Source organism: Cupressus sempervirens, chromosome 4, assembly GCF_028749045.1.
Source record: "Cupressus sempervirens isolate cs-2001-9-10 chromosome 4, ASM2874904v1, whole genome shotgun sequence".
NCBI classification, from domain to species: Eukaryota; Viridiplantae; Streptophyta; class Pinopsida; order Cupressales; family Cupressaceae; genus Cupressus; species Cupressus sempervirens.
In genome coordinates this window covers 387453159-387597337 of record NC_143121.1, presented here as the reverse complement: position 1 = coordinate 387597337, position 144179 = coordinate 387453159, and positions in this window count along the sequence as shown.

Sequence of the window (144179 nt, the reverse complement as noted above, 5' to 3'; positions counted from 1 at the left end):
AAAGGAATCCAAGATAGGGAGATGGATGATGGGATGATAAAGCTAATGCAACAGGATTTCAAAGAGTCAGATTGGCGAAAGATGGGTTTTGGAGATCCCTAGGACTAGGATTGTGGATCACAAAAAATGAGGCTTGGTGGATTGATCTGATTGGTGGATCCCTAAAACTAGGATTGTGGATCCCTAAAGCTAAGAGTGAGGAGTGATTCAAAGAGATACTAATGCATAAGCTGGGGTAGGAGCGACAGATGTAGGATATGGATAGGGGATAATGGAGATGAAGGGAATCCATTGAAGCCGTTTGAGCAGGGGGATACTTCAAAGAGAAGTACCACCATGTAGTTGAGCACTAGATTTGCTATAAGACTATTGGTTAATTGCCAAGGTTACCAAGAACATCAAGGCCTTTTCACCAACTGTCCAGAGGACTGATGAACTGACTTGAAACAAACACGCAAGGATTGCCCTAGTATCACACATGAATCCCAGAGGAAGCAGTGTGGAAATGACACTAGGTAACCTATAAGAAATTAAAAGAAAACAAGCAAAAGACATGATCAAGACCTTACGCTCTAATTGCCCCATTCACAGCATACCATGATATGGAAGATCATGGCAACCTTGAGGAGGGCACAAGGAGATTGCTTGAAAAGGATATTTCAAGACCCAAAAGGAAAGATTCCAAATCAAAAGAGAGTCATTTGCCAATGAGATGGGTAGGATGAGGTACTAATGGACCAAGATCAGACATGAGGAAAGCTATATCCTGCAAGGATCTATCGAAGAGAACCTATGCTGATGGATCTGGATGAGTGATGCGTCTGGCAAGCTAAACTAAGAAGGATAACACTTTGGTGACAGGAGATCTAGCTAAACGATGCATTGGAATAGCTAACCAAGGGTTGTGCGATGTGTGAAAGATGCTAATCAAGGAGGAACTGACAAAAAAGCTAGATAGATACAATGGTACTAAGCTAAAGAGGATGTACAAGCTGACAGACCAAGATATTTACAAGCTAAAGCTGACGAAGATATTTACAAGTAGGCAAAAGCTCAGGATGATAGGATAGCGGGATGGTTCGATGTTGTGCAAGATGCAAAATCTAAGGATGGGGTGATAGCAGAAGATATGGATTTGGGGAGGATGCATCCCAATGATGATGAGAGATTTTGTGACCAAAGATAGCTAGGGGAGTAGGATGAGATGGCTAGATAGGATGGTAGATAGCTAGGATTATGATGGATATAAAGAGATGACATTGGGTTTGCATGAGGATAGCCTAGAGCTAGATACCAATGATAAGGGAGGATGGACAAGACAAGATCTCCAAGGAATACAATGCCACCAGTCAGAAGATGACATGCGGAAGGAGGTCTTACAATGGATGTGATAGGATTGAAGCTAGGATGGAAAAAGCTGAAGGGGCTAGGGAGATGGATGATAGCTATGATGGTTGGTTGAAGCTGCAGGAGATAAGTGGATGGTGTGAGATGGAAGTTGGAGGGTGGAGGATAGGTGGATAGATTGGAAGATGGAGCTGGATGACAAGATGTGACCAAAAGCATGAGGATGATAGGCTAAGTTGGGGATGGATGGATTACGCATGACACTTGTTTACCAAGTTTTCATCATGGTACTTGTCCAAGGCGCTTGAATTGCCAAGTTTTCACCAGTGGATGCTTCATTTTTCTTTATTATTATTATTATTATTATTTTCACTTTTTGACTTTGGACTTAGCTAGAATGATTTTGGCTTTCTTCAGCCATTTTTGGGATTTTTCACTGGCTATTAGAATGTTCAATTTTGTTGCTAGCTGTTGGTACACCGGATGTGTGATTTATGCAATAGATTGGATTAGATGGGATTGATGGTAGGATATGGAGGGATGAAAAGGTTGGAAAGGAGCATGAGATGGGGATGCTTGCAAGATCAACATTGGCACATGTTGGGGTAGGCGTGAAAAGAGCATGTGGGGGATAGATGGTAGATGCGAGCTTGATGGTGGATTTGTGGAAGCACGCTTCGGGATATAGGCACCCAAGATGGATTTAGGAGATGGGGGACAGGAGTCACTAGATGGGGGATTAGCAATGGTGGATGCCATTATGCATTGGGTTTCAAATTTTTTCTTTGGGATCCACATGGTTTTGGACTTTCTTTTCATAGGCTTTTGCATTATTTTGCATTCTTTGATTGGATTTTTCCTTTTTGGAGTATGTCTTTTAGAATAGACATATGATTGTCTAGGATGTGGATTTTTAGCTTTATGCATTTTGAAGTTAGCATTCACATTGTTGTGGTAAGCTTTGGGAATATGGTTAGGAGAAGCTTTGTGAGATGGAGAGGATATGGAAGAGCGTGTAGGGGGATGATGATGGATGATGTGCCCTGATATGTGCCTTTGTTGATCTTGTGTAGGAATGGATGGAATAGGATTTTTATGATGGCTAATAGGAGGATGGAGGATGGTAGAATTTGGGACATAGGGACCCAAAATGGATTTAGCGGATGAAGGGGGGATATGGTAGGTTGTTTTGGGTTGCAAAGATGGTGGAGGGGGGATGACATAAGATTTCTTGAAGGAGTGATGGGAGGCTGGCATGGTGGGCCTGGAGATAGGCTTCATTTGGGGATGGCGTGTACCAACACTTTTAGATGGTGAGCCTTTGCATACATATCCAAGACCATGAAATTCTGGATTCTTTTGTGCAATAATAGGCTTTATGATTCCTTGCTCTTGTGGTCCTAAACCTTGACCTTGATAATTCCATCGATTGAGCATTTGAACTAGCTGAGGATACTTTTTGCTTGCGAAAAATGGTGGAAGTGCTTTATAAGATGTACTGCAATGGGGAGATACTATTCTTAATTCTTCTGCTGAGAGGAGGCCACCATGGATGAATGTAAGTGAACCAAGAGGGTAGATTATAGATGGTGGAATAGCTTGGATAGGTGGTAAGATGGAAGCATGGAGCGGAAGAGATGGTAGGATAGGATCTTGATTTAGCTGATGGGATGAAAAGATATCCTACAGCAGAGGAGGTATGGCTTGAGGTTTTGGAGACAGAGGGGATGGTGATTGCACTATGGATGAAAGACATGGTATGATGATATCTTCATTTATGCTTTGGGGGATGTCAACATGCTTTTGGGCCGAATCTTGATAGGATTGGATTGGAGTGGATGGTGCGATAAGAGGTGAAGGGATGGATTCTTCAAAGGTAGCAGATGGATAGATGGGAGATTCAGTAGTGGATATGGGTGAGTAGAAGATGGATGCATAAGGGTCATTATGGGAGATTTGGGAAATTCTTGGAGGTGATGTGGATAGGATTTGGAGGGATTTGACAAGTGGTGGGATCTTGATGCTTGTGGGAAGTGGAAGGATTTTAAGCAATTTGATGGATGGTATGGGGATGATAGCTATGGGAGATGGAGATGATATTATAGATGGGGAAGGTTCATCACTGACTACTTCACATGGTTGGATTAGATGACATGACTCATTGGATGGAGGAGATGGATTGGCTTGTGGTTCCTCTATAACTTTCCTTGGAGACTCGCGTATCAAAAATGGAGATGGATGATTGATAGGAGTAGATGGTGTGATGGGGGTGGAAGATTGTAGGCTTGGTTGATTGGGTGATGGAGAAGAAGCTGGGATATCAGATGGCATGACTAGATAGTTTGGAATAACTCTTGGATTTTGGGGGATGGTTGGTGGAATATTTCTAAGGCTCTCAAGATACCCTTCATAGTCAACAAGATTTTTATCATCATTGGAATAGGAGGTGGTGGGAGCAAGGACAATATGACCAAACACATCATGATAGGATTGGTACTTCATGCTTTGATGATGAGTTTGATGGGGATGGGGTCTTGCATATGGATGAACACAGAAGCTCATGGTCGGATTTGGATTAAGCTCAGATTTTGGATTGGCTAATGAAAGATTTCCTAGGGAGAGTCAAAGCTGCATGACAGACCTAAGGAGGATTGGCTGGAGATTTTTGGCTTTACTATGGATGGAAGACTTCAAGGGCATGCTGTCAAAAAGTGAGAGTTTTGCTTTCCTGGGCACTGGATTGGTGGAGATTGTGTCAACTTAAGGATAGACTAATGATCCTATGGGCATGACACAAGATTGACCACTTGTGGATCCCAACCTTTAGCTCAAGGTGATGAGGGATACAAGTGACAAAGCTGGATTACCGTAGACAATGCTCTATCTGAGGGATAACCTTGGTGAGATTGGTTGATTGGTAGGATTGATTGGATAGAAAATTCTAGTAGAGTGACAACAACTCTTTAAAGGCTTGGGTGTGATTTTGGATTGGGTTTCTAGTTGCCTAGGGGGGATGATTTGGATGGACTTTGGATTTGGGATTGTTCTAAAGCAAAGAACTAAGGGAGCTTGGATGATCTTCTGATGAGGCAGTGACTACGCTAAGTATGCCTTGAACTAGGAGATTTTTTCTTTTTTGGGATTTTGACCGAAGTTGGCAAACATTCATTCAAAAGCTATGAACAAATAATCAGACAAAAGTTTGGAGCAAGCACGTCAAACACACCAACAGCCTAGGAAGCTTTCTACAAGGATGAAATTTGGTTTAGCTAGGGAGTCCTCAATATACACAAGGTACGTGAGGCCCAAATCCATAGATGAAACCAAAAAGATGTCACACAGCCGAGAGGAGTGGTAACCCACTTCTCCTCTTTCACTTCTCAAGGGTATAAAGTTCCTTGAGGCTTAGCCCGAGTGACAAAATCTTGATCCCAAGAGAGGTGTCTTTTGATTCACCTCCCGATTCTTATACTCCGCTGGAATGCTGGAGTTGAGGTCATCCAAGGGGTGATGAAATCCCCAAACAGGCCTCCTAAAGCTAAAAATAAAGTTTTGGATTCTAATCTTATGCACCCCAAGATGGCCTCGAAAGATGACAAGGGGAGAGAAGACTTGAATGACCTTGGGCTAAAAACACGCTTGTTCTTTTACCAACTGACTCTTATGTGTGCTAATCTAGACTTTGCAAGCACTCATGTTTAAGAGACAATGTTCAATTCCAACTTGAAGTACCAAAAAAAGTAAATCGATCGAAGAATGCAAACAAGAAGAAGAGTTAGGGTCAACAAAAGCAAACTCACATGCCCGGAGGCCCTCCACGTCAAGTATCGATTAATTTTTTTTAAGGCATTCAAGATTGAGTGTGAGTTTGTTTTAAGCCCAAAACAAAAGTGTGTGAGATTCAATTTCAAGCACGTGCCTGGAGGCTCTCCACGTCAATTGTTGTTCAATTTTAGTGCCCAAACTTGAAGTGTGATCGATTTAATCTAGAGTTTTGGTCATTTAAGAATTTTGATAAAGTTAAAGCAAACGTTCAAAGACCAAGTGAGTTAGTTAGATTGTGGAACATTTAACACTTTTTTCAAGTAGACCCATCCCCATAAATGGTGCTAAGATTGCAACCAATGGTTGAATTGATGGGTGATTAGAAAAGAGGTGAGTCCAAGGAACTACTCAAATTGATTTTTATAAATTTGTATTTAACTTAACAAAGTTTCTTAATTGTCCAAAAATCAAACTTTGCCTAAATTGCATGCAAAAGAGAGATTTGTTTATTCTTTTTAATGCACCAAAAATTGAAGTGTGAGATATTGCAATGGTTAATTAATTTTTGCATTCAAGATTGAGTTGTTTGTTTTAAGCATGCTATCTAAGGAAAATTGATTTTAATCCATGGCATTCAAGAGTGTGTTTTGAACAACATGTATTCAATAAAAAATGTGTTTAACTATTCAAGTTCATTTTAGCAACATGCATTCAAAGATAAATGATTAAACATTCAAGTTCATTTTAGCAACATGCATTCAAAGACAAATGATTAAACATTCAAGTTCTTTTTTTTTTTTAGCAACATGAAAACCTACAAGAAACATGGTTAGTGGTTTCATATGTGCTCCAACCTACAATGAGACAAAAAAAAAGCAATTTAGTTAGTCACCCAAAATCTTCAAAAATGAAAGTTTAACTATGGGAAAAATATTTTTAATTTTTTTTGCTATTTTTCCTATGTGTAAAACTGCTTAGAATGGTCTAAATTCTACAGAACCACTAAAAGTCAAATTTTGATTTATACTCTCTTTTTTTTTTTTAAATAAAAAGTGTAGGAACTGATATGCTAAAATGGAAATGCAACATAAACAGGCAGAGATGACAGTTGATCAACTAGAGACGCCAAACTATGAAGATGCCGAAACTCCCAGACAACAGTCTGATGAAGAAGGCAGTTGGTGGCGTCGAAGATGACAGTTGACTGCTTGGCAATGGCAGAGATGAGAGTTTGAGCTTTTGAAGGCGGCGCAGACGACAGAATCTAGGTGGAGACGCTGAAACTCGTAGACGCTGATTTGCGCAAATGTTGAAATTCACAGACGACCATTCAGGTTTCAGAGCAGACTACCAAAAAATAGGCAGACATCGAAACTCACAGACGACATTGTGAGCATGCAGAGACAACAGTTGGGCTTGCGTAGATGATGTTCTGCGTAGACGACAGGCAGAGATGCCAGTTTGCGAAGATGACACTGCACAAAATGAACCGACGGGTGCGGGCTTTTTCCAATTTTTTTGTTTTCTTAGTTTTTTTTGGATTTTAAAGGGTGTATCTTTCCCTCTAGTGCATCCTTCAACCTGCAAAAATAAACAAAAATAACTTGCACCCACTCAAACAACAACAAACCATTAGATTGTTAGTTTGTAAAAGCACAATGTAGATTGAAATGGATGAAAAAAATGACCCATAGTGGGGTCCCACCGGGCGTGCCAAAATGTAGAACTAGATCTTGGTGTGCAAAGAACATTAATATTAAAGAAAGCATTCACAAACCAAAACTAAGTTCACATATATGTTTAGACAAAGAAAACAAACAAGAGATGCAAATCTTAGAAGATGAAGCACTTCATTGCTTTCTTGATTTTGTAGATGCATCCTTTGATGTGGATGTATGCACAAGATGCTCAAAGTTGCTTCAATGGCGGAGATGGGTAATAGCAAATTGATAGCTTTATGAGCTCTCAATTTGGCATCATAAGGGTATGGGTGTGGATTTTGGCTCTCAAAAGGGCATGATAACTTTAGCTCAAGGATTGTTATTTTTTTTGAATGGCTTGGGAGGGGATTCAATTTATAGGCTAAGGGCTTGAGGGATGGAGGGTTAAGATGCAAGGAGCGATGAAGGCTTAAGGAGGGCTAAGATGCACTCAAAGGAGAGCACATGGATTGTGCTTGTTTAGCACAAATGGGAAGGTGACACTTGTCATAAGGAGGATGAGTGTGAGAGGGTAGGGTAAGGGGTTGGTTAAAGGCATGATGAGTGGGGTTGAGTATGTAAGAGAGATGTAAGAGGAATGAGTGTGGAAGAGGGAAGAGTGTGGAAGATGGATGTAAGAGTCATGAGTGGGCTTGTAAGAGTCTTTTATGGTTTGTAAGAGCACTCATGACTTGGTGGTTAAGATTTTTGAGAGGAGACTTTGGTTTGGTTTAGGAAAGTCTTAAACTTGCTTAGGGAATGTGACAACATTAGGGGGTGGATTAGGCTTGGGTTTAGGATTAGATTAAGGATGTTAGAAATGTGCAAGTGGATGGCATTAATAAGGGTAGGTGAGTTAGTGGCTAAGCTTGGTTAGTATGGGTGGATGGGTTGGATTAGGCTAAATGGAGGATTAGGGATAAGTTAGGGCCTTTTAGATTTGAGGATTTTATTTATCAAATAGATTTATTTAATAAATGGGGATTTTTGGAATTAGATAGAAGAATAGGATTAATTGATAAATAATAGGTTATTTGATTTATCAATTAGGACTATAAATGATTAATTAAATTAATCAGCTAGGGGATGGCAAAGGATTAATTAAATAGGAATTTAATCAATGATGCCTTTAGAGATAACTAAATAGAATTACCAAAGCGGTGTAATCAAATTTAGGTGTCTACACATTTGACAACACAACCTATTGCCTCCTATCTAAAGGATTTTTTGCTTAATAAATATCCTTAAATTTGAGGTGTAAGCAACTAGACCCTCTGAGAATGAAGGGTTTGATGAATGCAATTATGCTAGATGAATGCAAATTTACTCTAAATGAAGTGCAATCAATTAATCTAAGAAATAAAAGAAACTAAGCTAAATGTATGCATTACTAAGCTAGATGAGAATCTAAAAATGATAGCAATGTGGAAATTTAGAAAATAAGATGAGTGCTCAATTCGACAGCAATTCAATACTATGAAAATTCAACCTCTGTAATGAGGAAATGAATCCATCAATGGTTGAGATCGATTTCAATCAACAGTTAGGATTGAAGATGAAGTTTAGTCATAAAGGAATATTCCCAAATCAAAGGGAGTTAACTGGCTCAGATCAGAGTGTAAGAATCAGTCAACTCAGATAGACTTCAGTGTAAAAGCAAGTGATCTGGGTCACTTCTAATTTGATCAGCAATGAATTGGGAATTTCCTTTTTGAACTAAGGAGAGATTTTGGAGAGATATTTTAATTTAATAAAATGAGATATGCTCTCATAATTACCTTTTTCATTTAATTAAATAATTCTATTTAATTAATTAGAGGCACTTTTCTTATTTAATTAAATAACTTCATTTAATTAATTAGGAATGACTTCCCATTTAATTAAATAATTTCATTTAATTAATTAAAATAGGCATATTTATTAAATTAAATAAATTTAATTCCATAGTACATTAGCCTTAGGATATAATTAAATTAAATTAAAGTATAAGTACTTAATAATTAAATTAAATATTAATCAATAGGTTTAATGTGACTAATATGAGTAAATACTATAGGAATTAAATAATAAGCATGATGAATGCAGATTAGAGTTTTCTGCATCTGACATTTAAGTCAAGTAGCGAGTAGCAGAATAAGAATTTGCCTAGTGACATAGGACTTAAGATTGATCAGAAATAGACCAAAATTGGTATCATGGCAATGAGCCAATTTTGGGTTGTTAAACAACTACATGTCAACCTCTTGTTGTTACCCCTTCAAGTTCTACATCTTTGAATGAGATATATTAAATTAAGATCATGTTGCAAGCTATGATGCAAAATATGGATAAAATAAAGGATCATAACTTTGATATAGATAAAAGATTTTAGGATCAAAATGCAGTGATGCAAAAATTAAACAATGAATTGCTAACTCTCAAAGGACAACAAGATCAAGGGGGTAGGTCTTTTTAGACCAACTATTAGAGTCATCCACTCAATAGGAAGCCAAACTATGGTCAAGGCCCATTTAACCAAAATAGACTTATGGGTAATGTTGCCCCTAAAAATGCAAGTGTGAATTCAATAAGGATAGTAGTTGCTCAAAATAACTTGGCTCAAGAGCAAGAGTATTGTTTTTTTTATAAATTTTCATATGAGAAATATATTTTCCATAGAGTGGAACCTTCTCAAGCATTGACTACACCAGAACAAGCAATAGAACATCAATATGATGTTAATCAGGCCACTATTGGTTTTGAATCCCAACAATAGGGGGACTGCACTTTCATGAATTATCAACTTGAATATTACTGCCATGTAAATCATGGTGGTGATGATGGAATATCTCATAACACTAGAAGAAAAAGGAGAGGTGTAGAGGAGGTTCCATCCTCTTCACCAGTTTAGGATGCAATTTTGAAGACTATCCCATATGTCACAGGTGTAAAGGAACAACATAATGTTGCTACTCCATTGCAAAATTGGAACAACAAGAAGACTAAAGAGCCACATGATGTTCCCATTCATATACTAGCCTTTGTAGTCACCAAGGTTCCAGCCAAGTCAACATACACTCCTCTCAACATTGTAGATCAAATGAAGAGGACCAATATTAATTTTCCTATGTGGGATGTTCTTACAATGTCATGTCAATTAGAATTTTTGCAACAACAATTAAACACTAGTAAATTTGGACCCAAATTTTGACCAATTTTGGTTGAATCTCGACCAACATTCATTGCTATTTTTCTTGTCAAAATTTTGAAAAATAAATTGTAGGTTGGTCAAAATTTTGATGAATGCATTTGTTGAAATTTCAACCAACTTGTAATTTGGTCAAAATTTTAATGAAAAAAATAGTGATGAACCTTGGTCAAAAATTTGGTCCAAATGTACTCATGAAAGACTATCAAAGTGTAGGATAGAGTAGCCAACATGGAAGGATAAATGAGCTTTGTGTAACCTACAAGCAAAGAAGAAACAAGTAAGAAAAGTCAATCTTCTCCCTTTTATCTCTCTTTGATCATGAGAGATAAATTAGTTCATAATTGCATGATAGACTCTAGAATTAGTAGCTTAGTTATGCCAAAATGTGTGGCTGATGGCTTTGGTATTTAGTATGAGCCAATGGCTAGAGAGGTTCTTCAATTGGATGCTACTTTTTAATAATAGTAGGATTGTTTAAAAATATGATGATGACATTACATGCATGTCCTAGTTGTAGTGTCACATAGGACATATCAGTTGTTGAGCTCCCTCCATATTTTTATATTTTCCTATTTAGGGACTTTACTAAACAAATTGGTGGTTATATTGCATCTAACCAGTCCTACGTGTTCTTTAGGACAAGATATGGGACAAAGGATTCCATAATGTTTGAACCATTGGCTCTTAATCACATAGAAACTTATACTCACATCCCCATAAATATTAATTGCACAATCTAAGAAGAATATGAGGAATGCATAACTCATGAACATGCTACACTCTTAACATAGGTTCTTGGTTATCTTTTAGATGAATGGTGTAATACTTTCCAACCTAACCCAATAGAAGGATTTGAAGAGACAAGCCTTGGAACTTATTGAATATTTGAGGAAGGTGCTCATATTCTCAATCTTATGAAAGAAAAAGAGGATATAAATGGGTTATGTGATATGTTGTTTGATGGATCAAGGAACAATGGGTGTTGATGTAATGCTCATTTCCCCTAGTTTGGAGAATTATTTCTTTTCATATAGATTCCAATTCAACTACACTAATAATGTGGCTGAGTATGAAGCCTTGATCCAAGGCCTCCAACTTGTGCAAAGAAGAGACATTAAGCTCTTGAAACTATTTGTGGATAGAAAATTGGTTGTTAATCAAATTAGAAATAAGAATGTCACATAGAGAAACCTTCTCAAGTCATACAAATGCAATGTTTGGGATCTACTTAAAAGCTTCCAAGCATTCTACATTTAGAGCATTCCTAGAAATAAAAATAAACATGTTGATAGACTTGCACCAATTGGTGCTCATTATGATATACTAGAATATGTTACTGATGTAAAGGAACAACAAATCAGAGTTTTTGTAAGGCCTAGTGTCCAAGATAATTGCATGAGTTGGCAAGTTATTTTATTCTGATTTACAAATAGTTAATTTCTTGCAAAATGAAGTAGAACTCTCTTCTAAAAATTAGTCTAAGTTGAAAAGTCAGTATGGAGATCAGATTGTGAATCTTAATTCCAATGAATTTCCTAAAGGTCTAGTCACTTTAGAAAGCATATTCAACTCTGATGATCAAGCAAGAAGCAAGGGTTAAAACTTGACTTCAAGGTGGGATGACTACATGCCTATTACCATTAATGAAGGAAAAACTCTTAACTTGGAAAAGGTATTCACTAAGACTAAACAATAAGTTTTCATTAATTTATGTCAAGAATTCAATGATGTTAATACTTGGACATATGAAGACTTAAAGGGTTTTGATGTGATTCTATTCTAGCATACGATAGATTTAAACCATGATACAAAGCCTATTATACAAAAATAAAGGCCAGTTAGTGGTAAGAGCGTAGATCTATGTCACCATTTATGATACCAAAACCTATTTTGGTCAAATCTCATTTCTATATCAAAACTCAATTTTTTTCAAAAACTAAAAATACCCTTTTATAGATCTTAGATTCAATATCATCATTTTATAAATTTTTGAGTGTTTTGATTAGTTATAATATGTTATAATCTCAAAATATTATAAGTTAATATTTCAACATTTCATAAGATGCTCCCTCAAAAAAGGAAAAAAATAGTAAATCATATCAAAAAAATTTAAAATTTATATTTATCTCTAGAGGAGAGAATCCTCTTCATGAATATGTAATTTTTTTTCAAGAAGGTATAGATTTGATAGGGAAGTTTTGATGGGAGGAAAAAGTTGTTGGATTCTGATAAGGTCAAACTTGAGTAATTATAAAAAATAAAATATACATCAAAAATAATTATTTATTTTTTTGTTCACTAGCTATCCATGTCATCTATAAGGTATTTTCAAATCAGAACAAAAAAAATGATTTGCATATACTTATTTGATGGGAACTACACCCTATATTTTTTACAGTTAAAAAGGGGACTTCAAAATAAAATTAAGTGAATAAATTCTTACTCAATTTTTAAAAAAAATTATAGGCATAAAATTCATCCAATTCTACACATTTCATCAGTTTACATCATCTTCATATTCTAAACACAAATACCATTTTTTTTGTCATTAATGTTGAACTATCACATTCTGATATCTCGTTTCTTTATAAAAGGTGACATAGGTTTGTGCTTTTACCCTTAGGCTAATGATTGAACCATTAATGAGAAAAAAGTTTTCCAAAGGTTAATATTATTTTCCCTATTAAGCACTCTTCATGGGTAGCCAATCTTGTTCCTATTAGGAAGAAGAGTGGAGAAATCAGGTTATGTGTAGATTTTAGGGACCTTAATAAGGCTTCTCTTAAAGATCACCATCCCCTTCCTTCTATGAAAAAAATTCTATCCAAGGTTAATGGTTTAGACAAGTTTTCCTTCTTAGATGGTTTTTCAAGTTATAACCAAGTGTTATTCCAAGAGTCAGACTAATACAAGAAACCCTTCACTACCAAATGGGGTACTTGTGCCTATTCTAAAATGCCATTTGGACTAAACAATGCAAGTGCTACATTTCAAAAGGAAATGTGTATGGCCTTCAAGGGAATACTGGAGAATTTTTTGTTGGTATATCTTGATGATACAACTATCTTTTCAAAACATGCAGTGTCACTTTGGTCATTTGAGGTAGGTGTTCATCAGATGCAGAGACTATGGTGTGTCCCTAAAACTTAAATAGTGTGTTTTTTCCTCTGATCAAGGAAAGCTCCTAGGATAAATTTTGTTAATAGATGGGCTAGCAATAGATCTAGAAAGGGTAGAATAAATTCTCTCTCTCCCACTCCCCAACCACAAGAAAGGATTGCAAAGTTTTCTTGGTAGGATCAACTTCCTAAGAAGGTTCATCCGTAATCTTTCTTCCATGGTGAAACCCTTCATAGCCATGGTCAAGATGAATATGGTGTTCACTTGGACCAAGGAAGGAAAGGCTAGTTTTGAGGATATCAAGAAATCAATTGCCTCAGTCCCCACTCTTGTTAATGCTAACTTTGATAGAGGTTTTTTCATTTACTCTCTTGGAGGAGAGTTGAGTATATAAGTTGTTCTAACATAATTAAATGAAGAGAATTTGAAACAACCCATTGCTTTCTTCAGTGAAGAGTTTAAAGATTATGAGGGAAAATATAGCTATGTAGAGAAGAAAGTTCTTTTGTTGTAAGAGCTTTTAAAAAGTTTAGACATCTCCTATCCCATAATCAGGTCCAGCTCTTGGTCCCACATGAAAGTGTAAAGGAGTTCCTTTTGAACAAGGGTGTCAATGAAGAGAGAGCTAGATGGATCACCAAGGTCATGGAGTATAAAATTGATATTAAAACCACCAAGATTGTGAGAGGCAAAGGATTGTGTGAGAAAATGGCCTCATCTTTTGAGATACTTGAGGAGGCTACCATCTTAATCCAAGGTAAGCAACTAGTAGAGAATGAAAATCAAAAAGATTTGGTTGCAGGACATGACTACCTTCTTGGTGGAAGGAAGATATCCAAAAGGTCTAAATATATCCAAGAGAAGATCATTCAAATTATAGTCTATTCCTCATGTCCTGGTGGATGGAATATTGTTTAGGAAGGATTCTAATGGAGTCCTATTGAGATCATATCAACAAGTTGTAAAAGAGCTCCATGATGGCCCTGCTGGTGGTCATTTTTTGACTAGGATTACAATGATGAAGATAATGAGGGCTGGTTATTATTGGCTGACCTTATTCAATAATTCTCATAGGTGGGTGAGGAAATGTGAGAAATGTGCATTCTTCTCAGGAAAACAAAGCTTGGATGCCCTTCCTCTTCATCCTATTTAGGGATACCAACCTTTTGCTCAATGGGGTTTGGATTTCATTGCTCCAATAAACCCATCCTCTAGTTTAGGTCACAAATGGATCTTGGTAGCCATATATTACTTCACAAGGTAGAGAGAAGTAGTATATATGGCTACCAATATATATTACTATTTCAGTGGTTGAGTTCCTTGATGGAATAGTGACCATATTTGGTGTTCCTTCAACTATCATATCAGATAATGCCAAGTCCTTTATTGGAACTCATATATTCTCTTGGTATATTTAACATGGAATATATTTGAGTGCTTCCTCCAATTATTATCCACAAGGTAATGGCTTGGCTAAATCCTCCAACAAGAACCTCATCAGAATAATGAAGAGGAAAATTGATGATAACCAGAGGTGTTGGCATGCTAAGTTGAGGATTTCCCTTTGGGCTCATAGAATTACACCCAAGAGGGAAATTGGGAACTCACCCTTTATGCTAGTATATGGATGGGAAGCAAGGCTTCCTATTTCCCTTGATTTTCCCAATTGGAGCTAACTATGAATGATGCTATTACATTCAGGCTAGTAGAACTGGTTGAACTAGAAGCAAAAAGAAAAAACTCTATGTATACTCTTGAGGCACATCAAGAATGGGCCAAAAGAAGTTTTGACAAGAAGGCTACAACTAGAGTTCTTAGGGAATGAGACATTTTCCTCAAGTGAGCTACTGATAGAGCTAAACTAGGTAGACACTCCAAGTTTGATGCTATGTGGAGTGGTCCATATGTTATCACTAGCTATAAAGAGGCGAATTCTTTTTAGTTATCCAAGTTTGATGGTGATATGCTGCCAATTTTGGTAATGAAATTTACCTTAAGCCTTGCTTCTAGACAAGGTTAAGGGTTTATTTACATAATAGGATAGTTTTCCTATTTTCAAAGAAGTGCACAAGAATAGGCTATTTCTCTATGAGATAGTAGTTTTGATGTTTTGTGGTTGCAGGAGTTATAGTTTTTCTTGCAGGATTGGGTTCATTTTTTTGTGAATCCATTCCAATGGATTTCTTAAGGCCACTAGTCTATGCTTAGCCGGAAAGTATCCCCTCTAAGTCACTAGAAATGTTAACCATTTTCACCCCGCTCCTAAAATTCTAATGTTGCCACCTTCATAAAGGCCTAGGGTGATAGTCATGTTCCACATTCATTGATTTATTCATAATTTCCATTAAAACATAATAAGGGATATGCAAAACTTTAGTTCTTTCTTTTATATCCCTAAGTCCTTTGAATTCTTTGCATCATATTATAAGTGTTCAAGTTGCAATGATGTGAACCCCTTCATCACCATGTTGCTCTAGTTTAAGCCTTAACTATTAGATGGGTTGACAAAGTAAAAAATAATTAAAGTTCACCATTAGTGTGGCTTCAAAACTACTAATGTTAGCATTCAATTCTAGATCATGAAGGAATGACTAGCTATGAATAGCATAATCACAAGCAACATCATGCTTAAAGGGATTCAAGTTGAGACAACACAAAGGCTAACCTCAACAACTCATTTCAATGTTTTTACATCATCACAAGTGGTTGAGGATTAACCTAAGATCAAGGTGGTGAGATGGAAAAATTCATTACAATCACATTATACTACATGGTTCAGAGAAAACCTTGATTTATGTTGTGAAGTGGTGAAAGAAATGTTGTCACTTCATCACACAATTAGGTGATTGAACCAAGGTTAAGGCTATAAACCTATGCAAGCCCATTGTTCACACCATAATAGGGCTATTTAGTGAGTTAATGATTTAAGTTATGAAGGTGCAATGGTAGTTGGTTATGTTGTTATCATAATGTTGCCATCTAAAGAGCATCAATGGGTTTTCAAGTTTTGATGCTATTAACAAGGAAATGTTGAAATAGTTAAGGGCTAGGCATAACAACACAAGGATTCATCTATAGTTATGAATTTTGGTTGTGAAGCTATGAAGAGAAATGGAATTCATCAAAACAGCATTTGCAATATCATGCAGTTTCAAATAGGCTTGTGTCTAGTGATTGGAAAGTTGTGATGAAGTAAATATGGTTGGCATCAAATCATCACAGGGACAAGAGATGTTAGATCTATGATAGTTGTGAAGATACAAAGTGGTTAGTTTTTTTTAATTCTCACAAGGTTGCAATGGTTAGTAAGCTAAAGTTATAATGAGTTGCAAAGAAGTGATAAGGCATAATATGAGAGGTCACAGTTTCACTGGGTTATGTAGTTAATAGAGGCTTCAAGTTGCAAAACCATGAACAAGTTTAGGTGTAGGTCAACATGATAGTTAGGAGGTTTTGTGAGGTGGTAGAATGTTTAAAATATATGATTCCACATAGAAATTTGAATGGTTGAGTTTAGTTGACTTGGTGGCATGGCTGACCTAGCACATCATGAATACTATCCAAAGAAGTAGTTGGAGAGATTAAGGAGAAATTATTAGTTCACCTAAAACAATTTTATTTTGATGTCCTTGATGCCATTGCATTCCATGCTTCTTTAATGCATATCATGATTGATTATATTTTGATTCAATCTCTTGCAACTGAGTACACTCTTATCCTTTCTCATTCTATCTTTTCTTGTAGGTAATTGCACTTTATTATTAGATTTTCTTATAATTCTCAGTTATTTCTCTCATCTACAATCTAATCCCATAGTTGTTGGAGTTTAAACTCAAGGTTGTATTTGGGCTAAGCTTGCACCTTATAAAGGCGAGTTTTGTTGTTGTTTAGAGGGATCTCTTTTTTTGGTCTTCTGTAGATATTCTCTATAAATTTTCTTGCCCCTTATTCAATAGAAATCATTGTTTTTATATCCATTCCTAGCCACCTAGATTTGTGTAATCTAATTATACCTCATTTTCCTCTATGTATTTTGGCAATTACAACACCATATGATAATGTTCATTTCAATTAACTAATCTACTAAGTGAATTTGTTGTATTCCTTGCATGATTATGTTATTTTCTTTACTTCTCTATGGTGATTAAGATTGAAATTATATAGATAGTGGTAGATCTTGTGATGTCTATTGGATTTTAGTGCAGATATCAAGAAGAAGTAGATCAAAATACTATTTGGTGTATCACTTCTCTAGATTAGGTTAGGTAGTTTGATTTTCATGCATTTCCTTCCCCCTTTTCCTCTCAAGAATTAGTTATATGCACCTTGATAGTAAGTAAGTTAGGGCCTTCTCTAGAGATTCAATCTCTTATTGAAAAGTCCTACAGTTTTGAGATTTTTTCCATGTTACGCAAGGTCACTTGAGGATCATACCTTAAGCAAAGGTGCAAACTTTTGTGTCAACAACTACCCCAGGTAGAAGTGGGGGGGAAGACATTACCTTCCCTAGGAAAGATACTCCTAAAGGTGGGGGGAAGGAAAGGAAGCATATCCACAAACAAAGCCATGACAAGGCTAGACTAGATAGGCTAGAGCAGTCGATGAGGGTTCTAGTAAACAATCACATTCATATCTACTAGAAATTTGACACTCTGGTAGAATTCTTCGCCAAAGTCATGCATTTTCCAAACACCACCCTTTACTTTTTGTAGGTAAATAAGGATGAGAAGGACCTAGGAAAGGAGAGTGAGATAACTCGATCCATTTATGGGTTCCTAGTAGAGGATTGGTTAAAAACACTCTTGGACCAACCTATCAAGGTGCAGGGGGAGGACATGAACAAGGACATGCCTAAGGAGAAGAAGGATGAGGATCATGGAGAGAAGGAGGGTAGCTAGCCCTAGTTTTCTTTCTTTTTGTTATTTTTTTGGTTACTATGACTTGGATACCCTACGAGGTTTTATATTATATATTTATGTCCATATTTGGGACTAATAGCGACACGTTGTTTGAGTGTTGCTAGAATTTTTTTTAGTTTTTTCTTTCTGTAAGTTTTAGGACTGATGGCATTGTTAATTTGTCTCTAGATATTATATTTTTTTTGAATTTTAAATTTGGTATCGATTAGATGATTAGGAGGTAACCTTTGACTGACTTTTTAGCCTTTCATACTTTCGGGTCAACCCCCTATCCTTTTGGCTGCTATCTAATACTTCTAAAACAATATAATCACCATATAAAAATCATAAATTCTATTACTTTTCATATTATTTACATACCAAAGAATTTGAAAGGATTTGAAAAGGGTTATCTTAATTTCATAAAAATGTCAAATTATATTTTATCTTTTTTAAGTACAAAACTTGCTTGACAACATAATGGGAGACATGTAGGTTCTCATAAATTTATTAGTAAAATAAATTATATATTCAATTTTAGTTGACACAAAATAAATCTCTCAATCTCCTATATCAATAACTTGAATATTCATGTATGTCCACTTTCCCATAATTGTTCATTCTCTACCTAAAATCCACCCTCTACTCTAATCCCTCCTAGCAATTGTCTAATTTCCAAACTCCATAAAATGCTCCTGGCTCAAGGAAATAAGTATTCTATTGGTAAATTTAAGGCCAATTGATTTCTGTGAGTCCTTAAAGTCACCAACTCCCACTCTATCTATTGGTAGAATAATGTTGTTTTTTAAGCTAGAGGCTATAATTTTTTTTTAAATCTTTCATTTGTTGCTAATGTGAAAGTTTCCACACCTCTATTTAAGTCAGAATTATTTCCTTAGTCAATGAATTTTTGAATAATTTACTAAGAAAGCATTAAGGGGAATAAAAATCTAAGATTTTTTTGAGATGTATGTTCATTTATTGCCATAGATTACCCAATATTTCTATGACTGTGAAAAGCTAGACACAAAACTATTGGTGATCTTTTCTCATGGTTTTTAGTTAATTTTCTTTCTCAAACTCATAACAAAAGAATCCCGATAATAGGTATTTGCAATGGTGCTATTGGAGGTTATTTGTATTTTAATCTATTTCTTCACTAGTTTCCATATAGGCTATTAAAGTAAATATTAATAATAATAATTAAAAAATATTTTGTTTTCTATAATAATTTTATCTTAGAAAGATAATCATGTATCTAAATTATTGATACATCTTAAAAAGAATTCATCCACATCTTCTTTCCAATCATAATTTTAGATGTGAGGACTCAAATTATTTCATAATATTATACTATATAGGCATCATAAATATGAAACATTATAACATTAGTTCATGTTGTCACAATTTTTTACTACTATCCAAAGTATACAATACAACATCATATGTTTTTGGATTTGATACAAAACACATAAAGAACAAGTTTTGTGTCTAGGATGTAAATGTAGATGAACTTCCATTATGTCTTGACTTGGTAGTATTTCTTTCATCACTAATTAAAGGTGTGATATATATTGGAAATTGATGAGCTTGAGGAATGTGAAGAAATGTAACTCTGATTGTATTTAATCAATCAACTATCTCAATCATATTAGGACACTCTTTAGGTGACTCTCTTGTGCAAAATAACCCAATTTCTATAAATTGAGTAAGGCACTCTATTATCATTGCTCTCTCTAAATCATGTGTTGGGATTCTTTAGAGTACCTGAGAGGGGGGTTGGGGTTTGAATAAATTATCCAAGGTCCATATGTTTCAATTCTTAGTAGACCCATATCCATAAAACTTCAATATCCATGCATCCATTAGATCATACAATACTTAAACTTTTTAGGTTACTATCCTAGGTCAAAACAACTTTGTAGAAATGTAAACATGATAAAACATGAGAACATTCACACAATTTGACACATGGATTATACATCAAAACCCAATTTGGGAAAAACCACTAGTAACATGCTACCAATTCTTACTATTCTAAAGTAATGCCCTATGAAAGGCCAACCCTATTAAAACTTATAATACACACTATTAAATGTGACCCAATTAAAGGATTTAAATTATCCTATTAGGATTGAGCATTGTTAGAGGACTTTAGACCATTCTTTTAGAATGTCACCCAGTTAAAGGATTTACAAATGACTATTAGGTCAACCTTAATCCAAAGGATTTAAATTAGACTGATACAATGACTAGAAAGTAATAGTAAGGCTTGATTTGATAAAAAAAGTCACAACTAACTTGCAAATTATAAATCTCTATTTTAGTCCTCCATTCTACTTGGCATTCATACTCTTAAATTATGATAGCTTGTCCACTCTTCAAGTATTCATATCTTTAGCCTGCTTGCTTTGTATGCCCACTACAGTCTCTTTTGTTTGGCCACTGAATGTTTAGTAATACCCTAAACTCCTTGTCTTCCTTAGGTTCTTGTGTATGACTACCTTTTCTTCTAACCAACTATCTCTATAAATAGAGAATTTAGATCTTTTTCCACTTAACCACAATTGTCCATTTTAGTGTTACATAGGATTAGGTAGGATTTAATGAATCCACCCACTATTCCATTTGGTTCCTCTAGAAACTTCCTCTACAATCATCCTTGTATTTGCCACAAAAAAATTTACCTTGAATTATGTGTCATTAGCTCATCATAGTTATTTTACACATGCTTCACATAATTCAAAAAAACAAAATAGTTAGGTTAGATTCGTCAAATCTTCAATTTAACATTGTTTATATATATATATATATATATATGTATATATATATATATATATATATATTTATATATATATATATATATATACATATATGTATATATATATATATATATATATACATATATGTATATATATATACATATATATATACATATATGTATATATATATATATATATACATATATGTATATATATATATATATACATATATGTATATATATATATATATATATACATATATGTATATATATATATATATATATACATATATGTATATATATATATATATATATATATGTATATATATATATATATATATATATATATATGTATATATATATATATATATATATAAAAGTATGAATGCATATGATAACATCATACAAGGATCACAAAGATCATAATGAAAGACTTCACCAACATCTTGGCAACCAACAGACCTCCTGATGCCACTAATTGAACTAATACAACACAACAAGAATAGAAACCTAAAATGACAATAGTACTAAGAATATTATATCTACCCAACCAAGGAAAATTAAGGCAACTCAATGGGTATAAGAAACACCAAAAATAAATCCCCAAAAATTGATGGAGATACCTCCTATTTTCTACACGAGGATCTGCCTCAGAAAAAATTTTGCGTAAAGAAGTGCAACATGTTATGCAAAGAAATGCCCTTCCATAAAAAAATGTTCACAATGGTGTGAGGAAATTCTTAATTATACAACTAAGACACCCAAACTTGGTGTATGGTTTCACACAAGAAAGTGCCAAGCCACATGAAGAAACCCAATATACCATGCATGATCTTGCATCCTCAAGCAAGATCTTTCATCCTCATGTGAGATCTCAAGACAACACACCCAAAGAAAAACTAGGAAAAAATGAAGAAAACTAAATGAAAAATTTCCTCCACATAAAGAAGTACTAGATCCATATTTCAAGGTAGGAACACTTGATAAACTACTAAAAGACATAAACACAATCTAACCATCTAACAATTAGTGAAGGGGGAGAACATCATAGTGTACTGCAAGAAACACCAAAGTGAATAGAAGTAACATCACAATATATAGAAATAACTTCTTAATAACTAAACAACCAAACTAAGTATGTGGTTCCTCCCAACTTTCAATGGTGTCATACATAACATACAAAGCTACTGCTCAATTCATCGATACTATCATAATAGGGAGGTCACTACTAAACATAAGACAACATAAGCATAAGGAAATCTAACATGCTATAAGTAAAGCATAAGATAATCCTACAAGTAGATAACATAATCTATCATATGATAATCATCATAATAAGGAAATTCCAAAGTAACTAATCATCATCTAAACATGATATACAAGAATTCTAATAAAAGCATAAATCCTAAGAAAGCATTCTCTGGAACCCGAAGTACTAAGTGAAAACACTAGCAACAATCGCACTTGGATAGTAGAACATCTTTATACATTGGTCCCTACCAGTGGTATGGGTAGCTATGCCTCCCAATCATGTGGAACTTGTAAGCCCACTACCATCATGTTGATGGAGATAATGATCCAACCACAAACACATACACAACACAATCTCCTTAGTTAACACTCCCTCTAGACAAAGTGATGACTAAAACCAAGAACATAGACAATGCATAAACTATAGGCCCTAGTCAGACACTCAATAGGCTACTAAGTTGGGTTTTCCATCATGGAGAGTTGCTTGGCATTGACAAGACCAAGCTAGTATTGGAAGCTTAGACTTCCCAATGGAAGGAGCACATCCTGAACCTTTTTATTATCTTAGGTTTTACTACCACTCACACATTTTATTTAGTTATCACTTAATTAAAACTTCCTTCATCAAAATTCTAGGCACAATGATCACTAGGCTGTGAGGTAGAAGCCCCCTCTATATGCTACCCTACCCTGCCCTTGCTCATCCAATGATGAGTACCTGAAGGCATGCAAATTCCCAACCCAACCCAAATGATCTTATTTTTGAAAGTACCACAAAATATCAGGACTCAAAAGTCACTCCATAAATGCATGCACATGTACTTGTGTGTGGTACACCACCATCATGAAGATCATCAAACAAGGACTAGATGAGAACACAATGTAGGAAATCACTCAATTGAAAATAGAGTTAGGAGGACAAATTCTACACAATTCCCAAAGACAATAAAACCATACATCATGAAATCACTCAACCGGTCTCAATCGAGGAGTATGGATTCTACACAAATTTCAATGATGCAACAAGACCAAACATCATGAACTCACTTAACTAGCCTCATTCCAAGAGTATGGATTCTATATTAATTCTAGTGTCCACAAGACCAAAAGAAACATCCAAAAGAAACCATAACAATAGGTATAAAATCACTCAACTGAAAACAAAATTAGGAGTATGCATATGACACACATCCCAATGAAAACATAAAATTGCAACAAAGGTCTGATTGACATCCAAATGAATGATCTAGGTGTACAACCAAATTCATGCCAAGAAAACCCAAGAAAAATGGGTGGCACACAAAATTGGGGTAAAAATCCAAAAAATAGGAAAACTCCAAAATGAAAACCCATTTGGCCTTTGGCTACAAAAACCCTAAAAATCCAAAATAATTAAGTTTGGACACTAAATGCAAAATGGCCAGCATAATGGCACAAACATCCCAAACCCTCATCCTAAAAACAAGGAAAATGTTCATACCTGACCAACTGAGCATAACCAACAAATAAAAATAGAGGGGAACACTAGTTCTCAGCCTCCTAACAAACAACTACCAAAAATAGAGGTTGAAACAGGGAAGAAACAATAAAATAGGAGAGCCCTACCTCACAGCCAAAAGGGAAAAATGGAAATCTTAACCATAAAATAAAATCCCTACAGAAGTATCTTGAAATCATGGCAATCCAAGGTCTCCTTAGGCTGGATCCAATGAGACCAATCTTGCGATGATCTCATGCTCATAGCTCCCACAACGAATAAGATTGTAAATCCTCATGAAGAGGATTTTGGTTTTTACTATCAACTTTTCTAATTTGAAAGTGAGAAGTGAGGAATTAAATTCTTTTTTGGATACTTATTCACTTTTCAAGTGAATAATCTATTAGGGAACCTAACCAACCAACATAGTTAAACCCCAAATCAACCCAAATGAAAATAGGCTATTCCTAGTAATAGGAATTCATCTATGGAAAAGCTACCAAAAATCAAAATAAATCAATTAAAAACCCTAAAAACCCTGAAAACCCAAAAACATAGAAATTTCCTTAACAACTCTTGCAACAATGCAAAACTCACAGACACACTCACTAGTCTAATAATATAATGCAAATGAATTTAGATTTAATAATCACTAGAAGGTTTAACTAAACAACCAAAATAAGGATATGTTGACCATATAGGAATGAAAATAGTAAAATATGAATGGCTAAATCACTAACTCCATGTACCACTGCCAAGGATATAAATCCTACACACTGAATAACATGATCAAGTGCAATTGCATATAATAAAATAGCCAAAGTAATAAATGCATTAAATCACCTAATTTAACCATTTATTTAATTATATTGAAATAATCTATTTACATCACTCATGTTCGCATAAAGAATAACAATGTATGAATGAAGTAAATAACCATAGCATTAAATCCATCACATAACATAATCAGAGATATGTCCAAATATCAGATAACTAGATATCATCATAAAACACACTGTTATCTCAAAATGGCATCATCCAAATATGATCAATTGAAAATCATAGAAGTCTAAAATTTATAATACTAAAATCAAGCATAACATCTAACCCTCAGGTCCTCTTAAATGTAAAACATAACATGAGTAACAAATATCTCTTGGATCAAATATAACAACATAAATATCTACAATACATTACCAATGAATCCAACATGGAAAACCCATTTCTAATTATTTAATCATTTAATAATGGTAGTTTAAACAAAATAAAAAGGAACTTAAAACACATAAGTGAGCACAATCATAAACATTACTAATCCATGCTATAGGAACATAGTCTAGTGTAGCATGGTAATAGTACACAATGTAATCTCTACACACATCACAGGGCACTCATTAAATAACACAATGATAGCACATCAATCCTAGTAACCACAAGAAAAAACCTTAGTGAACCATAAATCACATCATAATCTCATAAGTTATCCATAAGCATAATCAAGCAACTAATACAGAACATAAATCCTAATCACCTCAAGGGTGTAGACCACTCATGGTCTCAATCATGATCACTTCACAACAAATGATCAACAAGGTTTCATCCATCAAGATGAATTATATAAATCAAATGGGAGAGGCACTAAATCATCCCCTAGAAAGGCTAGCTTACTCTTGGAAGCCTACCTTCCAAGAATAGAAACCAAAACACACCAAGAGCAAAATCAAAACTGAGCAATAAGGATGACTCACTAACTCCTCCAGAAGTCCAACCAAATTGCTCTAGCATTCTCAAACCATCATGTCAACCCCTAAATAGGTCAACTATAATAGAATAGGTGTCACATAGACACAAGGTCCTCCAAAAAGGAACCTCCTATGCACTAGGAAAACTCATCTAGCCATAAAGTCAATAATACAAGGTAAGGAAAAATCCACTCTACCTCATCAATAGGTGCCCAACTACAACATGCACCAATTAGGTGACCACCAAAAAAGGTGAAAACACTAAGCAGTTCCAACCAAATTTGGAATCATTGGGAATAACCATTCCAAGATTCCCAAGAATACCAACATGTTACACATGAGAATCCTTGAATCCATGTAAACTCATCCTTTGAACAAAGTGGATGATGGTTTACTAACAAAATTACACACTCCAAAAAGGATACTCACCACTACTAACCACCAAGTGTAGGAGCACAATGCCTCTCCAAAGTAAAAAAGCTCAACTACCATTGGGAACTAGGGTTACACAACCCAACCAAACAAGATATCACCTTTCCACAAGGTTGCAAAGAATTTGAATAATGGGAAAAATCATGTAAAAATTCATAGCAACTCACAAGATGGTAACATGTGTCTAGCAATACCATGTCCCTCCAACAACATGCAAGGAATACCACACCCAACCTACTACTAAACTCAATCTCTAGCCTCAAGTAAATGATCAATGACAGAACTTGACTAAGATAATTGCCTTGGAGAGATAAGCTTAGGGAGAAAAAACTATAGAGTATTAGGAGTTAGAGGGAGTCTTTCTCAATCTCTGCACCAAGTCAGCCCAAGATGTGTTAGGGAAGCCTCATGATTCCACTAACCATCAAAATACTTAACATGAGCCAAGCAAGTGGCATAACCATGCTAGCCTACTCTCTCCAAAGTGAATAGAATGCAGAGATGTACCAAAGTCAATGTCCAAAAGGTAGATTTTAGACTCATCAGAAGCTTGAGTTACTTTCAAATGACAGGGCAACATCCACCACAAACAAGAATGCTCACAAATGACACTTCACCTCACAAGGGTGGGTTAGAGCTATAGGAAACACACAAACCTAAGCATGAATCAAAAAAAGTACCTCATAGATTATGAAGACTAAATAGCTCTTCCATTAAGAATGACATGAAGAGTTAAACTTCTCCAATGGCCATAAACATGATAAGTCATGATTGAATTGGCCTCTACTTGATAAAGTGTACTCAGAACATTGATTTTTGCCTTCAAAAGTGCAAAAGAGTTTCATGTTGTTCCCTAGGAAAATTTTTGCATTAGCACAATCTTGTGCAAAGTTTCTCAACAAACCATGTTAGAAAGTGCAATGAACCAAGCAAGAAAGTGCATGACCACCAATTTCTCACTCAAAATTTCTAAATAGCACAAAAATTTTCTTCACCCTGAAGGCCATAACTTCCACGTCCAGACTCTGATTGACTCCATTTGAAAAGCATAAAAAATATATAGACAAGGCCTACAACTTGATGGAGCTTAGAGTTTCCTAAGACCTAAGATTTTTAGTCACTAGGAAAGACAATACAACATAGAAAAAAACAATAGTTTCAGTTACTAAGACAAGTGATAGATGAAACATCCAAAACCACTCAAGAGCACACATGGCCAAAGCAACATATGACATGTAATGGGAAGGTAGTTCATACACTAAAACCATAATTACTTATCTTTCATAATTTCATTAGTTAAACATAACACAAACACTAATGTACAATGAAATTGAAAGGTTTTCAAAGTAAGGGTTCAAGAGTTACAATAAAATAAGTACATATCTTTTCAATCTCTCTTCAAAAAATTATTACATTCAGTCATCATTTAAACCATCCAAATATGCCAACACTTTACATCTACTACAAGCACACTAGTATGTTCTCTATGATCTTATCCCTTGTATGTACTACTAGAGGTTTGAGATGAACATGATAGAGTCACAACAACACTGGGCAATAGTAAAACATGTTTAGAATAGTCATCATGAAACCAAAAAAATGTCCAAATGGGGTATTCTCAATTCCAATAGTAATTCACAAAAGAGCCCATTTTAACAATAATCCAAGTGTGATGCTAACAACACTAGGTGATTGCTACAATGACAAGTGGGAAGGGGAGCGGTCAGGAAGTGCATGTTAGAATTTCAAACTTGGTGCCAGGTGGGAAATCTCAGGGAGGTGGATCTTGGAAACTAGGATTGTAGGATGGGATCTAGGCTGATTGCAGAGAGGTGGAGTCTAGGGATTGGGATCCATGTGCTACCGGTGGAACCTAGGAAAAGCCAAAAACATAGCCCAAGGTGGATAGACCAGGGAATCTTCCAATGAAATGGGCCTCACTTTTTGGTGTCAAGCCTTCTAGTAAGTCCCCTTTCCCTTAGATTAAGGTTGTGTCATGTTTGGAAAAGGGATCATGCATGATTGCTATTCCAAATGAAATTGTTGACCACAACATTGCTACGATGGCCTCCACACTTATGGGGAAGTTTATGGGTTAGAGACCAAACATCGATGTAGTCTAGTCCTTCACAAAGAAAAAATGGAGTTTGAAAGGACAGGTCAGTGTTACTACTATGGCAAAGGGATTTCTATCTTTTGAATTCACCTGTAAAGAGGGTATGGCTGAAATTATATGTAAAGGACCCTAGAGCATTGGAAGGGCTACCCTGGTGCTACAAAAATGGTCTTCAAAATTGGATTTAAATGATTCTTTCTTTTGGCAAGCTCCAATTTGGGTAAGACTCCCTGAGCTGCCCTTGGAATTCTTGAATGAGGATGTCTTTATGGGTGTGGCTAGTTATTTTGAAGAGCTTCTCTCCATAGACCCTAATACTACTTCTAAGAGTAGGCTAACCTATGCTAGGATATGTATAGGTGTTAGGGAAGGGGTGGATATGCCTAAAGTGGTGTGCTTTCAGTCAAAACATGGCACTCATATTCAGTAGATGGATTATGAGAGTGTCCCTTTTGGATGTTTTCACTATCTTAAGATAGGCCATAAGGCTTTTCAATGCCCAAAAGAAAAGTCAGTTCAGAAGATGAATCCTTTTTCTGCTTCTCTCTTCAGGGTCAAGAAAGTATGGAAAAAAAAGACCACCATCTAGGGCCAGAAGGGTCCTTTATCGACGAAAGAGAAGGATGCAGAAGCTTCAAAGAAGGAAAATCTTACACAACCTTCTAAATCCACTTTGCCTCTGGGCAAGGATGGAATTACTGTTCCTCAGGATGTGTTATTAAAGATAGCCCTGAGTCCCTCTCTAGTCTTTAGGGAGAGGCAAATGATTAATGTCCTACCCCAACTGACTGAGGGTTCTCTGGTTGAGGAAAGGTCAGATCCATATATGATGTTAGGAGATGTAGAAGGAAAAGTTGCCCCATAACAGGCAATTTTGGAGGCTGAGATGTTAAATCCTCCTCTTTCTATGGGTGGGTTTGACCTGGCCACCATTGAGGAGGAGAAGGATAGAGTTAATAGTGATACTATCATCTATCAAGACCTAGAGGAGAATCTTATTTCCACTATAGATGGAGGGACTAGTATAGGAAAGATGGATATTTTGGTGAAGGATCTGGTTCAGTGGGAGGATCTTTGAAGCACCCCAAAGTTTGCTCTCAAGGCTTCTAGGTCATTGAAGTTTGGCATGGAGAGTGAAGTCCTTCTATCCCCAAAGCCCAAGAAGAAAAATGTTTAAATCTACCCTTTAGAATTTGCCTATATATGCTTTGAGCCTTTTTGTGATCCTTGTGAAATTTTTTGAGAGGATGGAAAAAATTCAAAGAGACTTCTTATGGATAGGGGTTGAGAGGAATAAAAGGTTTCCCCTAGTTGCTTGGGAAAAATTTTTCCTCCCAAAGAAAAATGGAGGTCTTGGCATCAAGAAGCTAACTCACCTCAACAAGGCTCTTTTGGCTAAGCAAATATGGCCCATCTTCAGCAACACAGGGGAGTGGAGAGACATTTTGGTACACAAGTACATAAAGAGGCCCTCTAAATGATTTACCCTCTTTAGTGAGAATATCCCAGGAGGATTCGCTATTTGGAATGGTTTTTAAAAGCCAGGGACCTGACAAACTCCAAAGTCTCTTGAAAATTGGAAAATGGGGAAGATATCAAGTCCTGGTTTGATAGTTGGCTTATTTAGGGACCTCTTATGAACAACCCCATCTATGAGGTCTAGGTGAATGACTACATCAACCATTTTAGGCAAAAATTTAGTAACTATTGGAAAGACCAAGGGATGGATAGACCTTTCTATCATCTCTAAAGATCTTAATCCAATCATGATAATGCTTAACTCTATGGCCCTAAAAATCAACATGGATGAATTGGTCTGGGGAGATAATGCTAATGGGCTATATACTACTGCCTCTAGGTATTCGGCCCTTTGGAGATTAAAAGAGATTCCTCCTTGGTCTAGGGCTTGGCTCCCTGGCCTCATTCCAAAAATTAATATGTTCTATTGGCTGGCTCTATAGGACAAAATCCTCACCTAGGATAACCTTATTAAAAGAGGTCATATTAAGCCCATCAGATGTGTGTTATGTAAAGATTAGGAGGAGACTGACAATCATTTGTTCATTCATTGCTCCTTCTCTAGAGAGGTTTGAGTTTTCCTCACCCAGGACTTAGGCTTTAGCTAGTTTGTGCCTTCTAACCTTCTTGATCTATTCTGTCAATGAAAATGCATGTTCAATAGATCTATTCTTCAAGAATTAAGTTCCTGGATCCTACCTCATTTCTGTTGGAGCATATGGAAGGAGAGGAACAATAGAATCTTCAAAGATAAAGAGGAGCTGACTATAGTGATAGGGAAGAGGATATTTGCTAATATTAAGGAAAAAATTTTAGTGATGAAAGGGGGAGATATAGAATTAGGTGGTAGAAAAAAGGAGAAGGCTAAACATAGAAAGATGAAAAGATAGGAAGCCAAATGGCTTCTCTCCCCAGAAGGATGACATAAAGCCAACTTTGACAAAGCTTCCAAGGGAAATCTTGGCTCCTTGGGAAGTGGAGGCATAATAAGGAATGAACATGGCAATGGTATAGTGACTTTTTCCCTCCCATTGGGATTTCAAACCAATCACTTTGTGAAAGCGAATGTTATGTGTAATGCTGTCAAACTGGCTTTTGAAATAGGAGTTACCACCCTTTGGCTTGAAGGGGATTCAAACAACATTATAAAATGTATAAAAGGAAACTCTTAGCCATCATGGTCGATTGCAAATCTTATTGATGAGACATGTGAGACACTTGCTAAATTCAATAGAATCCATGTCACTCATATATTTCAGGAAGCTAACCTGGTAGCTAATAGGTTTGCTAATATAGGGGTCAGTGCAAACCAAAAAATGACATGGCATCTCGGAAATAGCTTGCTAGCAGATGTCAAAAGCATGATCAAACTGGACAAGACCCAAGGAAGTACAGAGAAGATCAATGTGTCATTATGATTATGAATGGATTAAGGGGAAAGGGTACTTCCCAAAAAGGTCTTTTTTTGCATTTGCAATAGGAGCAATAGAAAAGTTAATTCTTTTTGCATTCTTCTCACACATAGAGGTTCTTGATAGTTATAGTGCTAGGTGCATATGAGAATTGAGGGTGTGTAGAGTGTAGATATGGTAGGCAAAAGGTGTAGAAAGGAGCCGGTGGGTGAAATTGAGAAATGGAGAAGCAGAGAAAAAGTTTGGGAGAAGCTAGAGAAGGGTGGGATAACCAGATACATTTCAAAACTGCATGGATTTGATTACGAGGAGACCAATAGTATGGTTGATTCATGGAAGGATGGTAGAGTAAAGGTGAATAGGGTGTCTTTCATAATTACTGAGGAGGTGATTTCAACCATCTCTAAAATCTTGATTGAGTGTTTTAAATTCTTCAGGGACAAGAAGCTCTCGGTTAACACTGTGTGGTATTTTTTGAAAGGTGCGAAGGAACTAAAAGCCCTGAAGAAGATTGACAAGTACTATGTTCCTAACACCATGAAAAAACTTTGGAGGTATGTTCTGAGAGCTGTAATTGAGTACATAACTCTTAACCCTAGGTTTGATCGAGCTCGAACCCACAACTTTGTTCTTTTGAATCATTTTTGACACAGCCATAAAATTTCTTTTCCTTTTACTTATTAATTTCCATGAGAAAGGCAGGGGATAGCTTCAAAAAGAAGCCCACATATAACCTCACTCTGCATGAGGGGCTCTTGCTACTTATTTATGAACACTTTAAGGCTCAGAAAATAAGCAATGCCCCCTCTCAGGCTGAAAATGTGACCTTTGGAAGTTCCAGCTTCTCTTTTGACTTGGATGATATCCAAAGCTTAAGCTCTGAGGATGAGGGAATTTCATCCGCTAGTAAAAAAATCACCCATCAGATCAAGAATTTAGCTTCTTCCATAATCCCTAGTAGAAAAAGCCGTAGGGATCATGGGTAGAAGCAACCTATGAAGGATGAGAAGGATGACAACAATGATAAGGAGAATGAGGAGATGAATGAGGAGGAGAAGGAGATGTAGGAGGATAATAAGGAAGACCGGGGATGAAAGAAACACAAGAGGGAGGGTCTAGAGGATGAGAGAATGCAACAAGAATTTGATATGTATCCATTTCCTCTTTCTCCTAACCATCTTTGTGCCCTACCTGAGGAGCAAAAAATAGATTTTGAGATTAAGGGAGGGGAGGTGCAGGTCAAAGACAGGAGGAAAGCTTGGAAAAACTTTAATGTTAAGACCTAAAAAATGGGCATTTTTAGAGAGGCCATGAACCTGTAGGTCCTCATGGAAGACCAAGAAGGGCCATGGCTTAAAGAACTCATAGACCCAAAGATTGTGGCTATTTTGGACAAAGCCAGAGAAACTAGGATGAACCTCTTGAAAAATGCCTACAATAACATGATTGATAACTATAGATCAATCAAGTGGCATTTCCATGAGCTGGAGGAGGTCAAAGAGCAGGTGGGTCATATGGAGGAATATAGGAAGGGTACAATTTTTGATAATATAAATAGCCACAATGAGAGACTCAGTTTGGTAGAGAGAAGGATAAAAAACCTCAAGAACTACAACCACAATCTCTCAAACCAAATTTTTTTGCTGCTTAGCTCCATTAACAACAACATCATATCTTTAATTGGCTAGATCAAAGATAGAGTTATGAAGGATGATGAGGAAGGAAAAGATAAGGAAAAATATAGAGTGTTGGTTGAGTCCCCAAAGGACAACATCAAAAATGGTTAGGACTAGGAGGATCAAAGGGCACAACAACAGGAGGCTATGGAGGACTAGATGGCCTATGAGGCTGCTCAGGTTATGCAAGAGCTGGAGAGAAAGAATGAGGACTAATCCTCTACCCCTTCTTTTGTTTCTTTCTATGCCTTTTTTTGGATTTTTGTCAGGGCTTTTTCCTTTGTCAGTTCTTGTTTTTTCTGTTCCTGATCTTTGCTATGTTCTTTGTGTTTTGGCTATAACTTGTGCTTATTTTCAGCCTTTGAACTGAACTCTTTTGGCTGGGCTTTTCATGCTTATTTTCAGCTTTGTTATTGTATTAACTCTTGTGTTTCAGGGTCCCTATAAAACTTGTTTATCTAATCAAAAATAATAATTCAAGTGTGACAATAGCCACAAAAGAGAGCGATAGAGAAAATTTGATGACTACTCCAAGAGACGAAAATAATAAAAACCAATGCTAACCCAACAACATGAGGAAAATACCTCCAGCCAAATAAAATAAGGCATCAATCAAATTACATCACACGTGATAACTAAGAAAAGTAACACAAGAGGGATAAATCACCACACAATGCTAAGGAATACATCATCCTAGTAGCATTAGAGAACACACTCATACATACCAAGCAATATACCATCAATAGCCTCATGCATATACATACTACAATAATCTTCTTAATTATTTTTCCATGCAATGTAACATTTAGATATCTATAAAATTAATATAATTTCCATAAGATAAAGAAGAAATCAAATTGGGGACTTAATTCATTAACCCAAAGGACAAAATGCAAAACTTGCTTCTTGCAATGATTCATAATAAACACTCATTTCTCAAAGAAAGAAACTATTTCATTACTATATTGACAAAACACAAAATTGCAAATAAGATTCATTTATTTAATTAAAATTAGGAGAAAATAGGGAAACAATGCACCTAACTCCATAAGGAGAAAGCCAACACAAGGAGATGAATTAGTGGTTCCATCCAAAAAGGGTCACACATGCAAACCAACTAACCTAGGTACATCAATTCCATCCACAAAACCAAGAAGACTCATTTCCTTCTCCTCACACTGCTCTAGTCACATCTACTGGAAAAGCAAGTCCATCACAAGTAGATACCAAAGCAATAAATTTCATGAGCTCTCACCAAGACACTCGTACTCACACATCACAACATCAACCATATGGGAAACATATACATAGAGATCACAATGTTTGAGCATGGCTCTAATACAAGATGTAATGCCCCACTTAGAGATCCTTGGAATAAGGATTCAATTCAAGACAATATATTATTTTACAAGTATGAATGCACATGATAATGTCATACAGGGATCACAAATATCAGAAAGGAAGACTTTACCAACATCCTAGCAACCCATGGACCTCTTGATGCCACTACCTAAACTAACACAATACAACAAGAATAGAAACCCAAAATGACAATAGTACCAAGAATCTTAGATTTGCCCAACCAAGGAAAATAAAGGTCACTTAATGGGTATAAGAAACACCAAAAATCAATCCACAAAAAACTAATAGTGATACCTCTTGTTTTCCATGCGAGGACCTACCATGGATAGATTTTTGCACGAAGAAGTGCGACATGTCTCTTGAAGAAATACTATTTCACATGAAGATGTGCACAATAATGTGAGGAAGTGCTTGGCCATACAACCAAGACATCCAAACCTGGTGTAGGATTTCATGTGAGAAAGTTCCAAACCATGCCAATAAACCCAAAACACCTTTTAAGATCTTGCATCGTCTCATGAGACCTTGCATCCTAGTGTCAACAGGGCCAAAAAAATGTCCAAAAGAAACCATAACAACATGTATAAAATCACTCAATCGAACACAAAGTCGAGAGTACAGATATGAAATGCATCCCAATGCAAATATAAAATTGCAACAAAGGTTTGACTGACATCCAAATGGATGATCAAGGTCCACAACCAAACTCATGCCAAGAAAACTTGAGAAAAGTGGGTGATACGTAAAATGAGGTAAAACTCCCCAAAATTAGAAAAATCCAAAATTAAAACCCATTTGGCCTTTGGGTATAGCATCCCTGAAAAACCAAAAATAATTAAGTTTAGAGATCATTTTCATAAATGGCTAGCATAATGACACAAAACCCCAAACCCTCATCTTGAAAATATGTAAAATGTTCATACATGACCAATCATGTAGAACCAATAAATAGAAATAGAGGAGAACACTACTTCTCAGCCTCCTAACAAATGGATACCAAAAATAGAAGCTAAAATGGAGCAAAAAAAATAGAATGAGAGAGCCCTACCTCACAACCAAAAGGGAAAAATGGAAATCTTAACCATAAAATAAAAACCCTATAGAAGTAGCCTGAAATTGCAACAATCTAGGTCTCCATGAGCTAGATCCAATGAGATCAATCTTAAGATGATCCCACATTCGTAGCTTCCACAATGAATAAAATAGTAAATCCTCATGAAGAGGATTTTGGGTTTTACTCTCAAACTTTCTAATTCAAAAGTGAGAAGTGAGGAATTAAATTCCTTTTTGGATATTTATTCACTTTTCAAGGGAATAATTGATTAGGGAAAATAACCAGCCAACCTAGTTAAACCCTGAATCGACCCAAATGAAAATAGGATATTCCTAGTAATAGGAATTAATCTATGGAAAAGCTACCATAAATTGAAATAAATCAATTAAAAAGCCCAAAAACATAAAAACACAAAAAATTCCTTAACAATTTTTGTGACAATGTAAAACTCTAAATGCATAGACATGCTCATTGGTCTAATCACATGATGAAAATGACTTTGGATTTAATAATCACCAAAAGGTTTAATTAAATAATTAAAATAAGGATATGTCAACCATACAGGGATGACATTGGTAAAATATGAATGGTTGAATCACTAACTCCATGTGCCACTGCCAGGGATATAAATCTTGCACAATAAACAACATGATCAAGTACAATTTCTTATAATAACATAGTTGAAGCAATAAATGCATTAAATCATTGTAATTTAACCATTTATTTAATTATACTGAAATAATCTGTTTACATCACTAACATTTGTATAAAGCATAACAATGCATGAATGAAGTAAATAACAATAGCATTAAATCTATCACATAACATAATCAAAGATATGTCCAAATACCAGATAATTAGATATCATCATAAAAAAAATTGTCATCTCAAAATGGTATCATCATAAAAATATGATCAACTAAACAACATAGTAGTCTAACATCTAGAATACTGAAATGAAGTATAACATCCAACCCTCAAGTCCTATCAAATGTGAAAACTAACATGAGTAAAAAATATCTCTCACATCAAAATATAACAAGTTAAATATCCACAACACATAAGCAATGAATCCAACATGGAAAACCCATTTCTAGTTATTTAAGCATTTAATAATGGTAGTTTAAACAACATCAAAAAGACACTTAAAACACATAATTTAGCACAGCCATAAACATGACTAATCATTGGTACAAGAACCTAGTGTAGTGTAGCATAGTAATAGTACATAGTGCAATCTCTGTACATCTCAGGGCACTCATGCAATAACAATATTGTACCACATCGATCTTGGTAACCATTGGGACAAACCTCAGTGAACCATAAATCACATCATAATCTCATAAATCAGCCATATGCATAATCAAAGTAACTGATACAGAACATAAATCCTAATCACCTCAAGGGTGTAGACTGCTCATGGTCTCAATCATGATCACTTCACAATGAAAGATCAACAAGTTTGCATCCATCAAGATGACTTAAAAAAATCAAATGGGAGAGGCACTACATTGAAACTTTTTCTTACTTGATCTTGTTCCAGTCTCAACTTGAGTAATCTTTCATTTTAGTATTTAAGTAGATAAACAATACACTATAGTATCAATGTCTTACTTGGTCTTAGTTCTTCTTTAACATACCAAATAACTCAACCTTTCTCTAGGTGATATTGTTATCTCCTCTTTTCAAATCCTCTTCATAAATAAACTAAATGATAGATTTCAAACCAAAAAGCAATTGTCTCACCAATAGGTAGTAGGTTTGACATCATTGACAAAATAACAATTGTTGCATTACATGTTATTCACTTCAAACAATCTTATATAGACAATATCCCTCTTTGACATTTATAGAAAACTAATACCAACAACAATAGAAAAAGGAAAATAATATCTTTGAAATTTCTCCCTCTATTATTATATGACCTTACTCTATATAGGGTAATGTGAGCTTTGTCAATCTCCCTTATCATATGATTGTTCTTTTTCTCTATCTCCCTCTTTCTAATATTTAGGTGTCTATCTCAAATTATCTCCCTCATTACTTATCTCCCTTAGTAATTATATCTCCCTATTTGACAACAATGTCAAAGACTTGTTATCTCTATATGAAGATATAATCAATTCCATGTTTTCCCTCTATCAACTTGCATGTGACTATAAGTCTTATAATTCAGTTGTTTCATTACTTTACATAGCTCATAAAGTAATATCGACTACATCAAGTCTTAAGATGCACATTCATCTCAATTGATGCAGGGCACTACTAATGCTTCTTAAGTAGCTTTGTCCATAGGGGTATCACCCCTAGTTTACCTCTAAGATATTCATGTGCATCTTTAGGTAAGGATTTTTTGAATATATCTTCTATCTATTAATTTTTATTCATATATTCCATCCTCACTTATTTATCTTGAACCAACTCTCTCAAGTTATGATACTTGATTGCAATGAGCTTAGTCTTTGTGTGCATCTAAGGGTTCTTTGATATGTTTATGACACTTGCATTATCACAAGAAAGTACAACAAGTTTAGTGATTTCCTCCTTCATACATTTGAGTAGTTGTTTGATCCATATGAAATTTGTACAATTTATTTTAAAAACTACATATTCAGCTTCAACAATAGATTGAGATACACAATTTTGTTTCTTTCTAGTCTAGGTGACCAACCTTTTTCTTAAGAAAAATGCTCCACCTCTTGTACTCTTTCTATTATCAATGTTTCTAGTCCAATCAACATTTGTATAGGCTCTTAACTCAAAATTTTCATTTTTCTTGTAGTATAGGCCATAGTCTTCTATTCCTTTTAGATATCTCATAATTCTCTTAACAACCATCAAATGATTCTCCTTAGGATTTGTAGAAAATCTTTCAATAATCCCAATAGCTAATGTAATGTCAGGTCTACCCTGTACTACATATGACAACTTCCAAATCATAGACCTATATAATGATTGATTCACATCTATAGAATCATCATTCTTTGACAATTTGTGTCCTATCACTATAGGTGTGCTAACTAGTTTTGAATCCTCTAAACCAAAAAATTTCAATATTTCCATCACATATTTAGACTGAGTGATGTATATACCATATTTTATTTGATATACTTGCAAACCAACAAATAATTTGATCTCTCCAAACATAGACATGTATAATTATTTCTTTAATTTGTTTGCAAATGCCTTGCATAATGCATCTTGAACTCCAAATATGATATCATCAACAAAAAATTCAACATGTAAAATAACTTTACCTCCTTTTGCCTTCAAGTATAGATTGATGTTATCATCAGTCTTCTCAAAAATAATCTTCCCAAGATAATTTTGAAGGCTTTCATACCACACTCTTGAGGCTTTCTTTAAACCATATAAATTTTTGTGTAGTCCACAGACCATGTTCTTGTTGTTTGGATCAAAAAATCCTTCAAGTTGTTCTATGTATATTTCTTCTTCTAATATACCATTTAGAAATGTTGACTTAACATCCATTTGATAATCTTTTGAAACCTTTGTATTTAGATTAAGCAAGTAGAGTTCTTGCTCCATCCAATCTTGCAAGCGGGGAAAATGCTTCTCCATAGTCTATTCCTTCTTCTTGAGTTACCCCTTGCAAACTAATCTTTCCTTATTTCTTGTGAATTCACCATTTTCATCTAATGTATTTATCTACACCCACTTGGTTCTAATCACATTCTTTTTCTCTTGTCTAGGTACTAGAGTCTATGTCTTGTTCTTCTCAATTTGATCAATCTCTTCTTTTATGGCTTTACTCCAATCTTCATTCTATAAGGTATCTTTCACTTTCTTAGGCTCATCCATGCTCAAAAAAAATGTATCACTTCTTATCCTAGTCCTTGTCATTGGTCTAACTTGTTTATCTACATTAATTTGTTCATTAGAGTAATGGCTTTTGACATACTTTAACAATCTTAGTTCTACTCTTCTTTCTCCAATAGGTCTGCCAACTTCAAAATCACCATGTACTTCTCTATTAGGTAGAATGACATTCCTTTCACATACACTTATCTTAGAATAAAAATGTTTCTCAACTCCTATCTGCAACTCATCTCTTGATAGTAACTTGGTTCTTGAATCCAAATCAACATTCATTGTATGTAACTCAGTATTCACTGAAACTTGTTGTTGATTTGCAACTTGGTTTACAACATCTTCATTAGTAAGGATACCTTCATAAATTATATAAAGGAACTATACTCTTTAGGTTTCTTCATAGGTTCAACTTTAGCTTCATGTACCTCTTTATATTCATCAAACTTAACCTTTGCACTTTTGACAACTTTGTTAGCGTGAGTATTTAAACACTTATAAGCTTTACTTCTTGTGGGATAGCCAAGGAATATACCTTCTTCACTTTTATCATCTAATTTAAAATTCCTAAAATCCTCAAGAATGTAGTACTTGCTTCCAAATACCTTGAAATATTTTACATTGGTTGACTATCCATACCATAGTTCAAAGGGCATTGAATGTGTACCTTTCTTGACTTGTAGATGGTTCAAGGTATAGATACATGTTCTTATATCTTCTCTCTACTATTTCAAAGCAACATTCTTCTCCATCATGAGTGTTCTAGAATAGTCCATTACATATATTTTCTTGCTTTTAGTAGTCCCATTCTGTGGAGGGTTTCTAGGTGTAGAATTCTATCTCTTGATTCCTCTATCATTACATAACATCTCAAACTCACTTGATATAAACTCTCCACCTTTGTCAGATCTTAGAAATTTCAAGCTTTTGTGTTTCTCCTTTTTGAATCTAGCTAAGTACCACTTAAACATTTAGAAAGCATTAGATTTATGTTTCTGAAACATAACTATCATCATCCTAAAATAATCATCAACAAATAGGATAATGCACTTGTCACCTTTGTAGCTTTATAGATCAATTGGTCCACACAAATCACTATAGACTAACTATAGAATTTATTTAGAGGTGTGAATCTTACTTTTAAAACTAGATTTTGTCATCTTTTCTAATTGACATTGTTCACAAATCATATTTTCAAGATTCTTTAGTTTAGAAAAATGTATGACTCGTTTTATGTTACTGATACTGACCGAGTTATCAAAGTTAACATGACAAAACCTCTTGTGCCACAACCACACATCATCAAATTCTACAACAAGACAAGTAGCAACATTCATATCAAGATAAAATAGATTACCTTTAGTCTAATCACCTTTTCTAATTAGTTTCCCATCAGTGTCATGGATCTTTTCTACCATGCTCTTAAACTCACTTTTGCAACTTGAACTATTCAGTTGTGACATACTAAACAAGTTATACTTAAGTCCTTCTACATAATAAACATTGTCACACATGATCTTTTTTGTAAGTTTGATTGATCATTTACCCTTTATGAGACATGATGCATCATTACCAAACCTTACACTATTTCCATCATAATAATCAAGGATAATGAACTTAATTTTATCTCTAGTCATGTGACGTGAACACCCACTATCAATGATCCATCTATAACCATTGTTCACATAAGATACTAGTACAGTTGTCTCATCCTCATTAAAATCATATTTCACTGCAACATACACCACTTCATCATCATGGTTGTTATATCCATCTTTTGTTTCCTCCTCAACAAGTTAGCAAGACTTCTTTCATTTATCTTTGTAATCTTTGTTTTCCTCATCTCCTTTGCTTATGTATTTGTCTCCACTTATATTGTTCTTCTTCTTTAGACATTTGGCAGCAATATGACCAACCTCATTGCAATTAAAGCACATGATAGGTAGCTTACCTTTGAATTTCCCTTTGCTTCTATGAAATCTCTTTTCCAATAATAGTTCAAGTGGTTCTACATCCTCTTCATCTATATCACTATCACTAGAAACATATTTTACATTTTTTGTTTTTCTCTTTAGGTTCCTTTGATGACAGTTTAGCTTTGAAAGTAGATTGAACATTCCCAAATTTGAAATTATTATTATTAGAGAGTTCAAAGGTAGTGAGCCTACCTACCAAACCTTCAAGGGATAGATTAGTACTAGATATACATCTTAGTTCTGTAATGAGAGAAACTCTAATAACATAGATGAGAAGAAGTGTTCTTAGTACTTTTCACATTAAAGTATCACCATCAATGGTACCATTAGCTCCTCTATTAACATTAACAACATCTTTTATTCTAGAGCAATGTTGAACAATTTTCTCACCTTCTTGCATTCTCATGTCATCGAACTTACCTCTAAGACTTTCAAATTTGGCTCTTAGCACATTTTTATCTCCTCCATTAATTGTGTAAAGAATCCCACATATTCTTTGGACTATCACAATCCTTGATGTCATCAAACTTAGACTAACTTAGGGAAGAGGTAATCTCCAACATTGTCTTATTGTTTTATTTATTCTTTTTCAGATCATTGATAGTTAGGATCAACATGCTTAGTGGTGATGGTAGATTGTGCATGGCCTCCAATACCTCCTAGGTGTAGCTTCATCAATCTTTGCCATGCAAAAAAGTATTCCTTGTTGAGTTTGGGTACCTTGTAGGATTTGAGCAAAAGTGCACAACAGATCCATGAAGCCCAAGAAAACCTGCATTTAGAAAACCTATCACAGAGAAGAAAAAGACAAGAAGAGGCAAGGGTTTGATCTGAAAAACTTAGATGAAGAAAATATTATTCAACGGATCTTCATAATGAAAAATACAAAGAGATCAATCCTTATAAAGGAGATCAAGACCCGAAAAGGGTAACCTAAAGCCTAGAAAAGCTAGGTTGCACAATAATTAATAAAATATTAATTATATGCACCTACAAGATAGCTTAAGAAAATGAGAGTAATAGGCAACTTAATTAATTAAATAAAAGAGATTTAATTAGTAAGTGCAAACAAATAATTACTCTAACACCCCCCCTTAAGCAAAGCTGAGGAGGTAAGCTAACCTAGCACAACTATGAAAGCAAGAAAATTGGGTCCCGGCAACAAGGTCTGATCAGGTACCCAATCACAAAAAAATCTCTATAAAGAGGAGAAATAGAGAAAACCACATGGGAAAAACCCTACTCTAAAAAGAGATAGAAAAGAATGTTCTAGAAGAAGGAACAAAGAGAGATCAGAAGAGAATCACTCAAGCATGAAGAACCAAAAAAATCTGTCAAAATACTGATCTATAGAACCTCCATGGAAATAGAAGGCATGAACCAAGCATGTCTATATGGTAGATGATCCATCTCACCAAAATGCATAGGTAGCCAGCCACTACAATCACCTAGTATGTAGGATCAGGTACTAAATACATAGCTCACACCAATGAACCATCAACCAAAGAAGCATAGAAAAACAATATAACCCCCCCTTAATGCAGGTGAGGTGATAGGCAGCTGAAAAGGTGGGCCAAAAAATCTCCTACAACACAGGAACCAGACACATCAAGAGTGAGGTACAGACACCAATAAAGGCATGTGTCATCGACACTACATGAGGAAAAAGAGAAAGATGGCCTATAAGTGGCAAACAACTATCCCCCCCATGGCACTTTATAAAATAGTTCGAGTACAATGAATCACAATGATGAAAAGGATCCCGAAATGCAAGAGTGGCACTTTATCTTAGTGTGTTACATAAAGATGCTTACAATGAATATCAACAATGATAAAAAAAAACATAAGGCTGAAACAACAGAAGGTAGAGCCCAAAACGAAGTAACTGAAGCAACAAAACTGATCTCAGGACCTAAAACAAACTGGATATCCACCAAAATGCTAAAACAAAAAATATTGAATAATATTTTTCTAGAATAGAATCTGGAACAACAACTATCATTACTAGAAAGAGCACAAAAAGAGCTTTTCAACAATATAAAGAAGTCCACAAATGGAGATCAGATGCTCAAGATATGCCACTCGCAGTGCAAAATAGAACATCTAGCTTTGACTACCAAAATAGGCAACCAAAGTACATCAAAACCCAAAAAAACCTATACCATCATCTTTTTCTTAGAACCAGCTTTTTGGCGTGTTTTTTGGATCAAAAAAATATGTCTGTATACTCAAGTTATGGAAGTAAAACCAATAGGGCCTCTGAAAATGCATGAAAAAATTATTATTTTTAAATAAAAAAATAATAAAAAAACAAAAAACTCACACCACCCCCACATTGCTGGCGGAGTGGTGACCAGGTGGTGGTCAGGTGAGGGAGGGCGGAGCATGGCGAGGTCATGACAGATATTACTAGCACAGCTGTTGCGGGCCGCTGGCAGACTGCCATCGGTAACTGCTAGCAGTGGCCGTCAGCGGTGATCGCAGCGGTGACTACTAGCAGTTCCTCTGTGGGTTACTAGTCGATGTGGTAAAAACCATGCAAAATTATTAGTTTTTCTATTTCTTTTAAAATTCTACCTCGAAGTGCATGTAGAGGTCGTATGGCCCTACTGGGCAATTTTTTTTTGCCTCCCAGATCAACATTGTCCAAATCGGACAAATTTTATATGAAAACGAGGGTTTTGACACCTTTTGAATCCATCTGTGAGGTCTGTTTGGCCTCAAACTGCTCTAAAAATTAGTGAGCCCCCTATTTTTTTAGAAAAAGCCCAAAAAACACCATATCTAATCTGCCAAACCCTTGTTCTCCCTTTTTCTTGAAACACTGAACAAGCTACAATAGATCTATCTCTGATACCATGTAGGATTTGAGAAAAAGTACACAACAAATCCACGAACCCCAAGAAAACTTGCATGCAAAAAGCTTGTCATAGAGAAGAAAAAGACAAGAAGAGGCAAGGGTTTGATCTGAAAAATTCAGACGAAGAAAATATTATTCAATGGATCTTCATAATGAAAAATACAAAGAGATCAATCCTTATAAAGGAGATCGAAACCCGAAAAGGGTAATCTAAAGCCTAAAAAAGCTAGGTTGCACAATAATTAATAAAATATTAATTATATGCACCTACAAGATAGCTTAAGCAAACTAGAGTAATAGGCAACTTAATTAATTAAATCAAAGAGATTTAATTAATAAGTGGAAACAAATAATTACTCTAACATACCTCTCTTTTAGATATCTCTGATCTTTTTCTTTCAATACTTTCAAACTAATCCTCTTAAGAACTATGGCTATAATACCAATTGTTATAATTCTTTAAAATAACTAAGAGGGGGATTAAATTAATTATCCAAGGTCTAGATGTAAAAATAAAACTTTTTAATGCTTAGTAGACCCATATCCATAAAACTTCAATATGCATGCATCCATTAGATCATACAATACTTAAACTTTGTAGGTTATTGTCCCAGGTCAAAAGAACTTTGTAGAAATGTAAACATGAAACAACATAAGAACATTCACACAATTTGACAAAATGATTTTGTGTGGAAACCCAATTTGGAAAAAACCATGAGTAACATGCTACCAATTCTCACACTTTTGAAGTGATGTTCTCTGAACAAGGATAACTTTAAGAAACCCCCTTTAGAAAGAAGCATATCTTTTTTGTGAATCAAACATTAGTTTAGGGGGAAAAAATTTTCTAATGGTGAATTTTAATTTTTAAGTAGGAAATTTTTATAATTTTATTGGCAATTATTTTTCAATCCTATGAAAATTCTATAAAATCTTGGCTAATCTTTCATTAATAATGAAAATCATAGAACAATGTACACATACCTAGAAACAATGATTTTATTATTATGATTATTACTATTATTATATGGAACCTAATTAATTATCAAAATTTAAGGTTGAGTTTAGCTCACTTTTATCATTACAATTTCCCTCCAAATTATTGAATGGTGGTTTGGTTTGGGGGAAGCACCCCTATTATTTTTAATCATTGGATGATACTAAATCAATGGCCTAAATCCTATTTCAAGCCAAATTTTTAAAATGATACCAAGTTTTAAAGAAAGTTCCCAAACTAAAGACGTGTCCCCAAACCAAATCTATTTTGCAAAAAAGTAAGAAAGGATTAAAAGTTTCATAAAAAGTCTTCATAATAGAACCACATGTCAAATATAAATACTTAATCTATATCATAACTTAAATTTTTACAAAATATTGGAAAATATGACAATCAATTAAGACAAGCCTTTAAAATTGTAGGCAAAAATATTTAATTTACTATGTAGAAAAATTATATTCCATTGGCGAAGTCATCACTAAAATTTAAATACTTCTGTAATATTATTGGGAATTAGCCTAAGCATGGGACCTAATATTGGTAAAGTGTAGGCAACATGGACACCCCAAAAATGTAAAAAAAAAGTCCAAATCTGGGGTCCTTGATGACTGATATTAGCCAATTGGCGAATATTAGCCATTAAAGTTATCATTGCCTGTGAAAGGCCAACCCTATTAAAGGTTACAATACACATTGTTAAATGTGACCCAGTTAAAGGATTTCAATCACCTTATTAGGAGTAACCCTTGTTAGAGGACTTTAGATCATTTCATTAGAATGTCACCCAGTTAAAGGATTTATAAGTGATTGTTAGGTCAACCTTAATCCAAAGGATTTACCCTAGACTGATACAATGATTAGAAAGTAATAGTAAGGCTTGATTTGATAACAAATCACAAGTCACTTGTAGATTATAGATCTCTATTTTAGTCCTCCATTCTTCTTGGCATCCATACTCCTCATCTCTGATAGCTTGTTCTCCCTTCAAGCATTCATACTCTTCATCCTTCTTGCTTTGTATTCTGACTACAGTCTCTTCCATTCATCCATTCAATGAAGCAATAACCTAGACTCCTTTTCTTCCTTAGGTTCTCACATATGACAACCTTTTTCTTCTAACCAACTATCTTTATAAATAGATAATTTAGATCTTTTTTCTCTTAACCACAACTTTTCATTTTAGGGTTAGGTGGGATTAGATAGGATTCAATGAATCTACCCACTATTCCATTTGGTTCCTCTAAAAATCCTCTATAATATTCCTTGTATTCACCACAAAATGGTTTACATTGAATTGTGTGCCACCATCTCATCATATTTATTTTTCACACACTTCACATAATTCAAGAGAAAAATTAGTCAGCTTAGATTCATCAAATTTTTGATTTAACACTATTTTTTATCACTCACCATCTATATTGTTCTGTCACTCAGCCAACACTAGTTCACTTGGCAAACACTAAAGTTTAAAAATGGTTGACACCAACTAAACTTTACTCACCATATACTAACAATCATTTAGCTTGTACTATTTTTCATCTTTTCATGGAACCTCTTGTTTTTCACTTAGCTTGCACTAACTGCTCACCAAGGCTTGGCAGACACTTTTCTTACTTGATCTTCTTCTAGTCTCAACTTGAGTAATCTTTAATTTCAAAATTTATGTAGATAAATAATACACTATAGTATCAATGTCTTACTCATTCTTACTACTTCTTTTACATACCAAATAACTCAACCTTTCTCTAGGTGCTATTGTAATATCCTCTTTTCAAATCCTCTTCATCAATCAACTAAATGATAGCTTTCAGACAAAAAAGAAATTGTCTCACTACTAGGTAGCATGGTCGACATCATTGAAAAAATTATGATTTTTCCATTACAGGTTCTTCACTTGAAAAAAATCTTATATCAACATTATGAGCATCTATAAGAAGAAAACTATCCACTATGTTGGAAATTTGGTTTGGAAAATGCAAATCTATCCATTTTTGTAGAGTAATTCCTTCAATAAACATATATCCATTGGCTTTCTTCTTGTCAACAATTCTAAAATTAAAATTCCATAACTATACATATCTCCTTTTGTAGTAAGGTTTATGCCTAGTCCATACTCCATAATAACAACCAAAGAAGAATAAATTACTCCCTTGGCATTTGGAGAATTTATTGATTTATAAGCTAAACATAGAAAATTAGAGAGAGAGAGAGAGAGAGAGAGAGAGAGAGAGAGAGAGAGAGAGAGAGAGAGAGAGAGAGAGAGAGAGAGAGAGAGATGTACTTGGTGTAATGTAGCCATTAAATCCTTTAAGTGCATTTGTAGAAGTTAAAGAATCTATGGAATTGTTGAAATGCCAAAATCTTCTATGTATGAAGTCAGGTCATCTCCTAGTAGAAAATTACTAGGCTTGAGGTCACAGTGAATCACTTGAACAAAAAAATAATGGTGAAGGCATATCATTCCTTGTGCTACCTCTATTTCTATCCTTATTTGATCACTCAAATTTAATCTACATGTGCCCCCTTGAGGAGGGTATAGCCATTTCTCTAGACTTCCATTTGAAATGAATGGAAGAATAATGGCTTTGAGATCAAGGGTGGAGCTTATTGAAATGATTTGAATTGCATTATGATGAAGAACTCTCTTTAATGCATTACATTCTTTATTGAAATTTTTTTGTGAGCATGTTCATCTTGTAACTTGAGAATTTTGATAGCTATATATGTACAATTAATTAGAATCCCTTTATAAACCGACCCAAAATTACCAATTCATAAAAAATTTTGACAACTAAATCCACTAGTTGCATCTAGAAGTTCTTGATATAAATTTTTTGTAGGTAATACTTTGAGAGAAAGAGTGCTAGAATGTTTGCATAATCTATAAGAAAACACTACCAAAAGAAGAGCCATTATTAGAATTGTAGTCCAAACTACAAGAAGAATTATTACCTTTTGGGAGACTAATGGCTATTTGTGACTAGATTGGGAGCATGATAGAAACCTCAACTATCAACTAAAAAGGCCAACATTTCTCATAACTTCTAAGGCATCAAGCATTGCAAAAGCTCCTTCCTTTGGTACCTCTCTAGTTAACTTGTTTGAAGAGATATTGAGATGTTTGAGCATCTTCATCTTTATGAAACTCACTGGGACCATACCTAATAAATTGTTGCAAGAAATATCCATATATTGTAGATTTTATAGATTAGCAAGTGATGGTGTAATTGGTCCTTCAAATGCACTTTTAGAAATATTTAGATATTCCAACTCCTTTTAGCTTTCTAGTGCACTATGTGTTGATCAAATAAGTAAGATTGACAAATGAGTGTCAACACACTTAACCATCTTCACTATACATGTCAAGTATACAATGGAAGCCAAGCCAGAACTCTAACATGTGTCGAGTTACAGATAGTGTTGAGTAGATCAGAAGACAGTATGTACTGAGCAAAATAGGAAGTTAATAGGTGCCGAGTAACACAAGATTTCTATAGGGCCTGAGTAACAAAAGAATTCTATAGGTGTCGAGTAACACATGAATTCTATAGGAGCTGAGTAACCAGGAAACATAGTGGATGTTGAGCAATCTAGAATAGATCGTGCCGAGTGTTAGTATTACTTCATGTGTCGAGCAATGCAGGATCAGCATGAAAGTTTGTGCAATCACAAACGAAGATGTAAAATGGTAATGCATGACTCATGACAAGATAAAAGGATAAGATCAAATCCTCCCAACCACCTATGCAATCTTCATGTAGCCAATCAGAAAATTGGAGACTGCATGCAGCCAATAGGTGAATTTCAAGGGTTTGAGTGAGAACACTTGAATCAAGGATGCATAACGAACCACTAATCTTTATAAGGGATTCTTGATGCCATTGAACAAAGAGGAGTCATTAGAAGAAGGAAAAGCAAAGCCTATTATTAAGGACATTACAGAACATTGGTGTCAAAGATTTTTTGGAAAGGATGAAATTTACACATCTAGTTGATCAAAATAGAATAAGGAACATAATCAGTAGATTAGATCTAGTAGAGATTAGTGATATAAGAGAAGATCAAGTACCTTAGATCAGCATCATAGATTGCATTAGATTAGGTGTATTATTCTAATACTCTCTCACAATTGTATTAGGAATTTGGAAATCCTATTGAGTTAGGTGGGTTTAACAGCTCTATGTAAATCCTTTAATAGGGTGGCATTCTAAGTTAAATGTTCTTAAGTCCTCTAACAAGGCATTCCTAACAAGGTGTAGAAATCCTTTAACAGGGCAAGCCTTTAATAGGGAAAACCATCAGAAGTGGTTGAAATTAATTGCTATAGTAATTTTGTGGGTATCATCCCCACCCCAGTTTTACCTTCTTATTCCTGAAGGTTTTCTAGGTCACCAAAATCTCAAGTGTTATGTGGTGATGCATGTTTGCTTCTCATGATTGTTTAATGTTTATATGCATGCATGTTAATTTTAGTTATATGTTATTAAGGATTTGAAACAAGTGAAAAGGTCAGTACTTTTGATTCACCCCCACCTCTCAGAAGCACTCTTCCCATTAAGACATTCCAACACTATGAGTGCCTCCAAAAAAATTATTTTGAGAAACATATGTAGCTAAAACCATAATCATTTTTTTCATTTTCAAAATAGAACCTTGCAATAAATTTGAAGAAATGTTGAAATATAATTGGAGATTCTCAAGGCCTACAATTTCAGCTGGTGTATTTCCTATTAGTTGGTTGTGGGCCAAATATACCATTTCCAAAGTCTTTCATCTTCCTAAACAAATATGTATTTTCCTAAATAGTTGATTGTGATGAAGAATAAGTTCTCTTTATTGTGGAATCTCACCAAGGCTATCTAGTATTCTCCTTGAAAGCATGTTTTCACTAAGTGACAACAATTGAAGTCTTTTTATTGGCCAAAATTTTCTAGAATTCTTCCCTATAAATTATTCATGTTTAGCAATAACCTTTCCAGATTGTGAAGTTTACCTAGTGTAGATGGAATGGTTGTAAGAAATAGGGATTACTAAGAGGGGTCAGGGGTGAATCAATAAACTAAAAACTTTAGCCACCAACTAGATATTATTTCTTACTTTAAACCATGCATATTTTGTTAACTAGGGAAACCCTAGTCAAGAAAAAACCCCAGTGGGGATGATACCCACTAGATAATATACTAAAATATAAGTTCCTTATTAGAGGATAGACCCTATTAGGAGTCAATGAAAAAATTCAGTATAAGGAGTCCCTATTAGGAGTTGTGGTACAATAAATGCAAGATGAGCCCACTACCCAAACATGGACTTCTAATTACAAGAATAGCTCACTGCCCTAACAAGTAATCATACTTCTATAATAGGTACTGTATGGTATATTATCTTCTTCCTTGACTAATCTATGATCTTTAGCTTGATCTCAAATCACCAAATAGCTCATATAAATCTTCATATATATTGCTTTCACAAAAGTTTGCATATAGTCACAATTACAAGATAGGACTTGCAATCACAATCCCAATTTGCTTTCTCCACTTACACTTCTTATCCCAAGTTTTCCTTGGCATAAATACCATGCCTCTACAAAAAAAATTTCTAGGTTAGCTAAGACTAAAATCCATATTTCCAAATTAGGGTAAACATCTAGGATGTCAGTCCTAATTGGACAAGTAATTATTTTGGAAAAAATAAATTCTTTCTTTTAATTCTGCTGACTCATTTCACTTCAAACATGATTATCTTTATCTCATATAGTCTATACTAATATTAGAGGTTATATACATCATCACCAACATGTATATTATCTCCATCTAACATTGCTAGTCCTAATATAATGTCAGCAACAAGTTATAAACAAAACAATACACTGTTGTAAACCAAATTCTATACTTTGACAATTCTCTAATTACCAAACACTATGTATCTTTATTTTTGATGTTTCCTATGAATATGTACATCATGTGTTGCCATAAATTACAAAAATTACATATCAATATTAGTTAATTGTCAACAATAACACCCTTTGGTATTGATGAAAATAAAATAAGGAAAATTGGCTAAGTGACAAAACTTAACTCAACAAAAATAAATAACACCTTACATAACATCTATTACAATTTGTCCAAATTTACATATACTCCCCCTTACAATATACGTTACAATATTATGCAACTAATCTATTGATATCATAATGGCTTTGACAATTGAGTGTCAATGCACTTAAGATATTTTCTAACTTCATACCGAGCTAGTAGTATATGTCGAGTATAATATGTGTAGGTGTCAAGTTGTAATAAGTGTCAAGCAAGATAGAAATATAGTAAGTGTGAAATCACTAAGATGTCAAGAAAACAAATAGTGTCGAGCAAGTATAACTGTTGAGTGAATAATAGGTACTGAGAAAAGTTCAGGTGCCGAGCCAAATAAAATAGCATCAATATTTAGCAAGCGTTGAACAACATAGAGTTGACATAGAAGTTTTTGAAGGTACGAATAAAGTTGTAAATCATTTGCATGCCAACTCATGTATAGATCTCGAAGCTTAGAAATAAGATTGAATCTATTTGATTCCCTATGTAATCAACATGCAACTGTAGGACCTAGAAAATGGGCTAATGCCTAACATACTATGAGCAAATCAAAAACTCAATAATCATAGATTAACACCCTCTAGTCTACCATGAAAACCAAATGAATCAAAACAAGAAAGAAAATATAAAACTCCCTCTTTCATTTGTAGCTCCCATGTCCTTCTTTCTTCTTTGAGTGATGTAGCTCCAAATTTCCTATAGCACACACAATATTGAAGAAAAATCCTATAGTGATGATAATGCTATGAGAATACTTGAATTTTTTATTTTAGTGTGAGAGTAAGATTGAAAAAATGAGAAAACTAGGGACCGGAAATGGGAGAAAGAATGCTCATTTTATAATCTTCATGGAGGATGAGAGCATTGGAATTGTCACCCTTAGATATGCAACTTGGCATGACATTCCTTTGAGAATCCATGACACATATGATACAAGATGCCAAGTGTAGGATTCTATGATGCTTGGAAGTCAAACAATGCTAAATATGGTTGAGAATCTATGATACATCATATGACACCTCAAGCCCACTTAAAGTCAAGAATCAATGATAAAGGAAGCCAATATGGATGTGCATAAGAGAATAAGAATATTGAATTATGACATATCTTAACCAAGTGTCAAAGGAGAATCCACAAGGTGTCACACCCATGTGTCATGATGATGTCAAAATTTTGTGGAATATTTAAATTAAACATCCATTATTCCACACAAATAGGAATTAGTAAAAATGGAAATAATGATGAAAAATATGGCTTAGGAAATTGAGAATTTCCATGGTCTATGAATGATAAATCAATTAATTAATAAAATTAATTAATTGATTGAGGATGACAATTAGGAAGAATAATTAGTAAGAATGATAGGATTAAATTAAGGGTTATTTTATCCTATGGAGAAAATTACTAGGCAATTGGCCAATTGATTAAATAAGTGTGATAGTATCCCTTGATGAAAATGTGATGATGATATATATTGAATAGGATGATGATAAGTAGACCAAAGCCATGGTCAAATTGATTGATTGATCAAAATTGATAACATGCCAAGGACAAATGACATGAATTAAAGATACATAACATTTAGTTGACATCATAAATGCTACAGGATCAATATTGATTGATAGGGTTGATCATAATAATATCGATGAATGTAGTCAATATTATTAAAAATCATTGATAATTCCATGATCTAACATTGAAAGACTCAATGATGTCAAAGATCAGATGACATGAAGGATAGTTTGACCTAGCACTGAGAGACATGATAGTACTAAGGTCAGATTGGTAGGACTTGATAGATTGATAGGTTTCCAAGGCACTGAAAGCAACAAAAATGCCAAGGATTGAACAAATAATGATAGATTTTGGATGTTTGATATGTTTCATGATGATTTGGACTGATTTTGGTTGATTCTAGGTTGATTTAGGGTGATTTTGAGTTGATATGAAATGGTTTTGAGTTGATATAAAATGATTTCAAAATGATATGAAATTGATGTAAAAGAGTATACAGATGATGATGGTGGCCAAAAGATGAAAATTAGTGGATTGAGTAAATGGGATTAATTATTATGAGGAAGTGATGAAACCATATATATGGACCATTTTTTAGTGTCTACATTTTGCCCCTCTTTGATATAATGTGATTTATAGTGTTGTGTCAAAGAATGCTAAAAAAAAAACCATAAAAGCATGCCCCAAAAATGTGGTATATATTTATGCCCCCTTGAGAAATTGACCAACATAGGCATATGATAGGTCAATTTCATCAACAATGAAAAAACCATAGGAACTAATGGATCAAAAATCGAAGCTAGAACATGAAAGTTATGGGCTCCGGAGGGAAAAAAGGCATTACGACCAACACAAAAAGGGCTTCTTGCATATCCACCTAGGTAGAAACATACTATAAAAGGGCTTGGAGAGGGTTTTGAAAGTCATTTTCACCTTCACTTTTGGAAGAAAAGTGCTTTGGAGCAAGGAGAATAGATCGGCTACCTTAGGAGCAACACCGAGGTGAATGAGTGCAAACCTTCTGATGATGGGAAAATGTTGGACCTTTGGTGAGTACATCGAGGTGATCTTTCTACTTTTTATGCTTTTTCATGCTTTTCCATGCTTTTTCCTACTTTTTAGGCACATAGGTGTCTATCGGGGTCAAACATGGGTCTTAGGCTAGGCTAGGGCATCCAAATGTGCCAACTACACTCAAAACACATCCAAGTGCACCCATGGTGCACTTGGGATGCCCAAGTGCATCCTAGGCACACTTGGTATGACCAAGTGAGCCCTAGGTGTAGTCAGTAGCCCCAACTAGGCTTCGAGAGTTTGAATGGGGTCCAGATGGTCTCGAATTGACTTGAAACTTGGGGTGGACTAGCATAACCCTAGGGGGATGTTAGAAATATGTTAAAATGTAGTCAAAGGTTTTGTAAGTGGTCAAAATTTGGTCAAACTTAGGGGTAGATGTCTATCAAACTTAGGTAAATGCTAACAAAGTATAGTGCAAAGGGCTCGAAAGGGTGCAAATAGACTTAGAATCACCTAAAACTTGGAGGACATGTTCAAAACTCTAGGAAGAGTGGAAAAAATTGTTTAAATAAGGTTAGGATGATTAGGAAAAATTCAAACCTAGTCAAACTTAGCTTAGATGGAGGAAAAAGCCTGATAGATGGATAGGGATAGGGTCAAAATGATGCAAATGAGCTCAAAATGACCTTAAACTTGGAAAACATGTTCAAAACTTGTTGTGGTCTCCACAACACATGTCCCATTCCTCACTAGGAATGGGGACCCCCTACTTTTTTTTGACCCCTAGACTCACAGTTCGAGAGTTGGGAGAAGAAAAGTTTTGTTAGACATTAGAATTTAAAGAGTCAAAAGGTCAAAAAAAACCAAAAATTTAAAAATCGAAAAACACAAAAAAATAAGAAAAGTCAAGGAAAAAAAATAATCATTGCACGCACCATCAAAAGTAGTGCATGCCTGAGCACTGCACAAGGCACCATAAAGGGCCACATGTACGCCACTAATGGTAGCACATGCCCAAGCACCATGCATGACACCAAAAAGGGCTACGCACACCACCAAGGGCAACGCACACTCGAGCGCCATGTGTGGTGCCACTAAGGGTCGTGCATGGCACCACAAAGGGCCATGCGCACGACCAAGGGCAGCACGCGCCCAAAGTGCATGAGCACCAAAAAGGGCCGCACATGTGTCACAACACCATAAAGGCCCCATAGGTGCCCAAAGGCCCCGTGTGCACTCCTAAGGGTCATGCATGCCAAAGTGCCATAATGCATCGGAAAGGGCTGCATGAGCCATAATGCATTGGACACTCACCCGTGCACTCTAAATTGTGCTACGGGCACCAAGCTCACTCCGCACACGTGCCACGCCTCCCATTCACCTCTAGTTTTGTTTGAGTAGCTAGTTTTTGAGGTTTTTGTTCTAGTGTCATTAAAATTTTCCTTAAATTAAGTATTTTTCCATCTGTATAGACTAATGTTTGCTTCTTTTTGTAGGTAAAAAAGGGATCCTTAACTTTTTGGGGTCATAACTTTTGACTCGGAGCTCAAAATTCAGAACTACTTACACCATTGGAAAGAAGAATTGAAGATCTAATTTTAGTCCCTAAAATAGCGAGCCTTCGACTACCCAATTTTATGGACTAATGAAAGTTTCAACTTGAAATTTTGAGTAGAAGACCTCTGAAAAAGCCATTTAAAAATGCCTAGAAAAATTTGCGAAAAAATATGAAAAAGTTTCAAACATTTGATCATCTGGATCACTTGGATTCTTGCTAGGAAGGACAGGGTAGTTATAGAGAAGACTGAGGTTGAAGATATAAAGGTTGGACACATGAAGTAGAACAAGTTCCTCATCTTATACAGCTATTAATGACAACATTCAACACAGGTGCCTTTAGATTTTAGATCGAAGAAGCAGGAGTTCAAGTTTATGAAAGTGATTGGCTATAAAGAGGGTATAAATTCTCAAAAATGGGCAAAGAAAATATACAAAAAGTGATCTAAAACCCCATTTGAGAAAAACCCAGAAACCATTTTTAAAATTGAGAACTTTGATTTTTTGGCAAATTGAGCTTTCGAGATTCGCTGGTCCACAGCTTTGCAAGTACATAGGTATGCAGCTCCGTAGCTCTGCAACTCCATAGGCCCATAGTTCTGCATTTTCTTGCAAGTTTGTAGCTCCACATTTTAATGTAGCTCTACAATTTAGAGGTGCGCCGATAGTTAACTGCCAGTTCCAAAAATAGCACTTTCCATGCATCAGGAGCGCATTTTGATGGAAAGTTAACTCCGATACACATCAAGTGAAGGGCTAGCTTCCTTTTTTGATGCCTCCATGCACTTCCACTTTAATTGATGGTCTCCTCCATGCACTTCCACTTCGACTGATGGTCTCCTCCTACTTTCTCTCTCACTTCTTCTTTTTTTTTGACATGTAGAGGGCTCATGCATCCAATAAATGAATAAAATATGGATGAAGTCCCTCTAAGCACTAGATTAATGGATAGTTTGTAGATATTTAGTTTTTTTATTGTTAAAAAGCATTTTATTGTAGGTAAGATATCTCTCACTCTCAACACAAATTAAGGAGACAATTTCTTATAAATACCACATTGTAAAATGTAAAAAGGGCTATTGCTATTATGCAATAAAGTTATACTTTTGGTGCTAGCATTCAGAGTGTAGTTATTCTTGCCTGAATATGTCATTGTTTTGTGGATTTTATTCATGAGATTGTGATTGAGGCAAAGGTTTATTGTGTTTTTTCTGGTTGTGCAATCTTTTAGTTCTAGTGTTTGCTACAGATAAATAAATTTTGTTGACGTAACGAGCTTGAGAATAGATCACCTGATTGTGTCTACATAGCTTTTTGTCTCGCATGAGCACACTTTCCATGGCCTTGTGATTTGATGAAGAGTGAAACATCATTCAATTTTTTAAAGATTCTCACCGACGATTGCATCAATGAATTCTAGGAAGCGTTGCTCCTATTTTCATTGGTTTTTTGTCGATTTCTTTGAAGCTTTAACTCGCAGCATGTTGTGTTTTGTAGCTTATGTTCATTTATGAATTTCAATTTCAAGTCATTTTATTTCACGTTATTTTTCTTTCAATTTCATTATTTTCTTTACTAACCCCCCTATTAGAATAGGACCTCATAGTAGCTACATTGTTAGAGTTGCATTCATTAAAAAACATAAAAAATACAAAAAAAAATATTGTTCTTTTGGTGAGATATTTTGAGATAGCAAATAGATTTTACTTCAATTCCAAGATAAAAGGGTTTTTAGAACCAGTAAAGGCCGCCTCATGGACACTCACATTTATCTTCTACTGAGCGGATTTTGGTACATCGCAAGAAAAATACTAAACCTTGGAGTGGGTTCTTAAAAAGATTTTCTTTCCAAGAGAGGAATTACACTATGGATTCCTATCGTTGGCCTCATGTCAAACGAGCGCCCAAAAAAACCCTAGAAAGAGTTCAAAACATAAGTCAATGTAGTAAAAAATGCTTATAAAAGAGTCAAAATTAGTAAAACTAGAGTCAAGCTAAGTCCAACTTGGGTCAAAAGTAGGGAAAACTAGATGTGAAACCATGGGAGGTTGACATAGGCTATATGATTATGCAGGTGGAGCTGTCCCTATTATGGAAAAGGGGACATAAACCATAGAGTTTTGCATTACATCACTAGATGACAACTAGTGAGCGAGGGATCTTGGCTAGTTTTAGTTTATATCATGTTACATTCATGCCAGACGTGAGGGGGAATAGGGCTCTACTAACAAATTTGATAGAGAGATGACACTTAGAGACTGGTTCATTCCATCTCTTGATAGGGGAGGCAACTATGACTTTAGAGGATGTATGGTGCATCGTTAGGATCCCTATTCATGGAGAGTTAGTGGTGTATGGACCAACTATAGGATGAGAAATATTGCACTGCTTATTCAAATGTGGAGTTGTGGAGTTAGGGATTTGAGATTATGAGATTGGGTGGGACCTATTGGTGGCATGTCATGAGTAGCTAACAACTATGATCTATTGGGTGATTGGTGGATTATTGATTCCTGACAGGTGGGGACATGGATTCCTTGTTGGATGGGGCCAAGTTCTAGATTAGATGATTATGGAGGGTAATATGTTTGATTGGGCCCCATGCATGCTGGCAATTTTGGATTACTATCTGGATTAGGTGGCATACAGAGGTGGGCTATCATTTAGCACTGACAGTACATTGTTATAGATCTGGGCCTATGAGTACATTACAGTATTTAGGCCTCTTGTAGAGCAAGAATTGGTGGAGGACATGCCCTATGCATATAGTTGTAGGGGTGTACTAGCACGAGTACCACTAGGGTACATGAGGTACTTCTAGCATCAGATAAATACCATGACAAAGTTTATTTGGAGACCTTATAGAGATTTCCTTAGATGGGATGATGATGATATTCACCTACCATAATGTAGGTAGGAGTGCTATCTCATAGGGTACATAGTGATTGGGCATTTGGTGATAGAGATGTACTTTCCAGAGTAAGTACATAAATAGTTTTGTGAGATACCAGATGTACTAACTAGTCTACCATTATTTTCATAGTCTAGAGTAGAGGTGTGAGAGTGGGGAGAACCCATTAGGACATAGGTGGAATATGCACAACTAGAAAAGTTATAGCCAAGGAGATGGGGGGTACCAGAAAATGTAGTGGATGTGTGCACCACGATAGCATATGACAGATGGTTTGCATAGCATTATCCTAGGCCTTGATAGATCTAGCAGTAGTAATACTACAAGTGAGGTCTTAGGTAGAGTAAGATGAGGAGGAGGATGGGGGAGAGAATGAGGAGGGAGGTGAGGAGGAGGAGTATGGGGGAGAAGATGAGGAGGGAAGAGAGGAAGAAGAGGGAGATGAGAATGCTAAAGGTGATGCAAGGGGTGATGATGAGGATTCTAAGGGGGAGGATGAGGGATATGATGAGGAGGATGGTGAGGGAGAGGATGAATGAGATGAAGAGGAAGGTGGAGACAGTGGGGGGGGGGGGGGGGGGGGGGGGGGATAGTGTTGGAGGTTGTGACAAGGGAAAGGATGAGGTTGACTATTGGGAGACTAGGAATGCAGCTATGATGGATGTGGAGGGAGATCTAGTGGACTATGTTGATAGGTCACTAGTACTAGTATAGAGATGGTCTAGTTCATTAGATCTAATAGAGGTGATTAGAGTTCTATAATGCCAATTGGATATGGTTGTGGTAGAGAGGGATGTCATTCCAATAGAGAGAGAGATTAAGCTATGGCTGAGAGAGACATGGTAGTATAGGAGTCTCAAGAGTTCATTAGCAGACTCTGAGATGCAAACTTTTGGGAGATGGTGATGATGATGAGGAGGGCACACATGGAAGCATAGTATTGGCGAGATGAGTATGAGAGAGTGGTGCTTCAAAGGTAGAGAGTAGAGAGTTTTCATGCATTGAGATCTCACTCCCACACGACTTAGAGCACACAGAGTAGTCTAGGCATGAATGGGCCTATGAGGCCACCACAAAGAGTAGAGGGATCATCCTTGAGGCCAGATAGAGGTTGAATGACTAGGGACAACATGGGATGATAGTGGCAGACTCATGTATGGGGGGGTTCTCTATTTTTCTTTTTGGTTTCTATTATGCTCTTTCATGGTTCATTCCTATGGGTAGTTAGTATTGATGTAAACCGTGTTCATGTACTCTGATACTTTTGTGAGACATTTATGAGATGGACCCATGTTATGATGACTATATGAGATGGATTATGCATATACTTTAGATGTTTTATATGGATGTATTTATGCTTTTTATGTGGACTTTGATATGATGACATCATATGTTGATTTATGACATGTTATGCATAGGAAATGCCATGTTTTAATTTTTGCTACATGTTTTTCTCATGAATGAATGTCTAATGCAATGTAAAGTTTTGGAATATATGTAAATGGAATGTAAAATGATATGGGATGAATGCAAATGAAATGTAAAATGAATGCAAATGACATGTAAAATGAATGCAAATGAATTGTGAAGATAATATACATGCCATGTTTATGTAAAGATTTATTGCTTTGGATCATTTTGTACTTTTGACATTTGCAAGAATGTAGAAGAACGATGCTTTTGATGTATCAGAGTATGAGACCAAGGTAGCAGATGAAGAAGACAAAGAAGACAGAGGAGATGAGATGAGGAATTTTTAGTATGACAAAAATAATTTTTCTTTTGTAAAGTGCACTATATGTCAAATGGAGCTTTATTTTGATATGGAAAATGTAATGCAACACATCATGGCATAAAGGGCTAGAGCGTAAAATGCAAAACTTTTGTGTAAACAAGCATGATGTAGATAGGAAATGATCTTATCCTACCTAAAGAAGATATACATGCCCCAAACTCTCAAAGGTACATCTGAATAGACAAAAAATAAAAGATGACCATGAACCATCCCAGGAACTCTCATAGATCAATTTATATCATTGAGTGGCATAGGAACATGATCAAAGAAAACAAAGAAAAAATAAATCACTCACTAAATAGTGTGAGCCAATAGCTATTCTTGTCCATTATTACTTTCTTTTTAGTTTTTGAGGTCTTTAGATAGTATTTGATAGGTTGATCATGTGATGGTTTTGATTGTTGATTCAGTTGATAGGTTTTTGTAGTGACAAGTTGGATTGATTGTTAATTCACATTGCTCAAATAAGTGTGATTGTTGTTGAAGTGCAATGCTTTGAGTTTAAGTCTAAAAAAGTGCAAATGTTTACAAAAAAGGGGTGCTAATTCACAATGACTATTTACAAGGTTTTTTACACATTTTCGGTGGGTTTTGTGATTTTTAGGATTTTTGGGGATATTTGATGTTTTTGGGGTGACTGGTTTCTTTAGGACATTTTACAATTTTAAGGGTTTATTTTAGGACATTTTATGATTTTTATGGATTTTTTCAAGACATTTTATTATTTTTATGTGATTATTTTAGGACATTTTATGATTTTGAGTGTTTTTTTTTTAGTATCATATTTGAATGTTTAGGATTTTTTCAAGATCATATAAACATATACAAGTGCTAGCTCTAATCTGTTATACAATAGGTCCAATGGATAATTTTTTTTGAGGGATATGCCCACAGTTCAAGTTCAAACTCATGCACCATGTAGATAATATGCCCGTGAACAAGATGCAAACTATGTACAAAGGTCCATGATAGAGTATGGACAGATTGATGAAGATAAGATAATAATGGATATTTACCAATTCATGAGCCATGGTCAAGGAGTAAGGATGTCTTGTAATACGAAGGATATGATCACAAAATGAAAAAAGGGGAAAAAACTAGATGGAATCCTGATAGATGGAGGAGCAAAAACTAATTACACATGGTGCCTATTTGCTAGGTTTGCACCATGGTACATGCCCAAAGCACCTATTTGCTAGGTTATCACTTTTGGCCAAAATTTTTCTCTTGACTCAAATTTCCATGCCGAGATGCCTATTTGCTAGTTTTTCATCAAGGCATCCATTTTTCATGACTTTTTTCACCTTTTTTTTGTGACTTTTTGCTATTTTTTCAGGACTTTTTGCCATTTTTTTGATATTTTTTCAGCTCTTTTAGACGAAATCAATTGTAGTACTTGTGACTATGCATGCTATTGATATACATGGGTAGTGGTTCACCCTCTAGAGTCACAAGCTAATATACTCTAGATCCAAATCATGTAGTAACTACATAAGGTCCTTCCTAGTTTGGTTCAAATTTGCCTTGTTTTTCTCTATGATGTTGGGTCTTGTAGCTCATCTTTAGGACCAGATCACCAATCTCAAAATGATGACCTTGTACTTTCTTGTTGTAACTCCATTTGAGTCAATTTTGGTAAGCTTGCAAATGTGTCAAGCCAGTTTGTCTCCGTTCATCAAGCATTTCTAGCTCATGGAGTCTAGATATTTCATAGTTTTTATCATCAACAACATCTTGTAGGGATACTCTTAACGATTGAATTTCAACTTCAATGGGAAGTATGGCCTTGGTGACATAGACAAGAGAGTATGGGATTGCACCAATAGGAGCATGCACACTTGTTTGGAAGGCCCAAAGAGTTGGATTTAGTTGTAGATGCCAGTCTCGACCAAAATCATTGATAATCTTAACAATGGTATTATTAGATGCTTTCGCTTGGCCATTGCCTTGTGGATAGTAAATACTATAATATCCATGGTAGATGTTGTACTTCTCATAGAGCTTTTCTACATATTTATTTTGAAATGAACTACCATGGTCAGTAATAATAGCCAAGGGGACTCCATACCGAAAGATGATGTAGTTTAGAATAAACATTGAAATCTACTTTCTAGTAGTGAAAGTCAAAGGGACAGCTTCAACCCACTTGGTAAAATATTCTATTGCTATGATAATGGACTTATGACCATTAGAGGATGGAGGAGAAATAGCTCCAATAAGATCAAATTCTCATTGTGGAAAGGGCCATGGAGATATGATAGGCTACAATTCTTATGCTAGTGCATGGATCAGATTGCTATATATCTAGCATCTATAACATGTTTTGGAAAAATCATGGTTATCTTGTTCCATGGTTGGCCAATAATATCTAGCTCTAAGAATTTTCTTGGCTAGACTTAGACCATTGAAATGATTTCCACATATACCTTCGTGAACCTCATGTAAGGTAGTTTCAACTTCTTGTGAGTCAAGGAATCTAAGAAGGGTTTGGTCAAAGGATCTCTTATAAAGGGTGTCATTGATGATGATGTATATAGTGGCTTGACTAATAAAGACTCAATGGTAATTTTTGGATAAGTTGGGTTGTAGGATTTTGGTGTGTAGGTAATCATAAATGTCTTGATACCAAGGAGAATTGGGACCAACAAGCTCACACATAAACTCAGATTGAGGGAGCTCAAAAGCAAGAATCAAAAGTTTCTCTACAAGGAATTCAAAATATTCCACATTTTGAGGCATGTCAATCATAGAAGTGATGGTAGCCATAGTATTATCTTGCTTGTTGTGTAGTCTTGGTAACTGATGAAAAGAGATAGTGACAAAATTAGACTTGAGGAAGTCTACCATCTGCTTGTAAGGCATTAACTTATCATCTTTGGTTTCATAGTCATCGTTGACTTGGTGCCTCATATTCTACTATGTTGTTTGTACAATGGAATGCTATCCTATATGACTTGGGAACTATGTGTCCTTGGGGAGTGATAAACATAATGCCAACTTTTGAACCATTTTGTGTATGTGATCCATCAAAGTAAAGTTCCCATTCATTAGCTACATCCATGTGAAATATGGCTTCATTTGGAAAGTCTATCAACATGGGATGATCATCTAACATAGGTGCTTCTGCTAACTGATCTGCTATCACCTGTGCTTTGATTTCCTTTTTGTCCATACATTCGATGTCAAATTCACTAAGGATCATGACCCATTTGGCCAAGCATCCTATAAGAGCAGCCCTACTTAGGAGATATTTTAGTGGGTCAATCTTAGAGATGAGCATTATTTTTTGATGGAGCATGTAATGTCTCAACTTTTGGGTTGTAAAGACAATAGCAAGGCAAGCTCATTCAATGAGTGAATAATTTAGTTCATAGCCCACAAGTGTTTTGCTAATGTAATATATGGGTCACTCTCATCCTTGTTCATCATTTTGTGCTAAGATAGCTCCTGATGTTGTATCTATAGAAGATATGTATATAATTAATGGTTTTCCTGGAATAGGAGCCATTAAAACTAGTGGATATAGAAGATAATCCTTGAGCTATTGGAAAGATTCTTGACACTGCTTGTTCCATTGAAAGGATACTCTCTTACATAAGAGGTGCTGAAAGGAGTGACACTTATTTGCCAGTTGTAAAATGAATCTATGGATACTTGTGCAGGAGGCATGCCAAGTATTACTTTTACTCTCTTGGGATTCACTTCAATGTCTCGTTGAGAAAAAAATGTACCCTAGGAGCTTTTTAGAAACAACCATGAATACACACTTTTTTGGATTTAGATGAAGCTTATAGCTTTCCATTCTATTGAATATCTGATCTAGGATGCCCAAATGATCTTTTCTTTTGTAGGATTTGCAAAGTAAGTCATCAACTTAGGATGTGCATGAAATCATGGAAGATTGTAGCCAATGCTCTTTTTGATATGTTGCCCCAGCATTTTTAAGACCAAATGGCATAACATTCCAGCAATATGTTCCCCAAGAGCATGTAAAAGTTGTTTTGTGTTGATCTTTAGGGGCTATTCTTATCTAGTTGTAGCCAAAAAAGCCATCCATCAGGGATAACATCTCATACCTAGTTGTCATGTCTACAATGATATCTATATTTGGTAAAGGAAAATCATCCTTAGGACATGCCTTGTTAAGATCATGAAAATTAGTGCATATCCAGATGCCCCCAGAGTGTTTTCTCACTAGTAGTAGATTAGATATCCACTTTGCATAATCAATGGGTCTTATGAAGCTGGAATCCAATAATTTCTTCAATTCAACTTTGACAAGGAGGGCAACTTGAGGATGCATTTTTCTCAGTTCTTTCTTTACTAGTTTCATTCTTGGTTTTAGTGTCAAGTGATGAAGGACTAGTTTAGGATCTAATCCTAGTATGTCTACATAAGACTAGGAAAAGTTGATCTACCTCTCTAGAAAGAATTTGACAAATTCATCCTTATCTTCTAGTGATAATGAGGCTACAAAAATGTATGATCTTGGCATTGTTAGTAGTTCCTAGATTAATATCTTTTGTCATTTCCACAAGTAATGCTAATCTTTCCTTCAATGGGGGTGTGTCCAATCTTCCATCCTTGGGTGCCTTAGAGAGGTTTTCACCCTCAAATACATCCTTTATTTTTACTTTTTCATGGTCTAATGGCACCTTGCAATTTTTACCAAGAGACCTACTTGTGTCTTTTTTTGTTATTTCCTTAATTTTGCAACTGGAAGATGGAGTTGACTCCCCAAAATATGCCATGATGTTTAGATCAATGGAAAATGTAGACTTGTGATCACCTTGTGGAAAATCTTCACAAAGCTCAAAGAATTCTATGATGGCATCGTCATTTTCAAACTAGTAAAATGTTGGTGGTCCTTGTTGGTCCCAATCAATAAGTTTAGGAAAAACTAGGGAAATGCCATCATTGGTGTTGAATAAGATTTGGTCAAAGGAATATATATGGATATTCGCTTTAGTGATATCATAGGGATCATGTTTAGAAGTAGGAGGTCTTGGATCCCGAAATGTTTCAATCCAAGGTGAAGAATTGGTTTCTATGATAGGTAAATTTACATGTTTATCTTCCATAGGTAGGCTATTGGGGTCAAGAAACATATGATCAAGATAGAGGGAGTTATCGGGATCATTAATGTTGGATACAGATTAGGTGGGTTTGGGTTGGGCATTCTTAGATTCCTATTATCGTTTGAAGCATTCACATCCTTAGATGAGGATGACTCAATATTAGGAAGACCCAAAACAAATGGTTTGAATCCAAGTCCCAAGCTATGAGGTTGTCCTGATGTAGTGATGGGTTGAACAATGCCTTGCTTTTGAGGTCCCAGGCCACTACATCCATCATATTCCTTTTTCTAGATAATGGTGAATCCAGGTCCATACTTGTTGGGGGATATAGGAGTAAGTTCTTATTCTTATTTACCTTTTTCTATCCATGTAGAGGTGTTCTCATAGACATGTTCTTCATGCAAACTGCCTCCACTAGGGAAAGCCACAGAAGGTTTCTTTTGAAAAGTGAACTTAGGCTTGTTTTGTATAAGCCGAGGTTGACCATATGACTTCAGAGATAAAGGAAGTTTCCCAATGTAAAAGGCATGTGACATGGAGTACTCACCACAACCTTGGTCTTGTATTTTGAGCTTCCCTTTGAAAGCTGGTGTGAGGGTGGAAAGATCAACATACTTGAAGGACTTGAGTGGATTTTCTACATGGTTTTTTGGGACCTAGTATGTAATGGTTCCTCTAAGATTGACATAGAATTGGAAGGGATCTAGATCACCTAGAATGGTGACCTTTACATTACTATAGGAGAATTTTAAACACTAGTGGTATGTAGAAGACACTACTTTCATAGCATGGATCCATGGGCATCCTAGTATCATATTGCAGTTCATTTCTATATCTAGGACTTGGAATAAAGTTTTCTTAGTATTTGGACCAACTCTGATGGGTAAGATGATGACCGTTGTAAAGAAGTGTTCACCATCATCATAGGCTTTGATTGTGATCCTTTGAGAGGGATCCACATCATTTTTAGAATAACCCAAACCTTTGAACACCTTAAGTGTACAGATATTCTATCCTACTCCATCTATCAATACACATCTAACTTTAACATTGTGCACAAAGACTTCAAGGTGAATGGGTTCATTGTGGTTTGGTCTATCTTTAGGAATATCCCAAGGGGAGAAGGTGATATGTTGTGATGCAGAGAGGTTCCCAACCATGGCTTGGAACTAGGGAAGATTGATGTTATTTGGGACTACTAACTATTTAAGGGCTTGATTCAAGATCTTTTGATGTTGGGGAGATGTATGTAGTAGGTCCAAGATGGATATTTGTGCAAGTGTCTTGCTGAGTTGTTCAACAAGGCTATAATTAGATGAAGTAGGAGCAATAGGTCTACTAGGGGGTGTAGGTCTAGTAGATGTAGAGAGGGCTCCAGGTAGAGTGATCTTGGTATAACATGTAGTGATAGTGCAATGAGGGTCTTTGGTCTTTAAGGTAAATGTGGATATGTGGGAATATGACTCATTGAAACAATTGATAGTGTAGTCATATCTAGTGCACGTGTAATTCAAATTACCTTGTCAATTTGAGTTTGATATGGAGGGTTTCTCTTTGTCATGATTACCCAAATGGTATTTGAAAATAGTGTGATCAAAATTGGATGCTATTAGTGATGGATCAACTATGATTACACCATCATCAATGAGGTCTTGTATTGTGTGCTTTAGTTCGAAACATGATGAGGTCTTATGTCCTTTGGTGTGGTGGTAATCACATAATTTTTTGTCATCACACCAATCTGATTTAGTTAACAGTTTCTCTTTGATCATGGATAATTATAGGAAGTTATTATTGAGTAACTATTGTAGTGCATTCTCAAGAGGTATCCCCAATGGTTTAAATTTCCTATCCTTGGTTCTAGGGTGTCTTTGAGGTTTTTCCTACTTGGAAGTCTTAGTTTTCTATTGTGTGGCTAATGTTTGATTGGGAGTTTGTAAATTCATAGGGTTTGCACCTTTTAAAGTTAGTTGGGGTTGTACTATGCTAATCATGTGGTCATCCACAATGCCATCATTGGTCACATTCTTGTTTTTGGAGAAATTTTTTCCTTGTCATTAAATGAGTTGGTGTTTGTATTTTCCTTATTTATCTTGAGGATTCCCTTACGGATAAGAGCATCTTCAATACTAGCCCATTTTTTCATCAGTTTAGAAATGGTGCTTGCACTCTTGATTTTGAGTTCATACATTAAGTCTAGGACTAAATTTCCAATGCATAGGTTAACTTGTTGTTTAGGGATGTCTAGTGAGCATTGACTGACTAAGCTTCTCCAGCATAGTAAGAATGTGATGAATGGTTATCCCATATTTTCTTTAGTTGAGCACAAATCAAAAAGTGTAACCTCATTCATAATGTTAAATAAATTTTTTTATATGAACTTTTCTGCTAGCTCTGACCAAGATTTGATAGTTTTAGGAAGTTTTGAGTACCATTCAAGTGTGGGCCGACCTAGAGAATAGGGGAATAATCTCATGAGGTAAGTGGGCTCATCATTGAGTTTGGTACAAGAGGCACAACATTCTCAGATGTGATCAATAGGGTTTCCTTTTCCTTGATATTTTTCAAACCTTGGGGACTCAGAGTGCTTTGGGAATGGTGGCATGTACAGACTTTTATCAAATGGATTAGGATTAGGTCCCTTTCTGTATATAGAGCCTGTTTCTTTTGGACTTCCAATGTCTTGACTTGTTTGGGAATTTTTCTGAATTTTTGCAATAGCTCTTCATTAGGGTTTTCCATGATAGCTTTTCCTTCAAGTCTTTTGTGCCTATGAGTAGAATATTTTCTATGGTAGGACCTATGCCTACTCGGTTCTGACATTTCTGTGACTGATGAGTCTGGTGATTGTCACTAGGTAGTTGAGGTATGTTAGCACCTCAAAGAAAAAATGGTCCTTGTTGTGACACATGTTAGGGGTACTTGTTGTGGTATTTGATGTGGTACTTATTGTGTTGTCAACTACAATTGATGTACCATGTGTTTTTGTGGTAGTTGTTGAGATACCTCTATTGGTTGCATATGAGACCATGTATGTGACTATTGTTGTAGAGGTATTTGCTAAGGTTGTTACGGCACATGTTGTTGTTGGAATAAATGTTGCTAGTATGAAACTTGTTGCTCAATTAGCCTTTGATATTCCAACTATTGTTTGAGTTGCTCTTGTTGTTTAGCAAACAAGGCTTGTTGTTGTTGGAATTGTTGTTGATACATTGTGTGTAAGTCAAGTGGGTTTACATTGGATTGTGTGTTAGGGATGTTAGATCCTTGCACCGCTTGAGGTTTTTGTTGTTGTGGTTGATGTTGCTATTGATATGTTGCATGTGTGTTGGAAACATTAATTCCTTGGACTATTGTAGGTTGATGTTTTCATGGTAGTTGGTTATGCCCTTCGAAATTGATCACCATGTTGGTATTGCTGTTTTGGCACCTTTGTGTGTTAGAGGTTTCTCCTTGGGACATCATGTTGATTTGACCATGAGGTGCATTCCTTTTTGGAATATGTGTAATGTCAATAAGACTTTTACTTTGTCTATCAATAGGGATTGTTACACTTGATGTTTCACATGGTGTACTCCTGGAAGGCTACATAACATTTGATGTCATAAAACTTAATAGAGTTAGGAGCAAAGGTGTGCTTTGTTGATTTTCCTCTAAAGGAGGTATGCTTGGCACCCCTAGATCACAAGTCCCTTTAGGCACATCTTTTTTTTGGATCATGTGATTGAGATCAAGTCTTAACATCCTCTTGGGACACTTAGGAGGAGTCTTGTTTCCCTTCATTGGTTGTGGTTCATCAAACAAGGGATTAATGTTGATGTTTTCAAATGTAATTTGGAGGATTTCAATGGTTTATTCTTGATGGGACCTTATAGGCCCCATTATTGTGCTTGAAAACTCCGAAGGTTGTTTTCCCTTATCTAAGTCCAAATTGATCATGGATTGTATGTTTACAATGGTTGTGTTGGTTTGATGTTTGGACTTAGGTTCCTCCATGTTTGGGTTGAATTTGAAAATTTCTTGGGCTACCAAAAGTTTGAAGTTCTTGTGGAAATTTTTGTCTTGACATGCCCTAGCAATTTCTTCATCAATGATGCAATAGTTAGTGTCAAATTCATCACTTAGGTGTACAATACCTTGTTGTGTGTTGGACATGTTATAGTTGAAGGTACTTGCCTTGGGTTTGTTGAATTCAAAGGAGTGTGTTTGTTCATCCTTGGGTGTGGTTGGTACACTTCCACCTTTGAGTTGTATCACCATGAATATAGGTTCAAAGTTAGGACTCCATTGAACCATCCCATGTGTAGGGGAATTTTTTGAAGGAAACCTCATGCTAGGTGCATTGTTTAGGGTTTGTTGCATCATCTCTTGGTTATGGTGATCTTGTGGATACATGTTTAAGGGGTCTACAAGTAAAGGTTTTTATGTCTCGATTTGGTCTTTGTCAAAGGTTTTTGGTGCTTTCTTGCTCTTCTTCTATCTTGGATGAGGTTTTGGTTGTGTTGGTGCCTCAAAAAATAAAGGTTGATAAAGTTCTTTGTGTCTTTGAGCTGATTGTGTCCTAGTGATTGCTAGCATGATATTAAGGATGCAGATGAAGAGGAGGAAAACCTAAATAGACTCATTGACTCCCAAGTGTGCACCTAAAGTGTGCAGTTGGTAAAACAGGGGTTTAGTTTGTAAAAAAAGTCAAAACTTGATAATTAAGATGTGAGTATGCAAGATATGAGTGTTTTTGGATTTTTAAGTGTTTAAGGATGTTATGCAACCTCAAGAAAATGCCAAATGAAATGGGGTTTTGAAACGCAAGATGCAAATGTCCTAGGGAAACTATGCATATGCAAATGTAAAGTGATGTTTTGGAGGTTTGACTAGAGGAGATGAAAATGACCTTATAGTATGAAAAATGAAGGTTATGGTTAGATTTTAAACTTGGTAATGATGCTAGGGGTTGTTGTATACAAGGTGGACTATGTAAGAGATAGTTTTCTAGGGTTGATAATGATGTTTAGGATATGAAAAATGTGGGTAAGTGATCAAGGTAACAAGTTGATTGATAGGCAATTTGATAGGGTTTGGTAATGAGAATGATGCTAGGATTTTTAACAATGCAAGATAAAGGGGCTATTCCACCAGGGTAAGTCAAAATGATGTTTAGGGATATGAAAATGTAATGGTAAGGGTGTATGCAAAGTTTTTAAACTTAGCTAAAATCTTTAGAAAGTATTTTGTCTAGGAGTTTAACCTTGTGATAATGGACTTTGGATCTTGACCAAAAAGTGATAAAAGACAAAAAGATCAAAACAATAAAGATGACAAGGTCAAATCTATCAAGACATGGATAGAGTTTGACTCAAGAAAATGATAAGAAAAGATAAAAAGACTAGCCAAGATCCATCATCTATCAACACTAGGAGATGCTCTAAGACTCATACTTTGTTCAAATTTTTGACTAAATTCAAAGGTTTTGGGGTTCAAAATGATGTTTAGGTGACTCAAAATGGTGGTGATGCTGAGAGGATATGAAATATGGAAAATTTCTAAAATGAAAAATGAGATTTTGGGTGCAAGATGTGGTTTTGGGTCAAATGCAGAATGAGGAGGTACAAAGGCTTCTAAATGTAGTTTTGGGGTCCTAAAATGCAGTTTGGAGGCCCAAAATGGTTATACATGTGCCCAACTATGCCCTAACAGCACCAAGTGAAATTGAAAAATTCCAAATACACCTATGGTGTAGTTGGGGATAGTTTGGGTGCAGTTGGTAGTTTCATGGTGCAGTTGGTAAGTTGGGTTGAATAGTTGTTGATTCTAAGCAAGGTGGTTGTCAAGTTGCTATGCCAAGAAGCTAGGATGCTAGGGTTGATGTTATTATGGGTTAGGAGATGTAGAATGAAGGTTAAAATGTAAGGAATTATGTACTAAGTGAAGACAATGAAGGTTAGGAGGTGCAAAATGAAAATTAGAGCATGCTGAGATAGGGGGCCTATGTGTGTACCTAAGGATACTGTTGAAGCCTCAAAATGTTGTCTAGAAGCCAGAATTGGGTTCCTAGATTATCGAGTGTGCCTAGAAAATACCAACTACACCTATGGTGGTGTTGGGGCTAGTTTGAGCATAATTGGTAGTTTCAGGGTGCAATTGGTAAACCTGGCTAAAACTAAGGCAATTTTGAGTGTTGGAGTTTCTAGATTCATGCCACAATGAGGTAAACAATAGAGGACAATATTAAGACTAGAATCAAGGCTTCGAATTATGTGTATGACACCTAGAATGATAGTTAAATTTTTCTAGGTGAGGGTTGGGTATGCAAGGATGCAAGATACAATGTAAAATGCAAGTTTTGGGGTTGAATTGAAAAGACTAAAGGATGCAAACTAAACTCTAATGAATGTAATGTTAAGGATGAGGGATGCGAGGAGTAGAAGATACAAGATGAAGCCTATATTATGTAAATCTAAGGCCTAAACTAGGGTGAATGTAACTATGTCTATGCAAGGATTAAAGCTATGTTGTGCCAAGAACATCTAGGATCACAAATGGCCATGTTTTCCAAGTGTTGAATGTATTGGACAAAGTTTACAAAGTCTTGACAATAGTTGCAATTTTTTGATAGTGTTTGATGTTTCCAAGTTGTAAATTTGAATGTTGAATTTATCTTGATTAATGTTATACACACACACAAGACACGTTAAGACAAGAATAGCTATTGTTAAAAGTGAACAAGCACACTACAAAAAAGGCTTTATGACTATATCCACTGAATTCCTACTTGAACCAAAGTTTAGCTATGCTTATCTAGAGCAAACAACCTAGGATCTTGGCACCGCAAGCTCCCCCTTATAGCACACTCACTTCTTAGGGCTACCAAGATCTACTTTCCAAAGGGCATGACTTCCTAAGGGACTATTGCCTCTACTAAGGATCGAGAGAATGTAGGATGTCTTCACGAGCATGGGTGACCCCTTGAGCTAGTAGATAGAAAGGATTTTGGCCACTAAAACATAGTTTTTAGTAAGGGCATTCCATTTAGCAAGTGAATGATAAACTTCCTTAGAAGTTTTCCTATCCCTGAGAACCAAGGTTTGACACACCACAAGGGTACTAGAGGAGAGTTATCACTTAGCAATACCACTAACATGGCTTTCATCGTAATCAAGTTTTATATAGTGACTGGATTATTGACCTAGATTTTGGCCTGTTACTACTCTGAAGTTGTCCCTTGGCATACCCAATATTGAGTATCTTTGTCCAAAGTATGCTTTTGATAGAAGTTACATGAATTTCTCTTACACCCAAGATCTATGAATGGTGAGGCGAGAGGATATGTGCATGAAACTCATAGGGATTTAAACATAGAAAAGAAAATTTTCATTTTAAGCACCAAATGAAGTGTTATATAATCTAGGAAATCCACACACATGGTTTTGACAAATAAATAGGGTCTTCAACAACATCTTGCAAATAATCATTAGTAGTTTCCAATGATTAGGCTTCTTCCAATGATTGCCACATGCTACAAATAAGCTATTATTAATACAAAAACCTCTAATCTAGGTCCTAGAAGTAAACAAAAACCATAACTGCAAATTCTAATTGAAATAGGTGTTTTCTATGAGCCAAGTGCACTCTAACAGAGTAGACTACACCCCAGAAGGCTAGAATGGCTCAGAATGCCCCCAAGTGTGCTCAGATAGTGCTAACTACACCCATGGTTCACTTAGGGATTAGAAGGGTTTAGTTGGTATTTTTTAGGTGTAGTTGGTCAATTAGGAACAACAAACAAGTGTTATGGTGTCCCCTAGGCACTTAAAATTGCTCCTAGGGGTCCCAAGTGCACCCTGACAGAGCAGAGTGCACCCTAGGGTAGAATGCTAAAAAAATGCATAGAATGAAAGAATCTATCCATATTATTGGACCCCCTAATTAATCTAGGTGTGATAAGGAAGTGAAAATAGTTGTTATACCCTCCCAAGTGAGCTCCTTCCTTGCACCTACAAGCACAAAACAAGAAAACCCAAGTTAGCTAAGCATGTTCACATCGGGTTCACCAATTGTAGGACCTAGAAAATGGGATAATTTATAACAAACTGTGAGAAAATCACAAACTCAATAATCATATATTAACACCCTCTAGTCTACCATAGAAGCCAAATGAATCAAAACAAGAAAGAAAATCCAAAATTCCCTCTTTCATTTGTAGCTCCCATGTCCTTCTTTCTTCTCCATGTGATGTAGCTCCAAATTACCTATAGTGCACACAATATTGAAGAAAAAGCCTATAGTGATGATAATTCTATGAGAATCATTGATGTTGTGATTTTAGCATGAGAGCAAGAGTGAGAAAATGAGAAAACTAGGGACTGAGAATGAGAGAAAGAATGCTCATTTTATAACCAACATTGAGGATGAGAGCATTGGAATTTTCACCCTTAGATATGCAACATGGCATGAGATTCCTTTGAGAATCCATGAAAAATATGACATAAGATGCCAAGTGTAGGATTCTATGATGCTTGGAAGTCAAAAACAGGTAAATATGGTTGAGAATCTATGACACATCATATGACACCTCAAGCCCACCTAAAGCCAAGAATCTATGACAAAGGAAGCCAAATATGGATGTGCATAAGAGAATAAGAATATTATAATATGAGGTGTCACACCCATGTGTCATGATGATGTCAAAATTTTGTGTAATATTTTAATTAAAAAATCATTATTCCACACAAATAGGAATTAGTAAAAATGGAATTAATGATGGAAAATATGACTTAGGAAATTGAGAATTTTCATGGTTTGTGAATGATAAATAAATTAATTAATAAAATTAATTAGTTTATTGAGGATGACAATTAGGAAGAATAACTAGTAAGAATGATAGGATTAAATTATGGGTTATTTAATCCTATGGAGAAAATTAGTAGGTGACTGGCCAATTGATTAAATAAGCGTGATAGTATCCCTTGATGAAAAGTTGATGATGATATAGATTGAATAGGATGATGATAAGTAAACCAAAGACATGGTCAAATTGATTGATTGATCAAAATTGATAACATTCCAAGGACACGTGATATGAATTGAAGATATGTAACATTTAGCTGACATCATAAATGTTGTAGGATCGAGATTGATTGATAGTGCTGATCATAATAATATCAATTGATGCAATCAATATTATTAAAAATGGTTGATAATGCCATGATCCAACATTGAAAGACTCAAAGATGTCAAATATCAGATGACATGAATGATAGTTTGACCTAGCACTAAGAGCCATGACAATACTAAGGTTGGATTGATAAGACTTGATAGATTGATAGGTTTCCAAGGCACTGAAAGCAACAAAAATGCCTAGGATCAGACAAATGATGATAGATTTTGGATGTTTGATATGTTTTGTGATCATTAGGACTGATTTTGGGTGATTCTAGGTTGATTTGGGGTGATTTTATGTTGATATGAAATGGTTTTGAGTTGATATGAAATGATTTTGAAATGATATGAAACTGTTGCAAAAGAGTATACAGATGATGACAAACATTGTTGAGATATGATCAAGTTGGCATAAATATTAGAATTAGTGGATTGAGAAAATGGTATGAATAATTATGAGGAAGTGATGAAACCGTAGATGTGAACCTTTTTTGAGCATCTATAGCAACCAATCAAAAAAATGGAATGCTAAGGAGGAAAAAAGGATGAATCTTAGTCATAGATTCATTCCTAACTGTAAGTCACCAAACCTTTTTAAAGAAGTCAAAGCCCCATAATTTGATAGATTTAATGAGCAAAAAATAGAAGGAGAGAAAGGGTGAATTGACTTGAAGGTACTCGAGGTGACTTAGCAGAGTAGGAGTATTGCAAAATCAGATAGCAAAATAGAGGATTAGTGTTGTAGTAGTTATGTATCAGATAATTAAGGATCAGACTGGACAAAAAAGGGATCTTAATTCAACAATATTAGATTGTAAGTAAGCAGATCAAAACATTCTATTGTACTCTTTAACAATTGTATCAACAGAATGAAATCCTATGGACTTCAGTTGGTTTAACAACCATTGAAGAAATCCTTTAATAGGGTGATATTCCAATTGAATGTTTTGTAAATCCTTTAAATAGGTACACTTCTAGTAGCATGTAAAATCCTTTAATAGGGTAGGATCTAACCATCCTTTGTAAGCCTTTAGTAAGGTAGGCCTTTCACAAGGAAGACCATAGTTCATGGTCAAACTTTGGAACCTTTAAAAGTTACATTATTGTTGTCATAGTAAATTGTGGGTGTCATCCCCAACCCAGTTTTACCTTCTCATTTTGGAGGGTTTTTGGGTGATCAAATCTGGTCTCAAGTGTTTACATGCATTCTTTTACTTTTCATGTTATTTCAATATGTTTCAAGCATGTATTGGTTTATATTAAAAGTTTTAATGGTTAAAGTCTAGTACTTCTGATTCACCCCCCGCTCAGAAGTATACTTCCTACCTGTAAATTTTAGAAATTGGTATTGGAGCCAAGTTCTTATCAAGAGGAGCCTTGTAGCTTAGAGGAAAAATTAGAACATGGAGGTCTATAGGTTTGGGAATATTATAGAGAACTAGGAGTTTTAAATACATCTCATTCTACATTCTCTAGAAGAAGCTAGGGATGAACTGAGAAAATCCATAAAAAGAAGAAAAGAAATAGCCATAGCTGAGAATGATACACAATACAAGGACATTGACACCACTAAAGTATTTAAAAATAGAGAATCAAACGATTTTGATGTAGGAATAGCAGGTCTAATGGAGAAGAATAAAGCTCAAGTGGAAGAGATCAGAATTCTCAAGATTGAGCAAGAATCACAAGCCATGATGCTATGTGAAGTGTCCAAATAGAAGAAGAGAGCCATAGAAGATAAGGTCATGATAGAAGATGACAAGAGAAACCTAGCTAACAAACTAGAAGAGAAGTCAACTGAGCTTGCTAAAATTTCCAACATGCAGTTGGATACCTTAAGTCAAATGATGAATTCTCGTCATGAGCTAAATGTCAAAGACATTGAGATCACCACACTAAAGTTGTAGAATGAACAACTGTAAAATGATCTAAGAGGAGAGAAAGAGATAGCTGAGAACTTCAACAAAAAAAATGAAGCTATCAAGTACTTTGAGCAACAACTGAGATCCCTAAGGTCCAGCAATGACACATCAAGACTAGGCTAAACCAGCATTGAAGAAGGAGAATCATCCAATACTATTGAAGAAAAGAGTGTCAAAGGTAAGAATTCAAAACCCACTTATAATTTTTGTGGTAAGAAAAGACATAATACTAATGTGTGTAGGAGCAAGAATGAAAAGTAGCATGACAAACCTAAAAGCATAGGTCATTATCACAAATGCAAAAAGTAAGGTCATCAAGCACATGAATGCAAGACAAGAACCATGCATGCACCAAGATTTGAAGATCACTACTAGAACTATCAAAAGTATGGACATAGAGCCTTTGAGTGAAGATCTAAGCCCATCTGATAACCAAACAAATCACCATAGACAAGAAGTCATGGACATCAATACAATTGGGATTACAATAATAGGGAGAGTTGTCACTACTATCAAGAGTGTGGAAAAATTGTTAAGAACTACATAAGAACACATTTTACGGGTAACTATAGTAGATGGTTGAGTCAAACTACATGATTTAGTTGTTCAAAGTTTGGCTATATTGGCAAGCATTGTCCAACAAGGTCAAAGGAACCCAATTCTGAGTTCAAGAAAGGAAAAGGGATAGTGGATGTTGAACACATCAAAGGAGAAATGAATAAGACATGGAAGAGAAAAGATGGATGCAAAACATCAAATGGAGGGATCACTTCACCTAAAAGGTCAAGTGGTCACGCTTCATCCAACTAATAAGAAGAAGGTATGTGGGACTGATATTTAAATGCTTTATCATACATCAGTTCCAAAATAAGTTAGTGTTAACATGAATGAAGATGCAAGGTTAAACACTCAAGTTTTTATTTTACTACCAAGTGTGAAAAGTTTCCTTCAGATACCAAGTAAATTATTAGTATGTGTCAAGTTGTTAGCGAAGGCAAGTGAGTAGTTGCTACTGAGTGAAAGTAATGTTCATTTCTGTTGTGTGAAGAAAATTCCTATTGGATCTAAGTAAGGATAATTCTAATAGCTACCAAGTTATAAGAAATTTGCATGGATGCTAAGTAAAGAATAAATTGCATACAAGCCAATTTTATAGCTATATATGTACTAATCATTAAATGCAATGTATTGAAAGCTATAAGGTTGATTTTTTCCCATTTTTCATCATTACAAACATAGAGCAAGAGTGAGTAGAGAAAAGAAGTGATTTCCAAGAAAGGATGAAGCATTTGTTGATCTAAGGTATTCTACAAGCCCCTAGCTATGTTTTTTTAAGTTTGCTAAAACCCTAGACTACAAGAATGGCCTCTAGCTCTATGAATCCTAAGGATGAGAAACCTTTTGAAGTTCAACTAGTGAGTAATGACGTAAAGCAAACAAACTTTAGAGCTATACTAGAGGTTGCATATAAAATGATCCTATAGGTGCATTATCTATTATTCCACCCAAAGTAATGATGGTTTAAGATGTAAGAGAATGCTACAATAGCAAGGTTGGAAGAATAGGAGACATGGAGATTTGATAGGCATATGAAAAATTGTGCAAAAATAGAGTGTTGAAAGAGGAATTCAACATTGTAGAAAGAAAGGGACTAATGCGTGCTCTAGATTTTCCTACTATCTTCAAAACTAAATGGATAAGAATCATTTTGAGTAGGATTCACGATGGATCCTTATGGCTAGAAGGAGGGCCTATTAAATTATCAAAAATAATTGTGCATAGGGTTACAAGATTTCCAACCCTAGATTGGCCTAAAACCCTTAGAAGTGACTCCAAAGAAGTTATTGAAAAGAACATTGGAGCCAAATGGAACAAGAGAGTAATGATCATTGATACAATCAAAGATCCTCTTCTTAAATTTTCTATAAGGGTTATATCTCACAAGTTGTATCAGTCAAGCCAACTAAATAGTGTACCATGTATTTTTGTTCATATTGGGTACAAGATTATAAAGAAAGATCATACTTATGATCTAGCAAAGCTAAAATTGTAACAAATTATGGAGAACTTAGGAGCAATAAGGAGACCCAAGAGTGTTCAATGTAAGTTTGATTCCATTTTACTATTTATATTTTTCTATGTTCAAAATGAATTCTCTTATTTTGGTAGGATTAGATGGAAGAAAAATAGGTCTTTAGCTATGCAAATAAATGAGTTAATAGAGAAAATGGGTGTCAATTTTGAGTCAGTTATGAATGGCTACTTTGAGGACTTCAAGAAGTCAATAAAACAAAGGTTAAGAATACCTATTTTCCTAGTAGAACAGTACTACAATGACATTTTCTTTATATTTGACATTGATTATACATACATTCAAGTTGTTGTACAAAGAGTTAGTGGGCTAAGGCCATTAGGTTATGAAATAAATATTGATGAAGCATCAACAACAATCATTGCACTACTCATAGAAGAAGTTGACAAAGCGGCAAATTTTTTTGGTACATATGATGTTGTGAAATCAAAGGTAGAAATGGAGTTGAATACAACATCAAATCTAAAGAAGAAAGATAAGTTGGTGAGAAAACTCAAGGCCAAATTCAAAGAGGGAACTATTGAAGATGAGAAAGATGATGAAGAAGAAGAAGAAAAAGAACAAGGCTAGGAACCACTTGCCTTAACACAAGGTATGGGTGAGGATTCTAAAGAAGAAGATGTAGAGGAGGAAAAAGCCAAGAAAGCACTAGCCAAAACTTGAGCATAAGAAAAGGAAGGCTAAGACTCAGTCTATTACTTAGCCTAAGGTTAAGAAAGTTCTGAAACCAAGCCTTGTAAAGCCTACTGTTCCAATCACAAGAGCCACTACAAGGGCCACAACTCAAAAGGCTAAGGAGAAAATAAAGAAATAGAACAAGGCTACTGGGAAACGAGGTTCAGTGAAGAAGAAATCAAGAAGAAAATATGTGGCAGGACCTGAATTTGATAATGAAAGGACCAAATTAGAAGACACAAGCCAATTCAAAGTGGTAAGTCATGTATCCAAATCTAATTTAGAAAAAAGATTTGATAATGTTAAGAAAAATGCAAACTTAACTACTTTGAAAAATATTGATTTTGGTAATTTAAGTAGAGAAGAAAAAAAAAAGGTTGAAGAGTTATTATATGCCATGATGGCAAAATTCAAAAATACTCCTCTTGAACTTGACAATACAATGGCCAAAGACCTATATTTAGTTATTGAGAATAAATGGCATTATTGCCTTAATTTGAAGAAGGAAATAAGGGAATCTACCTTAGTGCAATTAATGCTAGAGCTAACAAGTGGACACATTACCAAGGCTAATAAGGAGCATGGGAGAAAATTTGCACCCAAATATAGGGCACTCAGTATTCTTCAAAACAACATTGAAAATGTTGTTAATAAACCCACCAAAATGTGGAAGCTAATTTATGGGTTGACTATTGTCAAGGAAGGAGAAGAGGATAGCTTTAAGGGAAGAAACAATGAAGAAGATGAGGTTGATAATGAAGGTTAAACTAAAAAGGAAAAGGTAGATAATACAAAGAAGGAGGCACAAAAGCAAGATTAAAAGGAAACAACTGAGGAGCAACAAACTAAACAGAGTGTGCAAGACACACAATTTCCACCATTGAGTCCTTCAGATGACACTTACACACCTACAAAGAGCATAATAGTAAAGGATGTTCCTGATAATTTTGGTCATAACATCAACCCATTCACTGTAGAGGATCTAAAGAAGATCCTTGACCAATCAACATTAAAAGCACAATTGTGTAATAATCCAGTATTGGTCAGTATAGATGAGTTGAATACACAACTATTGCTATATATTACATAACTAGGGACAAGGTGAATACACAAGAACCATATTCTTCCATCACTATAGCTAAAAATGGACAACCTCGAGATAAAATATCAATTAATACATTTGCAAAGGTTGATTCCATAGTTAAAGTTGTGATGGTTGTGTTGGAAATGAGAATGGAGTAACTGAGAGGGGGAGGGGGTGAATCAGTTACCACAAAAAAATTTCACAGTCCCTTAGATGTCTAAACTCTTGATTTTAATCACAGATTACTAAAACTTGATAATGCAGAAAATACTAATAATTATTAAGAACTGATAACCAAAATAATTCAGCAATCATGAACACTAGAGACACCAGATTTAACGTGGAAACCCAATATGGGAAAAACCACCAATGTAACTAGTTACTATTTTTCACTCTTCTGAAGTGAGCCCTGTTAGGAGCCAACCCTATTAAAGGTTACAAAACACACTGTTAGGTGTGACCCTGTTAGAGGATTTAATCACCCTATTAGGAGTGGCCTGCTAGAGGTCTTTAGAACAATTCAATTGAACTATCACCTTGTTAGAGGATTTACAATAGGGCTGTTAAACCCACTCTATTAAGAGATTTTGAGTTCACTGTTACAATGGTTAGAAAGAAACAATGAAGTGACCTGATATAATGTGCAACTTATCTTTGCTGATTGCAGATCTCTATTATGCTTGACTAGATCCTTACTGATCACATACAACTTTGCAGCTCCTTCAACGCATCTAATCCTTCATCACACTTTTTCAACATTTGCTCATATGTTCAATATTCCCACTCTTATGCATCCAAACTCTCACATCTTACGAATTCACAACTTGATCTTTCATATATACCTTACAAATTATCTTAGTCGGCTCTAATCACTAACCAATAATCAAACAAATACAATAGTCGGCTAAAAATAATTACAAACCAACAAATCCCTTTACTGGCTGACACTGCTTGGTTAATACTGTTCAAAAAATAATTCTTGTGTTAACCGATTGAGCTCGGTTAATAGAGAAAACTCAGTGACATCCCTTCAATTGCCGGGAGAACTCGGTAAGTATAGATGACCGAGTGAGCTCGATAAAAACTGTCTTTGCCAAATTCCCTTTGGACACTAAGTGAACTCGGTAAACACTGACTTTCCTTTGTTTACCTTCCTAGCTTGGTAAACACTAACTTTTCTTTGGTTACCTTCCCAGCTTGGTAAACACTAACTTTTCTTTGCTTACCTTCCTAGCTCAGTAAACACTCTGTCACAGTTTCCTTCGATCATTGAGTGAGCTTGGTAAGTACTGAACTTCCTTCGTTAACCAAGTTAGCTCTGTAGAAGCTATCTTTACAGCGTAATATACAGCAATGCTCAGTAGACTCTGTAAACTACTATGCTTACCTTCTGAGCTTGGTAGACTCTGTCTGATGACTGATATGACATTTGTGTAACATCAAAGACAACACTCAATTAACCAATTGTATCCAACAATCTCCCTCTTTGGCATTGATGGCAACACAACATGTCATAGCAGAATGAAATTTGAAAACAAGTCCTTCTCTTAGTGTAGCACTATATGTCAACATAATACTTCTCCCTCTTAGATAGAAACTTCTCCCTCTTTTAGTAATCTCCCTCTATGAAGGAATTGTATAACAGAAAGATATGATAGTTTTATTCTCCCTTTACAAATGCTTACAAATTTCAGAATAGGTATTACAGTTTTACTCTCCCTCTTTGAGAACACATGCCAAAGACAATACAACATAGTAAAAGCTCTTTTCGTATGCCAAAAGTACTTCTCAACTGGATTATAGTGTACCTTATGTATAGATTCATATGCAATGACTTCAATACTCTACTGCATCAACTTGACAGATTTTCAACTTGTCATAGGTTGATGCATCACTTAAAACTTTATTTTAGTGAACTTCAGATAGGGGAGTGATCCCTAACTTACCTCTAAGATACAAGAATGTATCCTTAGGTAATGGCTTTGTGAATATGTCAGCAATTTGTTCCTTTGTATGCACATATTCCAGTCTGATCTCCTTGCCCTGCACCAATTCTCTGACAAAATGATATTTTATTGCTATGTGTTTGGTCTTGGAATGCATCACTGGATTCTTGGATATGTTGATTGCACTAGTATTGTCACAGAACATAACAACTGGTTCTTTGATTTCCATCTTCATTCCTTGTAGTAACTATTTAAACCAAACAATGTTGGAACAGTTTACTGCTGCAGCAACATACTCTGCCTCTGCTGTCGATTGGGATGTACAATTCTACTTTTTGCTTGTCCAAGAAATCAATCTCTTTCCAAGAAATAATGCTCCTCCACTTGTGCTTTTTCTGTCATCAAGATTCCCTGCCCAATCAGCATCAGTAAAAAATTTCAAATCTAAATTAACTCCAAGTTTGTACCATAGTCCATAATCTTCAATTCCTTTCAAATATCTCATTATTCTTTTGATTGCCATTAGGTGAGTGTCTCTTGGTTTTGCTGAAAATCTTGCAACAATACCAACTGCAAGAGCAATATCTGGTTTGGTATGAACTACATGCTGTAACTTTCCAATCATAGATCTATACAATGTTTGGTCTACTTCTTTGGATTCATCATCTTTGGTAAGTTTCAATCCAGTACACATAGGAGTTCCAACAGGTTTGCAGTCCTCCATACCAAACTTTTTCAATATCTCCTTGATGTATTTTGATTGAGTAATAAAGATGCCATTCTTATTTTGTTGAATTTGAAGACCAACAAAGAATTTTATTTCACCAAACATAGGCATTTCAAATTCCTTGTTCATTTGTTCTAAAAATTCTTTGCAAAGATCATCATTCTCTGTGAAAATAGTATCATCTACAAATATTTCTGCCAAGACAATCTTATTATCTGATCCTTCCTTTATATACAAGCTACTATTATCATTAGTTCTTTGAAAACCAATCTGAATAAGATAGTTATGTAATCTTTCATACCATGCTCTAGGGGCTTGTTTCAGACCATATAGTGCCTTGTGTAATTTGTAGACCATGTTCCTTTTCTCTGGATCAACAAAACCTTTAGGTTGTTCAATGTAAACCTCTTCATCCAGTATTCCATTGAGGAATGTTGACTTGAAATCCATTTGCTAAAATTTGAATCCTTTGTGAGCAGCATATGCAAGTAAGGTTCAGACTCCTTCCAATCTTGCAACAGGAGCAAAAGTTTCCCCATAATCTATGCCTTCTTCTTGAGAGTATCCTTTGCATACCAATCTAGCTTAGTTTTTGGATACCTTACCATCTTCAGTCAACTTGTTTCTAAATACCCACTTGGTTCCAATTATATTCTTATCTTTAGGCCTGGGTACAAGAGTCCATGTCTTGTTCTTTTCTATCTATTCTATTTCCTCATTCATTGCCTCAATCCAACTATCATTTGCCAATGCATCTTTAATACTTCTAGGTTCAAAATCAGCAAGTAAACAAAGTAGTTTTCAACTTCTTGTCAGGGTTCCTTCATATTTGTCTCCAATGATCTGATCTGGTGTATGATGTCTTCTGACATATTTAGCTAATACAGGTTCTTTACCTCTTGAATGAGTTTCATTGATATCTACTTGTGCTTCAATTTCATATTCAAGATGTTCTAGCTTGGTTGCTTCAGACTCAGTAGACACTTGCTCAACAGTGTTTGAATGTTGCTGTGGCTCGGTTTGAACTATTTGCAACTCGGTTACTAAAGATTCAGGAGTTGAGGATTCTTGAGTGAATGGTATGCTTGGTATAGTATCAGGTTCAATGTAAACAAATCTCTTGTAGTCTTCAGGTATCTTTTTGCTTTCTTCTTCTGATTTGTCTGCAAACTCATCAACTTTCACATGTGCACTTTCTATGACTTTGTGAGTGGATAGATTTAAACATCTATATGCTTTGCTTTTGCAAGAATAACCCAAAAATATTCCTTTATCACCTTTTACATCAAATTTTCCTTTTCTAGATTCTTTCAAAATATAACATTTGCTTCCAAATATTTTCAGATAACTTACATTGGGTTTGTAGCCATACCATAATTCATAGGGAGTCTTGAATGAATCTTTTTTCAACTGTACTCGATTTAAGGTATGAACTGCAGTGCTAATGGCTTCCTTCCAGTATTTGATAGCAATATTTTTTTCTATCATTAGGGTTCTTACACAATCCATAATGGATCTGTTTCTTCTTTCAGCTATTCCATTTTGTTTTGGAGTTCTTGGTGCTGAAACTTGTCTTTTAATACCTCTTTCAATGCAAAAGTTATTGAATTCATGTGAAATGAATTCACCACCTCTGTCTAACCTTAAACATTTCAGCTTTTTCCTTGTTTCTTTTTCAACTCTTGCCAAATACCATTTGAATTTTTCAAATGGTTCTGATTTATTCCTTAGATACATGACAGTCATCATTCTTGAATAGTTATCAAAAAAAAGAATGAAAAACTTTTCTCTAGTATAGCTTTCTATTCCAATGGGTCCACATAAATCAGTATGCACAATTTCTAATATATCTTTAGACTGATATTTTTTACCTTTAAAACTAGTTTTTCCCATTTTACCAATCTGACAATTCTCGCATAGACCAACCTCAGGTTTCTTGATGTTAGGAATGCCTCTTACTTTCTTGAATTTGCTTATTTTTACCAAATTATCAAAATTGATGTGACACAACCTTTTATGCCATAACCAACTCTCTTCAATTTAAGCAATGAAACATGAGCATTCACCAAGTTCTAGATAGAACAAGTTACCTTTAGTTTGAGTGCCAGATTCTATCAGTTTTCCTTGCTCATTCAACAGTCTCGCCTTTCCATGCATGAATTCTACCTTGAATCCAGTATTTAGTAACTGTGCCACACTTAGCAAATTATGTTTGAGACCTTCAACCCAGTAGGCATTATTACATATGAGTTCTTTGGATAGAAAAATTCTTCCTCTTCCTTTTATGAAATGAGGTTCATCATTACCAAACCTCACACTGCCACCATCATAGTCTTCAAATTGATCAAACTTAGTTTTATCACCAGTCATATGATGTGAGCAACTGCTATCTATAATCCATGTATAAGTCTGACTTACATGAGAGATAAGAGCCATTTTATCTTTGTCATCACTATCGGAGTTATCTTTAACAGCAATATAAAAAATTTCATCCTCATTATTATCAGAATCTTTAAAATTTTCAGCCATGAAACATGATTTCTTACCTTTATTCTTGGATGATTTCAAGTCTTTCTTGCCATTCCATTTGTGATCTTTCTTTTCATCATTGTTTTGCTTGTTTGGGCACCTCGCTGCAATATGACCAATTTCATCACAAGAAAATCAGATTAGAGGAACTTTACCTTTGTACACAAGAATAACACTATCTCAAGTAGAGCTAGAAAATAAAATTGAAAAAGTGAAGAAGGTACTTGAGGATATATTCTCATTGTACACAAAATTGTGTGATCCTTCAATCTTGACACAAGAACCTAGCCAGTGAATAATGAGTTTTTAAAGAAATTTGAAGATATTTAACATGCAACTGCCACAAATTCTAGCTCAAAGTGAGAATACCTTTCTTTCAATGCATTACATTCAAAAGGAACTAGTTGTACTGATAGCACAAAAGGCTAATACAAGAGCCAAATTAGTTCAAATTCAAGCTTCCCTGACACCCCACATAGAAATTATCCAAAAAGAACTAGCCTATGCCAAAAATGTCTTGAAGAAAGATCCTAATCTTTCAACTCTAGGTGGCTTAGTTCACCTTGTAGCAGAGACAACTATTCAAATCAAATCCCTAGAAGTTGCCATATAAAATTGGGATGCTACTTTGAAAATTGTGATGGATGTAAACAAGACCTTCTTGGCTAAATACTCAGTTAGAGTATAGACCCTTTGATATAAGTCTCAAAAAGGGGGAGATAAAATGAAAGAAGGGAAGAGAGCCCTAAATGGAGGAGATAAATAGAGATAATAGCCAGGGGGAGACAAACATGCAAGGGGGAGACATGTAAAAAGGGGAAGTAAAAGCAAACAAAGAAAAGAGTACAAAGGGAGAGATAGAAGCAAACAACACAAAGAGAAAAAATAAGGCATATCAGATAAAGAGTATCAGAATGATTGATGACAAAAGTATTAGTATGAGGCAAATCCACTTAGAAAATTTTGGATACAGAAAAAGGCGCATCAACTTAGGGGGAGATGCAATGTTTTTGAGGTATATAATCCTTTATAAAAAAATTCAACAATTTTAAAGTTTTCTATATATGCTGAACTATAATTATATTATACTTAAGGGAGATTATATTCATCATGTATAATTAAGTGTTTTTGACACTCATGTCAAAGGGGGAGATTGTTTTTGATAAGAAAAATAGGTTTTATAGGGACCCTAAAACCCAATAGTTAATACAGATATCGAAGTTTATAATAACCATATGAAGCCCAACCATACATAGACAAGTCAAAAGGCTAATAATAAGCATGAAAGAAAAACCAAAGCTAAGGCCAACAAAAAGGCCAGTTCAACTTACATCCAAAAAGCTAGAACAAGAAAAAGCCAACTTGACAAAAAACAATAGTAACCTAATAGTAAAAGACAGGAAATAAGAAGCCATGATTACTCTTATATCTTTTGCTTAAGCTCCTACATCATCTAAGCTACTTCATAGACTTTGTGAGTCTCCTTAGTAATTTTCTCCTAACTCTTCTGGCTTTCTTGGTCTAGGCTACTGAAAGTAATTTCTGTCACCACATCCTCTTCCACCCTAGCTCTTTCTATATCCCTATCCTCACCCTCATCCAATAGGCCTTTGGATTTTATCATTCCAGTAAGGGTCAAAATCCTATCATTGATAGAATTGAGGATGGAGATCATATAAATTTTATTAACCCTTGGTTATAAGAACTACAAGCAAGAATACCCACTATTTCACCAAGGGTCAATGGAAAAACATTTTCAATTAATATCCATAGTATAGAATGGCCTTGTGGGGACTTGAACCTTGGTTGTAGGCCCTATAGGAAAGAAGCAACACCATGTCACCAAAGGGACAAACCCTCAAAGGGGGAGATTGTTGATCTCAAAATGGTTTTGAAAATTGAGTGTCAACACACTTAAGATATTTGCTAAGTTCATTCCAACCTATTATTATATGCCAAGTATAATATGTGTAGGTGCCAAGTTGTAATAAGTGTCAAGCAAGACAAAAATATAGTAAGTTTCAAATCATTCAGATGCCAAGAAAATAGATAGTGCTGAGAAAGTATAAGTGCTAAGTGAACAATAGGTGCCGAGCAAAGTTCAAGTGCAAGCCAGACAAAATTTTAGTAAGTGTCGAGCATTAGTATTTAGCAAGTGTCAGGCAACATAGAGTTGACATAGAAGTTTATGAAGGCACAACCAAAGTTGTAAACCATTTTCATGCCAACTCATGGATAGATCTTGAAGCTTAGAGATAAGATCAAATCTATTTTATTTCCTATGTAATCAACATGCAGCCAATTAGAAAATGAAATGCTAAAGAGGCAAAAAGGATGAATCTCAACCATAGATTCATACCTAACCCTAAGTCATGAAACCTTTTTAAGGAAGCCAAAGTGCCATAATTTGATAGAGTTAATGAGAAAGAAATAGAAGGAGACAAGGGGTGAATTGAGTTGAAGGTACTCAAGGTGACTTAGTAGAGTAGAAGTATTGCAAAATTAGATAGCAGAATAGAGGATTAGCATTGCAGTGGTTACATATTAGATCAGAAAGGATCGTAATGGATAGAACAAGGATATAAATTGAGCAATATTAAATTGTAAGTAAGTAGATCAAAAAATTCTACTATACTCTCTAACAATTGTATTAGCAAAATGAAATCCTATGGACTTAGGTTGGTTTAACAATCATTGAAGAAACCGTTTAATAGGGTGACATTTCAAGTGAATTTTTTGTAAATCCTTTAAATAGGTAGACTTATAGTAGGGTGTAAAATTCTTTAATAGGGTAGGATCTAACCATCATTTGTAAGCCTTTAACAAGGTGGGCCTTTCACAGGGTAGACCATGGTTCATGGTCAAACTTTGTAACCTTGACAAGTTACATTATTGTTTCCGTAGTAAGTTGTGGGTGTCATCCCCACCCAAGTTTTACCTTCTCATTTTGGAGGGTTTCTGGGTGATCAAATCTAGTTTCAAGTGTTTACATACATGCTTTTACATTTCATGTTATTTCAATATGTTTCAGGCATGTATTAATTGATATTAAAAAATTTAATGGTTAAAGTCTAGTACTTCTTATTCACCCCCCCTCCAAGAAGTATACTTCCTACTTGAAATTTTCAACTTACTCCCCATTTGATAATTTGATTTTCTACAATTACTCCTCCCCCTTTGACATTAATGAAAAATGTTAAAATGTTAGAAATCTGTCCCAAAAACTATCCAAAAGTATTTTCCTTCCTTATGCTGATATGATCTTCATGCAATTATCAAATCTTGCCTTCAGATTATCCATGCCCTCAGTCCATCTTTCCTTAGTGGATTCAGTAGAGCTAAATATTACACATAAAGCATATGATAATCTCAACTACATTAAGATCTGAATACTAAAAGTTAGAATATGTGTCATTTGCCTTGATACAGTTGTCCAACTATTTCTCAACAAAAGATAATTTCAGAGCAATAGATTCTCTAAAATATAATATACTCTTCAAAATTTTTTCCTTCCAAAGTTCTAGTTTTCTAATATCACTATGAATACTAGCCACTTGTCCTTCAAAATCATCTACTTCGAAAGATAGATGTTGGATCTAGCTAGATATAGCCTCTAGCTCACTCATGTTTACTTCTATCTGACTATCAATATCGTTAGTTAGTTTGTATGATAAGGTACACTTAATATACAAATTTTTCCCATCCTATTGGCATTTTCAAAGTTCCTTTGTACAAGTATCAAGAAATTAACCAAATCATTCTTGATGTTATGATAGATGGTGCTAAACAAGTTAGTATCATGGGAAATCTATGGCTTTTCCTCTACAAAATTCAATGAATTGGTAAACTCTTCATCAAATGATTTCAGCATTGCTTGTGCCCTCTTTTTAGGATCTAATTCATTGTGCTATACAACCAAGGTACTGTGCAATCTGTCAATAACTTCCATTAAAGTTCTTTCTAAGCTCTTCACTTACCTGTTCTTCTCAATAAGCTTTATTAGGGATGAGTTCAAATCTTTTTGATCCTCATCATTAGTAGCTAAACAAGAAAGAGAGAGTGGAGTGGATGAACTAGATGGTTTAGTATCATCCTCTCTTTATTTCTTCATTGTTTCTTTTTCTCTTCTCTCTTCTTCTTCTTTCTTTTTTCTTTCCTCTTTTGGCTTTTCTCTCTTCTCTTCCAATCTCTTTTTCTCATCTTCCTCTATTTTCTTTCTCATCTCTTCTTCTACAATTTTCTTCATTTCCTCCTATTCCTTTCTTTTCTTTCCTTCCTCAAGCAATTTCTACTTGGCCTCCTCTATTCTCTTCTTCTAGTAGCCTCTTCTCCTCTTTAATCTATCTCAATTTGTCCTTAATATCCTCGGTATCTAGTTCATTAGGTTCAAAACCACCAAATGGATTGGTATCATCAATGTTAATGGTAACATTGGTTTTATCAATTTTCATAGTGTCACCACTCACTCACACTTCTAAGGTTCTAGTTGCTAGAGGAGATGTTTCCTTTGACTATGTCAACATTTGACTGATTGTTATCACAGTCTCACTTCTTAGTTTATCCTTTTCACTAACCATAAATAGAAATGGTCTCAATTTATTTCTTACATAAGGTTTGAGGTTATTCAACAATCCTTTAATTTCTTCTTTGTCGTCAGTGTTGCAAATGATTCTAAGAATAGACTTCCAAAGTTCTAGATCTTCTTCTCTTGTAGGAGCCTTATTCTAAATGAGTCTTTCATAGACTTTCTAGTTAATTATGCTCTCAAGATCCTTGAAATTTATATTGTTTTCTATAATATATCTCATATTAGATATATTAATCTAATCCTTCTAAAAACTATTGTACAAATCATAAAATGTGTTCATCTGAACAAAGTTACCTTCATTAGTAATAGCTATGTGTATCTTCTCTATCTTCATCTTCTAGGGTCACTGAGATTTTCATGTTGCTTGCTTTGATGGAATCACTTTATTTTCTTGTTTGATCTCTTGTTCTTCTTCTTCTTCATCACTTGACTTAACAATTGTCAACAATAGTTTTTGTCTTTTTCCTAGTCTAGTGGCCTATTGTTTTGCTCTTTTTGTCCTAGTAGTCACTGCTTCAACCAATCTTTCAAATTTTCTTTTAGGTTCACTAGGTTGAATATTTGACACTACTGTATATGGAATGCTCTATTCTGAAGATTATTCTACAACAAATACTAAAAAATGTTGAATATTTAGTATTCCTTCCTTCATTTTTTGTTTTATAGCCTCAAAATTACTTTCTATCATTTTGGCCACTAATAGTGCTTTCTTCATTATAGATTATATTTTCTTGTGTGATGCCTTCTCTAAGGTTGCTTGATGAGGTATGTGATATCATAAGTACCAAATCTATATTCTTCTTTGTCTCTACTTGAATTCAATAATAAATCAGTATATCCAACTTTTATATTGTCATTTAATTCATAACTCAAGGGATCAAGATATGTTTCCTAAGGTTCCACTGCTTGAATATAGGTGTAATTTGTATCAACTAGAATACAAATGTCTTCCTTAAATCTATCAACAAGTGCAGGTGCAATTCTAAATCTATGTTTCATTTTATTTTGAAATGTTCTCATTATTAGCTTGGTATTATCTAATATCTTATCTACAAGATACCTTCTGCATACTTCTATAATCTTCTCCATTGTACATCTATCACTACTCATTATGTTTGTGAAATATAAGTAAGGAAATATTTTAAGTACATGACAAAATATGTGATTGATCAATGAATAGAATCTAAACATACCATTCTTTGTCCTCTTGATCTTTTCTAGGTTTTCTAAGAGCTGCATTCTTACAATTTCACTAAGATTGACTTGTTCCTTCTCTACACATATCTTATATGTTGCATAGATGAATCCCACTGAAAGTTCATCAATTTTTGAGCTTGCACAAATAGAATAGGCAATAATTCTACTCAAAAATCTTACATCATCTTGTTGATGGGGTCAATCACCATAGCCTTTCCATTATATGCTACTTTAGTATAACTCTGAACCTTCTTTTTGACTATTTTTTCACCTATAGGTACACTACCTTGTTTACTAAGACTAGTTACCTCATGAATACATTTGGCAAAAATATCAATTATATTATCTTGTATCCATAATTAACCATCATGTATCCTACTCCATATGATTTGTGTCCATTCATCTATGTCTAACCCATGGTAGAAGTGATATTTAAATAGGTTTAGTTCCTTTAGATGTTCAAATCTGGGCTTCATAGTCATGTCATGATTAAAAATCAATTCCATATCTTTATTTATGAATTCACTACCAATAGACTAGAACCTAATATCCAGATAACTTGCTACATCTTTAAGATATACTATGTTGTTTGGAGTGATAGATAGTTAAGTTAGGGTTTCATTTAGTAGGTTTTATGGAAATAATCTTTAACTTAGGTCCATCTTCATTCTCAACATTGTGTACTACTAACATATCCATGATTCTATCAATTATGAACTTTTACCGAACAAATTTGCGAAAAAATGATAAAATACCTCTTTCCAAAAATATGGTTTTCTTTGAAATCACTCTAACAAGTGGCTTCTAAATGTTCATTTTCTTTAGATGTGTTCACAATGAAGTTAAAATCAATTCTATACTCTAGATATTCCATCAACTTGAACTTTTATTTAATGCATATTTTGCAAACATGAAAAAGCTATCAATTACATTCTGTAATCAAATATCTACTCAAGATCATCTATCTAATCTTCAAATGTCACCCAAGTTTTGCCATAGCTAGTTTCTATCATGGTAAAACTCTATTAAACTTTTCATCATGAAATTCTTTGCAAAAACATACTTTTCATCTTTTGCTATAGAATTGAACTTTTATTATAATACCAATAACTCTAAATTCCTTCATAACTTATTTAGAGGAGCTCCTAATTATAAGCAAGCTTAGATACCATCTAAACATAACTAGATACACCTTTTCCCAACTTTTCTACCTCTGATTCAATCTTTGAATGAAGTTCACAAATTCTGATGCTATGAACAACCTTTATTCAACTTAGTTGAGTCAAACTCAAAAACTAACTTCGATCTTCCTATCTCATCATCATCTAGCTTTTCTTTTGAGATATCTACTATGTTCACAAATGCCTCATTAAGTTCTTCTCAAAGTTCACTAACAATATTTTTGTGTTTCTCATTGTCTTTGTTAGTTCTAGAATTCCTTTCATGGTTGCTTCTATCATTTCTAACATTCTTTCAATCATTCCTTCTGTTCTTGAAGTTTCTTTCATTGTTCCTTCTATATCTAAAGTTTATATCCATTCTATAGTACTTCACCGTGTGTCTGAATTTGTCACATAATTGACATACTGGTTCTCTAATTTTTTTATTCTTCTGACCATTAGGTGCATGAAAATTCTAAGCAATGAGTCCTAAGTTGTTACACTTATAACACACAATCTTTCTTTTGTTTTCATAATATTTTCCTTCTCTTGATGTCCTTTCATTATATCTTCTTCTATATATAGGGTTAGTATTTCTAGACATTCTACTATTTCTTCTATCATTATCATATTTAGGTTTCCTACAATCAAATTGCATTATGACCCATACCATGACAATTACGACAATAAAAGTCCTTAACATGATTAAATGACTTATTAGTATAGTCTCTTTTCATATAACCCATTTCATTACATAAAAATCACTTACCTCTAAATTCATACCTAGTTTCCTTAGGATATTCCACTTGCTTTGGTTCATCAAAAATTTAAACTTCCTTGTCTTTTCTAACTTCTTTAGGTTTATTAGAAGATTGACTAGATTCAATCTTATCATTAGATTTGTCTTTTTCTTTTGGATCTGATACAATCTCAGGTTTTTTTGCAGACATGTTAATTAGATAACAAGATCAATCTTATCATAAACAAGTCTATGTATTGACATTGAATCATCAAGCTTTTCTCTGATAGAATAAAGCTTCTCAAGTTTTTGCTTGCACTGAGTTAATTCACCTTTCACAATACTATTATACTTATGGAGTTCTTGATGATCTTCTATCAATGTTTCAAACTCGGATGTTTTCTTTGCTAGACTTTGTCTCAGTTCTGCATTTTTAGTCTTCAAATTAGATTCAACTTTGCTAGGATCATTTCTCAAAGTCAAATTCAGATTTGTAATCTTCAATTCATGCTTCAAGATCTTGTACTTTTTCTTCAATTTTGAACAATCATCATCACTAGTTCCAAATTCAGTAGGTCCAAGCTTGGATTTGAGATGTTCAATCTTTTCCTTCAATTGACCAATGTATACTTTGAAGTCTTCATATATGTCCTTCAACTTATCTCTTTCTTTAGTAAGGAGGATCAATTTGTTCAAGATATTCCTCAAGGTTCTTCATCAAATATTGCATATTCATAGGATCTTACTCAAGTTTTTAAGCCTCTTGAAAGTAACTGTACTCTAATACCAATTTTTAGAAATAGGGATTATTGGTGGGGGGGGGGGGGGGGATGAATTAGTAATCTGCAAACTTTAGTCACCAACTAGATATTATTTCTTACTTTAAACCATGCATAACAAAGCAATAAAGTAATGTTGAATAGTAATAGTAAGAATGCATAAAGATAACTCATAACACCATATTTTGTTAACTAGGGAAACCCTGGCCAAGGAAAAACCTCAGTGGGGATGATACCCACTAGATAATCTACTAAAATGTAAGCTTCTTATTAGAGGATTGACCTTATTAGGAGTCAATGAGAAAATTTAGTATAAGGTGTCCTTGTTAGGACACATTAAATCCATTTTAGGAGATTCCAACCCTATTAGGAGTTGTGGTACAATAAGTGCAAGATGAGCCCACTACCCAAACATGCACTTCCAATTACAAGAAGAGTTCACTACCCAAACAAGTAATCAAACTTCTAGAATAGGTATTGTATCTTCTTCCTTGACTAATCTCTAATATTTAGCTCAATCTTGGTTCACCAAATAGCTCATATAAAACTTCACATGTATCATTTTCACAAAAGTTTTCATATAATCAAAATTACAAGATAGCACTAGAAATCACAATCACAATTCTCTTGCTTCACTTGCACTTCTTATCACAAGATGTCCTTTGCATAAATACCATGCCTCTACACAAATTTTTGTTGGGTTGGCTAAGACCTCAATCCACTTTTCCAACTTAGAGAAAACATCTAGGATGTCAGCCCTAATTGGATGAGTAATTATTTTATAAACAAAATAATTCTTTCCTTCAATTGTGCGCTATCCTTTTTCACTTCGAACATGATTATCTCTATTCTATACAATCTGTACTAACTTCCAAGGTTATATACATCATCATCAAGATGTATACTATCTCCATCTAACTTTGCTAGTCATAATATGATGTCAGCAACAAGTTATAAACAAAACAATACATTGTTGTAAACCAAATTCTATACTTAGACAATTTTTTGATTACCAATTGTCAACAATGGTCCTATTCAATCTATTTGTATGGAGGTATAATGTTGCCAAATTTATGAGGTTACTAATTTCATCTGGTATTTTTCCCCCAATTTCATTTGAGTACAGTGTTAAGAAAGAGAATAAATTTTAAAGGCAACTAATAGAAGTGGGGATGACACCAGTGAGATAATTAGAGCCCAAACTAAGATGTTCCAAGCTAGAAAAATTAGTTAAGACTCTTAGAAGATGCAAACCACTTCTTCCACTCACAAAATGATTTTTCCAAAAATTTATCAATCTTAGCTATTGCATTTTCCCAATTTTTTGGGGCACCATACCACTTAGCTAATTGGTAGCCAAATCGAGCAGTTGCACCTAAGTTCAATTGCCCAATGAACTGGGTATTTCTCCAGTGAGTTGGTTTCCCCATAAATACAATTCTCAAAACTCTAAAAGCCTTTCAAAATTCCATCAAATATGGTCAATTAAGTGGTTCTCATATATTCCTAACATCTAGAGACAAGTACAATTTGAAAGTGCTACAAGGATCAATCCTATTAAGTTGTTAGTGTAAAGATCAAACTAGTTTAGTTGAATTAGCTTACTAAACAATACTGCCTTGAAATTTATTTTTAGCCAACTCTATGGTACTTAAAAAGGACAAGTTTCCTAGGAAAGATGGGATAATTTCTATCAATTGGTTTGTTCCTACTGACATGGTTTCTAATTTTGAAATGAGACCAAGTTTGGAGGGAATGTTCCCACTAAAATTGTTATATGATAACTAGAGGGTGCATAAAAAATGATAGCCTCCAAGAGATGATGGAAAGTGACATTCAAAATCATTATGAGACAATAAAAGCACTCTCAAGTGAGAAAGCCTTCCAAGATGAGATGGAATATGACCCTCCGGGCTTTTATTTTTGAGACTCAGTATTCTAAGGAATGAAAGATCACCTGAAAGTGAGAGATGGGGCCAAGTAATTCCATGCCTCTGAGATTTAGGGAAACCACACACTATTATTGAAAATAGAAACAAATGGTAGTCCAACTAGAAAAGGTTTGATTTGGAGACCAATGAGATAAGGAACTAAATGGAACCAAAAGGAGAGTAGATTTGAAAGCAAAGAGGGATTATTGATCAAAATAATTAAAAGTTTTTGTGCCCATGTGAACACAAAACACAAAGATACATGAAAAGAGTAGCAGATGAAGTAGCATCATCATTATCTTCATTCTTGGATTTCTATTCTTTTCTTAGGATCCCAAATAACGTATGTCCATTTTAAAATTTGTGAATGTACTTGATTAGGCATGTATGGGTAAGAAGTTGTGAGATCCATGATGAGTACTCATCAAAGTGTATGATGAACAACATGTGTGTATCAAAGTGTAGAGGGATGAAAGAAATATAAGATCTACCTCTAAATCCAAATTCCTAAAGGAGTAATCCAAATTGAACAACCAAGAAGGTTAATTGCATAAAGGAATCTTGAAAGTAGGGTAAATTTTGAAAATTTTGTTTTTTGATGTCTATATGCAGTTTCAGTAAATTCTACAACTATAATTGGAATGGAAAGGTAGAAACAGGGAAAATTGAAAAACATTTTGTCCTTTCGAAGAAATTTGACCTTGATCCAAAGCCGGGGTAAGATATTACCCCTTTATTTTTGACCTTGACCTTCGTTGCTTTGAAAAAAATTTTGTTCAAGGATCATAGAATTTCACCGAAAAAGGTACTCAAATCTACACTAATATTTGTTGTCCCACACCTGGTCTTATAAGAAACAAGGTTTTATTTGTTGGATGGGGGTTTTTCCTTGGTCAAACCCTAGTTTGGAATTAACCTTGAAATTGAAATTGCAATATAAATAAACAAAGTAAATGAAACTATTCACCTTGCTTATGTTGTAATCCTTATAGAGGATTTGAATCCTTGGATCCACAAGTATGGATGTTCCAAATGAAAGTAGAGTTGAATATAGGGTGAATCAAATCAATTGCATTAGATCTTCAACACTAATCTTGAATGGATCTTTGAATAGGAAGAAGTTTTAATGAATGTGGGAGTTAGAATCTTCAACAAGAGGACTTCAAAGAGATTGAATCCTTTAATAGCTATCAATGGATCTCCTTGATGAATTGAATGCTTGAATAATGAATGTGGATGATCAATCATAGAAATTTATCTCTAAATTGTCTACTCATGAAAAGTAGATAATAGATAGATAGACCACAAAATGAGAGAAGGATTCCTTATATACTAGTCTAGGGAACAAACCTATAGAGAGATTGACCTAGGAGAATTAAGTTTGAATTAAGCCTTAACCCCTAGAAATGGTCCTAGATTAAATGCAATTAAGAGTTTACCTTTTTGAAACTTGAAACAACCAACCTCGAAGTGAAAAAAAAAACTTTCTGAAGCCTGATATCCTAAAACCTTTGGAATGTGAAATTTGGACCTAGTGTCAAGGTTGAGGTTGACTCTGAACTAGGTCATGGTCAAGGTTATCCTTGAACCAAAAGGTTTTTCTTAACCCAAAAAATCAAAGATCTTTGACCTTTCGGAAAGGCTGCCAAAGAAGAGCTAGAAATAGGGAAGAGAAGCATAATAGTGGGGTAAAGCCAGATCTAGTCAAATACCCACTCAAGGTACTTGACATGAACCCAAACCACCTACTCAGAGGGTGAAACTAGTCCTAAATAGAAGTTCTTCTATTTTTTAATAATACATTTAGCCCCCACTTTAGCAAGAGTATGGGCTCAATGCAAACTCTTGGTAAAGGAGACCAAAATGAAAATATAATTTTATTGAAATCAAAGGGATAAAGAAAGTCTTAAGTCCTCAAGGAATCAAGTATTTATCAACTCCAATAGCACAATGTGTGTGTGTGTGTGTGTGTGTGTGTGTGAGAGAGAGAGAGAGAGAGAGAGAGATTATCTCATCCAATGACAACTTATGTCCCATTGTGATAAATCTTCATGCTCGACATGGTTGACAACATAATTAAGATCATACATTTTTAAATCATAAACATTATGCATTGAAGATGGTTGAATGATGACATTAGTATCATGCATAGGTAAAGGATTCATTTAGATTTGAAGATTTTGATTAGGAGGAGAGATAGACTTGTTTCCACTACAATTGAAATTATCCATAGATAAGGCATTTGAATCAATCAGTTCTTGAACCTTATATTTTAACGAATAACACTTCTCAATATCATGGCCATTTTGATGATAATATTGACAAAAAGATTTAGGATCAAATTATTTAGACATAATCATAGTAGGTAAAAGAGGTTGAATAGGAGGTAAGGTAATTATATTAGAAGTTAACAACCTATTCATAATAGAATGTAAAGATTTAGAGAGAGGAGAAAACATAAAATTCAAGCAAAATGTAGTGGATGCAGAAGTAGCATTGTGAGATGCAACATCAACTTGATCAACAACTATATTCACTTGTTTTTTTATCTTAACATAGTTGTTAGGCTTTTCAAATTTGTTTGGATTAGGAGTAGCCTCACTCTTATCAACTGGAATAGGAACCATTAGAGTGTTTCTCTCAAATTGACTCACTTGTAATTGATAATGATGAAGCACTTCACTAAGTTGTTGAAAAGAGGTAAATTCAGTAAGAAGAATATTATCTCTAATATCCTTTTACAAATTTGAAATCAATGTACATTGAATATCAATATCAAGAACAAGATAAGAAATTTGAGCATGTAAATGCATAAATCTACCAATTAATTTAGTTAATTTTTACTTACTATTTTATTTACAATGCATTAAATTGGTTAAAGACACTTGCAGACCAATGTTGTTTTGAAATTGTTGAATAAAGGCAATGACAAGTTTTGGAAAACAGTCAATAGAATAAGGAGGCATGCAAAAAAACCATTGCAAGGCCTTATCATACAAATTTCTAGTAAACAACTTAGCTAAAATCCTATGGTCATGAGAATAGTCACTACAAAGGATTTGAAATGTTTTAACATGAGTAATAGGGTCTTCTTTTCCATTCTAATTCTCAAGATGAGGCATATCAACTTGCTGAGGAATAGGAGTATGAATGATATTTAAGGATATAGGACTTCCCATGTTACATGTAGGAATGCTAAGCTATTTTTTAGTTAACAAAGCAAGTTGTTGTTGTAAAGATGACATAGTTTGAGCCAAAATGATAATTTTTGAATTATTAGAGGAAATATTAGGCACACCAATGTTAGAAACACTAGGTAAAGTGTAAGAAACAAAAAGAATGGAAGACACAATCAGAGGAACACTTGGAACCATAGTTGGAAGAGGATTGGAATAAGTAAAAGGAACATTATGGTAAGAAGGTTGTGATGAAGGGAGGGATATAGGAGGAACACTCATAGAAAGAGAGGGAAACATTGAAGTCACCAAAGGAGGGGTATAAGTAGGAAGAATAGGTAAAGGAATTGAGGAAGGTTCAACACTAGAAACTAGAAGAATAATTCCTAAATCTTGAATTTCTTGAACTAAAGGTTTAATATTTGAATGGATGATGTGGATGATACCACATAGGTGATTAACACCTTGATCATTATCATGAAGGACTTTCTTAAGAGCCTCTATAGCTTGAATAGAATCTTGATTATGGCTTTCTTGAATAAGCCAATTACCTATTTTATCAAGTTTAGTGGAATTTTTTTGGACTTGTTTAGGAGGAACTCTTAAAGCATCATCCTCAACATGAGATGAGTGAGAAGAGTTTTTCTCCATAACAGGGTTTCAATCAGGGCTAATAAAATTGTCATCTATCCTAAGGAAAGGAGAGGAAGACTCAAGATCAAAGGCACCTATAAGTCTACAACTTCTTCTAACCAGAATATTATAAATAACATTAAAGGTAGTAAAGCTCATATACCAATGCAATGTGAATGAACTAAATGAAGAAAACACAAAGCATGAAGAAATAAATATTTTTATATTTTTACTTTATAAGAGATGCAAATACATAAAAGAAATATAATACATGCAAGATATAACACCATAAAAAAAAAAGTTGTCTATAACAGGTTCACCAAAATGTAAGATGAAGGAGAACACACAAGATAATATGAAGGGAAATCTAACACCAAAAACACAATAGCACATCTAGTTCCACAAAAGAGAGAGGGTAAGCTTGCCAGGTTAACCAAAATGTAATATCCATGATGACTACTCACCAAAGTGTATGATAAAAAAAAGTGTGTAACAAAACTCTAGAGGGACGAAAGATATATAAGATCTACCTCTAAATACAAATTCCCAAAGGAGTGATCTAAATTGATCAACAAAAAAGGTTAATTGCATAAAAGAATCAATCTATGGATAATATGAATAGAGAAGAAAAATTTATATGTTGTTATAGAAAGTATGTATTGAAATCTTGATTGAATTGAAAATAAATACTAACCTTAAAGTAGGGTAAGTCTAGAAAATGTTTCTTTTCAATGTTTGTATATAGTTTCCAGAAATTCTACAACCAAATCTAGACTCAAAATGTAGAAATAGAAAAAACCTAGAAACCTTTTGTATTTCTAAATAAAGTCAACCTTGAGTCAAAGCTAGGGTAAGATCCTACCCCTTTATTTCCAACATTTACCTACATTGGTTTGATAGAAATTTTGTTCATGAATCATGAAAGTTCATGAAAAGGGTACTCAAATCTACATTGGTACTAGTTGTCCCACACGTACTCCTACAAGATAAAGGGTTTTCTTTGTTGGATGGGGGGTTTACCTTGGTAAAAAATTGGGTTGGAATTAACCTTGATGTTTAAATTGCAATATAGATAGATAAAGTAAATGGAACTATTCACCTTGCTTATGTTGTAATCCTTGTAGATGATTTGAATCCTTGGATCCACAAGTATGGATGTTCCAAATGAATGTAGAGTTGAATGTAAGATGTCTCAAATCAATTGCATTAGATCTTTAACACAAATCTTGAATAGATCTTGGAATAGGAAGAAACTTGAATCAGTGTGGATGTTAGAATCTTCAACAAGAGGGCTCCAAAGAGACGAAATCCTTCAATAGCTATCAATGGATCTCCTTGATGAATTGAATGCTTGAATGCTCGAATGCAAATGCTCGATCATAGAAAGTTATCTTTGAATCCTCTCCTCATGAAAATTATATAATAGATAGATAAATATATATATATATATATATATAGATAGATAGGTAGATAGATAGATCACAAAATGAGAGAAGTAGGCTTCCTTATATACTAATCTAGGTTACAAACTTCTAGATAGGCTGACATAGGAGAATTAAATTCCAATTAAGTTTTAACCCCTAGAAATTGTCCTAGATTAAATGAAATTAAGGTTTTATTATTCTAAAACCTGAAATAGATGATTTGGAAGAAGGAAAACAAACTTCTTGAAGCCCGATATCCTGAACCCTCTAGAATGTGAAATTTGGACCTAGGGTCAAGGTCGAGGTCCTCCTTGACCTAGAAGGTCATCCTTGACCAAGAAAGTAAAAGATCTTAGACCTTTAGGAAAGGTTGCTAGAAAAGAACTTGAAATAGGGGAGAGGGAAGCAAAATAGACGAAAAAGACAGAACTAGCCAAATACCCACTCAAGGTGCTTGACATTACCTAGACCACCTTCTTGGAGGACTAAACCAGTCCTAAATGGAAGTGCTTCCATTTTTTGATGATACAAAGTTGAATATTTTAATTTATTTTATTACTTTACAATTTGACATTTTATCAATCTATTAACAATGAATGTCTAAGAGGTGTCGGATGAGCTCTACAGATGAAACTGCAATTAGATGTTGTGAATAAATTTCTTTCACTTAAGACAAAACTAAGGTTGGAGATGGTCTGCACATCATTAAATTAAATTGAAAGGATAAAAGTCTATTTAAATTTATGAATTTATTTGAAATTAGTTTTACACTACAAGAGAGAGTCTAGTAGCATTAAATGTACTACTTGATTTTATTACATAAAATTGGATAACTAGTGGAAATGGAATATCAATGCTTTTCATAATGACTAAAACGAAGTGTTCTACTTTTCTGTGGAGGGTGACCTATGAGGCAACCCAGTGAGGCATGAAGCTTGCAAGCTACCGACCAGTGAAGGATACCACATAGGAAATTTAAGGACCTGATATAGGCCCACTCATGCCTAAAACCTATTCAGTATAGAGCCAAGGGCTAAGGGGAATACATGCCATGAAAATCATTTGGGGCATGATTCTACCATCATCCCATACAATGTTAGATCCTTGCACTTAGCAAGACTTGATCCCTGGTGGGCTCTTTGTGAACCATTCAACTTCATTAGTAGACCAAGGGTAGATTAAAAAAGAGGCTTGTGGTGGGAATGAGATAGTACTCTATTTTACTAAATAAATATCGAATAATCTTGATAATTAATGGGAGAGTCAAGGTGACAAAAAAAATTCTATAATCAAATTTATCAACTGATTTGATATTTGGTATTTGGTAGAAGAGAAAGTCCAATAGTTAAGTTTAAAATGTATGATTTTATTTGTCATCACAAGCTGGAAAACTACTGGAAGTGGAATCTTGAAGGTTATGTTAATAAGAAAAATGAAGTATTTCATCCATACTATATGATGTTGAAATTGTCATGCCCCACCAAATAATCCTTAGAGAGCATGGTGTAAATTACATGCACAATATTTTTTTGAACAATAATGCATCATTGAGCACAATAAAAAGGATGCATAGCCACATAGCATCGATTTATTTCTAATTTAGAATTTGAATAGAGAGTTGTGTAATTAAAGTTCTAGTGACATATATAATTTGAACATTGACAATCTCAAAAGAGAATACTCAAACAAAGATCGTATGTTATAAAAGATAAAATATAATTATTATAGGAGGAGGAATTATTTTTATGTAATTTGTAAACATAGATAAATTATTTAATTTTGTAATAGTTTCTTTGTGGAATGAAGTATTTTATAAGAACATTGAAATAGAAAAAAATTTAACAAGGGCATATGATATTTGCTGAGTATATCATTATTTATTTATTTATTTATTTTTGGAAAAAGGAGGGGTAAAAATTTATTTAATCAAATCCAAGTTACAAAGCAAAGGTCCAATGCCCAGATCAACACTACATACACCTGCTTTTCAGTAACAACTGCTCAATGATCTCACAATAATTAGAAGGTAACTCATACCTACCACTAATATCCCATCTACCCACATTCTCTAAAGCCCACTTTGCCAAACAATTTGCCACTCTATTCCATTCATGAGGGATATGACGAAAGGAGATAGAATCCAAGGAACTACAATGACCAAGAATTTGTTTGGACAAAGAGGCAAGTTGCCAACTAACATCCTCCAACCTCTAGTTATTTAGCATATCCTCTATCAAGTTATTAGAATGTTGACCCATGCAACTATAGAAGAGAAATACAACACCACCATCATTACCTCTACCTATAGGCCCAATACAAGTATGACTAGGGTTCCCCTCAGACGAACCATTTGTATTGATCTTCAAGATCCTTGTCAAGGGAGGAGACCACCTCCCATCTCGACAAGCCTCTTGCTTAACATGGCTAGGTCTTTTACTAAGAGTGCCTCCCTAATTGTTATCCCCCAAGTTTAGATTCCTCACAATAACTTGATTACAAAGATCTATAGTAACAGACCTATCACACTTTGCATAAATAGACTCCTAGAGCCTATTAAGAATCATTTTTGACACTTGAAAACTTCCTAGTTTGGAGTCACAAAAAATTTTGTAGTTCCTTTCCAGCCAAAGATTCTAGAGAATGAAAATTGGACCAACTGTCAAGGCAACCTGCAAGAAAGAAGTCTTCACTGGAGGTCTACCCAAGCTTTCCTAGAAATCAATAAGAGAGGAAGCATGAATACAGCCATGACACCAAGCTTCCCACCATCTATGTCATATTTTTCTTGAAAAAGGGCAAAGAATAAACAAGTGGGAAGCACACTCCTCATCATGTAAACAAAGGAAGCAAACTAAAGGTCCCTAAAAATCTTGTTTGCAAAGATTCTCCCAAGTGAGGCATTTCTTCTGAGCCAATAACCATAAGAAAAACCTACATTTGGGCCACAAAAAGTTACTCCAAGCCTTCTTCCACCAGGGTACATCAACTAGGCCATGTAAGTTCCTGTCAAGTATACCATAACCTTGAGCCACACTAAATTTTCCTTTTTTACTAGGATGCCAAGTGAAGCTTTCCCTCCCACTAAGGGAGCTACAAAGCCTGATCTCGAAAACTTTAGAAAGAAGGGTCCGATCCTCATCAGAGTTGCCAACTGGCCACTCCTAAGAATCCTTCCAACAAGACACCTCAACATGACCTAGGCATTTGATGGTCTTAAAATGCTCCACCTTAAGCCATCTAGCATTAGTAAAAGTATGGGAATGGGGGAGAAGCTGGGGAAAGTGAGAAAGAATGGGAGGGTGGCCATCCCAAGAGTCCTAGCAGAATAGAGCATCTGAGCCTCTGTTACAAATCTAGAAGAGACATGCCTTAACAAGTTGGGATCCCTTCTTAAGAATATCCCAAATACAAGAGCCTTTACCCACCAAAGGAAGCCTTGGCACATCAAAGAAATTCACACCAAAAAAGTACTTGTGGGCAAGAATCCTCGTCCAACCTTTATTTTGATTGCTGCACCATCACTAGTACAACTTGGCAACCAAAGCTATAACAAAAAGAGCCATTGATCTAAGCCCAAGGCCACTAGTATGTTTTGGCCTACACACAGACTCCCACTTGACTAGGCTCCACTTTGAGGAAAGAAGGCTTCTAGACCAAAGGAATTGCTAAGATAAAGCATCAAAGTTCCTCACAAAATTAGAGGGGGGACCTGAACACAACACTTGTAAATGGGCAGAGACTGCACCATATTTTTTGGTAGAACCACTCTTCTAGTAGGAGATAACCTTCTATAAGTCCAGTGATTAACCTTACTCCTAAATTTGTCCAAAATCCCCTGCCAGTAGTCCCTCCGTTGAGCACCCAACGATAAAGGGACCCTGAGGTAAATCAAAGGAAGTGAACCAATTTGAAAGCTAAGGATTCTAGCAATCCTATTTTGGATAAACTGAGGAGTATTAAGGAAATAAATATAAGACTTATCGGCATTAATTCTCTAACCTAAGGCTTTCAAATAGGTATCAAAAGCTTTCCTAATATTAACTGCCTCCCTAATTCTAACCATGCCCATCAATTTGGTATCATCTACAAAATGAAGATGAGAATAGGAAGGGTGGTCATTTTTATAGCTCCACCCTTAGATAAGACCCTGCCACACTTGAGATTTAAAAAATCTGGCAAGACCCTCCACCATGACAATAAACAAGTAGGGAGATAGAGGGTCTCCTTGCCAAAGTCCCCAAGGGGCACCAAACAAATCTGAAGGTTCTCCATTAAGGACATGCAGCTAAGAACCCACTCCACCCACTCCTTAGCAAATCTAAAAGTCAAAAGAATTTTTTGTAATAACTCCCAACTCACCCAATCATAAGCTTTGGCCATGTCTAGTTTATTGAACATAGCTTTCTCCTTAGAAGTAGCAATAGAGTGGACCGCCTCCAAACTGAGTATATCATATTGTTTTAAAAATAATTATTAGATATATATGTTTTATGATTTGAGGATATATAATATTTGGTGGTGTTACTTTTGTTTAGTAATTGTTTAGTGATAATTGAAAAACTCTCTTAAAAATTGTTATATTGATATTTGAAATTGGAAACATATTTTTTTTGATTTATTAGATAAAAATATTTTAACTAAAATTGAAACTAAATGATGTTTACTTCAAATTCTAGTTTTAATAGGAAATAATTTAGAAATTTGAATTAACCCAATAATCCATGATTTTAATTTTTGAATTATTTAATTCCAATTTACAAGAAAAGTGTACATATATGGTCAATATATTTATATAGAGAGTGTCTATCAATGCAAATTATTTTTTAAGCCTTAGTTATTTGAGAGGATTAAACTAGTATTTTTTATTTCTACATTTTCCCCTTTTTCTCTTTAAAATAGTTTGTGTTCATCAAAACCTCCAATATTGTCATTAGTCATTTGAATAAATCTTTGAACTACTTGGTGGAGGAAATTAAAAGTGAGTGTTAATAAGTGTACGACTCTTAATACTTATGAATCTTTCTAATATTCAATTCAACAAATGGCCAAAGTTAAACATGTTAAAAGATATATTATAACTATGTTTTCCAGTATGCCTACTCACTCTTATTTTTCTTTTAAGTATTGCATAATAGAAAACATGGCACTGACGATGGCAACACCCCAAGTGTTAAAGATATATTATAACTAAGTTTTAGGGAAGACCCCAAACATGAATATCATGGTCATTTGTGAATGGAAACATTCCCTATTTTATTTATTGGAGAGTTGTTCATGTTTAGCAAATCTCCAAACTAGACTTTGTCGCACTATCTATTAAAAAATTTAAAATAATATTTAAAACTATGAAATAAATTGTAAGTAATATAAAAAATAAAGATAAAAAGGAATATCAATTGATAATTATATTTTTAATAAAATGAATATTAATTTTTGAAAAACCAAAGAAAAATAATTGTATTTGTTAACTTCACTTAGCCCATAGTGGAAGAGATAATCAATAAAGTTAAATGTTTTAAATTTATCAAATTCTATTGCATAGTGGGAGATATTTCTAAAATCAGATATTATTTAAATATTTCATCCAAATGCTCCAATAATGATAAGTTGGATAGTAATGAAAGTGTATATTATAAAATTACTAGAATCAAATTGAACAGCCCCACGAGAACTTATTGCATAGGTTGACTGACCAAAGAGATGTTCTGTTTGAATCAAACAATCCCAAATTCCCTTTTTTAGACAACTTCAAATCACTGAGCTTGTTTATTCCAAGTCTCCTCCCAATTCAAAGGTGTCATTCTATAATATTATTTTCTTATTTACAATAAGTGAGTCACCCAAGGGCTTTGGAGTCCCCCCTATGAGTACTAGTAGATATCAAAAAAATAAAACTTATTGGCTTCCCTTACAACACTTGCTAACCGTAATCACAGTTAGTCTAAAATCCTAGAGTAGCTACTAGAAATTGAGAAAATAATGAAAATTACCATATAAAAAAGAATGAAAAACACATACACATATTATTAAACAAAATAAGAAGAAGAAAAGTGGGGGGAAAAGCATAATTTAAGGGAGACTAACTTCTTACCTTAATATTTGCTGTAAAAATGGAGGTAACAAAATACTCAAAGCTTCACATGCCTGCTCTACAACTTCACTTAGGAGAGAAGTTAAGAAGAGAGAATGCCCTATATAGCATATGAATGTTCAAGATTTTGGAGTTCACAATCTAATGGCTGACACACATTTAATGTGGACACATTTTTCTAAAAACCATATTAATTTTTTAACACTGGTCACTGCTCAACATAGCAAATATCTTAGGTTTTAGTAGAGATCTCATTTAGTACTCGTCACTTCTCAACATAGCAAATATCTTGGGTTTCAGTACGTATCTATAGATATTTTCTGACTGAGGTTTTACAATATTAATACATGTCATTGTCTATACATTTGCACAATACAATTCAATAGAAAAACTTTATTGTTTGATCAACTAAAAGTTTCAAAAAATACTTGAACGCCAACTATTCACTATATACATAAATAGGATTGTAAATAAATTTTTTTTTATATAAATGAATTAAAATATTTATATTATGAAACATTGCATTTGAATAGGAATATATAATAATTCAAACATTTCATTGGTTGAATAAAACATGGATGTTATGGTATCCTACATGTCAGTAGGAACTAATAACATGAGCACACTAATATGATATTTAATGCAATCCTTAAGTATGAACATGCATTAAATATCATATTACTCTACCAATATAAAAATCACTAAAGTCATCAATGTGGTAGTCTATTACTAAATTGTTTGAAATGAAATGCACTGCTATCTATTGTTCTACATAAGACATGAGCTTATCTATTTTGGATGGCTGACAATGAATGCACAATAAAGCTAAAATTGACCTACACATCATTGTGTCTATTGTTAGCTAAAGCATATGTAATTAAGGTGTGTCTTATTTGAAAGGGTAGTAGAAAAACTTGGCAATCAATTAATTCAAATGAAAGGATTGTATTCCCTTACAAGAACAACTTTTTAATTAACTTATTTGTTTATTATTAATATTTATTTTATCCAATTTATAAAATTAATTTAATTTTTAATTAAATACATCTAGATTATTTTGGTTTTTTATAGGATTTTTCTTCTTTTTTTAATATGAAACTATTTTTTTTATATAATTTATTGCTATTATACTTTTATTCTGTATTCAAGTATTTATTGCTCTTATTTTCAATTGTAACATTATTTATAGTGATTTTCATTGTAACTATTGTATTTTATATAATCTCAAATGTATGTTTTACAATAAAATATAATATTTTGATAAAAAAAATTACATTATTATTATACTCAATAATTATTGAAAATATCTAAAATTGTATTGATTTTATCCAATGAAATTTTTTTTTCAAAACAAAAAATTTACAAAATTATATAATTAATTCATTGAAATCATTTAAAATCATTATTACTATGTAAAAATATAGTACATCAAAATTAGAGAATCTCTCCATGCTTCATCTCATAGGCCTTCATATCCATCCATCATATCCATCTTTATAAGGTATGTTATGATTATTAAAGAGGTCTAAATAGGTTTAAGTAGTCATCTTTATTAATTTAGGAGTAATAAGTGTATGAATTTTTTAAGAATTCAATAAAAAAATAGTAGAATTAGCAACTGCACCTTGGTGTGTAATAGGTACCCGAAAGATATATTCATGATCAATCACAAGAAACATATAAATAAAATAATAAAATAATGAAAAGAGTATTTTGGGATCCTAAATTATATCTTAATAGTTAGTAAGGAGATTTTTCGAGCCACTTTCTCCTATATAAAATTGATGACATAGGAGGGAAATCACTAGATAATGCCATTGACTTCTATTGAATTTGTCAAATTCATTGTTAGAACTCCTAAAACAAAACTAGTTTTTTTATCAATCCTTACCAAAATCATCAATACAAGTACAAAACTAGATAGAAATAAAGGAAATATACCTACAAGTAAGAAGAAGAATATGGTGGCCCTAAGTCAACAATTTTCTATTTTCTTGATATTTGAATGGTGACTATGCCCCCACTAATGAAATTGTAAAGCGCCCTTAGGAATTGGGAAGCACATTCCCATAGAGAGATTGTTTTTAGTGTGTAGAGTAAAGTGGGTTTGATAATAAGGACATGGACAAGAGATGTGCTCATGTATCCCAAAAACATCATAGAGAGATGTCTCATTTTCTTGTTATCCATTGTATATTTAGTGTTTAAAAATATTGTAATTTTTTCTAATTATAAGAAAAAATATTCTATAAATTTAAATATGATTTTGTATATAAAATGTAACATTCTTTTTTTTAGATTAAAATTAGGGATTACCTATATTTATTTATTTTAATTAATATTTCAAAACTATTTTATTAAATATATCTTATATTAATTTGTCTTTTATTTTTCAAGAATTTTTAATATCTATTTGTCAGCATTTTATAAGATTTAGATTATGGTAAAAGCAGGTTTTGAAGGGGACCCAAAACCCTTTAACAACAAGAGAAAATATATAGCAATAATAACCACCAGGAAAAAAAATCCTAAAACCTATTGAAAAACAACATCAAAATCAAGTTTTACAGGGATCTGAAACCACAAACATAGTCCAATAAAAGTAACTAGGTTTTACAAGGACCTAAAACCTCAAATATAGTTTAGACCAAAAACTAATAAATAGGACCAAAAACAAGAACCATTTACTACGACCAGCAAATAGGACCAGAACAAGAACAAAACCAAAGAACAAGACCGAAAGCTGCTATTGCAGCTCCATAACCATCTTGATAGCCTCCTTACTAATTGTAGCAGTATTTTGGATGGAGTCAATAGATGTAGCAACAACAACTTTCAGGGCTATCTTCCTTGAGCTCTGCCTTTTTCTCTTGCTTGCACCCTTGAAAGATATAATTTCTTCATTAGCTATTTTGCCAAGGCTTGCAGTGGCAACATAGATACTAGATGTAACATGTTCCATCTTTGTTCCACTTTCCTTGATAAGCATTCTAAAGTCTTTAAGTTTATTTGGCATATCTCCCATTTGCACCTCCAATTGGCTGATTTTGACATGACTAGTATCTTGGTTGTGTTGCAGAGTTTCCACTTTCTTATTTATCCCCATCAATTCATTATAAATCCATGAATCAACTTGTAGAATGGAGTCAGATTTGAGCTTGGTAGAATGTAGGAAGGAAAGCTTGATTTCCCTTTGCAGAGAGTTACTGGTGTCTTCTTCAATCTCATGTGGAGGGGAACCAACCTTATTGATATGTTCTTCCCTTTCTATATGTTCCTCCTCCCTAGTCTCAATAGGGTTCTCATTGTGAACAAGGTCCTCCTTATCTTGTCCCTCAATCTCCCTAGTAGGTGAAGTAGGATTAACCATATGATCCTCCTTTCTCATATCAACAAGATTCTCAACTAATTTTTCTTTGTCTTTATCACCTCCACCAGAAATAGTCTGATTGCCCTCATTATCAAAGTTACTTTGTTCTAAGTTTCCTTCACTTTTGTCTTCCTCATTCTCTTTCTCATTTTTTCCTTTGGTCTCCAGATTCCCTTCCAAATTGGAACTTAAATACCAACATTTGTACATTCCTTTTCCTCAAGGATATCATTCTCAGGCCTTTTAGTATTCTTAGACTTAGAATCCTCTTCCAGAATTTATTTTTTAGAATCAGAGGGTTTAAGTTTAAGAACCTTCTCTTTTCCTTTAACATTGTCCTCCTTCTTACTCTTTTTAGAGTGAGAACCATTATGCTTGTCAATAGAAGGAGTGAAGGCTATGGATTTATTTTTATAGTAACCCTCTATGAGAAGTATCAAACCTTTGTACAAAATAGGACGAGAATCCTTCTTCCTATGAGCATGGAAACTTTAAAGCAAAGAAAATCGTAGATAGAAAGGGAAACAAAGTCTATCCTTATGCCTAAAATGGTTGAGAAAAAAAATCAACATTTTATAAGTTATACTCTATTGTTTAATACATATTTTATCAAGAAATGTATGAAGAAAATAAACACTTTAGAATAATCAATTGTTATGATGTATTTTACTATGGAGGAGGATGTGGGAGAAGACCCATGATGCCAAAAAATAGATTATAGTATTGTACTTGAAGATGTTTTACATGCAAAACAAAATTCTACAACATAAATATTGGAATTAAGTACCATACTCATTATGAGACTCTTTGTGTCTCGTATTATATTTAGTGAATATGGACTCATAAGTAGTGTACACATGTATTGGTTAGCTTGTCAAAACATTAGATAGAAATAGAAGCTAGTGATTAGAAGTATTCAACAACATAGTCCTTAGGGTTCATATGAATATGAATAATTTAGGTAAAACATTATCTTCATATGTAACATCTAGACATATATAAAAAAAAGACAACCTTTGCCACAATATAACTCTAATGCAACTACAATAAATTGAATGAATAATAGGTGTGTAACAATTTCACATTTAAAAATTTTGAAATAGGGAAAAATAAATGTAATAGAGTTAGAGATTTGATTCTATTGTTGAATTGACCAAACTATTTGACTTCTGTATTTGTTAATCTTAGATTGGTTTTGATAAGTGAGTATCTATACACTTAAGTCATTTACGTAGTTCATGCCGAACAAGTAATATATGTTGAGCACAACATGTAAATTAGAGCATGTCGAGTAAATCGTGAGTGTCGAGTCACTCATATGCTGAGTCACTCAAGTGTCGAGTGGTTCAGGAGCTAAGAAAGAAGTGCATGGTAAGTCATTTAGATGCTGAGTGAAAGCATTGAAGTCATAGTTAGTGCCTAGTACTAGGGACTTTAGATGTTGAGTAACACAGTTTTGTCATAGTTGTTTGTATTGGCACAAACTAATATGTAAACTATTTTTGGGCTGACTTAAGGATTGAGTTATGATTTTTTTTTATAAGGAAGAATCTTAAGTGGGAATCCTTATTTATTACATGCATCCAATTAGGTAAAGGGAAGGCTTAAATGGCAATATGGATGAATCACAACTGTTGATTCATACCTAACCCTAAGTCACCTAGGTCTTCTTAAGGAGGAAAAAACCTAACAAATTTAATAAATGATCAAAGAGAGGAGAGTTTGCATGCACAAAGATGACATTCATGGTGACCAAGGTATTATGATCTAAATTGAATTGTAGAATTAATTAAAGAAGAATAGAGGAAGGACAATAGAGAGACATCTGATCAAGAAGGATCAAGTACACATCACTATAGAGGTGATTTTCCATCAAGCATCATAGTGCTAATTGCGAAATCATTGAGACATTCTAACATGTGAATCCATTAAAACTCTTAACATAGTTATCCTAACAGGTTGTATTAAAATCCTCGAACAAGGTGCTTATTTGATTGTGAGTTAAAGTCCTTTAACTAGGCACACTTGTAATAGGGTGTTGAAATATTTTAATAAGGTAAGACCTAACACTCTTTGTGAGCTTTTAATAGGGGAGACCTTTCAATGGGTAGATCATGTTTTGTGATCAAACATTGTAACCTTCATTAGATACACTTTATTATTGTAGTAGTGAAGATCTTTGGGTGTCATCACCACCCCACTTTTACCTTCTCATTGGAGGGTTTCAGAGCATTCATATCTTGTGTCATATATGTGTGAATGCTTACTTTTTTACATTCTTTAGATGTATATTCTTTACAAGGTATTTTACTTTACTTATTGAATATGTGAGATGGATGTGTAGTGAGTATTTTTATGGCTTAAAATTTAAAGCACTAATTCACTCCCCCCTCCCCTTACCCTGAATATTTATCTTTCCTATTGTAATTCCAACAAGTGGTATTAGAGCCTAGTTCTCTGAAAGTGAAGCCTAACATCTTTGAGGAAAGATTTTGGAAATAGAAGTCTACAAGTTGGGAATAGTTATTGAGAACAAGGAGATTGAAATGTAACTCATTCTACATTAGTTGAATGAAGCAAGAGAAGATCTAAAGAAACAAATGAGAAGAATGAAGAAAATTGCAATTGAAAAGAATGACACATGATACTAAGAGATGGACACTACTAAGCTATTTGCAAATGATAACTCCAATGAATTTGATGTAGTAGTTGCAGATCTAATGGAAAAGAATAAAAACCTAGCTAAAGAGATTAGAAATCTTAAGAGAGAGCAAGAATCTCAAGCCATATTACTATATGAGGTGACCAAATAGAAAAAGAAAGTAATGGAAGAAAAAGTCATGATTGAAGATGACAAAAGAGTTTTGACCAATAGATTGGAAGATAGATCATTAGAGGTAAGTAGGATGGCTAACATGAAATTAGAAACTTTTGGTCAAATGATGATTGTAAATCATGAACTAAATGCCAAAGATATTGAAATCACAACACTAGAGTTTCATAATGAATAGTTGAGAAAATATCTAAAAAGGGAAAATGAGTTTGCTAAAAGCTTCAATAAACCTAGTGATCCATCAGATACCTTGAACAATTGTGAGATCCCCTAGATCTAACAGTGATACATTTGGACTAGGATACACTAGTGCTAAATAAGGAGAGTCATCCAAAAGTGCTGAAGAAAGAAATAACAAAGGTAAGAACTCAAAACCTTCTTATCATAGTTGTGGTAAGAAAGGACATACTACTAACGTGTGCAAGAGCAAGACTATAAATCAAAATGTTAAGTAGAAGAGCATGGGTCACTACCATAAGTGTAGTAAACAAGGTCATGAAGAACATGAATGTAGAATCAAGACCATGCACACTCAAATATTTGAAGGATATTGTTATAATTGTCAAAAGTATGGACATAGAGCTTTTACATGTAGATCCAAACCCAAGTGGTCATTAAATAAGAAGACAAAGGTAAAGTACAATGAAAACTCTTTTAATTGGGATTATAATACAAGGTATAGTTGTCACTATTGTCAAGAGTATGAACATGTTCCCAAGAACTATATTAGAACACATTCCAAAAGTGATTACAAAAAGCAGTCAAGTCAAACCACATGTTTTAGCTATTTGAAGACTGGTCAAATCAACTGATATTGTCCAACAGGTCAAAGGCACAAAGTTGTGAGTTCAACAAAAGAAGAGGAAAGGTAGATATTGAAAATATTAGAGATGAGATGGACAAGACATGGAAGAGAAAGGAGGATCATAGCAAATCAAGTGCAAATGTGATCACATCACTGAATGGCTTAGGTGATCAAGAGGTATGTGGGACTGATATTTAAAAGATATACCATACATCAATTCAAAGGATTTGGTTTTGAGAATATTACATATGCATGAATAAATATGAAAGTGTTATTAGAAATCAAGGAAAAATCTTTAAGTTTTATTAGTTTTTCATGTTACTTCCAAGCATGAAAAGGTTTCTTATGATTTCTGAGTAAAATGTTAGTGGATGTTGAGCTAATGAAGTTGGTTAGTTGATGTCAATCTCATAATGGTTTTTGGGTGAATGGAAAGACACATTGATGTTGAGTAAGCCAGAAATCATTGCCATTGAGCTTATAGTTGTGTAACACTTAGCATTATTTCTAGTGTCTTAAGGGCTATTTGATCATTTTTTGCTCATTTCATAGCATTTGAATTTGAGAGAAAACATGAAGAGCTAAATTCAATCTAGATAATTTCATCTATAGAATTTTTAGGAGATTTTAATGGTTTTTCGACACCATTTCATTAGGATTTATAAGGTATTTACCATGTGTTGAACTACACAGTTTCAAATTTCATAAACCCTAGATATATGTAATGGTGTCTAGTTCTTCTAAAGTGAAGGTGTAGAGGGAAAAGAGGTTTTGAATGTTTAATTAATTAGCAATGAGATCAAACAACCTATTTTCAAGGCTATTCTAGATATAGCATATAAGAATGATCCCTCCACTACATTTTCTATGATAACACCACGAGTCTTGATGATTCAAGATGTCAAGAATTGTTACACTTGCAAGATTAGAACCATAGGTGACATGGAAATCAGAGAAGAATATGGAAAACTATGTCAAAATGGATCATTGAAGGAAGAATACAATATTGTTGAGAAGAAAGGGTTAACTCGTGCCTTAGACTTCCTCAATGTCTTCAAAACTGAGTGGATAAAGATTGTCTTAATAAAAATTCATGATAGCTTAGTATGGTTAAAGAATGGGCTAGTTAAAATCATAAAGAAATTTTTTCATAGGGTAATAGGGTATCCAAGCCTAGATCATCCAAAAACTATGAAAAGTGAGTCAAAGGAAGTCATTGAAAAGAACACAAGGGCTATATGGAACAAAAGGGGAATGACCATTAACACAATCAAAAATCCCCTGATAGCTTTTGTAGTGAGGGAAATAGTACACAAGTTTTATCAATCAAGTATATTAAAAACTATGTCTTGCATTGCAGTGGATATGGGCAACAAACTTCTAAAGAAATATCATACTTATGATCTTGTCAAGTTGTAGTTGCAATGATTGATTGAAAATATAGGAGCTATAAGGAAAACTAAGAGTGCTAAATGTAAATTTGGATCTATTCTGGTATGCATTTTCTTCTATGTCCAGAATACATTTCCTACATTTGGTAAGGTTGCATGGAAGATGATTAGATCAATTGTAGTACAGATATGAGAATTCATTGAACAATTAGGTGATAACTTTGACTTAGTGATGACTAGTTATTTTGAAGACTTTAAGAAATCTATGAAGAAGAGACTAAGATACCAATCTCACTATTAGAGAAACATTATTATGATGTTTTCTTCCTAGTTGATACTGATCACATATATGTACAAGCAACAATTCCTAGGAAGAGATGGCTAAGGCCATTAGGTTATGAGATCAATGTTGATTAGGCCTCTGCAGCAATCACAACATTACTTGCAAAAGAAGTGGACAAAGAAGCCAAAGTATTTGGTAATTATGAATTGGCCAAATCAAAGATCACTATGGAGTTGAAGACTACTTTTGTGATCAGGAAGAAGAACAAATTAGTGAAGAGAAAGAAAGAAAATTTAGGTGAAGTAGCCAAAGAAGAAGAAGAAGAGGAAGACGATGAAGAAGAAGAGGACACACAAGTTCAAGCACATTGGCACTGACACAAGGTCAAGGAGAGGGACAAAAAGAGTAGGAAATAGAAATTGAAGAAGGTTTCAAGGAAGAAGAAGTTGAGGAAGCACCTATTCCTACTAAAAAGAAGAAACGAAAGGCAAAGACACAAGAAATGACAAAACCAAAGAAGGTTGCAAAATCAAGCCAGCCTAAAACAATAGCACCTACCACAAGGGCTACTACAAGAGTCACTAAACATAAGGATAAAGAGGTAGCCAAGGCTAAAGAGCAAAAAGGTGGAGCACACAAAAGACCAAGAAGAAAGTTTATTGGCCAAGTTGAATCTAATGAGGAGAAGACTAAATCTAATGATAATAGCCAATTCCAAGTGGTGAGTCACACTCCCTCCTTGGACCTAGATAATTTACATGAGAATATTAAAAATAATGTTTATTTCTTAGGTTTCTCTCACATTGAATTTGATAATCTTGAAAAGATTGAGAAGAACCAAGTAGAGTAGGTAGTATATTCCATGATGGCTACATTCAAGAAATCTCTTCTAGAAATTGCCAACTCCATACCTAAGAGTTTATATGAAAGAGTTGAGAAAAAATGACATTATTGTTTGAACACAAAAAGACAAATTAGGGAGACATCCCTTGCTCAAGTTATGCTAGAACTTAGTAAGGCTACAATGTCTAAAGCCATAAAGAAATATGCTAGGAAATTTGTACCTAAGTATAGGGAATTTAGTATATTATGGAACAACATAGAGGATGTTGTAAAGAAGTCCCAATAGATGTGAAAAATAACATATGGTTTGACAACATCAAAAGAAGATGACCAGACACCTACTAAGGTAGGAGAAGATGAAGAAGACAATAATGAACAAGGCATAGCTGAGGGAGGCACTGATATGGATGTTGATAATCAGGAAATAGCTAAGGAAGAGCAAAAACTATAACAAAGTGTACAAGATACACAAATGCTTAGTGCTAACCCTCCATAGGTGATAAGTGTAGACACTAAAACTGTCAAAGCAATATACACAAATGCCTAGTGCCAACCCTCCATAGGTGATAAGTGTAAGCACTAAAACTATCAAAGTAGAGGATATTTTTGATCCTACCAATCATAACATAAATCCCCTAATAGAGGAAGATTTGAAATGGATACTTATCCAATCTACACTACAAACCAAATTATGTGACAACCCTATACTAGTAAGTGTGGATGAAATGCAAAAGTCAGAGTCTATGACTATAGGGGAGGAAGTGAAAACACAACTACCTACAATCACTCCTCAAGTCACAAGTGTACAACCTTTACAACCCTTAGTTGTATATCAAAGGAAGAAGACAATAGGTTGCACTATTAGTACACTCATAGAATGCACTCTTTTCTCAAAAAATGTACAAGGATCTTTAAAAAAATAAGGTTGAGATAGTTGGAGAAGAAAAGGTTGAAACACCAGTAAATGATGGGACACAAAGCCAAATAGGTCAAGTAGACACACCTACACCTCTAGTACAAGATCAAGGTTAGAAAAATTTGACACCCAACTTAAAGGAGCTAGTAGCAATCCAAGCACTAGCAACATTACCAAAATCTAGAACTCCTTCTAGTCAAACTCTTTAGAGGCCAAGCACAGATGCTACACCATTGCAGTTCTCAGTGCCAAGTCCTAGCTCATCTAAGGAAGAAGAGGTAATTACTTATGGAGATGTTAGCCTAGATGAAGAAATTGTATTACCCAAGTTTTATTATGTAGTAATAACAATTGAGCAAATGGGTATGCTACAAGAGGCCCTAGCAAGGAAGAAACATCAAGAACTACTTAGAAGGGAGAATAGGAAGAAGCAATATGTGATTAAGATCAAAAGAAATTTCTTAGATGCATTCACTAAACCTACTCCAGATGAAACAAATCCAATCATTGAACAATTAAACAGTATAGTAGAAAAAGTAAATGGCACAGACCTAGATACTAATATCAAGCTATTAGAATGCTCTAAGAAGAAGTTTCAAAATAAAGTGAATGAGAAGATATCTAGTGATATTGCACTAACATAGGTTGCCTTGGTAAATAAGATAGATAGTGTGAAGAAGGTACTAGAGAAAATTTTCTCACTATACACCAAATTGTGTAATCCCACACTCTTCACACAGGAGATAAGGAATCACATCCTAAGTTTGGAAAGTCAAATGTAGTCATCTGGTGCAAAATTTCCTATGTCTCTAGCTTAAAATGACAAACACTTTAGGACCCTTTTACAATACCAAAGTTAGTTAGCATCATTACAACTAGATAAAGCCAACATAAGGGATAAAGTGATTAGCATTTAGTCAAAATTGACTCCTCACATGGAGATTTTACACAAGGAGATAGGCATTGCAAAAACACTTATGAACAAAAGACCCCAATCTTTCTACATTAGATTGCTTAGTAAACCTTTCTCCTAAGTTGGCTATCTAAATTAAGTCTTTGAAGGTAGGTTGTGATAATTGGGATGTAGCTCTTAAAATGATACTTTAGGTCCATATATCATTTTTGGACAAATACATTGTTAGTGTATGACCCATTGACATCAGTGTCAAAAAGGGGGAGTAAGAGTGAAGGAGGAACAAGAATAGGGGAATAAGAGCAAGTGGGAGAACAAGCAAGAAGAAACCAGAGAAAGAGTATATGTTGATGTAAATCTAATTAGTAGAAGAAAGATTTTGATACAAAGTATAGTAGAGAATAGATCAATCAATGAAGGGGGAGTTATGAAATTTTGAGGTATAAGTTATGTCACAAGATTTTGATATTTTGAAATTTTGTATAGAAGTTGAATAATCATTTATGTTATGCTCTTAAGAATAAGAGTATTAATGTATGACCAAGTGTATTTGACACTCATGTCAAAGGGGGAGATTGGTAATCTCATATTGGTTTTGACAAGTGAGTGCCTATACACTTAAGTCATTTACTTAGTTCATGCTAAACAAGTAACATATGTCAAACACAACATGTAAATTAGAGCATGTCAGGTAAATAGTGAGTTTTGAGTCATTCATATGCCAAGTCACTCAAGTGTTGAGTAGACAATATGTGCTAAGTGATTCAGGAGCCAAGCAAGCAGTGCATGTCGAGTCATTTAGATGTTGAGTGACAGTTTAAAGTCATAGTTAGTGCTGGGCACTAGGGATTTCAGATACTGAGTAGTATAGTTTTGTCATAGTTGTTTGTATTAGCAAAAACTATGATGTAAATCATTTTTGGGAAAACTTATGTATTACATTATGATATTTTGCTGATAAGGATGAATCTTAAGTGGGAATCTCTATGTATTACATGCATCCAATGAGGTAAAGGGAAGGTATATGTGGCAATATGGATGAATCACAATCATTGATTCATACCTAACCCTAACTTGTCTAGGTCTTCTTAAGGAGGAAAAACCCTAAAAATTTTAATAAATGACCATAGACAGAGAAGAAGAGTTTGCATGCACAAATAGGACATTCATGGTGACCAAGATATTATGATCTATATTGAATTATAGAATCAATTAAAGGAGAATAGAAGAAGGCAATAGTGAATAATAGAGAGACATCTGATCAAGAAGGATCAAGTATACATTAGTATAGAGGTGATTTGTCATCAAGCATCATAATGCTAATAATAGGATCATTATTGAGACATTCTAATAGGTGAATCAGTTAAAGATCTTAATAGAATAGTCCTAATAGGCTATATTGAAATCATTTAACAAGGTCCTTACATAATTTTGAGTTGAAGTCATTTAACTAGGCACACTTCTAATAGGGTGTTGAAATTCTTTATCAAGGTAAGATCTAATAGTTTTTGTAAGCTTTTAACAGGGTAGACCCTTCATAGGGTAGATAATGTTTGATGATCAAACAATGTAACCTTCATTGGATACACTTGATTACTTTAGTATTGAATATTTGTGGGTGTCATCCCCACCCCAATTTTACATTCTCATTCAAGGGGTAATCATATCTTGTGTCATATATGTGTGAATGCTTACTTGTTTACATACTTTAGACATATATGCTTTACATGGTATTACTTATTGAATATGTGAGGTGGATGTGTGGTGAATATTTTTATGGGTTGAAGTTTAAAGCACTAATTCACCTCCCCCCCCCCCCCCCCACCCTCAGATCTTTATCTTTCCTATTGTAATTCCAATAGTATTAAGGGTTTAGAAGAATGTATAATAGAGTTATTGGAAACACTACTAGAATGAAGGATGTCTAAAATGAATAAGAGGTAACAAAATTATAGTGGAAGGTAAAATTACTCTATTAATACAAAGTTACACTAAGATTATGATAAGAAGGAATGATGCACAAGGAATAGTAGTATTGAGCTTATCTAGATATGAGTAACTATAGAGGCATGCTTTAAACTAGGAACAAGTTATCTTGGACATCATAATTGATTAACATTAGAAGTTTTGCACATATTACGTACATCCACAATTTAATAATAGTTTAACTTCTTTTTATCCAAACATATACCTTATGTATTTCAAGTCTTTTAAATATTCTTCACTAATTTGTATGTGGGCATGTATCTATAATTATTCATGATACCAACATTACTAATAATGGAAGGCTATATTTTTGATAAATAACTAGTAGCATAGTTCAACTACCTCTCACAAAATTTCTCCAGCCTTTATGCCTTGATGGTTTTTCATAACCTACTCTAAATTGAGAAAGTTTAGGAAAGAGTGAAAAGCCTCAACAAATCCATTTAAATATATATACTATAGTAATAACATTCCATCATATTGAGGCATTTTTCTAAACAATTACATGTTTTGCTAATGTCCCCACCTTTGGCACATCCTTCGACACTAACCTATTATTAAATAATTTGGAGACATCTTTTTAAATAAATATTGGTGTGCCTTCTCTATAATTACAGTTTCTACTAGTAGTTTCTGAATATGTGAAGTAGGGAAATTGTACCTACAAGATATAAGGAAAATCCTCTTTCAATTTTACTATGTAATCATTGAATGTTCATACTCTTTTTTAGAGCTCCCATTTTTCAAGAAGATTGTGGGAACTTTTATAAATTTTAAGAGGGATTTCACATATATACATGCCAATAAAATCTAGTTGAAGTACTTTAAATTTAATTGGCCAAAGAATTTTGGTCATATCCTAAAATTTAAGAATTTTGTGAAGCCACACTTCTTTTAAGATTTAAATAAAGAAGTTTAGTTAGCTTTGTCTTTCCTTCCACATTTTCTAGGAATCTCTGCTAGAGTAATTCCAATTGATATTTGACAATAAACCTCTTTATATTATAATTCTATTTTCTCCTCTCTCTAACTCACTCTATTATATTTCCATTCTATCCATTATCTCACACTTCATGTCTACATCATATCCACCATCTCTCTCTCTCTCTCTCTCTCTCTCTCTCTCTCTCTCTCTCTCTCTCTCTCTCTCTATCTCGATATGTCTCTCCTTACATATCACTCTCCCTCTCTCTATCTCTCTATCTCTCTCTCTCTTGCTCTCTCTCTATCTCTCTCTCTCTCTCATACACACATACACACACTTATCTAATCTTTGTCTTTTTACAAAGGTTAATGTGTCTCTAGTAACCTCTCTCTCTCTCTCTCTCTCTCTCTCTCTCTCTCTCTCTCTCTCTCTCTCTCTCTCTCTATCTATCTATCTATCTATCTCTATCTCTCTCTCTCTCTCTATAACACCCACACACCCACACACACAAACACTTATTTATCCACTATGTCTCTTCCAGATATCTATTGCATTTATGCTCTCTCTCTCTCTCTCTCTCTCTCTCTCTCTCTCTCTCTCTCTCAAACTTATACTTGGTACACTTTGACCAAACAATATATTTTCTTACTAACCACTATTTCTAGCTTGGTAGTACACTCTTATTACTTATCTTTTCACCTTAGAACTTCAATTCTTTCTTTCCAATCAATGTAAATAACCTTCTCATCTTTATAAAATTTTATTAAATACTATAAAATAATCAAAACAATATGACCTTGGCACATACTAATTCATCAATTTATCATTTAAGCTTAAACACTTAAAGGGAAATATTCTTGGGTGGTACAAGTTTTTTAATGATTGAAGATGCACCTGTATCAAAGTTAATCACATTGGTCGTAGTACATGGTAAATTATTCATATTTTCTTATTTCACCTATTCATAATTTTCACAAAGCACAACATACCATTGGCATCCATATTTCCAATTAGATATTCCCATGAACATATGTGAACATGTACAATACACATTTCAGCATTATATTTTCTCATGAGATGGTAAAATCTACCATGACTTAAATTTTTACAAAATGAGACAAAATGATCAATTATGCCAACTCTTTAATCATTAAATCAACATACATGTTGTTCAAATTAAGGAAAAAATGATAAAGTTGAATTTCACATATTCATTAGTCATACAGATATTGAAATATAATTGCTATAAGAGGGAAAAGCTTGTTTACACAATGAAGGATGTGAAAAATACATAAAGCTTCACCCTTTTCAAGTATAATAAATCATCTAAATATGTTTACCATTACATTCAAATTTTATTTTAAATATCACCAAGTTAAAGGGAAATAATTTCTTAGAACAACAAGAAAATGGAGAGATTGTACACAATGCATCAAAAATAGTTGCACTGTACTAAATATATTAATTTAATTATTTATGAAATCTCTCCTAAGTGGAATTGCCCCTATATTACCCTTAATTATGCCTCCAAATTAAAAATTATACACTTGTACATTCTTCTCTAACATATTTTGATACTTGCACTTCAAATAAAAAGTAAAGACAAGAGAAATTTATTTTCATTGATGATGGCCCTTATCAAAAAAACCTTCGTATAATTCATTTGGATAACACATGAAATATAAACTCTTAAACATGGTCAATCATATATCTTTTTCACATGATATTGCATAAGAATTTTTTTTAACAACAAAGAAGAATCCAATACCAAATGTAATGCCCCACGAAGGAACTTTTGGTGCAAGGACAAAATTTACAATAAAAATAAAATATATTTTAAATAGTATTTATGGATTTAAAGATATAAAAGTAACAATACAAAATTTGATAATTGATATGTCTAAAATACATCACATTGACATCACCTTCATACTTGGCTTGCTTACCAGAATAACCCCAAACTAACAAAATAAGCCCAAATACATATATCCGATTTAAGACAAAGATTCATTTAAAAAGTTTCTTGAGGGGTGATGAATGATGTGAAGACAAAAGATGAGTTTCACAACATAATTTTGTTTGGAGGACAAGTTTGACTAGTGGTCAAAGTGGAATCTTGGTGGTAATGTTAATGACTAAACAATGGTTGTTTTGGCTACATAATAATTGACATATCATTCAAAGAAGGGTAAAAAGAGAAGTGAGTTGTGGAGCAATTTTTGTTCAAACTTTCTTCATTTAAGAATGGTACAAATTCCTCCACAAGTTGTGGATAAAGTGAGTGCTGAAAATGTTACGTGCATGGGGAAAATGTTACATGTTAAGATTGAGGGGTGTGGGGTTTGACTGCTTTACAATGAATGTGAAGGCTTCTATCTATTCTTGAATTTTTTAATAAGAAAATGAGAGAATTATCTCAAAGTCAAGCTAGCTCCCAACTTATGCTACACATGCTTATGTCTATTCTTACAACTTTATGAAGTGGAAAGTCTTGGTCTGTTTAGTTATTAGAATAGGAATAGAAATTTTGGAATACATTTTTTATTCTTTGTTTGGTTCATCAAATGGAATATTGAATAGGAATATCTATTCCCATTTTACCTCTAAAGCGAGCGTATACCCATTCCAAAAATTGGTTGTTACAATATCCATTCCTATTCCCAATATTGCATCTCTATTTTCCATTCCTATGCCTGCAACCAAACATGCCCTTAATTATCATCTTGACCCAAAGTCAATTAATGCTTCTCTCTTTTCTTGTAATTCATAACATTTTTTGTATAGGTCACATGCATTTGTTTTGTTATGCATTTTTTGTGTCACCCTATATTTGTTTTGTTGGCTTCTTTCTCAAGCATAGGCTAGAGGCTTGGAAACAGGGAAGTTGAGTCATGGTTTTAAAATATAATACTAGTAAATTTGGCACCAAATTCTAATGGCAGTAGTTACAATTATGGCATCACAACACATCGCCATAACAATTTTGATGATCTGCCATCAAAATTGTGATGATAATAGATTATGATGCCATGATTGTGACTTACTATTAGAGTTTGGTACCATATGTACTAGTATAGATCAATGACATCCATATTTTCAATTTTACTTCCCATGTGAACATGTAATATATACATTTCAATCTCATATTTTCTCATGAGATGATAAAATATTTCAACAAGATGACTTAAAATGGTTTAAAATAAGACATAATGATACATTATACCAAATATTTTATCATTAAATCATCACACATTTTTTTCTAATTAAGGGGAAAATAATAAATTTGTAGTTCACACACTCATTAGTCACCTAAGACATTCATATCTAATCATAATAAGGAAATCCATTTTTTTCACTATGAAGGATGTAGAGAGTGCATAAACCATTCTCCCTTTGGTACCTCTCCACTTAACTTGTTTGAAGAGATATTGAGATGCTTGAGCATTTGAATCTTTTTGAAAGTCATTGGAATCATACCTAAAAATTATTGCAAGAAAGATCCATGTATTATAGATATTGCAAATCTACTAGTATTGCAAGGATTGGCTATTCAGATGCATTCCTAGAAATATTTAGATATTCCAACCCCTTGCAACTTGTTATTGCACTAGGAATGCCTCTAGAAAAATTGCTCTGAGAAACATCAATAGCTAAAACCATAATCATTTTACTCATTTCCAAATTAGAAACTTCCATTAAATTTTTAGAAATGTTGAAATAGAACTAGAGATTCTCAAGGCCTACACTTTTAGCTTGTATATTTCCTATTAATTTGTTATGTGCCATGTCCACCATTTCTAAAGTCTTGCATCTCCCTAAACTATAAGGTATTTTCCTCGATAGTTGATTATAATCAAGATAGATTTATCTTAATTGTGGAAGCTTACCATGGTTATCTGGTATCACCCTGGAAGCAAGTTCTCACTGAGTGACAACTCCAAGCATTTTTTATTGCCCAATTTTTTTTGGAATTCTTCTATGCAAATTTTTCATTTCTACATTTAATCTTTCCATACTCAGAATTTTACTTAGTGTAGATGGAATGGTCCTATTTAGTCTATTTCTACATAGTTATAATTTTTTCAAGTTTGTGAGGTTACCAATCTCATCTAGTGTGTTTCCTCTAATTTCATTTATGTGAAATGACAAGAAAGAGAGAAAATTTGAAAAATGGCTCATAGGAGTGGGGATGCACCAGTGACATTATTATCTCCCAAATCAAACCTTTTTAAGCTAGATAAATTAGTTAAAATTGTTAGAATGGACAAACTACTACTTGCACACATAATATGATCTTGCCTTAAATTAAGCCCTATTAGTAGTTGCATTTTCCCAAATAGTGGGGGCATTGATTTTGTCTCAAATCTAAAACTTGCAACTATGTCTAATTAACCAATGAGTTGAGTATTTCTCTAGTGAGTTCATTTCCCCACATAAGTACTTGTTGCAACTCTGACAACCTTTTGAACTGTAGTGGAATTGGGTCATTTAAGGTGTTCAAATATAGACCCAATTTTTGGAGAGGATTGCAATTTGAAAGGGTGATGCAGATTGTTGGAAATATAGATGGAGTAATTGAGAGGGGGGGTGAATCAATTACCACAAAAATAAATCCACATATCCCTTAGATGTCTTATAAAACTAGTTACTACTGTCACTTGGTAAGCATACAGAAAAATGCTATAACTCGGTAGATGTAGTGTATGTTAACTTTAGCAGATCTTAAACATTCATAGTGATTACCATGTAACCATAAAGAAATAACATGAACACATGAGACACCAAATTTAACATGGAAACCCAATATGAGAAAAACCATCAAGTAACTAGGTACTGATTTTCACTCTTCTAAAGTGAGTTGTATTAAGATCCAACCCTATTAAAGGTTACAAAACACATGGTTAGGTGTGACCTTGTTAGAGGATTTAATCACCCTGTTAGGAGTGGCTTTGCAAAAGGTCTTTAGAACAATTCAATAGAACTATCACCTTATTAGAGGATTTATAAATGTTTGTTAAACCAACTCTATTAAAAGATTTAGGAATCACAACTACAATAGTGAGAAAGTAGAAATGACTTAACTTGAATGAGATGCAACTAAATTGTTGATTTAGATATCTTTTATACTTCACTAGATCCTTTTTAATCAAATAAATCTTTCCTACTCCTCAAGGATATCTGACCATCCTTCAAAGTTCGTTCACACTTTCCTCTTCAATCAATACACTTGCATGCTCACTCATTACACTTTAGAATTCACAACTTGACCTTTTATTTATACCTTACAAATTGTCAAGTTGTCTCATTTACAAGTTACAATTACCAATAATCATTACCTTAGTCAGCTACAATCATTACATGAAATAAATAAACTTTGTTTTCCAAAACAATGAAATCCTTCATTGGCTGACCCTACTCGGTAAACACTGTACTAAAAATGATTTCCAGTGTTAACCAACTAAAGCATGATTAACACTGTGAACTCTACAAAATCCTTTGGAGATCAAGTGAACTCAGTAAATATTGACTTTCCTTTGCTAACCTTGTGAGCTTAGTTACCACTAGCTTCTACTGCAAAATTCTTCAATGCCTGAGTTAGCTTGGTAGACACAATTTCCACAGAGTAATTTCTAGGAACACACGCTAGAATCTAGAATTTTCTTTGCTAACCAACTGATCTTGGTAGACTGTATCTACCAAATGACATGACATTTGTGTAACATCAAAGACAACACACAATTGGACAATTGTATCCAACAATCTTCCTCTTTGGCATTGATGGCAACACAACATGTCATAGCAGAATGAAATTTGAAAATAAGTCTTTTCCTAATAGAACATTTCTCCCTCTTAAATTTTATGCCACAAACTTCTCTAATGCAATAATCTCCCTCTATAAAGGAATTACATAGCTTCTTTTCAAATTTTAGAAAGATATGATAGTAAACTCTCCCTCTTTGAAAACACATGCCAAAGACAAGACATGCCAAATGAGTAAAAATGTACATTGAGTATTAATTCATATGCAATGTTTCCATACCTATGTTGCATCAACTCATAGATCTTCAACTTGGTTTCTATTGATGCATCATTAAAACTTTATTTTAGTGAGCTTCAGATAGGGAAATGACCCCTAGCTTACCTCTTAGATACAAGAATGCATCCTTAGGTAATGGATTGGTGAATATGTCAGCAATTTATTCTTTTGTATAGACATATTCCAATCTGATTTCCTTCTCCTACACCAATTCTTTGACAAAGTGATACTTTATTGCAATGTGCTTGGTTTTTTAATGCATTACTGGATTCTTTGATATGTTGATTACACTTGTATTATCATAAAACATAACAACTAGTTCTTTGATTTCAACCTTCATGCCTTCCAAAAACTATTTGAACCAAACAATATTGGAACAATTCACTACTACTACAACATATTTTTCTTCAGCTGTAGATTGGGATGTGCAATTTTTCTTTTTCCTTGTCCAAGGTACCAACCTCTTTCCAAGAAAGAATGCTTCACCACTTGTACTCTATCTATCATCAATGTTTCATGTGCAATCAACATTAATAAATACTTTCAAGTCCAAATTTCCTCCAAATTTATACCGCAATCCATAATCTTTTGTTCCTTTCAAGTATCTCAAGATCCTTTTGATTGCCATCATGTGATTTTCTCTAGGTTTTACTAAAAATCTTGCCACTATACCAACTGCAAGAGCAATATTAGGCCTTGTATGCAATACATACTACAATTTTCCAATCATTGATCTATATAAGGTCTGATCTATCTCCTTTGATTCATCATCTTTGGTAAGCTTTAGTCTAGTACACATGGGATTTCCAATTGGTTTTCAATCTTCAATACCAAACTTCTTAAGTATCCCCTTGATACATTTAGATCGAGTAATGTAGATACCATTCTTGCTTTGCTGAATCTGAAGACCAACAATGAATTTAATCTCACCAAACATAGACATCTCAAATTCTTTGCATAGATCATCATTTCCTATAAACAAAGTATCATCCACAAATATTTTTGCCAAAACAATCTTGTTATCAGGTCCTTCCTTGATATATAAGCTACTATTACCATTAGTTTTCTGAAACCAATCTGAATAAGATAGTTATGCAATATCTCATACCATGCTCTAGGGGCTTGTTTTAGACCATACAATGCTTTATGTAATTTGTAGACCATGTCCTTTTTCTCTAGATCAACAAAACCATTAGGTTGCCCAATGTAAACTTCACCCAGAATACCATTGAGAAATGTAGATTTGCAACATATGCAAGTAAGGTCCTGACACCTTATATTCTTCCAACAGGAGGAAAAGTATCTCCATATTCAATCCCTTCTTCTTGAGAGTAGCCTTTACATACCAATCTAGCTTTGTTTCTTGATACCTTACCATCTTCATTCAACTTATTTCTGAATACCCACTTAGTTCCAATCAAATTTCTATCTTTAGGCCTAGGTACAAGAGTCCATGTTTTGTTTTTCTCCATTTTCTCTATCTTTTCATTCATAGCCTCAATCCAACTTTCATTTTCCAATGCATCTTTAACATTTCTAGGTTCAAAATCAGCAAGCAAATAAGTACCTTTTAGCTTACTTCTTGTCATAGTACCTTCAGATTTGTCTCCAATAATCTGATCTACCGCATGATGTCTCCTAACATAGTTGGCAAATATAGGTTCCTTGCCTTTTGAATGAATTTTATTATTATCCTCTTGTACTTCAACTTTAGGTTCTGGCTGCTCTGGCTTGGTAGCATTTGAATGTGACTTAGGTTCTTGCAACTCAGTTTGAACTTCTTGCAACTCAGTGAATGAAGACTTGAGACTAGAAGTTTTCTTATTGACAGATGTATTTGGCACTATATTAGGTTCAATGAGAAAAAATCTCCTATAATCTTTCGGTTCCTTTTTGCTTTCTTCTTTAGTCCTTTTTGCAAACTCATCAACTTTCACATGTGCACTTCCTATGATTTTTTGAATAGAAAAATTCAAACATCTATATGCCTTACTTTTGCAAGAATATCCTAAAAATATACCTTCATAAACCTTCAAATTAAATTTTCCTTTTTGATATTCTTTCAAGATATAACATTTACTTCCAAATACTTTTAGGTAACTTACATTGACTTTATAGCCATACAATAACTCATAGGGGGTTTTGAATGAGTCCTTCTTCAACTATGCTTAGTTCAAGGTATGAGCTGCAGTGCTGATAGCTTCCTTCCAGTATTTTATAACAATGTTCTTTTCAAATCATTAGAGTTCTTGCACAATCCATGATAGATATGTTCCTTCTTTTAGCTATTCCATTTAGCTTGGGAGTTCCAGGGGCTAATACCTATCTTGTGATTCCACTTTCAATGCAAAAGTTATTGAATTCATGGGAAATCAATTCACCACCTCTGTCTAATCTCAAACATTTTTGTCTTTTGCCTATTTCCTTTTTTAGTTTGGTCAAATACATTTGAACTTCTCAAATGCTTCTGACTTCTCTCTTAGATACATGATAGTCATCATTCTAGAGTAGTCATCAACAAAAAGAATGAATAACTTTTCTCTAGTATGGCTCTCAATTGCAATAGATCCACACAAATCTGTATGCACAATTTCCAAAATTTCTTTAGATTGGTAGTTTTTACTTTTAAAGCTAGTCTTTTCCATCTTACCAGTCTAAAAATTCTTGCATAGACCAACATCAAGTTTCTTTATACTAGAAATGCCTCTTACTTTCCTGAATTTGCTTATTTTCACCAAGTTTTCAAAATTCACATGACATAACCTTCTATTCCATAACCAAAATTTTTCAACTTGAGCAATAAAACATGAGCATTCACTAAGTTCAAGATAGAACAAGTTACCTTTTATCTGTATGCCTAGTCCAATTAGCTTTCCTTTATCATCTAGTAGTCTTGCGTTTCCATGCATGAATTCCACCTTGAATCCAATATTGATTAGCTATGCCACACTCAATAGATTATGTTTTAGTCCTTCAAACCAATAGACATTATCACATACAAGCTCTTTGGTTAGTGATATTATTCCTCTTCCTTTTATGCAAGAAGGTTCATTATTCCCAAACCTCACACTACAACCATCATAGTCTTCAAAATGTTCAAACATTATTTTATCACCATGCATATGATGAGAACAACCACTGTCTATGTTCTGTGAATCATTTTTTCTTACATGAGAGACAAGTGCCATCTTATCTTCCTCATCATTATTAGATTCATCTTTCATAGCAATGTAAACAATTTCATCTTCACTATTATCAGAATCCTTAGAATCCTTAGCCATGAAACATGTTTTCTTACCTTTGTCATTGAATGTTTTGATGTCTTTCTTTCCATTGCACTTGTGACCTTTCTTTTCATCCTTGTTTTTCTTGTTTGGGCACCTAGCAGCAATATGACCAATTTCCTCACATGAAAAATAGATTAAAGGAACCTTACCTTTGTATTTTCCTTTGCCTCTAGAATATTTCCTTGAAAGTAGAGTTTCAACCACCTCAAGATCACTATTAGAACTTTCTTTTGATTCTTCTTCACTTTATAAATGACTTTACTTTATCTTCTTTCCTTTTTCTTTGAGTGAAAGCTTGGCTTCAAATGCTGATTCAATGTTCTTGGAAGCTGAAACATAGTTGTCATAGTTATCTAGCTCAAATGCAGTTAATCTTCCTACTATGGCCTCTAAATTTATCTTACGATCTACTTCACATCTTTTTTATTGAATTGTAGATACTCTAATTGCATAAATGGGAAGCAATGTTCTAAGAACTTTACTTACAATTGTTTCCTCTTTGATATCTCCTCTAGAAGCCTTGATTGCACTAACACTTGCTTTGACCCTTTCAACATATTTAGAAATGTTTCGATCCTCTCTCATCCTCATCTGATCAAATTGTCCTCTTAGAATTTATGCTTTGGCTCTTCTCTCATTTTCATCACCTTCGTAGATTTCTTTCAGCTTGTTCCACATAGAAAAGGTAGTTTTTTAGTCCTTGATATCGTCAAATTATTCATAGCTTAGGGTAGATGCAATGTCTATCATCATGGTGATACGAGTCTTCTTCTCAGCAATGTCATTAACAAATAGTGTACCATCAGGGGTTGTATATTTTGCATCAAGATATTTCAATCCTGTATCTCCAATGAAAGCCATATGGAGTCTCATGAGACCTTTCCATGCTAAAAAATTATCCCTGTTAAGCCTTAGAATTTTCCTCTTGTAAGACATTTTGATCTTTAGCTTAGATCCTTGAAATCCTTCCTGCAAGCATCAAAAGCTCTGATACCAATTTTTGGAAATATAGATGGAGTAACTTGGGGGGGGGGGGTGGTGGTGAATCAGTTACCATAAAAAAAAATCCACATATCCCTTAGATGTCTTATAAAAATAGTTACTACTATCACTCTGTAAGCATACAGAAAAATGTTGTAACTTGGTAGATGTAGTGTATATTAACTTTAGCAAATCTTAAACATTCAGTATGATTAACATGCAACCATAAAAAAAAAACATGAACACATGAGACACCAAATTAAATGTGGAAACCCAATATGGGAAAAACCACCAAGTAACTAGCTATTGATTTTCACTCTTTTGAAGTGAACCCTGCTAAGAGCCAACCCTGTTAAAGGTTACAAAACACACTGTTAGGTGTGACCTTGTTAGAGGATTTAATCACCATGTTAAGAGTGGCCTTGCAAAAGGTCTTTAGAATAATTCAATAGAACTATCACCTTGTTAGAGGATTTACAAATGGCTGTCAAACCAAATCTATTAAGAGATTTAGGAATCACTGCTACAATAGTGAGAAAGTAATGATGACTTGACTTGAATGAGATGCAACTAAATTGCTGATATAGATCTCTTTTATGCTTCACTAGATCCTTTTTGATCGCATAAATCTTTGCTACTCCCCAAGGATATCTGACCATCCTTCAAAGTTTTCTCACACTTTCTTCTTCAATCAATACACTTGCATGCTTTCTCATTACACTTTAGAATTCACAACTTGACACTTTATTTATACCTTAGAAATTGTTAAGTCTACTCATTTACAAGTTACAATTACCAATAATTATTACCTTAGTCAGCTACAATCATTACATGAAATAATTAAACTTTATTTCCCAAAACAATGAAATCCTTCATTGGCTAATCCTACTTGGTAAACACTATACTAGAAATGATTTTCAGTGTTAATCAACTAAAGTTCTGTTAACACTACAAACTCTACAAAATCCTTTGGAGATAGAGTGAACTTGGTAAATAGTGAATTTCCTTTGCTAACCTTGTGAGATTTATTACCACTGACTTTTGCCATAAAATCCTTCAACACCTGAGTGAGCTTGATAGACACAGTTTCCACAGACTAATTTCTAGGAATGCTTGGTAGACTATGGAATTTTCTTTGTTGACCAACTGAGCTCAGTAGACTCTATCAACCAACTAATATGATATTTTTGTAACATCAAATACAACACACAATTTGATAGTTATATCCAATAGCAGATAAACCCTACTAAGATGTTGGTGTTAAGATCAATCCTATTTAGTTGACTTAGTATACCCAACTCGAAAGGAATATCACCTTCAAGTCCACTTTTGTCTAAGTCAAAAAAAGTAAAACATGACATTCAATTAATCAAAATGAAAGCCCCCTAACAACAATTTCTTTTCAACCAACTTATTTTTTTATTACTAATATTTATTTTCTCTAATTTATAAAATTAATGTTTTAAGAAAATACATCTACATTATGTCATTGTCTAATGAAACTTTGGATTTTGTTGTATACATAAGAAATTAGTTTTTAGAGAACTTTAGTAGCCATTCAAATATATATTATTATTGTCAGTTATAACTTTCATATTTTTATGGCTAGCAATTACATATTGATGTGCAATAGGTGTTGGCGCTCAAAATCGCAGCCCTGATTCTGAGCACCATAGTGAATTTGAGCCCTATAAACACTTTTATATGCCTATGTACCTGGCTGTCAGTATGAGGCCTAAGAGGTGTTTAATGTTTCTAACACCTTCCATTCAGCTTGTCTACCTATTCCATATGGTCAAATCATCATTCTGAGCTATTCGGCAAAGTCCTATTTTGAACAATTGTCAATCTTGCTTTTTCACCAGTGTCAGACAACGATAAGAGGCCTTGTTGGTGAGCGAATATCTCGCACCCAGAAATGTGTCATGACTTACCCCTTTGAGAGTGTCTAATATCCATACCTGAGAACCTATGTTTCAGATTTTGAGTCATTTCGAGTCCATTTGAATAGGTTTTGAATCCCTCAAAGTTTGTCAGTTACTGTTTTCATGCTTTTGCACTTTGCACCTAATTCTGGGAAGCCCTATTTGACGTGCAATAATTTTTGACCAGTTGACCCAAATGAGAAAATTCCTCTTGTGTTGTATTGTAGACATCAGTGACTTGTTATGTTCCAAATTTCAGCTTGTGATGAATCCTTTTGGTCAGTTTTCAAGCGTGATTCCAAACACAATTTATAAGTTTTAACTGGTGTCAGTAATTGTAAATTGATTGTAACCCCTATTTGGGATGGCATATCTCCTGATCTGTGATAGGTGCGATTGAATGGTTTGTTTCCCTATGTTCTATACTGAAAATACTCCAAGTGTGCCAATTTTTAAAACTTGACGAATCCGTCTTCACACTTTACCAGGGTCATTCCATTTGCCAAAAACATCTTTCTGCTATTGTCCCCTGTCCTGCAATTCCAAGTAGCCAACTTTGTGCCTTCGCCAAGCGTACCCCATGATTCATCATGAGCCTAAATTGTATAATCATATTCTCCTCATGACAGAGTACGAATGCCCCTGTTTCTAGATCCTTAAACATCCTTTTGCCTAGTTTTCAGAGATCAAACCAAATGCACTTTGTGGTTTTCTGACATGTTATTCTGCAGGTAGTTTGAAGTGGCCAACTTCGGAGGTCGATATCTTTTGACTCCGATGTCATCATGTGATGAGATTTTCCAAGCCTATTAAGCATGTCGGAGAGAACAAAGATCCTGAGTTTCGGAGCCTGGTCAGGTGATTATGATAGTTTTTAAAACCAGGCAATAGACCTCCTGACACAGATTTTGTAGTTGTGCAGAATTGATTTAAAAAGAGTTTTAATGATCAATTTGAGAAGGTTAGTGGATCAATTATGCAGTTCAAGTGTTTGGAAACGAAAATTTTTTAGCTAGACCCATTTTGAGGTCCGACTAATTATTTTAGAATGACGGATTAATTTGAATTCCTGGTGAATTAGATTAAGAGGGAAATCATTGAATCACAAGGCCAGGGAGTTAGAGGCCCTTATGAAGGGATTGAAGGGTGAAGAAGTAGACTATGGTGGAAAGATTAATGAGTCCCAGAGACATATTTTAATGGATAGAACGAAAGCTAAACAATTAGAGGATGAAAACAATTCTTTCTTGTTCCAAGGCATTAGAAAGCTACTAGTGTTTCTTATTATTTAGTTCTGACAGATTCAGACAACAATGATATTTTCCAATCTTCTTCTTATTCTTGAGGAATCATTTGGAAGCATGTCTTAAAACTAAAAAATGTAATCTGCTTTCTTTTAGAATTGGAAGTGATGCTGCAATTTTTTGGTCTTTGAGCTAGTTCCTACACTCATCCATGAAAAACAATGAGTCCTCATTGCAAGTTGGAGCAGAAAGTGTTTGGTTTGACTTCCCCTTCAACTGATCTATTAGTCCGGACCTAGAATTTGACATTGCAAGTAACCACGCAAATCCAAAGAACATGCCAAGATTGTAGATAGAGGCAGCCCACATTTTTTGGGCTAGAATGGAAAACAATTAAAAGGAAAGCACGTCATGTGTTGAAAGAATGCGTAGTTAGAAAGGGAGAAGCCATGCCTTGAAAAGAAAGGCGAGCACAAAAATTCCTCAAACCCTCAGCGGAAGCAGCTGATGAAAGTGGCCGGTGCCAAGGAGCAGCCAAAGAAGAAATCTTATGCCAAATAGTAGAGAATTTCATAACTGCAGAGATAGGCGTCAACCAAAGACCCGCAGGAGAAACTGCATTTTTGAAACAGCCAGTAGACAGGGAAAACATGTTATAACTAAAAGGAAGAGTCATCGCATTATGAAAACGTAGCCAAAGAAAATACATAGTACAATGAAGGAAGGATAAGAAAACAGTTAGGATGGCCTGATGGAGAAGAATGAAGGGTGGGTAGCTCTTGAACTCTCTCCCTCCTTTGTTTCTATCTGGAAGGTGCCCCATAAAATAGTAGGGCTATAACTCCCTGTGGACATGAGTCCTTGAAGCGAAGCTACCACATACCACTCTAGCAAAGGGGCACAACCAGAATCAATGTTTTTCCATTCGCATGGTGGGCCTAACACCTGACACACCACCACGCCTCAGTTAGTATGCCTAGCCAAGGGGTATCCATCTTCGATCAATCTATCTCTACTGAATCAATTGCTTCCTGTGCTCTTGTTGAGGCAGTGAGGCAAAGATCGCACTATTGTCTTAGAAGAGATAGCCTCTCTATAGGCATTGACCCATCATCAGGCACTGAAGCTCTATCCTAACTTCCAGGTCGAGCAAGGGAAATAAATCTTCGAAACCATCAGTCTAGGCTGGCCAACAGTTAATGCCTAGGGAGCTCGCATCAAAGCGAAGACACTCTCAACAAGGTAATACAAAAATCCATCTACGCCATACACGCATAGCAAAAGCATCGCTCACATTCTGGAAGCCACTGGAGCAGGGTTGTATAACTCATTATCCCACATTCGCCATGGGGAAGAACTCTTAGGTTTTAAATAGTAAAGCACACCTCATATAAAATGAATTGAAGTGGAAGGCCTTTGAAAGCCAGCGAGCATGTAGTGGGGTCCGTTGATGACGTCGGCCAGAGAAAATACAAATTTTGAATGCGAGCACACAAAGCAAGGGATGATGTCAGTAAGTGGAGGTTGCCGAAAAACTAAAAATTCGGCACCTCGCTACTTCGCCAGCCAGAAAATTTCAAAAATTTCGGCTAGCGACATAGTGAGGTTGCCGAAATTTTTTGAAAATTCGGCAAGAGTTCAAAAATCTGACAAGAGTCCAAATGTTGCGTGGGTTCCATGTTAGTGTCGTCAATGAATCAAAGAGCGCCACATGGCAATCGATTAGATGGCCCAGGATGATGTGGTGAGCAGATCTTGAGGTGCGCCAGATCGTACCCTGTGGCAGATCTGAGGGTTCTCGCTATCTCGCCAAGGGGAAGTTGCTCACGAGTTAACATGGTGAGTTAGCGAGAAGGTGACACGTTTCACTAATACAATGACCAGATGGATGAATCTCGTGTTGACATGTGTCACAGGCTGGTCAGTAGGTTTGACCCGGTTAGAATTGGTGGAAATTTGGGAAAAAATTTAATTTTTCATTTTCTCCCTCATGTAGGTTTGAACGTGCATATTTTAGTCTGAAAACTTCATATAGTTTAAACTTTATAAAAGTTTAAATTTTTTTGCAAAATATGGTTCAAACCACATAGCTACGGACTATTTTTCAAATAGACTTTCAGGAGGTTTCCAAGAGGCTAGATAGGCGATGTTATATATCACCGGAATCGGGAGAAGATGAACTTTCTGATTTTGGAGTTAGTTTTTGCACATGTATTAGCTAGTTTGAGCTACATGAGGTTTTATATCAGGTACCTGAATTGCAACTATTTCAGACCAGGAAGTTTAGTTTTGATTTTTTGTCAAGATAATGACCTGAATATTAGTAGAAGGCAATGGAAATGTAGTTAGGGTCAAATTTGTTTGGATTTACTCAGTAAAAACTCATTTTCACTGGCATTTTCATGGGGCAATCAAATATTTTGATGATTCAAAAAAGCTTTCATCATTAAGCAAAGATATTTTGAAAATTAGTTGTAGATAATGATGAGACAAAATCAGATCAGATGGGATGAAAGAAAAAAGAAGTTTTTAGTTGCACAAGATTGAATTTCAAGTGGACACTTGTCATCTTCTATTCAGATCCGAGAATTCTTTCTCGTCTATATCATTTTTTCTTTCTATAATTTAGGGGTTCCAATTTTTGGGAAGAAGAATTTCATTGCTATGATACCATCAGGGATTCCAGTTTTTGCACTTTGAGACCATTGGTTCCAGTATTTTGACATGTTTCCATGACTTTGACACCATTTTCTTCAACAGAACTCTCATGTGAACAACATTGTAGAGATAATATAGATAGTTCTTAGATATTAGGTTGTTTCATGTTTTAATTTTATGCATCTGAATGCATAGTTTCAAGGAAATGAATACATATGAGCAACAATTTCACTAGTTGTGTTCTGGTTCTTGTCTCTTGTCTCAGCAATCTGTAAGTCTTATGTGGTTTTGGAACAAAGATCTGAGACCCATTTGCATCCCTTTCAGGTTGTATGTTTGATGTATTTTGCTGTTGGACCAAAGGGCCAAGTAAATGCTCGATATGTTTAAACAAGGTTACTGGTTGTTTGAGAAGGATATTTTGTGAGAATGAGACCTGAATGAACACTGATGTCTAAATCACAAGGTGGTTGGATAGATCTGATGTCTGGGTATATGAGATATGCCCTGATGTCACAGATGTATGTTTTGAATTCATAGAATCGCCCAATGGATTAGGCACTGATCAGTTATAGGATCACTAGTTATACTATTGCATTTTTAAGGTTTTGTTGAATCAACATCTTTAATCAAATAAATTCCCCTTTCATGTTGAAGAGCTATAAACAGAATGCCCTCAGTCAACTTATGAATTTCATTGTTTTGCATCTAGCTACTGTATATATATGTTATTTCATAAGTTATTAGGAGAAATAAGGGTTTCTATCTGCTTTGTATGAGATTCAATGTATGCTTTGATAACTGGTACCATATAAGGAATCTATAGGTTCACCTACCTAGGTTTTGCAGAGCCTAAAGAAGAAGGGTCATGCCTTATAGTTGGCCCTATGTTTGAAATGATATGTTGATAATGGGAGTTAGCTGCCCCTAGATGTGTCATATTCTCATGGGGATAATTGGAAACAGGTAACGTTTTCAAACACCAACAAAATGGTGACTCTGCTGGGGACTTAAGATGGCAATCCATTTTGTTGAAAGAATAGGAGCCTCTGATATGAAATAGATTGGATATAGCATATCAATAGCAAGATGTGTTCCCTTTTCCTTGCTGAAGTTTCATGTTCCCCAGTTAAGCTTTATTCATGATCAGCAGCAGGTTGTAAAATTGGATGAAAATTGTGTTCTATGACTGTCATAGGTCTATCTACAATCAATCTAGTTTGCCAATACTGTTGAGAAAGTTTCAGAGTCAAGAATTTGTTTATAAAGTGTAAATTCTTTTCAGGATGTCAGTGATCTGCAAGTTTCTCCTACATTGAAGGTCTGGTTCAAATTTGTCAAGTGACAAATTATGTTTTATTTCTCACCAAGTGTGAGTGGCGACTCTCAAATCTCTGTACCAATTTGTTCCTAGTTGATTTCATTGCAAAATTTTGAAGGACTTTCAATTGTATGGGCAGATCTGAGACTGTTGATAGATCTTGGAAAAGAAGTTTTAACTTCTTCATAAGTTTTTAAGTGCTATTTGAAATCTGCTATTATAAAGAATTGAAATATAAAAGTAGATCACAGTAGTGATTGTTATATTCCTCTTGTAAAGAGGTGGCGGCTCTACAAAGTTTTGACCAGTGGTGTAAAGGTTTTTCATTCTTGCACCTGTGCCAAATTAGCAAATTGAAGTTCAACATCAGCACTGAAGGTATTTTGGTTTTCATGTTTGCTTTTTATGGAAGTCAAGTGTTTAAAAAAGTTGCCTCTATTCAGTGATTTTCAGTACTAGAAAGAAGAGGTAGAAATTTTGTTGTAAGATGGAGTCAGATCTCAGATCTAAGATTAGTTTACCAAATTTTGAGAGTTTAGAAACTGTGAGTAATAACATTACTATGGTGAATACAATGGTTTACAAAAGGATTATCAATCTCATAAGAATTCAAGTAGGAAGTACTCAAGGTCTAAGTGTCGAACAATGTTATTTAAGGCTTGAGTCAGTAATCAGTAAGATGCATTTTCATTGTAGAGCTGAGGAATCTTCAATGCCTAGTGTTTTCCTTGATGTTCTAGTACCCGATTCAGTCAATTGGCCAACACCTATTAGATTACAAAGAATTTTGCAAATTGAAAAATTCATTGAGGAGATGGAAGATGATGATTATAGATTTCATTAAATATCTCCTAATGATAATGAGTGTGCTGAAAGCCAAGGTAGCAATGAATATAATGAATCTATAGAGCAAGATAATCTGTCTTCTAAGTGTGAAGAGGTGGATTCAAATGTTAATGAATCAGGTAACAAAAATCAGCATTAAAAAAATGGATATAAAAGAGAAGATAAATTTTGTTACAGTACATATGAAGTTGAAGAAAGTTGTAACAACAATAGATCTAGTGATTGCCATGATAAGAAAGAATGTTGTAATAATTTTGATTTTCTAGATTGTTACACTAATGATCTTCCTGTTGTAAGTTCTTCATGTTGTCCAGATGATAACCACAGCCGAGAGAAGATTTGTGAGGCAATCTTCTTGAGCTCCGATGAAATCTTAGAATTTTTGGCTCGTGAGTTTGAAAAGTACGTAAGTATCTCTCAGGATCTTCATATGTTCTCTCATAATACTTTCTCATTCAGTCAAATCAATTCCCCAAAGTTTGATGTGGAAAAAGAGGTAGAATCTGAACAATCTTTGTTAAACTTTGGAGGTGTAGATGATAGTACCTCAAATGTCTTCACACATGACGATTTGCTAGATATAGGGAATGTTAATGAAGGGAAGGTTAATGCTGTTTTAGATTCTTTTTATGTTGATCTTGCTGAACATTTTTTTGATGTTTCATGCAGTGAAGTGGAAAATAGTGAGTATTGTCAATATGATTATAAATTTTCTTCATGTGTTGATAAGTAGTGTAAAGATAAGTTCAAGGTATATTCTGACATTCAGTTTAATGAAGAAAGTGATAATGATCAGCATAGTTTGGATCAGCACTTTTAGAATGAATTTTCATGTATGGTGACTAATCAATATTTTGAGTGTGAAGAGGTTTCAGCAAAGGATAAATCTGATTCAAAGAGTAACATGGTTGCAAGTAGGCAACAATCAGATTTCACATACTCTTCATTTATGGAGGCACAAGGTGAGTTACAATCTACTCCATGTAACTCATTGAATGAAGTTGCATATGAGCACTTTGTGTTTCCAGTTGAAAGAATCCATATTTCAATCAGTACTGATCAGTTTCAATTTGATATCAGTTGTTATGGTCATGCTGATCCATTTTTTCATAGTGGGCAAGATGAAGAAAGTATGTCTGATTTTTATATGCACTATGAAGATGATGATAGTTTTGTTTTGCCTATTGAGCTAATTGCAAATGTTGATATGTTGGGTGAAACAAATGATAATGAGAATTTTAGTTTACCTTAGAAGGATGTAAATGAGAATCAGGTTTTTGACAGAGGTAAGGAGTTCTAAAACTTTTCGGTGGCTTGGGTCATCGTGTGTACATAATAGTGTAGTTTCCCTGCTTTCAATAAAGTTGTTCGAGAAAGTTTTGTTATTTAGATGTGTGGTCTGCTTCTTCTAGAGATCTAAAATCTTGCTATACCCACAAGGGGCATGCATCCCCAGACAAAGCCATTGTTGGTGCTCAAAATTGCAGCCCTGATTCTGAGCACCATAGTGAATTTGAGCCCTATAAATGCTTTTATATGCCTATGTACCTGGCTGTCAGTATGAGGCCTAAGAGGTGTTTAATGTTTCTAACACCTTCCATTCAGCCTGTCTACCTATTCCATATGGTCAAATCATCATTCTGAGCTATTCGGCGAAGTCCTATTTTGAGCAATTGTCAATCTTGCTTTTTCACCCAAGTGTCAGACATCGATAAGAGGCCTTGTTGGTGAGTGAATATCTCGCACCCAGAAATGCGTCATGATTTACCCCTTTGAGAGTGTCTAACATCCATACCTGAGAACCTATGTTTTAGATTTTGAGTCATTTCAAGTCCATTTGAATAGGTTTTGAATCCCTCAAAGTTGGTCAGTTACTGTTTTCATGCTTTTTCACTTTGCACCTAATTCTGGGAAGCCTTGTTTGACGTGTAATAACTTTTGACTAGTTGACCCAAATGAGAAAGTTCCTTTTGCATTGTATTGTAGATGTCAGAAACTTGTTATGTTAAAAGTTTCAGCTTGTGACGAATTCGTTTGGTTAGTTTTCAAGCATGATTCCAAACGCAATTTATAAGTTTTAACTGGTGTCAGTAATTGCAAATTGATTGTAACCCTTGTTCGGGACGTCATATCTCCTGATCTATGATAGGTGTGATCAAATGGTTTGTTTCCCTGTGTTCTATACTGAAAATACTCCAAGTGTGCCAGTTTTCAAAACTTGACAAATCCGTCTTCACACTTTACCAGGGTCATTCCATTTGCCAAAAACATCTTTCTGCTATTGTCCCCTGTCCGGCAATTCCAAGTAGCCAACTTTGCGCCTTCGCCAAGCGTGCCCCATGATTCATCATGAGCCTAAATTGTATAATCATATTCTCCTCATGACAGAGTACCAATGCCCCTGTTTTTAGATCCTTAAACATCGTTTTGCCTAGTTTTCAGAGATCAAACCAAATGCACTTTGTGATTTTCTGACATGTTATTCTGTAGGTAGTTTCAAGTGGCCAACTTCGAAGGTTGATATATTTTGACTCCGATGTCATCATATGATGATATTTGGGAGGCTTGTTAAGCATGTCGGAGAGAACAAACACTAATACATTTGGTACCAAATTGCAACGGCAGTGCCGTTGCAATTTTTTTGTCACAACCTTGTCGTCATCGCAATTGCGATGGTAGACCATTGCAATTGCGACGATGACAAGGTTGTGATGGAAAAACTGCAATGGCACTGCTGTTGCAATTTGGTACCAAATGTATTAGTGAAAGATCATGAGTTTCGGAGCCTGGTCAGGTGATTATGACAGTTTTTAAAACCAGGCAATAGACCTCCTAACACAGATTTTGCAGTGGTGCAGAATTGATTTAAAAAGAGTTTTAATGATATATTTGTGATCAAATGTTACTGCAATCAATTTGAGAAGGTCAGTGGATAAATTCTACAGTTCAGGTGTTTGGAAACGAAAATTTTTTAGCCGGACCCATTTTGAGGTCCGACTAATTACTTTAGAATGACAGATTGATTTGAATTCCTAGTGAATTAGATTAAGAGGGAAATCACTGAATCACAAGGCTAGGGAGTCAGAGGCCCTTATGAAGGGATTGAAGGGTGAAGAAGTAAACTATGGTAGAAAGATTAATGAATCCTAGAGACATATTTTAATGGATAGAACGAAAGCTAAACAATTAGAGGACGATAACAATTCTTTCTTGTTCCAAGGCATTAGAAAGCTACTAGTGTTGCTTATTATTTAGTTTTGACGGATTCGGACAACAGTGATATTTTCCAATCTTCTTCTTATTCTTGAGGAATCATTTGGAAGCATGTCTTAAAACTAAAAAATGTAAGTTGCTTTCTTTTAGAATTGGAAGTGATGCTACAGTTTTTTGGTCTTTGAGCTAGTGGCTACACTCGTCCATGAAAAACAATGAGTCCTCATTGCAAGTTGGAGCAGAAAGTGTTTGGTTTGACTTCCCCTTCAACTGATCTATCACTTCGGACCTGCAATTTGACATTGCAAGCAACCACGCAAATCCAAAGAACATGCCAAGATTGTAGATAGAGGCAGCTCACATTTTTTGGGCCAGAATGGAAAACAATTAAAATGAAAGCACGTCATGCGTTGAAAGAATGCACAGTTAGAAAGGGAGAAGCCACGCCTTGAAAAGAAAAGCAACCACAAAAATTCCTCAAACCCTCAATGGAAGTAGCTAATGAAAGTGGCCTGTGCCAAGGAGCAGCCAAAGAAGAAATCTTATGCCAAATAGCAGAGAATTTCCATACTATAGAGATAGGTGTCAACCAAGGACCCACAGGAGAAGCCACATTTTTGAAATAGCCAGTAGACAGGGCAAACACATTATAACTAAAAGGAAGATTCATCACATTATGAAAATATAGCCAAAGAAAATACACACTACAGTGAGGGAAGGATAAGAAAACAGTTATGATGGCCCAATGGAGAAGAATGAAGGGTGGGTAGCTCTTGAACTCTCTCCCTCCTTTGTTTCTATCTGAAAGGTCCCCCATAAAATAGTAGGGCTATAACTCCCTGCGGACACGAGTCCTTGAAGCGAAGCCGCCACATACCACTCTAGCAAAGGGGCACAACCAGAATCAATGTTTTTCCATTCGCATGGTGGGCCTAACACCTGACACACCACCACGCCTCAATTAGTATGCCTAGCCAAGGGGTATCCATCTTCGGTCAATCTATCTCTACTGAATCAATTGCTTCCTGTGCTCTTGTTGAGGCGGCGAGGCAAAGATCACCCTACTGTCTTAGAAGAGATAGTCTCTCTATAGGCATTGACCCATCATCGGGCACTGAAGCTCTATCCTAACTTCTAGGTTGAGCAAGTGAAATAAATCTTTGAAACCATCAGTCTAGGCCGGCCAATAGTTAACGCCCAAGGAGCTCGCATCAAAGCAAAGACACTCTCAACAAGGTAATACAAAAAGCCATCTGCTCCATACACACATAGCAAAAGCATCGCTCACATTTTGGAAGCCACTGGAGCAGGGTTGTATAACCCATTATCCCACATTTTCCATGGGGAAGAACTCTTAGGTTTTTAAATAGTAAAGCATGCCTCATATAAAATGAATTAAAGTGGAAGGCCTTTGAAAGCCAGTGAGCATGTAGTGGGGTCCACTGATGACGTCGGCCAGAGAAAATACAAATTTTGAATGCGAGCACGCAAAGCAAGGGTTGACATCAACAAGTGGAGGTTGCCAAAAAACTAAAAATCTTGCACCTCGCTACTTTGCCAGCCAGAAAATATCAAAAAGGTTCAGCTAGCGACATAGCGAGGTTGCCGAAAAATTTCAAAAATCTGGCAAGAGTCCAAATGTTGCATGGGTTACATGTTAGTGTCGTCGATGAATCAGAGAGCACCACATGGCAGTCGACTGGATGGCCCAGGATGATGTGGCGAGCAGATCTTGAGGTGCATTAGATCATGCCATGTGGCAGATCTGAGGGTTCTCACTATCTCGCCAAGGGGAAGTTGCTCACGAGTTAACATGGCGAGTTAGCAAGAAGGTGACAAATGACCAAATGGACAAATCTCGTGTTGACATGTGTCATAGGCTGATCAGCAGGTTTGACCCGGATAGAATTGGTGGAAATTTGGGAAAAATTTTAATTTTTAATTTTCTCCCTCATGTAGGTCTGAACGTGCATATTTTAGTCTGAAAACTTCATATAGTTTAAAATTTATAAAAGTTTAAATTTTTTTGCAAAATATGGTTCAAACCACATAGCAGCAGACTATTTTTCAAATAGACTTTCAGGAGGTTTCCAAGAGGCAAGATAG